The 144,179-nt window shown below is 45.2% G+C and overlaps 3 protein-coding genes, 1 non-coding gene and 1 pseudogene across 6 annotated transcripts; 2 read left to right on the forward strand and 3 right to left on the reverse strand.

Annotated features, from left to right (window-relative positions):
- Positions 1 to 5,670: 5,670 nt before the first annotated feature.
- Positions 5,671 to 31,995, reverse strand: SNAP47 (synaptosome associated protein 47). 2 transcript variants are annotated; one of them, XM_049778042.1, is made up of 5 exons: positions 31,906 to 31,995; positions 25,708 to 26,250; positions 22,906 to 23,375; positions 18,288 to 18,403; positions 5,671 to 6,311 (listed from the first exon to the last, which is right to left on the reverse strand). In XM_049778042.1, exons 2-5 carry the CDS (start codon positions 26,205 to 26,207, stop codon positions 6,165 to 6,167), a joined length of 1,233 nt encoding a protein of 410 aa, XP_049633999.1. In that variant the 5' UTR covers positions 26,208 to 26,250; positions 31,906 to 31,995; the 3' UTR covers positions 5,671 to 6,164. The 2 variants fall into 2 exon arrangements, with proteins under 2 accessions (XP_049633999.1, XP_049633998.1); XM_049778041.1 differs by lacking the exon at positions 31,906 to 31,995 and adding an exon at positions 29,896 to 29,993.
- A 212-nt stretch (positions 31,996 to 32,207) lies between these two features.
- On the forward strand, positions 32,208 to 40,010 carry JMJD4 (jumonji domain containing 4). 2 transcript variants are annotated; one of them, XM_049778035.1, is made up of 6 exons: positions 32,208 to 32,498; positions 34,664 to 34,829; positions 37,802 to 37,927; positions 38,231 to 38,483; positions 38,995 to 39,141; positions 39,672 to 40,010. In XM_049778035.1, the coding sequence occupies exons 1-6, from the start codon at positions 32,234 to 32,236 to the stop codon at positions 39,969 to 39,971; spliced, it is 1,257 nt and encodes a 418-aa protein (XP_049633992.1). In that variant the 5' UTR covers positions 32,208 to 32,233; the 3' UTR covers positions 39,972 to 40,010. The 2 variants fall into 2 exon arrangements, with proteins under 2 accessions (XP_049633992.1, XP_049633993.1); XM_049778036.1 differs by having other exon boundaries at positions 38,998 to 39,141.
- A 9,861-nt stretch (positions 40,011 to 49,871) lies between these two features.
- LOC126016443 (adenosylhomocysteinase-like) lies at positions 49,872 to 59,744 on the reverse strand (annotated as a pseudogene).
- Positions 59,745 to 64,490: 4,746 nt separating this feature from the next.
- Positions 64,491 to 80,450, reverse strand: CHORDC1 (cysteine and histidine rich domain containing 1). Its single transcript, XM_049778043.1, is given in 13 exon segments — positions 64,491 to 64,983; positions 65,300 to 65,362; positions 66,443 to 66,511; positions 66,513 to 66,536; positions 66,538 to 66,564; positions 68,650 to 68,755; positions 70,323 to 70,393; positions 70,939 to 70,997; positions 71,653 to 71,756; positions 73,776 to 73,933; positions 76,234 to 76,290; positions 77,240 to 77,289; positions 80,346 to 80,450. Coding segments are annotated over 13 exon segments (1,194 nt in total). The 5' UTR covers positions 80,410 to 80,450; the 3' UTR covers positions 64,491 to 64,641.
- An 11,966-nt stretch (positions 80,451 to 92,416) lies between these two features.
- LOC126017071 (U6 spliceosomal RNA) lies at positions 92,417 to 92,523 on the forward strand. Its single transcript, XR_007498747.1, has one exon. It is a non-coding gene; the product is annotated as a U6 spliceosomal RNA (small nuclear RNA).
- Positions 92,524 to 144,179: the final 51,656 nt, after the last annotated feature.

The following is a 144,179-nucleotide window of genomic DNA, read 5'->3' on the forward strand; positions in this document are numbered from 1 at the left end:
GGGGTGGGGGGGTGGGGGGGGTAGAAAGTGAGTCTTGGTGTCTTGGTCAGTCTCCTGTGAGGTCTTAGTGCCCAAACCCTAGAAGCTGGAAGTTAGGGATCAAAGAGGCCCTGGGCCTGGTCAGAAAGGGGAAGACCCCCTACCTGGCATGGGAAGAGGTCAAGGGTATCCCTATGGTCAGCAGATGCCTTCTTGGGCTGGTGGTGGCTTTCAATCCATCTATCTAGAGTGCTCCAAGGTGTGAGCAGATGATATATGTCATCTCAGTTAATATTTCCAGAACTGTCCATTGGGCCTTTGTCCTGTCCGCTTGCCTAGGTCTGGTGCCACCTCCCCGAGTGTGGCTCTTTGTCACCCTGACCTAGCACTTTGTTTCTTGTAAAGGAAAACTTAGCACCCATCACCACCTACCTTGGGTGCTCATATGGCTGCTTCAAGATAGCACCCAAGCTTTACCCTTGACCCTTTCCCCCTCCTCTGGGTGTGCTTCCCTCATTTAGGTACAAATCTTGCTGACTCAGTCTCGTGCCCCCCCCCATCATGTTTGATCTTTTACTCCGATGGCTGCAGTGATCATCAGCTAGTTCACTCTGGCCTGATGTTTGAGTCAGACTCGCCAGTGCTCAGAACTAAGAGAATCACCTCAGTCTTTTCAAGCAACAAGCTGTGGCGATTGTAGGGCTAGCTTTAAATAGGCCTCACTCTGTATCTCATTTTTTTATCAGAACTTCGAGCATAAGGAAATAATTAAGTTTGGAAGGAGGAATCATTTCCAAATTTAAGCAGACTTGTTGTTTTGGAACCTTCTTCTTTGAAAATCACAGAAAGCCAATCCTGACAGGCATGCTTTTTTTTTCCCCTCTGAAATTGCAGAATATTCATTTATTTATTCAGGCTGTGTGTGCTGGGATGGCATCTGGAGATAAACATCTGCTTTTGGTGAGAGTCTGTGATCTGGACATGCCTACTACATGTAGGGCCCCGCCCTGTGCCGGGGAGGCAGCCCTTTCTGAGAAGGCAGCCAGGGCAGGCGGAACCCTCCTCTCTCAGGGCTGGTCTGGGAACAGAAAGAACCCTGGGAAGGCTCTGCTGTCTGTCTCCACACCCTCTACTCAGAGACATCAAAATGGAATCTTGGTGGGTCCCAGCAAAAAAATAAGCTCTTCCTGCTGCAGCCTTGGAAGATCTGCACGTGGTCGAGCGGCCCTGAGGGGGATTTGGCTCCGATCTGCACATCTCTGTGGCACAATCCTTGGCGAACGGGTACAGTCCACATAGACCTTGTGGGCGCCTGCTGTCAGTACATCTCTTTGCTGTGCAGAGTCAAAGAAAGTGGGCCTCAACTGTTCCCTCTGCCAGTGCCTCGACACCCCAGTACTTCCCACCTGCTCCCTGCACTGTGTGGAGAGAAGACACGAGACTATAGCAGTGACTCCTGCAGTCCCTGTCCTGCCTCTTGCAGATACTCTGCAGATACTCTGCAGCTACATACAGGGTCTTGGGAAGGCTCTGGAGCAGCCAGCCTCACTTGGTCCTTGCAGTCACCTCCCTCATAGAACTGGATTGAGAAACTCAGACAGGAGGGCCCCCCTCTCCCACCCTGTGCTGGCAGCAAGGGCTGCCTCCGTCAGAGTTACTGAGGGGTTGTTTGTTGAACAGAGGGGTAACCTCGCTACTCTGAGGGCCAGATCTGTCTCAGCCCAGATGTGAGTTCTTGAATTACTGGCTTGTGTAGCGAATTCTTAAGGAGCCTTCAAACGAAGAATTTTAAGGACCTGCTAGACCCCTGTGCCCATGTCCCGAATAGGCCCTGGCCACTAAGCCCATTCTGATTCTAGGACACTTTTGTTGATAGGGAATGAGATGGCTCAAAGGGTTGGAGTGCATACCCTGCTGCGAGAAGCCTGGAATTATGCATAGTCCCCTGAGCACAGAGCTAGGAGTATTGCCCGCAGCACTGCCAGGTGTGGCCTACAGACGAAAGGCTTGTCTGCTCACTGAATGCTTTGAGAGAAAATAACTCTGGATCAGCTTCCAGATAGATAGATTCTAGCTGCTTCCCCTCTCTGAAGGAGGGAGCCTACAGGATCAGGCAGGGACAGAGTTAGAGATATGGAGCCTGTGCAAAGGGCACCTGCCACCTTGTCTGCACATCTGCAGAGGGGAAAAGCCTGCCAGATGCAGCGGGCTCCCTGCTGGTGAGAATGGCCCAGGGACCACTTGAGGAGCAAAGTGAGCTCTGCAGAGGCCCTTTGGGGCAGCTGAACGATAGTGCGTCTGGGGGTCTGACTTCATCTCTGGAGCCCCATTTATAGCAGAGCTTTTTCCCTGCAGGGAGTTTACAAGCCATAATATTAGGATTTGACCTCAGCTGAAGGTGTGAAAATGGAGAGGCCGCAAGCAAGGGAGGGAATGTGAGTGAGCCCCAGGAGTTCCCTGAGCAGTTTCCCTGAGCTTAAACATCTCCACAGAGTGAGGCAATGTGAATGCGCCCTAGATCACTGCGGGGTTAGCCTCAGTTTATACTTCTGCACAGGGCAAGGGAAAAAATTGGACTGGACAGGAGACATGCAAATCCCAAGTGCTTCAAGGAACGGGTGCTGCCTCAGGCTTTGTGGGAGAAGGTGCCAGAATCTGCGAAGAATAACCCCAGACTGCAGCTTGGCACGAGGGGACGGGCGGCCTCAGCTGAGTCTCACATGCGCAGACCCACATGCAGGGGCCCTGGCACCACGCCCTTTGCTCCGACCCTATAGCCCAGGCTGGCAAGGGGCCCCGGTGTCTGTGAGAGAATGCCTTCCCCATGCTGCTGCCTGCTTCTCCTGAGGAAGCTGAGAGGCCAGACGGAGGATCCTTTGGGGAAGCAGGACCACCCTTGCCTTCAGACAAGCTGTAGGACCAGCCCTGTGGCTTTTCACTTTCAAAATGAATCAGGGAAAATTACCTCTCTACAAACTTCCTACAGTGCCAAGTTTCCAGATTGGGGCCAAAAGCTTGAAAAATTATGTGGATGTGGGAATCAGTTGCAAATGTGAGCGATGACTATGATTTGCATGTCTTTTAAGCTTTCCTCAAACCCACGGCTAACAATGAATTGGCAGCAGAAAGGATAGAGGGTCCCCGGGCGAGGGTGGAACCCCACAACTGCCATCCTGGGGAGCTGGTGTTCGTGTCTAGAATTCTTCCCACAGGGATTTCATCAGACCCACACCAGTCCGGGTTCTCTACCCTACTCCTGGCGTGGCCCTCTTTGTGGTGTTTGAAAATACTTTTTTAAAAAAAAAGAAAAAAATAAAGTTGAAACAGATTGGCTTTAGATTTTTCCCTTCCGTCATTGTCAGCATCGCAATGTCACATTCTTGGCTGTGGGCTGCCAGGGGGTTGTACTTGTGTAGTTCTGGGGCTCACACCAACAGTGCTGGGATAAGGCACTCTGCCACTGAGCCGTCCCCAGGCCGAGAAGTCCTAAGGACTCATGGCCTTCTGTTTTCTGTGCCTTCAAAATTTCTGGGTTGCTGATTTCTAGCCTCAAGAAGTTACTTGTGGGATCAGCCCACAGCACCCCATGGCAAATTTCTTCCCAGACCTTCAACCTGAAGAGAGACAGCTGTCTGGGTTTCCTGTAGGAAATACAGGGAAATAGGTGAGTTGTCTTCCAGGGAAGCCCTGCAAAAGGTGGCCAACACCTCCAGGGACATGCCCTGCTGGACATCGGGACTATTGGAAAGCCAACCCTTCCTTCCCCCACCAATCCACCTCTTTACTCCAGGGCTTGTAGTTTGTTTTGTTTTTGGTTTTTGGGTCACACCCGGCAGCTCTCAGGGGCCACTTCTGGCTCTATGCTCAGAAATTGCCCCCAGCAGGCTCGGGGGACCATATGGGATGCCGGGATTCAAACCACTGTTCTTCTGCATGGAAGGCAAACCTTATCTCCATGCTATATCTCTCTGGCCCTAGGGCTTGTAGTTTTTAAGTCACTGTAGAAGTTCTAAATGAAGAAGAGCTTGTGCACATTTGGAATTCTAATTTCATAGATTTTATTGGAACAGAACATGCTCACTTGCTCAAACATCCAGGCTGTCTTCATGGAAATAGCGTTGGCGACTATGTGGTCCCAGAACTTCAAACAGTTTCTGCCGGCCAATTCTACCGTGTCTTTGGAGAGAAGAGACACAGCTGATGCCTGCCTCTCACAGCACAGGAGCCTTTGTCCTAGTGACTCGGCAGCTCAGTGTCATAATCAGACCTGCACTGTTCATGGGTTGTCATTTGCCAGCTTTCTGGATCATGTGAAACTGAGAAGCACAGGCCATGCGAGCTCCTGGCCAGAGACTCCTTGGCTGACGCAGGTTGCAGGGTGACAAGAGACTGTCCTTGCTTGTCACTGGATGACAGAAACCATCTTTGGATGTCAGACTGTCCTCAGCCGTTACAGGATGACAGAAACCACCCTTGGGTGTCACAGGTTACAGGACAAATGATTTTTGGTGGGGGGAGAGAATATTGTGTGATGATACTCAGTGAAAAATAGAAATCTTAGGCCTGTCTCAGCTGGGTCCTGTTTTGATCTCAGGCCTGTCTTTCTTTTTTTCTTTTTGGCCACACCCAACAGTGCTCAGTGGCTATTCCTGGCTCTGTACTCAGAAATCACTCCTGTAGGTTTGGGGGACCATATGGGATGCTGGGGATCAAACCCGGTCGACCACGCGCAAGGCAAAAGCCCTTTTCTGCTCTGCTATAGCTCCAGCCCCCTCTTGCCCCTGAAGGGAGCTGGGCCCTTTCCTGATCTCAGATCCTTTGCCCCCAGAACTGTGAGAGAACAAATCCTGTCTGTTTTGTGAACTCTGTCCCTTGTCATTGCACTCAGTGCGCATAGTGAGAAACACAGGGACTAAGAGTAAATGGAGGAGGCAGCTCTCTCCCAGCAGAGCTAGTGCATGGCAGACTGGAGGAAAAACACTCAGATCTTCAGACTCACACCAGTCTAGATGTGGAGTGAGGGTATTGACCTCTCCCTTCCCTCTAGACAGCCCCTGCCCCGTCCCAGAGGCTGCTAGCCTAGACACCAGAACCAAGTTAGAAGCAGCTCTAACGCTGCCTTCAGAATTTGTTGTTGTTGCTTTTGGGTCACTCCTGACAGTGCTCAGGGGTTACTTCTGGCTCTACGCTCAGAAATCGCTCCTGGCAGGCTCGCGGGACCATATGGGATGCCAGGATTTGAACCACCTTCCTTCTGCATGCAAGGCAAATGCCCTACCTCCATGCTATCTCTCTGGCCCCACCTTCAGAATATTTGAAAACTAGTCTTTTTCTGGGTAGAAACTGGACAAGGAACAAAATTCCTCTTTCTCGGGTTTGAGGAATACCTGGTGGCACTCTGGGGTGACTCTTGGCTCTGTACTAAGGGATCATTCCTACGGGGTTCAGGGAACCATATGGGATGCTGAGGACCAAATCTGGGCTTGCTGTGAGCAAGGCAAAAGCCTTACCTGCTGTACTATTGCTCTGACCTCCAAAAGTCCTTTCTTTATATTGTTTTGGGGGCCCTGTTTGGTAGTTGTCAGGAGACTGTGCAGTGCTATGGATGGAACTTGGGGCCCTGTATGCAAAGAAAATCTTTGAAATAGGCACAAGACTTACTATTTGTATGTGAGAACCAGGAAAGGAGAGAATGTTTCAGGTGTTTATTTGTAGGACTAGGATGGACATACGAAGCTCTGAGGACGGGCCGGTCCTCCAAACCAAGGGAGGAACAAATTCTAGGAAAAGGGATGCACCCAGCCATGGAGAAGGCAGGCTCAGAACTGAACTGCAAGATCCTGAGCTAGAAACTGATGGATTTCTTCCCTGATGACAGAACTTGTCTTTTTACCTTGGTGGCAATAGAACAAAGAGCTGGTACTGTTGGCTATGACAGTGCTGCTGAGGGCGGCTGCAGGGCACTGCCCTGTGTGTGCCCTGACTTGTCCTACTCAACTGTCTGCAGGCAGAGCCCTACCTGATGACCATGTAAGTCTCTTCAGGGATCTCTCGGGTTGTAACCGCAATCAAGCCCCCTGGAGTCCCTTTCTGGCTCTTTTTTGGGAAGCATGCAGAAGTTGGGAAGGACATGCTCAGAGAAGTGATTGTGTTTTCAGTAGTCACCTCCCGGCTTTCTTGTCCTTCTAGGTCAGTTTTCTCATGCGACGATTATCCTTGTCAATGGTTAAAATTGTGTGGTCCACGGCTGAGGTGATGCCGTCCAAGGCCTCTTCCTGTCTCTCCAGCTCTGTCTCAGTATCCAAGGCAAGACCTTTCAGCTTTTGGAGAATCTGCAGGAGAAGCACAAGAAACAGAAAACCTGTCTTTTGTTTAAGTCTCAAAAACATGCATTTCCTCTGGCCATTTTCATAACACGACTGACAGAGGAACTTCAAGGCTTCTGGGAGTCGGTACAGAGGAGGGAACCTTCTGAGGATCATAGGTGTCCTTGGATGTCCCTGCTCTAATTCCAGGAAGGTAGAGGGGCAGAAATGAGGTGATCTCCTGGACTCATGGGGAGATTTGAGCTGGGAAGGGTGCCAAGGTTGTGGCAGAACTGAGGCCTGGAGTCCACCACTCAGCTGCTGGCCATTACAACAATTTCCCTTTTTACCATATATGCTCCAGTAGCAAACTACATACATAATTATGTTTTGGGGCTGAACCTGGCAGTGTCTGGGCTTACTGATAGCTCTGTGCTCAGGGTTCATTCGTGGTGGGGCTTAGCACTGTACCATATGCAGTGCTGGGAATTGAGCTTGGGTTGGCCACCTGCAAGACAAACGCCCTTCCCAATGTACTCTCTCAAAGACCTTTCTTGTCTATGTGTCTGATATATTTAATATAAAATCAGAAACTGTTTGGCAGCATGGTGGTCCCCAACCTCATTTCTGTGACTTACATTATACTTCATATAGTTTCTTTTCTTCTTTCAATTTTTATTTTATCAACGTGATTTACCAAATTGATCACGATATGGTCATTTAGCATTAAATGTTCAAACACCAGTCCAACCACTAGTGTTCCGTTTCCCACTCACCATGAAAGCAAACAATTTTACTTTCTATTACTTGCTACAACACAATACAACACAAAGGCAAATGGATTTTGTTGATTGAAACTCAAGTCAACAAAGGTCAGTTTTAAACGATTGTTAAATTTCTCGGCGGTGTCGCTAAAACCACTAAAGATTTAGTGGGCTATGGTTGGTGCCAGTTGAGCCTTCTGTGTTACTGTTTAGGCTCACTGAGCTTGGTAGCTTATTATGGAACTTTCCCATCAGATTACCTGTGATACTACTGGGCTGACATTACTATAAAATATTGAGGTGCGGTGTCATGAATCTGAGCCGTTTCTGTTTGATGGTGTACTGTTGGGGGTGTCGCAGGGCTGCTGCAGTGCATTCAGAAAAGGGAATCTAATCTGTCCCAACCCCTTTCTGATTTCTGAGACTGTGACAGAGTTACAGCCAGGACTGGACTGTGTGTGAAGTATGAGTGGCCACTATGAGCCATTATATTCCTTTGGAGCTTCATGGAAGAGTCAGGCCATTTTTCTGCTGGGAAGATGACTTCCTCTAGTCTTGTGAATCAATAAGAGCACCTGAATTTCTGAATTATGAAATGTGACTTTACATACTTATTGAGCCTGTGCTTAAAATTTTAGCACCTTTAAACTGATAACAAGGGATGACTAAAATGAGCAACCTCTTGAACAAATGCTTTGTTCAAACTCTTTGTGGGCAAGCTTCAGATTACTGGTCAAGAAATGGAGACGCAGTATCTGATCTCTCAGGTGGAAAACTCAGAGGACCTATTTCCCAACTCCTAATGGTTTAGTGTATCCCATCTCCAACCAAGGCCTCCGTCACAGTGGGGAACAGATAGGGTGTCCAACGGACGTCTGTAGACATCTCTGGACTGCACATGCTGCATCTGAGTGGCTTTGCCCTGTTAACAAGTATCCGGTAGAGGCCGTGATAGCTGAAAGGCGGGCAGGAGGACAAGGCCAACTCCTTCCCAGGAGTGGTGAGGCTTAAATGAGGTCACCGATGTGAACAAGCTGTGAAAACCATGAAATGCTTCGTGAGGTGGCTGCCGCCAAGTCTTAGAACTGTGGTCTGAAGCAGCCAAGCTCTGCACCACTTTGTGGAAGGACACGGAAGAAGGGAGCAGAGGCGTTGGTGAGCAGTCACACACAAGTCAACAGAAGAGGTTCAGACACAGATGGTCTCTATGATCTTCATCCGGACACAGAGGAACAAATTTGAGCTCAGTCTCAGACACTGCCTAGTTGCACCCTCTGGGAGCTGGTGGAAACTCCATCAGCTGAGTCACTTAAATCACTGGACGGAGCTCTGGAAACTATACTGTGGGGTCAGTCAGCTTTGGAGGGGATGGGCTGGAATGACCTCATACAGTAGGTCTCTTCCATCTCTTATTCCTATGATCTCATATGGCTGGTGTCCAGAGAAGCATGAAAAAAAAATATTCACAGCTCACCACCATGTTAGGCAGGTTCTTCTGGCCATTTTGCCTGACCCACCTATTTCTTCCTAACTCACCTCCAGCTTTAGTATGATTAAAAGGAAAAAAGAAGTAGCTCATTCTGTCAGGAGTTCACCTAACGACATCCTGTCAAAGTTCCTGTTTGTCAAACATTCAGACCTGAACAGAGGTGAGGTGGCTCCCCTGTGCTGGGCAGCCTGCAAGAAAGCCTGCAGTTCTCTCTTTTTTCTCAGTCTCTTCACAACAGGGTCACACTTGCTTCTGCCCCAGCTGCCTCTTGGGAGCACCTGGATCTACTGTGCCAGCAGCTGCCATTTGCATGGCATGATTTCCCCAGGGCGGCCACCTTGCACCCAGAGTGCATCACTGACTGTTGTGTTCCATCCTGAGAGGAACAATATCCATGTCTTAGAAAAGCTCATGAATTGTCGATACTCAAAATCAAATGGATACCTGTCCCATATTTTTCTTCTATCTTCCTCCCTTTAGAGGTCCAAGTGAAAACACACACTCTTATCTCTCTCTTTCACACACAATTGCTTTTCTTCTCTCCTCTCTCTTTCTCTCGGTACTTTTTCTTCTATCTTCCTCCCTTTAGAGGTTCAAGTGTATGTAGACACACTTGTAGAAAAACACATACTCTCTCTCTCTCTCTCTCTCTCTCTCTCTCTCATTCCATAGCTTTCCTAAAGTGTGCCCTAACTTGTCCTGTCTCTCTCTCTCTCCCTCTCTTTTCCCCATCCTGTAGTTTTCCTAAAGTGTGCCTTGACTTGTCCTGTTACTCTTCAAATCGAGCATGTCTCGGATGAGCCTGAGAAATCCCTGTGCATTCATGATCAGCTTCTGGTGGGCCCAGCTACCATTGTTTGGATGACCATGTTATGGTACAATGAGTGATTCATAGGCTACCTCAGCCAGACCCTGAGAGATATCACATGTTCCTTTAAAAAAACAGCCAAAGGCCCTTCCTGGAAAGCGCCTGGTGCTGCCCAGCCCTAGCCCTAGCCCTAGGTCTGTGCTGGTGCCTGTAGCATGAGCACCCAGGGCAAGATGACGAGTGTTCAGAGCGACGGTGTCCTCTTGCTTTTTCGAACATGCACACTTTAGAAAGGGGACAGTGAGAAGCATCATTTCCACTGTATTATAACCAAATCAACGAAAGTGTTCTTTTTTAACAAGCATTAGGTTGATATTTAAGACACTATAGTCCACTAGAGATCACTTTCTGTGACAGAGTCCGTGTGCCTGCTACTTCCATCTGAACTTAGCTGCTGCTCCTGTCCACAGTGAAAGGGTGGTCTCCTCCAAGAATGCCTATGGAGACAATGCAGTTTCTTTTGTGACCAAGACAGCTGTTGTGCTTACCACGTTTGAGCACCTTACTGAGTTACACGCTAAACCAGTAACTTTCAGCTACAGTTTCTCGGAGTAAAAAGGTTGGAGACTACTCGTCGAAACAAAAATTGATCCCAGTTGAACTTGCTGATTGTTCTGACTTGGAGAAAAGTCTATGGAGACAATGGCCTTCAAGATCACATTCACTGCATGAGCCTATTGAGACCTGTTAATTGGAATACTGCAATAATATAAGAGATGGTACGGCTTGTAAGTCTGTGAAGACTGTACCGAGCAGATCTTTAGCCTAGGAGTACCTCCAAAATATCCGAGTCCAGTGTCTTTTTCCGTCAAGGGACTGGAGTAATCAAACAGCATCGTGTACATCCCATATAACACAAGATGGAAAGAACGGAGACTGTAAAGTCTGGCCAAACTTTAAAACACAGTTGTCATTTCTGTGGCCCAAGATGACACGCTGTCTAGTCATCGACATCCAGTGCTGCCAGGCGCTGAAATACCAACCAGCATCTCAGATGAGCGTTTGCTGGGCTGAGTCAAAGACCAGGCTCAGCACAGACTCTTCCCCATGTCCCAGTTTCAGTTGAAGTAAATCCAGCAGTCGGCCATCTTCCTAACCACATCTGCACCTACAGAAATCACAGTGCTCCGAGTTCTGGGAGGAAGAAATGTGGATAAGTGCCAAGGAGCTACACAAAGAGAAGGCATGCTGTGTTAGTGTCTCTAGGACATACTCTGAAAGGCCGTCACTCGGGTGGCCCACACAAGGAGGTGCTGAGGCCACTCATTAATACCTAGCAGCCAGCAGAGGTAACCACAAAGTGGCTGCCAGATGCACCATATGCCCCTTCCTCCCCTCTCAAGAAGGGAAAGCAGAGTCTGTTCGAGTCATATAGTATGGTCTCTGTCCCTGCAAATGCTCTAGGTTACAGAAGGAGAAGAAGAGACGAGAGATCAAGAGACACTTCTACTTCTAATTACATTCCCTGTGTCGCCTTTCTATTAAGACAACATATAAATGATAGGAAAACAGCACCACAAAGTAGAATGGGTCTACTTAGCAGAACTGAATGTGTTTACAGAGATGGGCCTCATCCCAGCTGTCAGGGTACCCGACTCTGCTGTGAGCTGAGTCTCCAGGGTCCCGAGGCAGTTGGGAGAGTTTCTCTATGGCTTGCAAAAAGGGGAAAGAGTAAGCCATGCATAAGGCCAGGACTTAGAGGCTTTCAGGATGTCTGAAGTATGTGAGTTGCCACCTACATTCTCAGCCTGGAAAAAGTACCTTTTCAGACTGCCTTTGGATCAAACTCCAGGACTTCGAGCATTACCACATTAACTTTAAATCTCTAGAGTTAAGTTTAGTTAAGCTAGACTGTCTGCTCTGATCTTGTCATTAAGGTGACTCACTGAAAAACTGTGAGCTTTCTTGCAATGAGAAATTAGCAACCATTTAAGAGCAGACCTAGGATAAATCAAACTGTCTGCAACTCTAAAGAGTTATACCAGCAGGGCCATTAATATGCAGTAGAGAGAGTAGAGGAAGATCCTGTCTACCAGCACAGCCAGAGCTCTGGAGGCCATAAAGAACATTCTGGACCGCTCTCTCAGACCATCCTGTCTCTTCCCCTGACCCCTCTGTACCATTCCTCGAGGCCCCTTCACTCTGGGTAGCAGGGTTGGGCATAGGTTTCTCTCCTACGAAGGTCCCTACAGACTCTGCAGCCCCTTCAGAGTGCAGTGTGCTGGGAACGCAGTCAGAGGGCCATCAAATACAGTGGCAGATCTGAGCCCAGCCACGACAGCCTGTGGCTGGAGGCACAGACCATCCTAAGGGAAGTGCTTTGTTGAGAGGCGGTTGATCTTATACATCGAGGTCTGTGCCTTGGTGGGAACACACTGGAATGTGAAACCAGTGGATTTGCTGAGTGATGGGAGCTTGCTCCCAGAGTAGGCCTTTGCTTCTTTCACAGTCTAGAACAGTTTGCTCTCTAACCAGTGAAGCACAAGAGTAGCAGCGCTGTGTGAAGATGCACAGGGTAACTGTTACAGACATACTTACTGGCCACCTGTCACTCTGCCCCAGCAGCTGTCACTCCACAGACTAGGCCACCAGAGTGTTGCTTAGGGGCCCCAACATCACGCCACACTTAACAACCTGTAAAACTGAATGTCTCAGAGAACCCCGAACTGCCAGTGTTTCTGTTTGAAAAGGCAAATGTGAAAGGGACTGGAGTGCTAGGACAGTGGGGCGGGATCTTGCTATGCACACAGCTGATCAAGTTTTGATTCCCGATACCCTGTATGGTCCTCTGAGCACTGTCAGGAGTGATCTATGAGCACAGAGCTGGGAATAAATCCTGAGCACTGTCAGGTGTGGCCCCCCAAAAAAACAAAAAGTAAATGAGAATAGGATAATGGAGACATGATCTAGAGAGGACGTGAAAAATGGAAACCCACCCGTTTTCAGACCAATGGCAGAAGTCGATCCTGTGCACACAGCACAGATTCATCCCTATGAGGGAACTCCTTAACTGATAGGAGGTTGGTCTTAAATGTCGAGTTCCAACAGGGCCTAAGACAGAACATTTCCAGAGCAGCAGAACACGCAGCTTTCTCAAGTGCATGTGGCTGCTTTCCAGGACAGCATGTGGCACGAACTTTTAAGTCTGGAAAGGGGGAGCAAAGAGATGACAGTGTGACACATTGGGTACTTCTTACACTAACCCGGGTCGCACCCCTGACTTTGAGTCATTCTATTAATAAGTGTAAAAGGAATTTGAATATCAAGTCTTTAAAGACATATGAAAGGCCAGTAAACCTAAGAAAAGATGCTTCACGTAATTCCCTGGAAGGAACGTGGTGATCAAAACCACAAAGATGCCACTTCACGCCAGCCTGGATGACTCGGATTAAAGATTCAGATCCCCAAGCATGGTGGTGGGAGTGTCAAATGGTACAGCCATGTGTCATGTGTCAGTCTGGCTAACGTGAAAAGTTGTCCTGGGACCAAACAGTTTCATTTGATGGTGTCATCCCAAGGGAAAACAAAGCAGGGCCACAGACAGTGCTGTGAATATACATAGCAGCCCTATTCACAGTGACTTCAAGGCAGAAATGACCCAAGTGTTGATGGCAGCAGATGGATGAATAAACAAAACCCACATGAAGGTCCACTGTAAACAGGAGGGAAGTGCTGACTTGGCCACCGCACGCATATGTGATGACATTTATGTGAGATTCAGAAACGTAAGATCAGAGGTTTCCAGGGCTATGGAGAGATGGAACATGGAGCAGAGCTTCTGTCTGGGGTGATGGAGAACATGTAGAAATAGTGGCAATGGGGAATGGAGCTAAACAGGGAGGAGCTTGCTTTGCATGTGGCTGGGTTTGAACCCCGGTTTCCCATGTGGTCCTCAGAACCCCTAGAATTGATATCTGAGCGCAGAGTTAGGAATAATTCCTGAGCATTGCTGGGCGTGCCCTTTTCATCACCAAAAAAAAATTAAAAAATAAAAAAATTGGGGTGATTATAGGTTCCGGAGTGAAGGTACACTTGCTCTGAATGCCACTGAATAGATTCCCAGGTGTCTCATATGGTCCCGAGCCCACCAGGAGTGGTCATGGAACACAGAGACAGGAGCAAATCCTGAGCACTTTTGAGTAACCAACCAGCCAGTCAACCAAACAAACAAAAACGGTGATGGAGCCTAAGAGACAGGAGGTAAACTTGTCTTAAACATGGCCAACCTGAGTTGGATCACCAGTATACATATGGTTCCCCAAGCACCTCCAGAGTAATTACTGAGTGAAGAGCCAGGAGTAAGTCCTGAATAGCATAGGGTTTGGTCCCAAATAAAAATAGAGGGGCCGGAGAGATAGCACAGCGGTGTTTGCCTTGCAAGCAGCCGATCCAGGACCTAAGGTGGTTGGTTCGAATCCCAGCGTCCCACATATTCCCCCATGCCTGCCAGGAGCTATTTTTGAGCAGATAGCCAGGAGTAACCCCTGAGCACTGCCGGGTGTAGCCCAAAAAACAAACAAAAAATAAATAGAAGAAAATACGGCAATGTTCAATAGGTCTCTTAGAGCAATCAAGTCACCATGGTTATAACATTGGTCACAGGCCTTCATGGGTCCCCATCTCAACAGACAGAGGCAGACAGCCCAGGGCTTGTTTACTAAGGATAGGCTGGCTTCATATCAAGGTGTCAGTAAGTGGGGTGGGGCACAGTGGGCTCCTGACTGTCAGAATAGTCCCAGCCATCAGCAGTGATTGAGAAGTGACAAGCAGAGCATGTTTCCTATTAACTCTGCTTGCTTTCATTTCTGTAGTTTCTGGCCTGAGCGTTCATGTAACCCCAGGGTAGGGTCTTCCTTTTTTTGCACATCGGGGAACAATCCCTCCAGGACTGTAGAGCTCACAGGGTCAGGGTCAGGCTGTGATCCCCAGCTCCTACTCAGGAGTGCAGCCTCGAACATGCGTCCCATTCTAAAAATGCTGCCTGCCTGGCTACCAGACATCATTACTAGGCACTGTTCCCACTTACACAGCCTTTTCTTATGGCATAAAATTTATCTAAAGTAACACAGTGGAATAAGAAACCCAGCGTATTGGTAACATCCAGTCTGGTGTCCAAGTCGGCATTATAAAAATGTTTCCCACTCTGGAAAACATGGCTTAACTATGTCATAATGAACAAATGCAATGAGTGGCTGGGAAGACTCAGAAGAAAACACAGAATAAGGGGCCTTGAAGTGAGGGTACGAACAATCTGAAATCATCCCATCATTCCCATCTAGTGATCTTAAATGATTCCACAGTCAACAGGAGAAAGCACAGACGGCCAGAGCCTGGCCTGATGAGTCAGTATGGCCTGGCTCTAGCCCTGTCCCCATCTTCTATGCTGTCCTCTCCAGCAGAAACATTATATAGAGCAGGCGACCCCAGCCTGCACTGCCTGCCCTTGCCTGCTCCAGGGCCTAACACAGCATTTTGGAAGAACTTGGGTCAATGGACATGACATGTCCATACAAACAGTTCTCCCAGCAAAAGGAGCTCCAATTTTGTCACCTGGACAATGAAAATATTGAAGCTTGGGGTACAGTATTCATTCATCCAGATATTTATTTTTGGGCTGAAGAATGATTACTGCATCTTCTTTTCTTAGATTAAAAAGAATACAGATTATTCTTCCTGCTTTGGGGAGGAGGCCAGTGAAATAAGACAAGGTTAATGTATCAGGGAGAAGAGAGGTGAAATAACCTAATTTCCAAATCATAACAAAAAAAAAGCAAAAGGAATAAAAACTATTAATTATTTCTTCTTCTGTATATCTCTTGTTGTATTTTGGGGCTAGATATAGGTTTTGGGGAACCAGGTGGTGCTGGGGATCAAACCCAAAGCTTCTGTGTACAGCACGTGTCCTGTAGCCCTTTGAGTTATCTCCCTCACTTTTGGGGGGGCATACCCGGCTGTTCAATGCTGTTCAATGCGCTCACAGTCTATTACATAGCCGGCTGATTAAAAATATAAAATATGGGGGTGTGTATATTTTATGACTGAAACTCAATTATGAACATGTATGTAACTATGGTACTTAAACATATTAGAAAAATCTAAATAAAAATATAAAATATAAAGAGATCTACGTGTTGGATGAGGCTGCTCCAGACACCATGTTTCTAGCCCCTTTGGCCAAGGTAACGGTGGAGAAATAATTCACAAGTAGTCAATTACAGTTTCATTGGAGTCAGCTTGCTTTTATTCCATGGCCCTGTCTGCCATATGCTTTTCCTCACAAGTGTTTTCTCTGCTAAGCTTTTTGCTGGCCCCCTCTCTCCCCTTTTGCTGATTCTCCCCTCTCCCTTTTACCAGACTATTTTATTCTTTATTTAAAACAGCCCACCCCATCCCAGGTGTGGGCGGACCTGATCATCTAGGTGGGATTAACATCTCCAAAAAAAGCTTAGGTAAAAGGGTATTATTAGGTAAAAGGGTTACAATAGGACAAGTTTCCGGTAATAGCCTGTGAGCGCACTGAACCAGTCTACTCATGTCTATACACACAGAAGGCAGACAACATGTCCTAAAGTCACCAAAAAGAAAGTTGAAAATAGGTCTATAACTCTTCACCCAAGTCCATGGACACTAGGCATGAGAAGCACCTGGCAGAGCTCAGAAACATCCCACAACTGGGCCTGGCCTGCATCTGAAAAAAAAAGATGAGGTCGTGCTGGGCTTGCCTCTGGCTCTTTACTGGGTCAAGGGATGCAAGAAGAAGACTCGCCAAACACAGAACTCACTGGGCAAATCAAGATGAAGAAAGTCTTCAGGAACTTTACAAGAAAAAGAATGGAAATGCAGAAACACTTAGGAAAGGGCCAAGTGACACTTGGGCTTTATCAGTTCCCGTTCCCGGGTCAAGTACGTGGTCATCACAGACTCACACAGCAGTTCCATGACAGGAAAAGCCCAGCACAGCAGACATTAGAGACGAGTCGGGGGCTTCTGCCAAAACCACCGCCGCCAGTCCAGTCCTTCCAGCCCTCCACCACGAGCCCTCCCACAGGCGGATGGTGGAGGCCACAGTTAGGCGGCAGCAGACGGGACCTAAGTGCAGCCACATGGCTGGGGCCTGGCGCACTGCCGAGCATGGCTGTTCCCTGGTGAAATCACAGTGAACCTTCTCTCTCAGCACTCCCAACTGCACTTTAAATCACGAAGACACATTTCCACATAATGACTTTAATAGCATTTGCAACAAAAACCACAGCCGAATAGAGGGGATTTTCTTGCATTTTTGTTTTCCCTAGAAATTTAACTCATTCCTACTTGTGCTTTAGCTAGAGCTACACAGCTAAGAATTCTTGCCTAAATCGGAAACATGTGCTCTATTCAAAGAGACCATCTCGAGGAACAGGGGTCTCCCTGCACCCATCTTCCTCCTCCGTGTCCAGCGCATGACCACCACAGGGCTCACGGTCACACGTGCTCTCGGGAGGGTGGCTGCTGACTCTTACTCACGCAAGCCTCGCCCGCCCAGTATGGCTCAGACGGGCCCTCCCGAAAAATTCGTGACTGCAGCAGAATCAGGAGGTGAAATACCACATTTCTCGTTACAAAATCAAGCCTGAGACTGGAAGATGGCATGAAAGGCTGGCTGGAGCACCTGCTGTGAGCAGGGGGGTGCATTCCCCACTCCTTTCAGTCAGCACATGAGAGGGATGGGGGGGGTGGGGGGCTCACTCAGGCAGCCCTGGCAGTGTGTGCAGAATCACGTGTATAAGACAAGCACCTTAATCCCTGTGCTGTCTCTCCAGCTCCAGACTTCAGCCCCAGTGCTATATGGTCTCCTGAATGTCGCCTGCAGTGCCTCCTTCAGCATTGCTGTGTATGGCCCCAAAACAAAACACACAGCTAACACAAATATTGGGGCCCTCTGGGTGTCTATCCTATAACCCTAGTGTATGCTTTCAGGGAAAAGAGTAAGTTCGCATTTGTTTTGTTTTGGGTCATACTGGGTAGTGCTCATGAGTTACTCCTGGCTCTGTGCTGAGAAATCACTCCTAGCAGGCACGGAGGTGGGGTAGGTGGGAACCAGATGGGATGTTGGGATTCAAACCCACTATCTGTCCTAGATCATCTGCGTGCAAGGCAAATGCTCTATCGCTGTGCTATCTCTCCGGCCCCCTCAGCTCGCATTTTAACCTCCAAATTGAAAAGATCTGCAGTCTTACGCACTCAATAAACATCTCCAGGGGCTGGAGCACTAACAGGTAGGTCTCTGCAGGTTACCTTCCACACAGGCTACCCAGCGCTCTCTGGCCTGCCCCACATTGTACTTTTGAGAGGAAGACGACTTAAAAAAAATGTATCTAGCAAATGGTATTTAGAGCTCAGATTCCTGGCCATAAGTCTGCAATAACCCTCATCAGGAGTCCAGTGTTAAGTAACATAGAAGATCTAGAAGTGGCACAGCTCTGCCTACAAATGAGAGCACATACGCATGCAAATAAGTGTAATATGGACTCACATACCACACACACTTACACACACACTGTGGCCATAATGTGTGTACACATATCCAGACAATGAGTGCTCTTGTGTCTACATGGCATAAGTACCATGTACCCTGGACACAAAAGCACACACACACAGACCCAAGCACACATACCAGAGACTGCACTGGTACAAACATGTGGTCAGGATGTGATAAAGTCCAGGGACTAAAAGGGGAGAGCCCATCCTCTCTGCCCAGTCAGAAGCAGAGAATGGGGCGGAACCCCTGCCAGATCCCTGCAGGTGAGGCAAGCACAGACTTAGTGGAGAGCCTGCTGCAAGGAACGAAGATAAACAAGCTGCTCGCAGCAGAATTTCGGCTGAATTTCTGGAACATAAGTTACCTGCCTCAGCTCCTGCGTGTCCCCCTCGGAGATCAGCAGCGCACTGGCCTGCAGGGCACCTTCCTGGTTCTCTGAGGTTGGCTGCCCAGGCATGGCGCAGCACATCAGCCCAGGTGCTGGAATGGAAGGTCAGACAGTAGCGTCACCACCTGGAATGCACCAACAGTGCAGAAACTCGCACAACCTGCCCAAGAGTGTGTCTAAAACCATTTTGATACTTCATGCCAGAAAAGTGTTTTTACAGGGAATAATTTGGGTGTGGAGATGGCTATTCTGAACACCTGCTGCCTTGAGCCTGGGACAAAACTGCCCTCGTCAGCCTTCTAGTCCAGATGAGCTCTCCCTCCAAAAGTCTACAGGGCTGTTCTGTGACCAATGCTTGGAAGGGTGGGTCTTTATCTATGAAATGCCCGAAGACTTACTAAAACACAAATCAAAGGGTCAGGGCAGTACAGCAGGTACAACACTTCCCGGGACCCCACATGGTTGGTTCCCCAAGACCTGCCAGGAGTGATCCCGAGTGAGCCCTGAGCAAAAAAGAGCTTCCTTCCTTCCATCCATCCAGGTGGTCCTATAGGCTTGCAAGATCACGAACTTCTTAGCTGCATTCCTCAACCTGTCATGTTTGTCCCCCCTGGACTGGCCTTCGAGCCCCACCTGAAGGAAGACACTTCGCTCAGTCTGCCATCAGTGATCGTCCTTCTGGATACTCTGATCCATTTTCTTTTTTTTTTTTTTTTTTGGTTTTTGGGTCACACCCGTTGACGCTCAGGGGTTACTCCTGGCTATGCGCTCAGAAGTCGCTCCTGGCTTGGGGGACCATATGGGGCGCCGGGGGATCGAACCGCGGTCCGTCCTAGGCTAGCGCTGGCAAGGCAGACACCTTACCTCTAGCGCCACCGCTCGGCCCCTTCTGATCCATTTTCACTCCTTGGATATGCTCCTGTGCCATTTATTCTTTTCAGCATCATTTTGAACTGTGGTCTCCCCAACTAGCAAACAAGGGCCAAGGCCCAGGTTCAATTCCCATGATCAACCTGAGGCTATATCATAGAAGAGAATGTTTAACAAAAGACAAACACCCAGAAAGACAAAGCTGGATTTTTTTTTTCCTTCTTGGACTAAACCCTTAGAAGCTAAGATACAGATTTATTTCCCCAGTGAACTGGTAGGCCACTAGGGACCCGGAAAAACACAGGCTGTGGCTACTTTTGGGGGCTCTGTGATGAGCTGAGCTGTTCCTTCAGTCACTTCACTGTTTTGAAAGACCTTTTAAGAAGGTTCAGCATAAAAAAATTTTTTTGATCTCTTAAGTCATTAGTTATCAAAGTTAAACCAAACAAGAACAAACTGTTTAAGCTATAGGGGAACTCAGAGATTATTTCACTTTCTAGGAATGAGGGCGGCCCCAAGTGAGGGCTGGCTGCAGCACTGAGAGTGGACTTGGTAGGTTTTCCTGTGCATCAGACACCAGTGTCTTGCCTCGGTGCAGGTCAGACAGGGCACAGACCTGATCCTCAGCTGCTTCAGCCTTAGGCAGGTCTCTTCAAAGGGATGCCTATGGCCAAGCTCCTACACAGACATGTCAGTGAGGTCCCTGTGTCCCCAAGTCAGAACTCCTGACTTCAGTGCCCTGGATGTTTATTGTCACATCCAGTTGTGCTTACCCTTAACTACCTACTGGCCTCTGTGCTTGGGAGACAATGTGGAAAATGCGGTGGAGCCTGGCTCTGCACTCGTATTTCACTGTGGGTGCAGCACTTGAAGCAAGTCTAGGCAGGAATTTCCCTAGTCTGGGGACACTGAGTGATCGAGAGTAAGTGGGTAGGATGCCTGCGTTTTACGGGGCTGACCCACATCCAATCCCCCATCTGGACCATACAGTCCCTCAAGCCTGCCAGGAGTGACAGGAGTGATACCTCAGAAGAACAGCCAGGAGTTAGCCTTGGAACGCTGTTGGGTATGGCCCAGACACAGAAACATGAATAAACAAAATCTAACTTCTCTGGGTTGAGTGAGAGGACAGTGGACAAAGTCCCTCAGAAGGAAAAGAGCAAGCAGGGATCCTTGAACAAAGTCAAAAACCCTTATAAAAAAAACCCACAAACACATACTTTGGGGACTAGGGAGACAGCTTGTGGGCCGGAGCACGTGCTCTTCATGCAGGAGGCCCAGTTCCATCCTCTCTACCACAGAGTCCCCTGAGAGAAGCAACCCCCAGACCTACCCAAGCAGAACAAAACGTAACACAGAGCACACCACGTGGCCCTAGGGCTCCTCCCCAGCTTCCCTGCCAAACTCTCCCAAGGACCACAAACAACACATGACAGGAGTCCCAGTCAAGTCAGGGAACAGTGGGGCTGGCTAGGACAGAGAGGACGCACATCAAGTCAAGACTTAAGGGACAGCTTTGTGATTGCCGAGAAGGTGCTCAGACAAGCTGGGATGCTTGCGTGGGCAATACCAGGACCCTTGGCCTCCCTGCAAATCTGGAGCCACCCTAAAATACAAAAAGGGTAATTTGAAAGAGAATCTGTGGCGCTCTTCCCTGTAGCCGGACTGTATCCGTTTCCCTCCTGGCTGCCTCCACCCCACCTCAGGCTCTTAACCTTCCACAGTCTGCAGAACAGGGAGGTCTCTGGAAAGTTCTTCTAGAAACCAACAGGCAGCAAACACTGCCACCTACTGGCCACACGAAGTACCAGGATTGCTCTAGAAGAGATTCCAGTCAGGACCTTCCTTCCCTCTTCCTGGAGTTCCTACAAGCTTCGGTCAAAACAGGTGCATTAGACCCCGCAGGACACAGTCACAGAGACATGGCTCAGTGTGGCCTGGACATGTGCAGGGCTGTGGCAGAAGTCCTAGGACCAGCAGAAGTCTTTCCTAAGGCTGTGAGGCACCACCCTCTGGCGGCACCCTCAGTTACTCTCCAGACCCACACCCCAAAGTCATTGCCGAGATGAACACCCTCTGCACTCTGGGCACGTGCTTGATTTAGTGCCATCACAGGCAGTCTTTGTGTCAACTGGGCAAGACGACAGTTCCCAGTTATTCAGCCCCCTCTAACCAGGCGCTGGGGAAGTTTCTGCAGGTGTGGGGAACCCACAGTTAGGGGGCAAGGGGAACTGCCCTTGATAATTTGAAGATGGAAAGTCAGTGGTCCTGAAAGCCATTTGGCCTGTGGTGGCAGCCTTAACCTTCCTGATGGACGGTGAGTCACCCGAGGAGTCTCTGCTTCTCAGGCTCCCTCCCCGCCATCTGGTTGAGTCCATTCACAAACACCCTGCAGTGGGGTATGCTTGTAGCATCCTGTTTGCCACTGGGCCCTCCAAGTAAGAGCCTGCTTCTCCCCATCCTTGTGCTCCCAGCTGAGACCACAAGCACAGCACACTGGCACCCTGCCTCTCCCCAGGATGACATTCTTTGCTGCACAGGGCATGCTAAACTGGATCAGAGAAAACTCTAAGAACCTAGAGGATGCTGTCCTCATAACCATCAATACTACTCTGCCAGCTTCCCTACGACACCTGCTTATCTAGTTTAATAACTATAGCAATTTTTTTTTTGGGCCACACCCAGCGGTGCTCAGGGGTTACTCCTGGCTGTCTGCTCAGAAATAGCTCCTGGCAGGCACGGGGGACCCTATGGGACACCGGGATTCGAACCAACCACCTTGGGTCCTGGATCGGCTGCTTGCAAGGCAAACACCGCTGTGCTATCTCTCCGGGTCCAACTATAGCAATTTTTAGAGTGATATTGTTGCCATAGTTTGAAATTTTTTTTATTTGGTCTATCTGTGTTGCCACTGAAATAGTTTAAGACCCTATGCTAGGAAAATTAGGGATTTTGAGATACTGGCAATGTGGCCAGGAAGACTGCTATTGAATGCCTAGGATGCAGGAGCCCGGGGTCAGGGTGGAAGTATTGGAGACCACGGACAGATGGGGTGGTGTCAGATAACCCTCTAACTAGGTTTTTTTTGTTTGTTTGTTTTGTTTTTTTTCATGAGGTGGGGTCACAACCAGTGACGTTCAGAGATTACTCCTGGTAGGTTTGGGGGATCAGATGCGAATCTAGTTACATGGTTACATGGGAGGCAAGCGCTCTCCTCACTGTCCTATCTCTCCAGCTCCTCCATTTTTCTCCAAGTGGGTGGTAGGGTGGTACCACTCCATGGTGGGGACAATTGCTTCAGCTGTAACTGAGGGGTGCTGTTTGTCACTTAAAGCAGGTAGATTTCTAGGGGGGCACTAAGTAATTTTTTTCTGGAGAAGGGAAAAAGTAGGCTCGATAACTTAGAGAATCTCTGGTGTAAAGTAAGGAAGAAGTGAGAGCAACTGCTTTGTTTTGGGGTCACACCTGTCAGTGCTCAGGGACTACTTCTGGCTACAAGTGGGATGCGGGGATCAAACCCAGGTTGGTCAGACGCAAGGCAAATGCTCTACCTGCTGTGCTACTGTTTCAGCTCTCACAAATGCCTTCTAAACCTCCCTCTATCCTCACAGGGTCCACCAATATGTTCTGGTCACCCACGAAGTCCACACAGCAGCTGTCCGAGGTGACGCTCTGGTTAAGCATGTACCACACTGGCGAGTTGGAGTCTGTGAGGGCCACTCACCTGCTTGCCATACCGAGTCGCCCTTTTGGACAGTTTGCAGCATCGAGGCCCCTTCCAGCATCTCAATCTTCTTGCTGAACTGCATTTCCAAGATGGGAATAACCTGAGGCATCTTGGCAGATATCAATCGATAAGCTATGTCCGGCTTCCCAATGAACCGCTGGCGGACGCTGATCTCGTAAGGGGAATGGACCTTAATGTCATCTACGTCACCTCGTTCAAATCTGTGCATTAGCAACGAATTGCAATCATGGATTTCCAAGCCGGAAACCAGGATGGTGAACTTTCCTGCTTTCACCTGAGACTCCGCTTTCTGAGAAATAATAGCAGCAACTTGAAGCAGTAACCCTTCCTTCCCCGAAACTTTGGAACTTGCAGTTGAGGCATCTTCTCTGGGCCTCATTTCTGGTGTCTTCCAGAACTTAGAGCTGAAGGGCCACCAAGCAGGAGATTCCAATTCTGTCAGCAATCTATAAGAGCAGTATCGAAGAAAATTATGTCAATTCACATTATGGTTTTTTGGGGGTAGTTCACACCTAGTGGCACTCAGGGGTTACTCCTGGCTCTGTGCTCAGAACACTATCCTGGCAGGCTTGGGGGACCACATGGGATGGTGGGAATCGAACAGGGGGTCCAACCTGAGTTGGCCGCTTGCAAGGCAAATGCCCTACTACTGTGCTATGTCTCTGGCCCCGGGGTCAGTTCACTTTCATTGCTCAAACTGTTTTATGCAAAGCTCAGTGGAAGAGCAGATGCTCTGCAAGGATGAGGTCCTGCATTCAATTCAGATACCATTCTGGTCCCCAAAAGAAAAACCCACTAAACTCCAACTTCAGCCTAAAAATAAGTGGTTTTGCGATTCTTTCCCCACAAGCACCCACAAAGCAAAAAGGGAGCACTTAAGTGACTTTGGAAAATATTAAAATGTTCCAGGAAGAGTAAGTTGGTCTTTCCTACCCTACACATAGAAAGCAAGTTGGTAATAAGATCAATAAGAGTCAAATGCTCTCCTCACATCTGACCTTGTGTATTTTTGTTGTTGTTTGTGGCCATACCCAATGATGCTCAGGGGTTATAGCTGGATCTACATTCAGGAATTACTCCTGACTATGCTCAGAGGGATATCGGGCATTGAACCTAGGTTAGACATACACAGGGCAAGGGTTGTTCCTACTGTACTATTGCTCCAGGCTCAGACCTTAATTATGTTTTGTTTTTTTAGCTAAACCCAGCAGTGTAGCTAAGGAGTAACTTCTGGTCCTATGCTCATGGATCACTCCTGGCAGTGCTCAGGTGACCATATGGTATGCCAGGGATTGAACCCATGTTCTCTGAGTGCTGGCTCTGAACCAGACCCTGAGTAATTTTGACTCTGACTCAAGATTAATCTTAGATAGCCAGCAGAACTCTGTCATAATGGAGACTTTCCCAATGGTAGATATGGCTGCCGGGTACCTTACATGATACAAGGAGGAACTGTGTTGTTTGAATTTTAGGGTTGGGACATACCCTTCAGTATTCGGATCATTCCTGGTTATGCTTTCTGTCTCGTTCGAGGCAAGCACCCTGTTGTGCTATACTCTCATCCGGCTCCTGAGACTGAATTTTAAACTTGCTTAAATGCATCTAGTGGCTGCCATACTGAACTAACACCACCAAGACATATACCTGAACCCAAGCACCCACTTGAGATGCTAAATCAATGGTGTCCCAGATTCAGGACGTGGCCAACCCTGAGGGTCTAGGGAGGTGGCAGTCCCTGCCGACAATGTTAGGGTATGTTCCAGTCTCCTGAACAGTTCCCTACTGTTCCCAGGGGTCACAGTCAAGCTATCGATGCAGAATTCGAATAGTGCCACCTTACCCACTCATCCTTTTTGCTTCAGAAGTTACCTTTATGGACCAGATACTACAGGATAATAAAGCAGTAGGGCACTTGCCTTGTATGTATGTGGCCAACCTAGGTTCGATCCCCAGCATGCTATATAGTACACCAAACACTGTCATAAGTGTTCTCTGAGTGTGGAGGCAGGAGAAAGCCTCCTGAGCATGGTTGGGTGTGGCCCCAAAACAAATTTCTAAAAAAATTATTTTTTATTTGAAAGAAATCTTGACAGCTCAAGATTTTAAAGGTTTTTTTTTGGGGGGGGAGGGGGGGAGGGGGGGAGTGGGGTGGTCACCTGGCAGTGCTTGGAGTTTAACTTGGCCACCTGTATGTAAAGTATATGCTCCAGCTGAGTGAACCATCTCCTTGAACCCTAGGCCATGGCTTTATTGTTATTTTCTTTGGGAAGGGTGATGCTCGGTAGTTACCTGGCTTTGTACTTAGGCATCATTCCTCGTGGTGTTTGGGGAATCACATGGGACACTGGGGATTGAACCCAGTAGCTGTGTGCAAGGCAAACACCAACTGTCTTAATGCTGTACTAATGCTCTGGCTCTATTATTCTTTTAAAATGAGTATTCAGGAAAATCTCACAAGTTTATTGGCGGTGTTCTGGGGAAGTGTTTTTGGGACCACAGGTGCTAAAAACTCAATCTTGGGTATCACACAAGGCAAGTGCTAGACCATTGAGCCATGTCCCCAGTCCTTACCGTTTCTCAGTTGAAAAACAGCATCTTATGTTGGTAAATATAAGCCCACATCCCAAAGGCTGAATGAGATGCTGCCTGTGGGGATGTGTGCCCACATTAGCCAGCTCAGAACTGGCCACAGTAGGGCACTGCCCATATTTTCAGAATGTTGGTGGTGACACATTAGCCTTCTTGAGGTCAGATGAAGGTCACAACGCTCTACTCTACCTGTCTGCCACGTCCAGATCAGAGCCCATCTTATCCAGGTCTCTTGCAATGCCGTCTATCTGCTCCCCCTGATGGTGGAGGACTTTGGCGGCATCTTCCAGTCGCTTCTGGGAACAGGCCACCAGGTATGTCAGCTCCTTCCCCTTGGTCATCGGGGAAGATGCCACCCCAGCAGCAGCTCCTGGCTGAGACAGCAGCAGCTCTCTCCAGAAATGCTCGATGATGCTAAAGACAACATTCCGGTTTGGCTGCAAAGCACTGAACCAGTGCTTGGTGTGGTTCTTCTCCAGGATGGTGAGAGAGCTAAAGATAAAATGAGAAGCCTCTTTCTTGACTTCGATGATACTAGAGAGTGGGAAGTTCACCAGGTTGTCTCCAGTCTTATCAGCGGTGAAACTTAGTGAGAGAGAAGTCAGTGTGAGCTTTCCAGGGATCCATCGCTTCTCAGGTTCTAAGTAGTAGGAGCCTGGCCATGCATGGATGCAGATGTCTGTGCTCATCTGGTTCCTGGGGCAGCTGGAGCCAGGGCCAAGCCTGCTCTACCTCTAAAGGAGGAGGGACAGGTTAAGTCCTCAGAGCCATCAGGACCCAATCTCCCAAGAGCACCTCTTGGACAGCAACAAACAAAAACAAAACCATCCACAAAAGGGGACAAGAACAAATAGTATCTCTTAAGGAAAACCTTGGGCTTTCAAGGAATAGCTGTCTGCAGTTGGCTGACAAGGTTTAACCGCTGATACATTGGCTTTTGAATCAAAAACACAAACACGTAAGTGCATAGCATTAAGTGAATTTCCTAATTGAAATGTAAAAATGTGACTCTTTGAGGTAATTGCAAGTGCTGGGCACTGTACCAAGCAATACAAGGCCAAACAAGAAGACAAAAGGGCAGTACTACCACCTGAAGAATTCTTAATTCTATAAAACAGAGTGACTTGAGGCTAGATGAAGCATCATCACATGCAAAAAGAATTAAAGCAAACGACACTGAGAGAGTGCCATGAGCTGTGGACTCAGTAAGAAAAGGGAAGAAAGGCTGGACAGATGGCCTGGAGGTAAGGCATTTGCCTTGCGGGCAGAAGGTCAGTGGTTCGAATCCTGGCATCCCATATGGTCCCCCGAGCCTGCCATGAGCAATTTCTGAGCGTGGAGCCAGGAGGAATCCCTGAACACTGCCGGGTGTGACCCAAGGAGAGGAGGGAGGGGAGAGGAGGGGAGAGGAGAGGAGGGGAGGGGAGGGGAGGAGAGGAGAGAAGAGAAGAGGAAAGTCCTAGAGGAGAGGAAACAGTCCTAATTGGACAAACTCCACAGCTACACCTCAATTTGTTTCCTGCCTTTGGTACTCTGGCATCCTACAGTAAGTACCCCAAAGCATCCCACTGCCATATTTTTATAGAGTTAAAAGGCTCCACATCCAACCCTCAGTCCTTCAACCCTAGCCCCACTTCCTCCATGGGCTGTGAAGACATTTCTGTGGCTTACGACTGGACCTGATGGATACAAATCAAAGCAATGATGACATATCATCTCAGACCACAGAGACTGGCACACATCGGAAAGAACAATAACTAACAATAACTAGCAGTTTTGGCAATGGACGGGGAGAAAAAGACTCTTTTTCCCTGACCATATGGACAGTCCTCAAAAAAACAGAAATTTTAACTTCCATATGACCCAGCAATACTACTCCTGGGAATATATCCTAGGAGCCCAAAACACAATGCAGAAAAAGATTCTGCACTCCTCTATTCACTGTAGCACTATTTATTCAGCACTATTTCCTGCAGCACAAAAGCCAGAATATGGATCCAACCAAGTACCCAAGGAAACTTGGGTACTTGTACATCTACACAGAGGAATACTATGCAACTGTTAGGAAAATGAGGTGATGAACTGTGTATACATGGATAGATATTATGCTGAGTGAAATGAGTCAAATGAGTGAAATGAGTCAAAAGGAGATACAGAATGATCACACTTATTTGTAGGCTATAAAAAAAAACAAAACCCTAGTGTGGTCATACCACCCAGACAAGAGATGAGAGAGAAAAATGTCTGCCACAGAGGCAGGTGGGGTGGGGAACTGGTGGCAGGAAATATCTGGTGAAGGGATGGGTGTTGGACATTGTATGATCAAACTCAATCATGAACAACTTTTTAACTGTGTATCTTGGGGATCACTCCTGGCAAGCTTAGGGAACATTACAGAGTACCAGGGATTGAACTTGGGTTGATTAGATGGGAGGCAAATGGCCCACCTGAAGTATTATCTCGCTGGTGCTGATTTTCATTATTTTTTCAACTGGAGTAGGCGACTGTACAGCATTTTCTCAGCCCTGCCCTCCCTCTGTGAAAGGGGCAGCTCAGCATTTGGTCACTCCATGCCTACAACTGGGTATCTCCAACCCCAAGGCAGGCAGGGCCATATCTTCTTCCTGGCTGTTCTCCCATACTTTTGAGGATTTGATCCGGCAGCTCGCTTAGAAAATGAATTTCTATTAAAAGTTGCCTGCTCCTGACCTTGTTTCTGAGTAAGCACTCTGGGAGGTCTCCATGCACAAACCCCCACACAGTTACCGAGTCTGGCACTGAGCTTCAGAGGAAGCTCCACCTCCACCACAAACTTTACAACGTGGAAAAGTTACTTCACCTTTTGGATGTCTGTTTATTCAGCACTAAAATAACTAAAAAGACTTAAAAACATCTACTTGAAAATCTCCTAAAAATTGAGAAAAGAAAAGAGTTGGGAGAAACTTAGAACACTTCAGTTCCATTGTGACATCTCTATTACACACAAGAATATTCAGGTTCGACAGAGCCTACTGAAAAAACGAAAGGAGAAACATGGCCATGGATTTTCCTACCACCGATTTCTATTGAGCTTCTTCAACATGTCTGAGTCAGTGACGACTGTGTAGGCAATAATCACACACAGGCCATAGCTCGCCAACCCCTATAATTCCATCCCATCCCATCAGTTCCTTGAATGCTTTAAAGTCTCCATCGCAAACATCCTCCTCATATTCCTCAGCCGGCTTGTCCTTCTGCTGCCCACCCTCTGCCCACTAGACCGGTTCCCATCCCTACAAAGCTCTCGGACCCAGCTCTACCCACTGCTGTGCAACCTGCCTCCAGGTGGTCACACCCATGTGTGCACTGACCACCATGTCTATAGCGTGGCACATGGCCATGCCGGGTACATGTCTCTGCAGTTGGGACTTCTCCACCTAAACAACTAGGTGGCAGCCTGGGTTCTTGGCCATGACCGTCTCTTCCTAAGCAAATCCATAGAGTTTCATGGCTCTAAATGCCACCCAGTACGTTGCCTCCCACAAACTGCAACAGCTGACATATGAGGGCCAAGTGGGCACCCTCACGAGGCCACTTCCTGGGCATTTCCAGTTTGGTTTGCTTCAAGAATAGTAGCTCCAAGGGTTCTCTCTGACTGCCCTCCCCCCATGCTAATTCCCTCTTCCCTCGAAGCCATCTATATCACCCAGTCTGGCATGGCCTGTGCCCTGCATCTGCCCACTGTCTACCCCTCAGTCACAAACCTGAAAGCATAGCCATTACTGCCCGAATGATTTGGCCTGCCCCTCTTAGGATCCAGCCTCCCCTCCCTCACCCAGTGGGTTCTCCTGCCCACAGGCTCTATTCCGGCACGGGCCTGCACATGCTCTACTGCTCTGTCATCCTGTCTCTAAGGACACTTCATACCACGGCTTCAGTGTGGCTGTGCATGTGCTTCTGTTGACTAACCAGCTACATAGATTGGAGAGATCCTTGCACCAGGAACAATAAGAGTATCTGGCAGGTATGTGTTGACTGGACCACACCCCGGAAATGATACGATGGCAACATCACCATGTGCTTGAGGGACGGGGTGCTCCTCCTGTAACAGGCTGACCAGTGCCTGTGATCAGTGCCAAGTTTCTGAAGCACAGATCAGTGCTTTGACCTCCCCTATCATAGCCTAGAGAGTCTTACAGAATTGTACTCACCCGCAGATAGAGCCACGTTAGGGAGGTGAACCCACCAACATACACTACTGGTCACATGGATGCACTTAGCATGCATTATTAGCATGACGGGTCTCTCTCCGCTCCCAGCAGACCTCTGTCAAGGCACTGCTGTGTCAAGTAAACACCCTATTTTTAGTTCATTTCCAAAGCAGAACATTTCACACACCTTCCAGTGAGGGCTGCCTTGGACAAGAAGGCTCTGGCTCAGAACAGTGGGAGCCGTGTTCATGGGAATCAGCCTTTCCGTTGCCTTCACCTTCAGTTTGCTCAGAGGTTCCCCATTTCCACCTGGGAGGTCCAAACATGTGTTCAAGTGTTATTGCAAAAACAGGGCTTATTCACACAGCATCCATTTTTTCAGAGAAAACCAGACACATTATTCCTATAAAATGTTGACTCCTAAACTCCCTTCCTTTTCTTTCTGGTTCTTCATTGTGTGTCCATGGTATGTGATCAATCTTAGAACAGTGATTCTATTCCAGGCTTACATTCTGAATTTCTGATACTCCAAACCTAGGATGTCTTTACTCTATCTTTAAATAACCATGAATACTTTGCTCCCTACTTTTCACAGTTGCCTTTACGATCTCTCCTCACCACAACTAAATTCAAAGAAGCATCATCAACTGGTTAACATGCTGCCAGATGTTGTATTAAAAATAAAAAGATTTAAAATAGAACATGAGAGATAGGAGACATAGTGGAGGCCAGCTCCAGTTCCTGCAGCACATATAGTCCCCCCAGTGCCAGGGGGTTACTCCTAAGCACTTCTGGAATAGACCTTGAAAACAGATGGGTGTGGCTTAAAAACAATAAACAGCAAATGCTTATGAGACAGATAAATTTACACATGAAAGGGAGGGAAAAAACATTAGTAAATGCTTGTATGCATTATATGCGTTCATGGATCCCTGGGCAGATTCTCTGTCACAGAAAACATCCTTCCAGATGGCAGATGGCAATTCATTCTCTGATTCTCTGTCACAGAAAACATCCTTCCAGATGGCAGAACTGTTGGCAATTCTTTTCCAGTTGAACCTGCTCCCCCTTTCATCTGCTCATCTTCTGAAGTTTACTAGCCCAAGGTGCCCCACATTTACTACACTAGACACAGCGAAGCTGATGGAAGAGGCATAGCCTATCACTGACCACAATCCCCACCGTGTGTCCTGGCTACAGCTTGCTCTGCTCCCGCTTCTACCTCTCCTGTCACTCCTAGTACCCGCTTCTCTACCTTTCACCAAGTACAGTCTCCTTTTCTTCTGGGTAAACTTCAAGCCCTTGAAAACAACCCCTTCCCTCCAGCTCCCTTTCAAAGTCCATACCCCCAGCATCTCCAGCACTGTTCTTATCCCACCTGGAAGCACAAACGAGTCCAAATGTGGCTTGTGGAAGGAATACAGGGAGCGCTCCTTCTCCTCAGCTTTGCTTAGGAGTGACCTAGCCATATCCAGGTTTTATTTTACACGGCATAGTCATTACCTGTTGACTCAGCACTGCATATACATCCTTCAAGAATGGGTGGCCCAGATAGCTCAGACTCTGGGCATTCAAGCTTGGTATGCGGTGACCAAGTCTGATCCCAGGTGCTGGTTCCCTGAACACTGCAAGGTCTTACTCCCAGAAGAAAAACAAAATCAGAGTGACAGCACAGGTCATCAACCTGGATTCGATCCCTGGAACCCCACAGGATCCCCCAGAGGCCCACTGGCAGTGATCCCTGTGTGTAGAGTCAGGAGCAAGCCCTTGGAGCACATCCGACAGATTCCCACTCCCCTAACTCCGTGCAAAACAAACCATCAAAAGAAAACCCCAAACCAGAATTGAGTCTGTAATTCTGAGGTGCAAAGGAGTAGGGGGTGCACCTGCAAAAATTGCATCAGGGAGAAGACAGATAGAAGCTGGTGAGTGTTCTCTTGCCCTTTCCTGCATGCACAAAACTCCAGCCCACCCGATTCCGAGGGTGATGCCCTGGATCTCCTAGTTCCCAGAGCAACAAGAGCAGGGCCAGGTGCAATTTGACAATTTGGGGTGCAGCTTCCAGCACGCGCCACCACCATCTCTCAGGTTCCTCCCTCTTCTTGCCCACCCCTGACCCACCGTCCCGTTCCCCGCATGCGGCCTCGATCCCCTCGGTCCATGCCGAGCAAGCCATGTGGCCTGCGGGGCCGCTTACCCGAGCCGCGGGGCCTGCACCCCTTGCTGCAGCCTCCGGGCTCAGGGATGGATCGAGCAGCGAGCGAGCGGGGCCGTCGCCGGATCTGCGCGTGCGCAGGGCGGGATCTGCGCGTGCGCCGGCGCCGGGGCGAGGGGCGGGGCGCAGGCGGAAACACTTCCGGGGCCTTTCTGTCTGGGCGCGGCGGCCTTTCTCGGAGCATGCGCGTCGCCCTCCAGAGCCCGGCGAGCATCCGCGTCGCGGCTGCTCCGGAAGCGCTTCCTGAGGTAAAAGTCGACCCAGCGGCCGCCCCCGAGGCGAGATTCCGCCGGATTGACTCGGCGCCGCCATGGACCGCGAGACGCGCCTCTTCGCGGAGAACTACTTCCGGGGCGTCGGGTCGCGGCTTCCTGCCTCGGCCTGCGCACGCCCGCGGCATGTGGACTTCATCGAGGAGCCCGGCGCCTTGTCCTACGCCGACTTCGTGAAGCGCTACCTGCTCCCCAACGTGCCCTGCGTCTTCTCGCGCGCCTTCACCGAGAGCTGGGGCTGCAGGAAGCGCTGGGTGACCCCCGGCGGGCAGCCCAACTGGGAGCATTTGCTCCGGAACTACGGTGAGAGGCGCAGCCTGCAGCCTCGGTGTCCCCCCTGGGCCAGGCCCCTCGGCTAGGCCAAGCCCGGTGGGGTGATTTGCTCCAGAGCCGTGCTGAACACTCGATGGCCAGCGTCCCGGGCCTCCCATGCCCTGGCCAGGCCCCTCAGTTAGGCCAAACCTGGCCGGGATGATTTGCTCCAGAACTATGGTGAAAATTGGATGGCCAGGGTCCTGGGCCTCCCATGCCCTGGCCTGGCCCCTCAGTTAGGCCAAGCCCGGCTGGGATGATTTGCTCCAGAGCTACGATGAGAACTAGAGCCTGCAGCCTCAGTTTCCCCTCCTTGGGCTAGGCCCCTCAGTTAGGCCAAGCCCGGCTGGGATGATTTGCTCCAGAGCTACGATGAGAACTAGAGCAGCCTCAGCCTCAGTTTCCCCTCCTTGGGCTAGGCCCCTCAGTTAGGCCAAGCCCGGCTGGGATGATTTGCTCCAGAGCTACGATGAGAACTAGAGCCTGCAGCCTCAGTTTCCCCTCCTTGGGCTAGGCCCCTCAGTTAGGCCAAGCCCGGCTGGGATGATTTGCTCCAGAGCTACGATGAGAACTAGAGCCTGCAGCCTCAGTTTCCCCTCCTTGGGCTAGGCCCCTCAGTTAGGCCAAGCCCGGCTGGGATGATTTGCTCCAGAGCTACGATGAGAACTAGAGCCTGCAGCCTCAGTTTCCCCTCCTTGGGCTAGGCCCCTCAGTTAGGCCAAGCCCGGCTGGGGTGATTTGCTCCAGAGCTACGATGAGAACTAGAGCCTGCAGCCTCAGTTTCCCCTCCTTGGGCTAGGCCCCTCAGTTAGGCCAAGCCCGGCTGGGATGATTTGCTCCAGAGCTACGATGAGAACTAGAGCCTGCAGCCTCAGTTTCCCCTCCTTGGGCTAGGCCCCTCAGTTAGGCCAAACCCGGCTGGGGTGATTTGCTCCAGAACCATGGTGAAAATTGGATGGCCAGGGTCCTGGGCCTCCCATGCCTTGGCCAGACCCCTCAGCTAGGCCAAGCCCGGCTGGGGTGATTTGCTCCAGAACCATGGTGAAAACTCGATGGCCAGCGTCCTGGGCTCCCCTGCTCCAGCCAGGCTCCTTAGGACAAACCCAGCTGGGATGATTTGCTCCAGAGCTACGATGAGAACTAGAGCCTGCAGCCTCAGTTTCCCCTCCTTGAGCCAGGCCCCTCAGTTAGGCCAAACCCGGCTGGGGTGATTTGCTCCAGAACTGTGGTGAAAATTGGATGTCCAGGGTCCTGGGCCTCTCATGCCCTGGCCTGGCCCCTCAGTTAGGCCAAGCCCGGTGGGGTGATTTGCTCCAGAACCATGCCGAACACTTGATGGCCAGCGTCTTGGGCCTCCCATGCCCTGGCCAGGCCCCTCAGTTAGGCCAAGCCCGGCGGGGATGATTTGCTCCAGAACTATGGTGAAAATTGGATGGCCAGGGTCCTGGGCCTCCCCTGCTCTAGCCAGGCTCCTTAGGACAGACCCAGCTGGGACCGTTCGCACCAGAACCATGGTGAGAACTGGAGCTGGGAGCCTCTGCTTGCCCTCATATGGCCAGACCCAGACCCCTTAAGCCAAACCCAGCTGGGATGATTTGCTCCAGAGCTACAATGAGAACTAGAGCCTGCAGCCTCAGTTTCCCCTCCTTTGGCTAGGCCCCTCAGTTAGGCCAAATCCGGCTGGGATGATTTGCTGCAGAACTATGGTGAAAATTGAATGGCCAGTGTCCTGGGCCTCCCATGCCCTGGCCAAGCCCCTCAGTTAGGCCAGACCCATGGTGAGATCTAGAGATCTAGAGCCTGGAGCCTCGGCCTCCCCTGCTCTGGCCAGAACTCTTAGGCCAGGCCGCATGTGAATGAATCCAGGAGGGTCTGCAGGGGAGCAGAGGGCCCGTGGAGCCCCAGAGAATTCTCCAGGGACAGGCCACAGAGATAGCACCATGGAGAGGGCTCTTGCCTTGCATGCAGCAGACCCAAGCCTAGCCCTGGCATCCCCATAGGGTGCCCGAGTGTAGCTTGAGTCTGAATGCAGAGCGAGGAATAATCCCTGGTGTGCCCCCAAAACTAAAAAAAAAAAAAATAATAATTCTGCTGGGGAGACAGACTGGCCAATGCCGCAGTGGCTCAGGAGCCTGTGACGTCCATTGGCCTTTCAGGAGATGTGGTTGTTCCTGTTGCAAACTGCGGCCTCCGAGAATACAACTCCAACCCCAAAGAACACATGCCGCTCAGAGACTACATCAGCTACTGGAGAGAATACATCGAGGGCGGCTACTCGTCCCCAAAGGGATGCCTCTACCTCAAAGACTGGCACCTGTGCAGGTAACAGAACATGGAGGGCTGGGAAGGCACAGCATTTCCTGGAGCCCCTGGAGCCCTGGGTACATGGAACAACTTGTCTCTTCCCAGTGTGTAAAGAACCTGGCCCATGGGGCTGCAGAGAGCACACAGTAGGGAGGGCACTTGTCTTGCACACCGCTGATCCTCTGCAACCCATAAGGTTCACTGTTCAACTCACTGCACTCCATAAGGTCAGTCCCCTGGGCACTGTGGGTGTGTGGTTCACAAATTAATAAAAGGAAAGAAAGCCCAAACCTGATGCTGTCTAGCCTGGTTGGAGTGATAGCTGGTAGTTATTCCCCTAGATTGTCCTCTTTGCTTTTTTTTTTGGGGGGGGGGTCACACCTGATAGTGCTCAGGGGTTACTCCTGCCTCTGCACTCAGAAATCGCTCCTGGCAGACTCGGGATTATATGGGTGCCGAACCACCATCCTTCTGCATGAAAGGCAAATGCCCTACCTCCATGCTATTTCTCTGGCTCCATTGTCCTCTTTTCTTATTTTTAATTTTTTTAACTTTAAACTACTATGATTTACAAAGTTCTTCGTAGTTGGCCTTTAGACACACAATGTTTCAGAACCAATCCCAGTACCAGTGTCAACCTCCCTCCACCAATGTTCCCAGAGTCCATTCCATGCCACCATCACCCTCCCAGCCTGCCAGCCTAACAATCCTGTTTTTAAGTTTAGTTGTTAAAAGTTTGAGTCTCATGATTTCATTGTTGTTGACTCTGGCTTGGGTGTTTAGTTCTGTCCCTTCTTAACACCAACATAAATTGTCCTCTTGATGTTGGGGAGGAACGCAGCCTGTGATCCCTCCCTCTTCACCCTGCCCTGGATGGCTGAGCTGTCATCTAACTGGAAGTGTTGTACTCTGCCCTCCTCAGATGTTGCTAGGACTGACCTCCCCTTCAAAGTTTGTTACCCGGCTGAATCCTCTGCCATTCTAACTGATGGTGTACCACCTGTCTAATAGGTCCACCCTAGGCTCTGGAAAGATCCAAATAATTTGCAGCAGAGCTGTGCTCTACTCTGTTAAGTTTTCATCACTGGCCAGAGCAGTACCACCAGCATGCCTTTCCCAGTTTGGCCCTTTCTGCCCCACCTCTCGAGTTTGAATTGGGATGGTTTCCTACCACACAGCCTGTCCCTGAATTACTCGTGTCTAAGGGTAATCCTGCCCCCTCCCTGAGACAGACCCTCAGGTTTTGTGCGTGCTTACGCCATCCAGGACTGTAATTTTCATTGTGTGTGTGAGAGAGATAGAGGGGGGGGAGAGAGAGAGAGAGAGAGAGAGAAGAAAGAGAGAGATGTGTGTTGTTGAGAGAGAGAGAGAGAGAGAGATGTGTGTTGTTTTGGGGGGCCACACCTGGCAACGCTCAGGGGTTACTCTCAGAAATTCCTCCTGGCAGGCTTGGGGGACCATATGGGATGCCAGGGATTGAATTCAGGGCTGTCCTGGGTCAGCTGTGTGCAAGGCAAATGCCCTACCGCTGTGCTATCACTCCAGCCCCTTGAGGGAATTTTTAAGAGACCCACATTAACCCTCATGGCTATTGTAGAGTGGCCCCTTAGTTACTGTTTGGGTGAATGTGCAGATTCTTTTGGGGAGGTCACACCTGGCAGTGCTCAGGGTTTACTCCTGGCTCTGCTTTGAGGAATCAGTCCTGGCAGTGCTTGCGAGATCCTAAGGGATTATAGAGATTGAACCTGGGTTGGCTGGAGTGGTCCCTGCTTCTTTATTTTTTTGTTTGTTTGTGTTTGGGCCACAGCCGTTGATGCTCAGGGGTTACTCCCGGTTATGCACTCAGAAATCGCTCCTGGCTTGGTGGGACCATATGGTATGCCGGGATGTCCTAGGCTAGTGCTTGCAAGGCAGACGCCTTACCTCTAGCACCACTGATCTGGCCCCAAGAAGAGGATTTTGATCCACCCTGGAGCCAGATTTTCTTTTCCATTTGTTTGGTTTTTTGTTTGTTGGTTTGGTTTTGGGGGGCTCTATGCTTAGAAATTGCTCCTGGCGGGCTCAGGGGACCATATGGGATGCTGGATTCGAACCATCATCAGTCCTGGTTTGGCTGCTTGCAAGGCAAACGCCCTACCGCTGTGCTATCTCTCTGGCCCTGTTTTTAATTTTTATATGTGGATGGATGTCAGTTCCAAAAGGTAAAGGCAAGGCCTGGGGAGATAGCTCAAAATGGTCAAGCACATAACCCTCAGGTAGCGAGCTCAGAGATTGGCCTCTGGATAGCCATTGGTTTGGTTTTGGCATGGGCCAAGGGAATCAACGATAAGTGCACAACACTCCTGTATCCGTGGCACTCCCTAGTGTGACTTTGCATCCACCAGGCAGACTCAAGGACACTAAGAGAGGTGAAGACTCAGAAGAGGCTCACAGATTGAGGGAACCATTTAACTGCTTAGCATGCATTAAGAACCCTCATTAAGAACCTCCAAGCTTGGGGCCGGAGAGATAGCACAGAGGCGTTTGCCTTGCAAGCAGCTAACCCAGGACCTAAGGTGGTTAGTTCGAATCCTGGTGTCCCATATGGTCCCCCGTGCCTGCCAGGAGCTATTTCTGAGCAGATAGCCAGGAGTAACTCCTGAGCACCCCCGGGGTGTGGCCCAAAAACCAAAAAAAAGAGGAACCTCCAAGCTGAAATTCAGGCACTGGAGAGTTCCAGAATCTCTGCATCATACAGGCAATGTCACAGAAACTCTACTGCCATGTATTCCATCAGTTGACAATTTGGTTTCTGGCCTAAGGCAGGCACTCTGAGGTGGCTCCATTCAGCCTGCATCTGGTACTGATTTCCTGGGCACAGCAGCAGAAGGTAGCTCAGGGTTACTCATGGCTTCTTCATGACCCTTGGAGCTCCTGTGCATGGTGCCTGCATACAGGGAGGTGGCCTTGTGGATGCTGCTTGTGCCTCAGCTTCATGCCTCTGTCTCAAGGGACACTTCTGCTGAGGACGTGTTCACACTGCCGGTGTACTTCTCCTCCGACTGGCTGAACGAGTATTGGGACACTCTGGACGTGGACGACTACCGCTTCATATACATGGGGCCCACTGGTAGCTGGTAAGGTGGCCCCCCCTAGCTCCACCCACTTCCTGATTCTTTGTCGCTCTCACCCTGTCTTGCATCCTCTTCATTATCCTCTTCGCTGTCCTGAGAGCTATTCAGCATAGCAGCTCTCATTCAGCAAATCCTCAAATTCCCATTAGTCAGGACTTAGGGTCAGATCCCAACCTTGGCATTCCCAAACCTGCTTAACCTCTGTATACCCTCTGGTGGAACATTCTGGAGTGGGGGAAAGATCTGTCTGCCTGGCTTGTTTGGAACAAGTGACTCTTCTGGGCCCAAACAAGAGTTCTTCCACAGGTCACCATTCCACGCTGACATCTTCCGCTCCTTTAGCTGGTCTGTCAACATCTGTGGGAGGAAAAAGTGGATCTTCTTCCCACCAGGGCAAGAAGAAACCCTGCGAGATGGTCGGGGAAACTTGCCCTATGACGTGACCTCCCCCTCGCTCCGTGACACCTGCCCAGACTCCAGCCCACCACTGGAGGTCATGCAGGAGGCAGGTGAGATGGTGTTTGTGCCCAGTGGCTGGCACCATCAAGTTCACAACCTGGTAAGTTGGACGTTCTGTCGTATGAACAGATCATGAAATGTAGTGGGGCCCTGTCCGACCCTCATCCCAGAGCCTCCATTTCAATGAGATGTACCTTTTGGCCTTCCTGTAGCCCTACTGACCTTTCCAACAGAGAGCAGAACTTGTCACCCCCTCCCAGCATTCACCCCCAGTGGCAGCCAGTCGTGTGTGTTTGCATGCATCTTGCATGTGGTATGACTTAAGGGCCCATGTTCCCTCTCCACCATGCTGTGCGTTTGTGTGTGGGGTGTTTCTTGCATGTGACATGACTAAGGGCCCGTGTTCCCTCTCCACCTTGCTTCCCTGTGTGGCAGTGAAAGTCACACCATGACTGTCTAGGCCTGCGGGAACCCCTACGGGATCAACAGTTTTCCCAGCCACACATAACTCCCCTGCCAGCACCCCGGTGAAATGGTGTGACTTTCCTGAGAGGAATCTAGGGTTGGGGTGACCTTGAGGGAACAGCCTTTGCTCCTTCCTCTCTTTGCAGCAGGACACAATCTCCATCAACCACAATTGGGTGAATGGCTGCAACCTGTGGAACATGTGGCTCTTCCTGCAGCAGGAGCTCCGCAGTGTGCAGCAAGAAGTCCTGCAGTGGAAGGACACCATGCCCGACTGGCACCAACACTGTCAGGTTGGGCTATATATTGGGGACTTAGGGGCTTCATTGGCTTCGAGGGAACTGGGAGGGGGCTTGCCGAGGCATGTCGGAGGCCCCAGGATGTGTGATATCCCTGAGACTGCCATGCTGTCTCTCTAGCCACAGGTCAGAGCTGTGGTCTCCTTGGGCATGTGGTATCGTCCAATTCTTTTTTTTTTTTTTTTTGGTTTTTGGGCCACACCCGGCGGTGCCCAGGGGTTACTCCTGGCTGTCTGCTCAGAAATAGCTCCTGGCAGGCACGGGGGACCATATGGGACACCGGGATTCGAGCCAACCACCTTTGGTCCTGGATCGGCTGCTTGCAAGGCAAACGCCACTGTGCTATCTCTACGGGTCTAGTATCGTCCAATTCTTGCCCCCTCTCTTCAGTGGCTGACATTCTGATGTCCCAGGGTCCCAGCACTGTGAGTCTTGGGGTCCTACCTACGTCCTGCGCTTAGTCACTAGACACTGCATGATATGTGGATGAATGGGCGTTCATGGCTCTCTGTTCTCTGGCCCAGGTCATCATGAGGTCCTGCACAGGGATCAATTTTGAAGAGTTTTACCACTTCCTCAAGGTCATTGCTGAAAGGAGGCTTCTCAGCCTAACGAAGGGCATGGACTGTGGTGAGTCCAAGGGGACTGAGAGCACTGCAGTGGGTCCTCAGCAAGCTGCTTTTGACATTAGCCGGATTGCTGAAGTCCTGGCTTCTGTGGTGATCCACCCTGACTTCCAGAGACTGGACACCAGCACATTCTCTCCACGGCCAGAGCAGCTTCTGCAGCAGCTGGAGACTGTGGTCAGCTCTTCCTTCCTGTAATGCCTGCTGAGGGGAGATGGCATTGAGGGTGCTGGCTGGTTTGGAAATAAGCCCCATGCTCCCCGTGGCATGGACACACCACTTCCTTGCTGCTCCTCTTGTCTTGGTATCCCAGATATGACTCACTCAAGGCTTTTCAATCATCACAGCCTTCTTTCCTGAGCCTCGAGGCCCGCCCGGAGGTGCAGATTCCTGTTGATGGTGAAGCCCAGTTGGGACAGAGAATTCTGGTTTCACTGAGGGTTTGGGGGTGAGTTGGCCCTGCGGCCAGAAGGTGTCTTCCAGGGTCTCAGGAGTTGGGAGTACATGGGCCATGGTACATGGCTCTGCATTGCAGGCATACTGGAAACCCTCATTCACAGAGGATAGCACTAGATCAAACAGAACCCAACACCTATTTATAACCCTAAACTCAGGGCTTCTTTGTTTTTGTTCATTTTTTTTTTTTTTTTTTTGTGGGGAGACATACTGTGATACTCAGGGTTTACCCTGGGTCTGCTCAGGGATCACTTCTAGTGTCTCAGGGATGCTGGGGAATAAACCTGGATTGGCCTCATGCAAGTCAAGCACCCTGCCCTCTGTCTTATTGCTCTGGCCCCTGTATCATTAACTCTGAATCATAAAACTTTTCCCCAGATAAGAAGTAAATAGAGAAAAGAAATTGTAGATTTTATAAATCTTTATGACTAAGCTATAGAACATACACCATGGCCCTGCAGCTTGGGGAGAAAAGTGTGCTCATAAGCTGCTTTTTCCTTCATGCATTGCTTAAATTTGTCTTTTCAGCAATTTTCCACACTCAGTGCAGGTAGAATTCTAGTCTCATCTTCAAAACTGATTTCCTAATGACTTCCCCCCCAAAAAAGAAAATTCCATCAGAGCCAAAGTGATAGTACAGCAAACTGGGTGCTTACCTTGCACGTTGCCCACTGGGATTCAGTCTCCAACACCCTATTAGTTCCCTGAATCCATCAGGAGTCATCTCTGAGCACAGCTGGGTGTGGCCCAAAAACAGAAAAGAAAAATGTTTTCTTCTCTAAAGGCCTAGAAAGGCACCACTCAGAGTCTGTTTCAGCTCTTTGTTCTGCCAGGGAAGTGCCCCACCCACCTCAGTGCCCTAGATATCTTGAGGGCTGTCCCTGTTCCGTTCCTAGAGACCCTCTTCAGAGGTGGGGACACGGGTGTGCTCTTTAAGCAGCCAGGGAGCAGGACTGACTGTCTTTCTGGCAGCGGCCACTTAGCTATCTCTCTATGTCCCTGTATGTTCTTGCCAAATGACAATCCAGATTCCATTTAGAGGTGCAGCTGCTGGGCCTTAACTGGAGAGGTCTATGAGAGCACAGGTGCCAATCGCCATTCACAGTACAGGGCACCATGTCCACTGCTTGAGCTTGGCTGGCCTTTTGTGGTTTGCGGAGGTCAGCCTTGGGCATCCTGGCAGTTGTCCGCCATGCCCTCCCCAAGAGTGACTCAGCAATAGCCTGAGCCTGGAGATGGCTGAGCCACATTTCAGAGCTGGAGTAGAGGCATGACCATGTCCCTTTATGTCAGTGTGATGAGAGCTTTGAATGCCAGCTCCCATGCAGTAGTAATTGCCTCCTTAGATCTGGTATAGAGGAAAGGATTCGCCCTCTCTTGGGACATTCTGGTCATATTTGGAGTTTCAGGGGCCTCCTCAGCTCCCATCAGCTTATTGCAGTGGCAGTGCAAATCCTTGTGAGCAGAATCAGATATGGTCTCTCCTGGGGGTGAGGGTATAGACATGACTCCTTACTTCTGCCACCCCAAACCCTTCTGCTCCAGGCACACTGAGGGCACACAGGTGGCACAGCACTTAGATCACACTGCAACCCTCTCATCTTCTTCCTGACAAACAGCCTCATCATAACTCTTCGTGGGCCCATTCTGGGGTGGTATGAGAACAAACATGACCTGGAGAAGCACATCACAGCTGGTACCCTGGCAGAGGAGCAGGAAAATGCTAGTGCTGGGCCCTCTGTCTCTTCCCATCCTGCTTCCCTGTAGTCCCTTTGTCCCTCCAGCCATTTCCTGCCTAGCATCTCCCCAGTTCCCTGTTCCCATGTAGATAGTCCACACCCTCTTTTCCGTGCTGGACTACCATCCCAGCATTGCTCTGTTTGTTATAGCACTTGTTCCCACCCTGTGATTTCCTTGTTTGGTCCCTACCCTTGCCGAGAGGAGACCAAGGTTGGCTCAGCTGATTTAGAATAGGCAAGGCACGCCCCCTGGTGACCAGCACGCTCATTGCAGTTCAGGCACTGAAAAAACAAACAAAAACCCAGTCCTGGTGGACTCATACAAAGGTAGTAGACTCTTTGGTCATATAAGAACTTCTGCAGGTGCAGAAGAACCTTGTATATACCCTCTTTTCCTGTTCATCCGGGTGTCCAGAAGGCCTCCACACCAAGCCAGGAAATGAGTCTTACGAAGAAATCTGGCTTGGAGGTCGTGGTACTAATGTCAGAAATCTCCAGAATAAAGAAAATCCTTCAGGCAGCTTTTATGTGTCAAATAATATCTAGGCATCTAGGCCTGGAAAGAGTACAGCAGGCAGGGCATTTGATGTGCATCAGTTGGTTCAGTTCCTGCGACCTCATCTGGTTCCCAGCCTCTTCACCCTAACTTATGGTTAGGACCCAGGGTCCTATCTTCCCAATAATACTGTGGTCCCGCAGCTTTTCTCTCTTGCTCCACATGGTGAAGGTCCCCGCACCTGTGTTTTATCTCCCTCCAGCCTGATTTGATTATTTCCTTTGGCGGTCCTGCTCCAGACTCATTTCCCCTTCCTTTCAGGATTGTGGCTTGTGGGATTAGTCACAGTCCACACATAGGACAATTTCACCGAAAGTCATTGAGAGGGACACATGACTCACAAAGGACTACATGCTCTACAACCAGTAAGCACTTCTGCCGCCCTATGCACAAACATAGCCACTCATTTTACATTACCACTTGCACTGCAAACATGAAGTGTCTCTGAAACACCATGGTACGTATGGTGACACAACAAATACTTTTGACACCTACTTGGGCCTCTCTGCTCAATCACTGACCAATGGATCCTAATTTTAGAGACATGACAGTTTATAAAGTTTGCTTTTTCAGACCACTCCGGTCTTGGATAGAGAGGTCACTACTAGACATAGGCTTGAGAAAGAACAACTTTCTTTGATGTATCCATGAGACAAATAGGAAAAAGAAACCCATTAAGTAATTTATTGGATTTGGGATTTCAGGACAGAGGGGATGGTGCTTGCCTAGAGCATAGAAGACCTGGATTCAAACCTCAGGATGACATAACATTCCCAAAAAACATCAACAGTGATCCCTGAGCACATAGCAAGGAGTAAGGATTGAGCTGCTGCCGAGCAGAGCATCTTATCAACATAGGGAGTGAGCAAAGTAGAGATGTCTGTGGTAACAAAAATACCTTTTTTTTTTTTTTTTAATAAAAATAAAGAATAGTTTTGGGAGAACAGAAACACATGAGTCTAGCGTGGACACTTAACTGACTTATATGGGCCAGGTTGGATGCCCAACACATTGTACAACTCACCTTAGTGAGCCTTGCTCCAGGAGAAAAACAAGGAACAACATTTGGGACCAAAGAAATATAGAAAGGATGGATATAATTTTTCGTAATAAAATTCAAGCAATAGAATTCTATTTCTCTCAGGATTGGGCAAGCCATACCCACAAGCGAAAACACAATGCATGAAATCTCACAGAACCACATAGTACTGAAGTGAACTTTCACCTACTTAGCTTGGGCCTTCTGTTCTAGCCATTTTTAAGCGCACACACACACACACACACACACACACACACACACACACACACACACACACAAAGGAAGGAGAAGTTAGGAAATTCCACCCATTAGGGAAGTAGAACTGTTTATGGAGGCTGATCATTTTAAAGGAACCATCATACAGGAGGAAAATGGGAACAGACAGTCCACACAACTGTCATGGCTGCAACAGCTAAAGAAGGCTCAGAGGATAGGACAAGCAATTCTGATGAATACAACAATTCTAGTGTACATAGAAGTAAAATTAGCATGGCACTCAGCAGAAGGGAATGTGGCAAATCTATATGAAGAAGCAGACTGCTTTGGATAGCTTCATGGATTCTGGACCAGGAGGATTCTCTTTCTATCTCTGGGGAATGGGAGATAAATCGCAAATCCTGCATAGAACAAAAAACAGGAAAATGTCACCAAGGATGACAGCACTCGATAAAGGATGGATTGTCATCGACTGGCCACCAATGTGGTTCAGGGGATTCACAATCATGGCACACATAGGGGACTTACAAGGAAGCTGACTATGGAAAAAGTGGGTGCATTTTAAATGGCAGAGAGCAAGCCTCTGCAGCAGCTGATGAGTATGGGAAGATACAAGTATTCAGTGCCTAAAACATTGCACATAAGGTGGAGCTCAAACTCACAAACAACACCGCATCAGTAGTATAATGTCCCAAGGAAGCACTAGACTTCCACCCGGCTAGCCAAACAGCAATGGGAATAGCCCACAGGTCCACAGCATTGCTCAGAACACTCTTGGGGAATAGAGGAGAAAGATGATCACAGTCAGTGGCGGTGGGATCTAACTGAATGTCCTATATGGAACACTAAAATCCCACGGTTGTGAGATCACCCCAGGCACCATATCTCTAACCCCAGGCGGACAGGTCTAAAAGGTAGCAGTGAAGAATTAATAAACCCAGCCAGTCAAAAAATAATGGAGCCAATGGCTTTTTGTCTGATGGTATCTGAGCGTGCCGAGCCAAAACTGGCCTTTATTAAACCAGCACCCATTCACCAGAAGAGGGAAGGTTGAGGAATCCAGGTGGGCTTTTTTTTTTTAAGGTGGGCTTTTATATATCAAAAGGAGTGGTTTTAAGGAAGATGGGAGAATGCCTTTGTTTTGGGTTAATTGCTGAGTGTCATCTTACAGAAAACAGAAGGTCAAGGAGCACAAGAATAGGTACAGGGGCCCGGAGAGATAGCACAGCGGTGTTTGCCTTGCAAGCAGCCGATCCAGGTCCAAAGGTGGTTGGTTCGAATCCCGGTGTCCCATATGGTCCCCCGTGCCTGCCAGGAGCTATTTCTGAGCAGACAGCCAGGAGTAACCCCTGGGCACCGCTGGGTATGGCCCAAAAATTAAACAAAAAAAACAACAACAAAAAAAGTACACAACAGCAGACTGCATTGTTCAGATGACTGTCCTACAAGCTAATATAGAATCAAGGCAATGGATTCCTCAAAAGGATGGAAAGTCATATTCATGAATTTGAACAACGACCCAAGTATAATAGTTTCAAAGTCAGCCTATATATTACAAATATGAAAACAGGGCACTTTGGATTTCATTGACTTGTGGCAATCCTGGTGGTGCTTTGGGACTTTCGCATGGCTGTGTGCTCCAGGATCAATACTGAGGTTTAGGGGACCATGTGGAGTGCCAGGGTTGGAGCCCAGATTGGGCATGAGCAAGAAAAGTGCTTTAGCCATGATGCTATTGGGCCAGATACTTATAACAATAGTTGTAAGTCAGTAAATAAAGATACAGTTGCTAGAGGGTTTCACTAGATATCTGTGGCAGATGAGGAAAAGAATACAATAGCAAACGGTGTGTCAAAGCCATGGAGACAGTTGGTGGCAGAGGAAGGAGCAATCTAGAGTGAACTGATTGGATAGCCCTGATGGCTTAGGAGGTCTAAAGTCATCTGGAAGGAATGGAGACGTATGTACATTTGGGTGGGTGGATGGATGGACAAACACAAGAATACTGGATTCTGGGGCCTGCGCGGTGGCGCTAGAGGTAAGGTTCCTGTCTTGCCTGCGCTAGCCTAGGACGGACCTCGGTTCTATCCCCTGGCATCCCATATGGTCCCCCAAGCCAGGAGTGACTTCTGAGTGCATAGCCAGGAGTAACCCAAAAACCAAAAACAAAACAAAAAGAATATTGGATTCTGAGCATTGAGGTACACACCAAGAACTACAAACATAATCACTATTTCAAATAAAACCATGATACAGCAAAACGAATGGGTTGAAGAACAACTGTGGCTTGTGGTACCTAGTGAATAAGTGGTTTGAGGCTCTAAAAATGATAGAAGGAACCACCATGATCTAGGAGTCAACACGTGGAATCAGCAAGTACAACAAAATTTGTTTGCACCTGGATCAAGAGTGCTGAAGCGACTCCCAGCAGTGCTTAAGAGATAGTCCTGGCTTCGTTGAACCCTCCCATGTCTCTTCAGAAAAACATTTGAAATATGTATGACAGTGTTTTTTTTGTTTTTGTTTTTTAAAAAGGGATAGAATGAAAAAAATATGCTTGAGAAATGGAGAGTGAGTTGAGGTCACTTCAAGTCTCAAGAAATCCATAGCCAAACGGCAGGTTCAGACACAGTGGGAACAGAGTTGTACATGGCTATTCATCCCATCATAGCATGGGGATCTCGCATCCTAAGTAATCTGCAAACTGATATTTTTTAATTTTAAGTAGGAAACACAGCAAATCTGTGATTAGCATCATTCTGGGAAACTGAAATTGGGGACTCGAAGTCTAACATCAGCATCACACAGAGGTGCTGAGATCACACACAACTGGGTGCTTATTTTCCTGATAAAGTCTTAACATGAAAATAGACCACATTTACACTTTATTCCATGCTAAACTGGAATGATGGCACCTTACGATATGAAGAAACCCAGAAGATGTTATGTTCAGAAGACCCCAAAACACACCATGGGGGAGGCAGGAAGCAAGATGGCAAAAATAGACATCGAAGTGTGAGATTGGGGGGAATATTAAACAACATATACTATTAATTATAGAAATTTTTTATTTAAAATTCAAACAAATATGGATTTGGGTTTGGCAGTGAAGACACATACCACCTGCACTCAGGAATGACACCTAGTCTTGGGCTCAGAATCATGGAGTTACTGCTGTGGATGAACACTGAACCTCCTGCAAATAGAGCGTGTGCTGCAGGTCAAGGAGCTGTCTATGCAGACTGTCATGTACTTGTCTGCAATAGAAGAACTAGAGAAAAACAGTGAAAAGACTAGAGCAAGGGGTAGGGCACAGGCCTTGCACAAACAAGATGCAGAACCAAGTAACTATCACTTAGGTCCTCACCACAGCAGTGCAGTAGGTAACTCTGCTGGTTCCTGGCCAGCATCACTGTGTTGGCAGGAACGTGGCAAACCATGTGCGCCCATCTGTGACATGGGATGGGAACAGAAATAAGAGAAGCATAGCTTAAGTATTGTGAAAAGACACCCACAGACTCTTTCTACCCAACTCTTCAGAAGTGAACCCCGATCGACTCAGAGGACATAGATGAGGGATGGAACTAGGTGATTTGGGTTGCCTAACAGACAAAATGCTCACTTACATTCGATAGAAATGCAGTCTTGATGTCGTGTTCCCTTAAAACACTATATGCTCTTTTAGGAAAAAATCCATCGAGACGTGGATGCTATGGAATGGCAGGAAAGAAATAACTTGTAGTGACTTGAGCCTCTATCTCATGAGGGATTATACCAGAATGGCACACAATCAAGGGATATACCTCAAAAGCTGAGAGGCTCTGCTGACTTCTTTGGGTGCCCATCTGTGACTCCAAAAAGAGTCTGGACAGAGAGCAAAGAGAGTCAGGAAAAGCACACGAAGACACTGATGGAACACCCAATGCACTCTCCAGTCACTGCACTTGACCATGAACACTTCAAACACTGAAACTTGAAAAGATGTCTCACACACAGAGAAACCTGTACTCCACCTGAAAACTCCATGCAGCCTACCAAAACCACTCAACTGGACACTACCCTGATTCCCCAAAGTGTCACAGGATCTAAGTAGCATTCAAATCACTGTTCCAACTTAGCACCACAGACATCATGTGTAGCAGACACCCCTGAAGATCACTCAGAACTAAAACAACAAAATTCTCACAATGAAATATATATATATTTCTGGTCACATGGAACCTGCACACGTTGCCTGCATCTCACCTCTTGAGATAATGGATTTTCATACTTTAGGCTGGGATGTGGACTAGGGCTTTCTCCATTCTGGAGAAACCCATGTCTTCTCTTGAATGTGTTATATTCTCTCAACTCTCTTCTCTTTCTCTCCTACTCTTTCTTCCCTTATCTCCCTTCCTCACACCATCTCCACTATAAAAGTAGCCTTTTTATGCTGGGGAGTTAGCTATGGTGGAAAAACACATGCCCGACAGTACAAAGCCCTGTATTCAATCCCATCACTTGGCAGTGGTCTGACACATTGAGTGCTATTGAGTGGAGCACCTATTAAAAACGGAAACTTGGGATGGAACAATAGCATAGTATTTGTCTGACACGTGCTGACTAGGTTCAATCCTGGCATCCTGTAGGGTACCCCGAGTCTGACAGGAGCCTGAAATGCCACCAGGTGTGGCCATAAAAAGAATTCTTTTGCTTTTCCATAAAACATTAGAAAAATAAACCTAAATAGGAAAACAAAAAATTGCAATCTGCTGGGTATGGTCAAAGAGAAAAAAAATCCAACTATTGTTGGATAAGGATAAGGTACACTCTTATTTCTAAAAATACTCTTATCAACTACTGAGCCATGAAGAGAAGAAATCACAAAATGATGTTATCCTCTAATGGTGTCAAGTTTAGTGCAGAGATGACTGAATTTTATTTTGGTAAGAAAAAGTAAAAGATTTGAAAAGACAATTAACTCTGTTAAGATATTATCCATCATAGAAGAAAAATATTGGATTGAGAAGTTTGGTACTTTTAATAAAGACATAATAAGCCATAGATTTATTTAGTCTATAGTATAACTAGCATTTAGAGAATTACATTTCTGGACTCATGGCTATTTTATATTTTTATTAGCAAGTGATCCTAATTAAATTTCTTTTTGTTAGGCACCAAAAAGTTTATTAACTGACTTTCTTATTCTTTTAGCATTATAAGACTTATATTAAAAAAAAAACCTAGCCACTTTTTGACCCATCATAGGACCCATCATGTCACATAGTGGCAGTGAACCATCATCTACCTTTTTCTCATTTAGGCTCCTCAATCTTTGGCTGTCATTTGGGGCTTGGCTGGTCCTTCTCAGTATATTCTAACCCCCATAAAATATGAACCTGAGGGGCCGGAGAGATAGCACAGCGGCGTTTGCCTTGCAAGCAGCCGATCCAGGACCAAAGGTGGTTGGTTCGAATCCCGGTGTCCCATATGGTCCCCCGTGCCTGCCAGGAGCTATTTCTGAGCAGACAGCCAGGAGTAACCCCTGAGCACTGCCGGGTGTGGCCCAAAAACCAAAATATATATATAATATATATATATAAGTGCCAACCTCATTGCTCTGAAGTTTACAAGAATGCCTGGCACTAAGCTAGGTTCTCAGAAGCATGTAAACTTCACAGTTTCTCCTTGCTCCTTTCTTCTGTTATGGGCTGAGGAAACAGCAAAACTAAACTGAAACAAAGGATATAAAGTCCATTGGCCTGGTAAGGGACTGGAAAGTAAAGCACAAGGACTCTAACCAGACTGACAAACTTCCGGTCAGTAATACCAACCAAGTGAGTAGTTTCCAAAACCCCTGAGCTCATGGTGTTTTCTGAGTGTCTCCCTTACACCCTCATAACCAGAGCCTGAGAAAGGCTTCTTGTCTTCCCCTGACCAACTCAGAACAGTATGAGGAATGCAGCAGAGGCCAAATAGGGTGACCAGCCCCACAGAGAGTCATTGGGAGGCATGAACAAACTATTTGCAAAGTTGGTGCCATTTGCTCTTTGGGAGGAGAGGTGGGACCTGGGCAAGGACTGCAGCTAAAAGGCCACTAGAGGGTATGGCTTTCAGTAGTTGTAATGATTAGGCTTAAAGGGGCCATCACAGGATATGCCCAGGTACTTAGACTACTTCTCGATTATCTTGGTCAGCTTTATGTTCAGCTTGCCCAGGTGGGCTTCAGCCACAGCTTCAGTGAACTTCTTGGGCAAAAAATGAATTCTGACTTGTCTGAGTAAGTCCACAGCTCAATCTGTGCCAGCACCTGGTTAGTAAAGAAGTTGCTCATCATGAAGCTGGGATGAACCATGGCACAGCCCAGGTTGACCAGCCAGCCCTCTTCCAGCAGAATGATGCGATGTCCTTTCTTCAGCCAGTAGCGGTCCATCTGAGGCTTGATGTTGACCTGCACAGTGTTCTCATCCAGCCAACTAACATCAATCTATATATCAAAGTGGCCGATGTTATACATGACAGCGTCATCTTGCATTTGTTCAAAGTGCTGGCCAAGGATGATGGCCACACAGCCCATGGTGGTTACAAAGATGTTTCCCTCCTTGCAGACCTCATCTATGGTGGTCACTTCATAGTCCTCCATGGCTCCCTACAGGGTGTTGATGGGATCAATCTCAGTGAATTGATACCAGAACCCCACAGGGCCACTGCACAGCCTTGTCCCTGTAGCCTGCCACCACTGCCACCTTTCCTGCATTCATCACTTCTATGGCCCTCTTTTTTTTTTTTTTTTTTTTGGTTTTTGGGTTACACCTGGCAGCACTCAGGGGTTACTCTTGGCTCTATGCTCAGAAATTCCTCCTGGCAGGCTCAGGGGATCATAGAGGATGCCAGGATTCGAAGCACCATCCTTCTGCATGAAAGACAAACACCTTACCTCCATGCTATCTCTCCGGCCCCTTCTGTGGCTCTATTGATGTCATCAATGAGTGACTCCCAGATGCAAATCAGAGCAACAGTGATGTATTATCTCACTCTACAGAGACTGGCACGTACACATCACAAAGAACAAGAACAAGTGGTCATCTTGAAGTCTTCTGGACTGGTGTGCTTGTGCTGTCCAACCACAGGGTTTTCATAATTTTGCCAAATTTTCTGCCACTTTGCCTTTGTGTTCCAATGGATTTGACTTGTTAAGATAATCTTAGGGGCCGGGCGGTGGCGCTAAAGGTAAGGTGCCTGCCTTGCCTGCGCTAGCCTCGGACGGACCGCGGTTCGATCCCCCGGCGTCCCATATGGTCCCCCAAGCCAGGAGCGACTTCTGAGCGCATAGCCAGGAGTAACCCCTGAGCGTCACCGGGTGTGGCCCAAAAACCAAAAAAAAAAAAAAAAAAAAAGATAATCTTGGTAGTTGTTGTTTGGTTTTTGGACCATACCCAACAGCGCTCAGGGGTTACTCTTGGCTCTGCACTTAGAAATCACTCCTGAGAAGGCTCGGGGGACCATATGGAATGCAGGGATTTGAACCACCACTTGTCCTGGATTGGCTGTGTGCAAGGAGAATGCCTTGATAATGATCTGTCAATATAAAACATGGGGGCATCAGATATGGGAGAGGAACAAATTACTGAAGAGATTACTATATACCTATATACTCGAGTATAAACCGACCTCCTAATTTTACCCTAAAATCTGGGAAAACGGGCCCGGGGAGATAGCACAGCGGCATTTGCCTTGCAAGCAGCCGATCCAGGACCAAAGGTGGTTGGTTCGAAACCCGGTGTCCCATATGGTCCCCCGTGCCTGCCATGAGCTATTTCTGAGCAGACAGCCAGGAGTAACCCCTGAGCACCGCCGGGTGTGGCCCAAAAAACCAAAAAAAAAAAAAAAAAAAAATCTGGGAAAACTTAGTGACTGGAGTATAAGCCAAGGAGAAAAATGCAGCAGCTACTGGTAAATTTTAAAAATAAAAGTACCTACTTAAAACAATTATAATAATTGAGGAATTAGTAGGTTAAATGTTTTTCAATATTTGTTGCTAAAGAAAATCTGTAAACTAACAACAAAAACTGTCGAAAGTCTACCCTTGATGGGGCTTGATGATGGAGGGATGGAGGATGAGGTCTTTCTTGTCCAGCTCGGAGCACGCGTCTGCCACCCCGTTCAGTCGGTAGTTCTGAGGTGAATGCGGCAGGTATAAAGCTAACAGGTAGTCAGGCTTCTGAAGAAAACAGCTTTTATTCCGTGGAAGAGGCTGAAGCCAAAAGGTCCCAGAATCAGCCCCAGGAAAAAAGCTCTTGCCTTCCACAGAGCCTTGCTTTTATGCCCCAGAATCAGGTACCACCCAATGGTGGGAGCAGAATCAGGTTCCACCCTAGGGTGAGAGCAGAATGCCAGGTCACACCGCAACCGGCCCCGCGCAACCACAACGGCCAGCGGGACGATGATGCACCTGCACATCTGGTTGCAGAAGCATCAGGCTCTGAGGCACAAGATAGCCCCCATCAGCTTCGGAGGGAGACTCTTTGGCCTCAAAGGGCCGCATGTCCTAGAGAGAACAAAACGGAGGGCGCCTCAACTTCGCCCATGGTGAAAAACGTGCCAGAGTGTCTGGAACATCACGGGATCTCTCAGCAGCACCCGCCGAACAGTATCTTCAGGAGAAACTCCCAGATGAAGTGGTTCTGAAAATCTTCTCTTACTTGCAGGCATGGGATCTCAGTCGAGCAGTGTGCAAATGTTTCCGTGAACTTGCTAACGATCCAGTGCTCTGGAAATGATTATATATGGACGTATTTGAATATACCTGCCCAATACTGATTCCTGAACCTGGGAAAGTCTACCTGATTGATCCAGAAGAATATGAGCATCCGAATCCTTGGAAAGAGTTTTCAACAATGGTGTGAACTTCCACATGCAAAGTCAAGATTTGTGTAACATTTCTACAGTAACCCTGAAAAATATAAAGGAAGAGAAAATATGCTATATTATGATACAATCGAAGATGCACTTGGTGGTGTACAAAAAAAATCCCCAGAATCAGTCCCAGAAAAAAAGCCCCTGCCTTCCACAGACCCTTGCTTTTATACACCAGAATCAGGTACCAGCCTAGGGTGGGAGCAGAATGCCAGGTCACACCCTAGGGTAGGGCACAATTGTTGATCAGTTTTCATATAGAACAAATAACTTTAAAACTTGAAATATTCAAGTGCAGAAAACCATAGCTTAACAGGTAATCAAGGTAAATCATAAAGGTTAAAGTTCTCCAAAACTGGGTTCCTCCTCCTCATCATCTGTATGTCTAAACAGAACTTCAGCAATATCTTACATGAGGGTATTGTCATCATCACTGAGTTCGCAGAGATCAACATCACTGCTGTCAGTCTGATACAAAGTGCAGAATATTGTGGGTTAAATAGTTCAGTGGCATCCAGTCCTGTTCAGCTGCCTACCTCTTCAGCTCAGCCGCAACTTGTGGACTGAGCTGAAGCACCGGGGGCTCCTTCAGCAGATGGCAGAAGATGACTGGAGACTGCATGCATTTGATTTGGTGCGCGTGCACAGAATTAAATAATCTGTATGACCCGAGTACAAGTTGAATTTGGGGTTTTGCGCACAAATTTGTGCCAAAAAACTCCGCTTATACTCGAGTATATAGGTACATCTTTCTGAAGAAACCCCAGACCTTTCTAGCGAGAGGGTGGGAGATTTCTCTTGAGAAGTGAGCTAAAGCTCCTTGAAGAGCATCAAGGAGGGGGCAGGATGGATTCCACATCCTTTTTGTTTTGAATTGGCAAAACTATAACATGAGGGTCAAAACCTAATAAAGAAATCACTGAGTCTCACTTTAATTTTGAGAATGGCTATTAACTCTAAATATGGCACAAATGTGTGAGGTTGCTGTATAGCTAGAGCCATTCATTTTTCTTTTTTGGGTTTTGGGCCATACCCAGTGATGCTCAAGGATACTCCTGGCTCTGCTCTCAGAAATCACTCCTGGGCTTGGGGGGCCATATGGGACACTGGGGGATCAAACCACAGTCTGTTTTAAGTTAGCCGTGTGCAAGGCAAATGCCCTGCCACTGCGCCACCTCTCTGTCCCCATCTAGAGCCATTCTAATAGTCCCAACAATTGAGCTAGAGCAGCAGTAGGAGATTGAGGAGTTCCAAAAGTTAGTAACCACACGTTATCTCTGGGTGTAGATCTGGAGAGGTAAGACTTTTGGAGCCAGTCCATGAAAAAAATTTAATGCACCGAAGTGCATTCAATAACACAACCTAAATGTCAGTATGGGGCAGTGTCTGATTTTTTTCTGTGGCAAATCTGTAAACCCACCACTGGTAAGCATGCCATGACCTCATCATATAAACAATAAATCTCTCTGTTCATAGAACATGCTAACAATAATGTCCATGTAGTGGAAAATATACTCCTGGGGAAACTTTGCACAAGCAGGGTGTAAAACTATATCAACAAAATATTGGCACATTGGAGGTGAATTAGTTATGTCCTGAAGTTTTACCTCTGTCCACTGAAATTGCTGCATGGGGGCCCCATTTTTAAGATCTGGGACAGAGGATGCAAAGCAGGTACAGGATGATTGGGTATGTTGTAAAAGCCATCTTTTAAATCAATGACCACCAAAGGTCCATTGTTTGGGGATCCTTTCAGGGTTGGGTAAACCTGGTTGTAATGTATTGGTATCATACTTGAGTTCACAGCTCTTACATCTATTAAGAGCTGCCACTTGCCTAACCTTTTTTTTTTTTTTTTTTTTTTTTTTGAGGGGTTACATCCAGCAGCGCTCAGGGGTTACTCCTGGCTCTATGCTCAGAAATTGCTCCTGGCAGGCTCAGGGCCCATATGGGATGCTGGGATTCGAACCACTGATCTACTTCACATAAGGCAATGCTTTACCTCCATGCTATCTCTCTTGCTCCTTGCCTGACTTATTTTGAATGGCAAAAACAGAAGAATTCCATTTTGAAAATGAAGTTTCAATATGTCCCAGTTTAACTCTACCAAGTCTATTAGTGCCTTTAATTTTGTTATTGAGGAGCCACTGTGGCTTCTACAGAGGCACATGGAATTTCCATTGAATGTGGAGGGGTGGCAGGCACTGAATCCAGCAGCCCCAATTAAAAAGGCAAAACTTCTGAACTAGTTGTCTGGGAGGGAGGGAGCTGGATAAGGTATTCTGTATCCCATTGGTTATGCCAATCTCTGCCCCATAAATTCAGAGAAATGGGAGTTACATATGGTAAAAAAGTAGCTTGCTGACCTTCAAAGCATTTTATTGTGCTTTGTTGGACAGAGAAGGAAGGTAAAATACTGCCAATTCCTTTCAGGCCATAAGGTTTATCTCGCAAGGTCCAATTACAGGGTCAGTATTGTATGGAAATGACAGAAACCTCTACACCTCTGTCAAACATACCTTAATTTTTTTGCCATGAATCACAAAGCTTAATATAGGGTGCTCTGCTTGTGTAAGCTTGGCAGTAAAGGCTCTTTGGGGATTAGCAGAGGCATAGGGGTTGGTACTCCCAAAGAGTTTCATCCTAGGGTGAATAGAGACCAAGCATGTCAAAAGGGAGTCATAAAAGTTGAGCTATGTGTTCCTCTTTCTCAAAAGTCCAGTTGGCATGAAAATGACAATTATTATTTATCCAACATGATTGGAGTCTATAATTCCCAGGTCAACAGAAATACCTTTATTAGATAGACTGCTTCTCCCTGTGAGCAAGCCCACAGTGCCTGGGAGAATCAGAACCTTTACACCAGATCTTAATTTGTAATAATCAGTTTCAGGGCAGGGGATATCCAAGGCACAACTTCCTGTAGTAGTGATTGCAGCTCTCTTGGCCCATGCTGGGAAGTGGAATTACTGAAGAAAATGTCCTGATTTTGTGGGGCCTGGTGCTGGCCACTCATCCAGTTTCCCGAGACTAGATGATTAGGGGGCAGGCCCAGGAGGAATCCTGCAGTTTCTGTGTAAATGTCCCAATTTACCACAGTTAAAAACATTTGCACTGAACTCATAAAGCTGGGGTTTAGCTTCCTCTCCAGTTTCTTGATACAGGATAAAAAGAAGAAAAGCATTCTCTTGTTCAATGGAATTATTTACCACATCTTGGACAAAGTCCTGCTGGTCCCCTGAAGGGGAGGGTTCTGTGGGGCCTCTGTATCATCTAGAAGGATAGTCTAATAATTCATCCTGGTTCCCTCAAGCTTGACTATGCACAAAATAAACCATCAAAGCATTCACACAAGCTTTATGTGCAATTGACCCAACATTTCAACAAGCCTGCAGAAATCCCATCACATCTTGCTTTTCTCTAAGGGGGCACAAGATCAACTGATGGTCCTCATTGGCATTCTCAAAAGCTAACTTTTTTTTGTCTTTTGGGCCACACTCAGTGATGCTCAGGGGTTACTCCAGGTTATGTGTTTGGGGGACCAAATGGGACACCGAGGGATTGAATCGCAGTTCGTCCTAGCTTAGCGTGTGCAAGGCAGGTGCCCTACTGCTTGCACCACCGCTCTGACCCCCCCCCAAAAGCTAACATTTTTTTTTAATCAGGTACTGTTGTAATTCCTAGCCTCTAATTGTCCTTGGATAGAATCCATTAGTTTGCCCAAGAAGTCTGCGTAAGGCTCTGCAGTGTCCTGACAAATTATTGTAAAGCTACCCTTAAATTCTGTATCCATGACAATCTTCATCCAAGCACAGTGCAATCTCACAGACCAGTTTCAAAACTGCACGGGGTAAAGTCTCCTGCTTGTGGGGCCTGGTTTTTAGTTTCACCAGAGAAACACTTTTTCCACTGTATGTATTGGGAGACTCTCAGGCAGGTCTTAGCAATAGTATGAAAATCCCGAGGGGTCCAAAGCCCACTTTTACTCAGTTAGTAAGGAATTCAATACAAAGTGCTGAAACCGGCCCATACTATGAACAGGCATTTTAAAAATTGGCCAAGAGAGTCCATGTTCATGCCCACATAAGCTGTGAATTGATTTTCTTCCTGGTGGGAGAGAGCGGAGCAGCCGCATCTAAGGCAACCTCTGCCAGGTTTCAGTGAGGGATGAGTGGGAGGCAACTTACAGAGCTGCTTTATGACTCGTCATCTGAGGGAGCTGCCGCCAGTTCATTTTTGGTATTTCTTTCATCTGGTATATTAATCTCGGCAGATGGTGATTCCTCTGGTATAGTGCCAGTGGCGGAAAGAGAGTTATTGGCCTCAGAGCTCCTGGCTTGAGTATGTGTCACCACTGAGAAGGAGTTTTTATTTTCCGGCATGGAAGACATTTCGGAAAATTTGGCCTGTACATCCCATAGGGCATGGCACATAAAAAGTATAGGCCTACTAGGAACAACACCAGAATGACTAATATACAATTTACCACTCCTGTAAGGAATATAGTAAAAGATGGAAAAAAGGTAGTAAGTTACGTAAAGAGGGGCCAAGGTCCCTCGTTCCAAAACCAAGACACTATCATAGCCTTGATCCCAAAAGGGACTAGAGCTCTTATTCAATGCAGGATGATCCATTGAGCAACCACAAAATCCACCCAGGAAACATCTCGCCCAATGTTGTTGATGTCCCTGTTTGGGGTGCCAGGTGAAGAGAAATCTTCACACCCCAATCCTGGGGGGTTCAGGGAACTGGAAGCAGATCTGGAAATAATGCTCAAATAATCCACACTAGGTTAGGGAGATGAAGCAGGCTCAGGAACTTCCACCATAAGCAAGCAGAATGAACTGACAGACAGGCAAACTGTGGAGCAAGCGACAGAATTCTCTGACCCATGGTCTTTATTAGGAAGAGTAGGACCACCTCCATGGGTGGAGAACAGGTAGAGAAGAGGGCCAATCCAGAGGTTCTTTCCACCCAGGTGGGACAAACACATGCAAAAAAAGAGGCCACCCTGATTAGAGAGACCAGTTACTCCAACACCTAACTATTAAAATAGCCTTGGTAGAACCTGACCCACGACTGACTCTAACAGTAATTCAAATACTAACATTCTCTCTTATTTATAAACTTTACCTGAAACCAAACTCTAACCCATCTCCCAACACTAACCCTAATTCTACCATAAAGGCCTCACCCTAGCCTGAGGAGAACTCTATAGATTACCCCACTTACCCCTCATTCTAACTTTCACTCATCAACTTCTATCTTGGTCTAACAATTAACCCTATACTGTCACTTGCCTATCCTATAACCCTAACCCCAAAACTCTCCCCCGAACAACTTAACCAAATATTAACCTAATTGGAACCAAATTCAAACTCTCTCAAGTGTCCTTAACTCTTACCCTAGCTTTGGCTTAACTCCTTTATTTTATTTTATTTTATTTTATTTTATTTTATTGGTTTTTGGGTCGACACCCGGCAGCACTCAGGGATTACTCCTGGCTCTATGCCTCAGGAAATTGCCCCTGGCAGGCACAGGAGATCACAAGAGATGATGGGATTTGAACCACCGTCCCTCTGCATGAAAGGCAAACGACCTTACCTTCTTGCTATCTCTCTGGCCCCTTGGCTTAACTCTTACCAATAAATCAAACCATATAACTTTCCCCTTCCTTTTTGTTTTGTTTTGGTTTTGGTTTTTGGGTCACACCGGCAGCGCTCAGGGGTTACTCCTGACTCTACACTCAGAAATAGCTCCTGGCAGATTCGGGGGGACCCTATGGGATGCCGGGACCTCGAACCACCATCCTTGTGCATGCAAGGCAAACGCCTTACCCTTCATGCTATCTGTTCGACCCCTCCCCTTCCTTTTCACTTTAAAATCTTACATTGTGGGCCCGGAAGAGATAGCACAGCGGTGTTTGCCTTGCAAGCAGGCGATCCAGGACTAAAGGTGGTTGGTTCGAATCCCAGTGTCCCACAATGGTCCCCCGTGCCTGCCAGGAGCTATTTCTGAGCAAGACAGCCAGGAGTAACCCCTGAGCACCGCCGGGTGTGACCCAAAAACCAAAAAAAAAAAAAAAAAAAAAATCTTACATTGTACCATGGCTAAACCTTTATCTTCATGAAACATGTTAACTCTATTATTTTCCCAGGGATAGAACCCTTACCCTAGCCATAGCATAATACACTAATTACATCTAAATCTAACATTTAGCCGGATCCTAACTTCCAATCAAAACTTGTACCTGGAAGTAAGCTCAATCAAACTAAAACTAATCCCAATCCTAACTCTAATCCTAACCCTAAATCTAATGCCTTGTCCTACACATAACATCAAACTGAAGTTAATCACCTGGAACTAAATTTTTGGGAGGGCCGTAAACTGGCAGTGCTCCACAACTGAGTCACAGCTGGCATCTTAAACAGTTTTATTATTTTTATTTCTTTGGATACACACTGTGGTGTTCAGGGATTATTATTCTTTTTTCTTTTTTTTTTTTTTGGTTTTTGGGCCACCACCCGGTAACGCTCAGGGGTTACTCCTGGCTATGTGCTCAGAAGATGCTCCTGGCTTGGGGGGACATATGGGAACCCGGGGATCGAACCGCGGTCCGTCCAAGGCTAGCGCAGGCAAGGCAGGCACCTTACTTTAGCGCCACCGCCCGGCCCCATGGGATTATTATTCTTAACTCTTTGTACTTGCAAGCACTACTAGTGGAGTTCAGAGGAACTTGAGGTGCTGGGGAATGGTGGGGTGGGTGTTACATGTAAGGTAAGTGGCCTCTCCTGCTACTGTATAATTATGGCCCTGAAACAAAACAAACAAAAAAATCAAAGGGAGAAAATGGTGAAGATCAATTTCAAGGATTGGGGTTTGTATGCAAGAGTTTCGGGTTCCATCCATGTCCGTGTCCCCATGACAGATCAATGTTCCTGACCACCAGGTGTGGCAAAAAGAGAAAAATATACTCAGAAATCTTTGTTCCTAGAATACTAACCATGCTCTGTACTTGCCCTAAAACTAGTCACTTTGAAGGGGAAAATCATGCGCAGGATGTGGGGCATCGCCCTCATGTGGCCACCTTGGGGCGGTGCACCCATTGCTTTCCCCAGCTCTGATGGAGGTAAAGGAAAGAGACACGTAGATGGGTGGGCTCTCAGATCTAGGGTACCCCTGAGATCCCAGGATTGTCCTCCACCTCCGGTGGCTCGATCTGGGTTGACAAAAAGGGGTTTATTATGGTTTTAAACAGTGCTGGGAGTCGATGCCTGCGGGCAAGGCCTGTGTTCTACCACTGAGACACAGTCCAACCCTCAACTCGTCATTTTAATTTCTTAGGTCTCTCCCGGCTCTGCTCAGGTAGGTTCCTTACTTATTGGCTCTGAGCTCAAGGATCAGTTTTAGAGGGTGTTAGGAGGTCATGTGAGCCTTAGTCAGTGGCATATATGGCAATTGCCTCTTCAGCATGTACTATAGCTCTAGCCCCAAAATACGTAAAAATAATTAAAACTCAAAGGGAGAGTCTGGGTTGATGACTCAAGGACTGGGAATACTTGGATAGTCATATGTTCCTTAACGTCAAACGTTCCCAGGGCTGGGTCTCTTTGGTCTCATGGTAGTCTTCACCCACATACATGGGGTGGAACCTTAGTTTTGGGGTCCTCCTGAGATTCTTGGGACTGTTTCCCCATGTTGGTTTTAATCTGGTTTACAGGGAAAAAACATTTTTTTTTTAAACAGTGCTCTACTATTGAGACACATTCCAGCCTTCAACTCATCATTTTATTTATTTATTTATTTTTGGTTTTTGGGCACAATTCCCAGCTGTGCTCAGGATTACTCCTGGCTCTGTGACTCAGAAATCATCCTGGCAGCTCAAGAAGCCACTATGGGGTGCTGGGGATTGAACCTGGGTTGGCCACATGCAAGGCAAATGTCCTGCCTGCTATGCTATCGCTCTGGCCCCCATTTTAATTTCTTAGGCCACTCCCAGCTCTACTCAGGTTCCTTACTATTGGCTCTGAGCTCAGGCATAATTTAGTCCTGGCTCTGAGCTCACTTTGGGATAGTTCTGGTAGGCGGGTTGGGATCATATGGGGTGCAGGATGCTGAAAACTCTGACAGCTGGTGTGCAATAGCAATTGGCCAATCAGTTGCACTTCAAGGGGGATGACAACAAAGACTGTTTGCATGCAAAGAATTTGTTTCCTGTCCATGGCATCATATGGTAGGTACCAAGGGCACCGTTCTCGAAAAGAAAAGTCTCAGAATTCTGCCCAAAGAATACTAAGGATGCTCTGTAATTAGGCAATTGGAATCACTTGGGTGGCAAATCATGCTCAGGATGTGGGGCAGGCCGCCCTCGTGTGGCCACCCCAGGGCAATGTACCCATTGCCTTTCTCAAAACCTATGGAGACAGACAAGATTCTAGGTCTCTGCAGCCTCACTGGATGCCTTCACCTGCACAGATATACGGGTTTCTCAGTTCTAGGGTACATCAGAAGTACCTAGGACTATCCTCCCTCTGTGTTGGCTCTACCGTGGTTTACAGAAGGTGTTTTGTTTATTTTTGGTCACTTCCAGCTAAATTTTGACTTACTCCTGTTCAGGGAATCACTTTTGGTGGGGATTGGGAGAACATATAGGGTGCAGGGGATAAAGCCTCAGTCAGTGGATCATATATAGCAATAACCTCTTCAGCTGTATTAACACCTATGGTCCAGAAATGAAAAAACAAAACAAAAAAACAAAACCCTCAAGGGGGAGAAGTGGGGTGATAACTTCAAAGACTTCCAGGGATTGTGCTGTCTGGGTTTTCTTCATTGAGACTTCCAAAGAGGTTTTACTTTCTTAACAGTGCCAAGAAGCTCTGCATGTGCTCCACCCACGACCAGAAATCCACACTGCAATGTGCCCTGAGCAATGATACCAGGACTGAACATGACAAGAAGGCACTTTGAAAACAACTTGTTCTGGGCTGGCGGGATCCTTACATGTGGTACTAGAAACACCCAAAAGAGAAAACTGCGATTACTCTCCCCCCAGGCCTGCCAGGAGCGACTTGAGTGTAGAACCAGGAGTAACCTGAGCGATGCAGGGTGTGACCCAAAAGCAAAAACAAACAAAAAAACGTGTTATGTAGGGTTGTGGAACAAGTGGGGTTGATAACATTTGAGGAAACATAGCAAGAGGAAGAAACCTCTATGAGAAACTAAGAAGTATTCCAGGAATATTTCCCTGGAATCACTAGTTTTCTAGAGTTGGTGGAAAAATTAACACCCATCTCACCCAACTCCACCATCACTATTAACTGCAGAGCACTGGGTCTTCACCTTCCTCAATTCAGCAATTTCTGGGATAGGCAATATATATATATATTTTTGATTTTAGAGTCAACCCAAGTGACGCTCAGGGATTACTCCTGGCTATGAGCTCAGAAATCACCCCCTGGCTTAAGGGACCACATGGGACACTGGGGGATCGAACCTAGGTCTGTCTAGTGCACAGAGACACCTTACGCCCTGCACTGCTCAGCCCCAGGTAATTTTAATGCTAAAGAAACACAGTATTGATCTCAAAGAAAAAGAATGAAGAATGCAGACAACAGAAGGACCAGAAGATCCTCATCAGAGTAAGATACTCAATGAACTGTCAAAGTTTCAAATGCAAGATCTTTATCTTAACACAAATAAGCAACTCAAACTGTATGAGGAACAAATGAACGGAATCTCAGATTTTCCTTTGGGTTAAGTAACACAAACACCAGGTTTTTCCTATAGAAAACCATACAAGACATACTGGACTTCACTTACTTCTATACTTACTCTTTTCCTCTGGAATTTCTTGACTCCCAGATATACTTTCTCTTTTTGGGTATGAGTGATAGGACAATGGGTACAGCATTTGCCTTATACAAGGCAGACCAAAGTTGGCACCTTGGATCCCGCAAGCCTGCTAAGAGTGAAACATGAGCATCATGGGTGTGTGGCCACAAAACAACTTTTGTCTTCTAACTGAAGCATGATGCATCTTTCATAACTCAGTATTTTCTTCTAACTGGACAATGAAGAAACTGGGGAAAACAAGTACACTGGATTAGAAAAAACTCAATAGTTGCAATATTAAAGTGAACTTTAGGGACTAGACAGCTCCTGCTTTAAAAATTAATATTAAATCAATTAGAGCATCAGTCTTTCCCGTATGTGGCTTAATCTCAGACCTCAAGATCAACATTCCCTCAGTTATAAACTTTTATGCAAGTGGCGCAGAACCTGGAATGTTACAGGGAATGGGCAAGTGATTAAGAACTTAGGATGGCCACGTACAAGAAAAAAACGCCCTGATCTATCACTCAGGCTGCGAAAAGGATTTTACAATGCAGACAAAACCCCAAGTGCTAGAAAACTCATACATGCTGGGCTGTTTTGGGTAGTTTATTTTTTATTTATAATCTTTTTAATGTGTAGGTCCACACCGTTGATGCTCAGGATTACTCCTGGCTCTGTACTCAGGAAATCACTCCTGGCTTGGGAGACCATGAGAGGACCACCAGGGGATTGAACAGCTTTCTGTCCTGGGTCAGCCGTGTGCAGGCAAATGCCCTACTGCCGCGCCAATGCTCCAGCCCTATATTTTTAATTTTGATTTGGGTAGTTTAACGTGTTTATCTCACAGCTAAACTTCCTAACAGTCATATGACAGTATGGGCAGTCAGATTCCAGTGAGCATGTTGGGATAAAACTAAGGGTGCTCAAGGATTGCTCACTCCTGGTTATGCTGGGGAACCACAAGGGGTGCTGGGGATTGAACCTGAGTCAATAGCATGCTACGGAGCTTGACCCTCAGGCTAACAGGCCCAGATTTTTAATAGTGTAACCATTAATACCAAGAAAAAAAAACCACTCAAATGACTTGGGAAATAGTAATTTTAATTTACAGAAGCATAACTCATACCCAAATGTATATGCTTTTTCAGTTTATGGTCTTCATAACATTTATTCATTTTAGTTTACTTTGTGAGCTCGGCCACATTACTGAAGATTCACCTGTCCTTCCCTGGGTTCAAATGCATAAATAATCTAATTCTATGATAGTTATAATAGTTTTATAAAGTATACAATAATCAAAAAAACTATCATCTACATTTTCAAAACATCTTTTAAAAAATCCAAAAGAATGAAGCTATATTATTATTCAGAACATGGAAAACACAGTTGTTGCGATGCAAAGCTGAAATATTTTTTTCTAAACTAATTTATTCCCACAATCTTTTGTAAACTTAAACTTCGTTTTTATCCCACCAGGGAGCTCCCGTAGATCTCTTGATAATCGACAAAAGACTTGGGGAAGGTGTAGTTTATAAATCGGATGTCATCTACTCAGAATGCCATTCGTGGAAACACTCACAAAAAGATGTTGAACATTATTGCTTAGTTTTACAAAAGTGGTAAATTGGAGCAAATGGATCTCTCTGCACATGGGTCTCCTACACTCTTAAATTGCAATGTTGAGGCGTGTGTGAGGTATCTGTTTTTTCTTTTGCTTTTCTTTCGGGTTGCTGGGGATGGGAAACCAGACACAGGGACTCACAAAACACAAAGGTGTATAGGCTCTACCATAGAGGAACTGATACTATATTTAAAATTCATACCTAAAAGCAAATTCTAATTGGTTAATGCCTATTTTTCCTTAAAAACGTTCTACAACTACCTCAGAATAATTCTCAAGAAAAAGTAACCGTCCAGAGCTTCATCTTCACTTAAAGATTTTCAAGTATTATAGGAATGCAAAACCCATTACATACAAATTAAAAATTTTATAAGTTGTTCCGCTTTACTGTAGGGTAAGGGAAACAGGTACAAAACATATTTTCATTTGTGTTTCTCTAATTGTACTAAGAAATACTGTAACTGTTTATGAGTCATTTGTAGCTTCTTCAAGTACAGGACACAATTGTATTTCTAGTGGAGAGAAAAAAGTGAATATGCAATATTGAGCAGAGTAAGAGTGGGAGTCTCAAGAACAAACTGACTTTGGTTTGAAAGAACTTTGTGTTGACCCTGAAATGCCAGATTCGACAACAAAAGTAACAAAAGGGAACAGCAGCAAGCTACTTCACCGTATTCTAAGGATTCTGAAATAAGCAACAACATGCTACTCATTGGGTTAGAACTTCTGGTTTTTTCACTCTTCTTGGCTGCAGGAAGTTCAAGGCTGGCCCACTGCATGGGCTCAGCTTTCCTCATGGTGATCTCAATCTTTGTAGCAGTCATAGTTACGTAACTTCGCTTGACATCAATCACCTAGAATAGAACAAAAAGAGGGTAAATACGGTGGTTGTTTTATTTTGGATACAACCCTGTATCCAGGGTGCTCAGGATTTGCTCCTGGCTCTGAGCATCTGGTAGGGCTCGGGAGAGCTCCACAGTGTGCCAGGAATCAACCCATGGTCACTGTTGAAGGCAAGGGCGTTACCTGCAGTACTGAACCTCCAGCCACCACCACTATGATCATTCTCATATCTAGCTTCCAACTTTTCAGTCCGATGTCATAGTTACAGACCTACTTTTCATCAATGCCTTTCTGCACAAATGGTGGAAATGGTTCTGTAATACTTACGCCCCATAATTTCACATTTTGGTGAAATTCCTTCTCGCCTTCAAATACAATGTGTACATTTAACTGTAAAATAGAGAAAAGAGATTCAGTGACTAATTCAAAGTGAAGGCTGAGAACATAAAACAATGATATTATATATATATATATATATCAGAAAATACTGATCAGTATCATTTGGGCTATTTTAAGAGAATACCCATTTTGTAGTGCAAAAATAACTTAAAAGAAAAATTGACTTCAAGTCTCAGACTGGGAATTACATTCTGATACATACTTGAAGGTATTCCAGAATTCTCTATTGAGCAGAAATTTTCTTTTTTTTTTTTTTTTTTTTTTGGTTTTTGGGCCACACCCATTTGACGCTCAGGGGTTACTCCTGGCTATGTGCTCAGAAATCGCCCCTGGCTTGGGGGGACCATATGGGACGCCGGTGGGATCGAACCGCGGGGTCCTTCCTTGGCTAGCACTTGCCAGGCAGACACCTTACCTCCAGCGCCACCTACCCGGCCCCTGAGCAGAAATTTTCATGTAAAATAAATTCTGTAAAAGGAACTTAGACCCAAATTTTCAAATGGGGGAAAACTAAAAGGGATACAAAAATTATCTGAAAAGAAGAAAAATTATTATAAGATACTGATATCATGTGTAACAAAATACTTTAGGGGTAGGCCCCATACCAATTAAGTGTCAAGAGATTTATCTCCTGGTCTGGTTTCAGGTATCACCCCTTGGGACGGTGGGGGACCAATCTATGCGGTGCTGGGGATTGAATATAGACCACCAGACATGAAAAGCAGTTACCCACGGAACTATCTACATCTACAGCACCTATACAGGGGTGGCAAACACGCGGTTCTCAAGCCGCATGTGGCTCCTGGCCAAAATGAACGAAGCTCTTTGCCTCTTATGTGTTTAATATATTATTGCTAAGCCAGGAGTAACCCCCTGAGCGTCACCGGGTGTGGCACAAAAACCAAAACCAAACAAACAAAATCATATGCTGTTGTGAGAGTGTTTGTCTGTTTTGGCAGGGTCACTGCGTGGTGTGGCTCTCTGACTCTCACAGCTTAAATTTTGGCTCTTTGTGTCGAACTTGTTTGCCACCCTGTACCTATATGTTTCAGGTGTACGCACTGGACTTACCAATGTGCTATTGGCTTCTACTTGACTAAGTTCTGGAAGAGAATTTTTAGCATATACTGAAATGGTGACTTTCACCTCCAGTCTGATGCCAGTCAGTGTCTACATGGAACCACTTTTTTCCCCTGTAACTATACAAAGTAATCTGATTTAAACTTTCAAAATGTCACAGAAAGGCATTAGACCTCAAACTGAGAAAAAAAAATCACAATTAACTAAAATTGAAAAAAAGAATTTTGAAGGGCAAACAACTTCCCACACTTTTGATATAGAAATTTAAATAGTGATCATGCAAATGAAGAATGTTTGGATGGAATTGGGGAGATCATCCAGCTGACAGGAGTGCACACCTTGCATGTGCAAGGACCTGAGGTTTCAGTCCCCTGACCCCCACCCATCTGATGGCTCTCCCATACTCAGCACCACTGAGTGTAACCTGGAGGACACCAAGCATTGGGGTTTGGCCCTGCTTTGCTGCTGGGACTACCCCCAAGTCCCACCTGCCAGCCACCTGAACACTCTTGGGAACACTCCTACCAAAAAAAGTTTTATGAATGTAGAGAACATACTTATTTCATTTAACTTTTTTTCTGTTGAGGGCCCAAATGATTCACATACACTAAAACAGTAGCTTAAGCTCTACTGCATTTGCCACATGGACTGCTTTTTGGAGCATTTTTAGAAAGGCACCACAGTGCTCAGGGTATGCCCTGTTCAGTGCACAGGGGCTGTAACACCCGGGGTGCTAAGGGATCACATGATCCCGAGGAGCAGACCAGGTTTCTGAAGCCTACACGCAAAGCATGTGCTCCAGTCCACTGAGCCATCTCTCTATACCCCATAAAAACTCTGAAACTGAAGTGAGAAACTTGGTGGCTTTGTGGGATCCACTGGGCCATAACTCAGCCCATGATAAGTTTCCTTGTATAAATCAAAGAGGCCAGAGCAGCAGCACAGCAGATAGGGCATTTGCTTGCTAGCAGCTGACCTGGATTTGATCCCTAGCATCCATATGATCCTTCAGCATGCCAGGAATGATTTCTGAACACAGAGCCAGAAGTAAACTCCTGAGTACTATAGGGTGTGACCCCAACCTCTAACTCCCCCCCAAAAAGAACAAAGGATTGAACAAAGTCATAAAGCAACCCAAAAGCCAAGGTCTGTACCCCCATTATTTACAAGATACCAAAATAATAAATACCTAAGATGTAGAAAACATTACTTAAAGGTAAAATCTTTTTTTTAAGTTGCAAGATACAAAACGAGGACTGAGGATATCGGTGACAAAGAACACAGGTATCTGACTGATCATAGTGGCTGGAGAGGTAGGAAAGGGTTAAGATGCTTGTCTGGCATGTGACTGACCCAGCTATGATCCCTGATAACACAGAGCACAATCCAGACTTTTATCCCTGAGAAAGACTCAGGACTAAACTCTGGGAAAGCACGGTATGGTCCCAAGACAAAACAGGAGGAGCCAGAGAGATGATACAGTGGCCAGGGCACATGCTTTGACTCAAGTTCAATCCCTGTGCCTCATATGGTCCCTGAGCAGCGTTAGGAATAATCCCTGTGCACTGCTGAGCATGCATAGACCCCTCCCCCTCAATAACTGATTCGAAATCACACAGACAATATAACATTTATTTTATAACAATAAATAGCTGCTTGCCTTCCAACTATTTAAAGGGATTCTGAAGAAAAATTGGCATAGCCTCAGTCTTTGAAGGGGGTGTCCAGAGAAAAAGGAACTGGCCTTTTGCTCATGTTGTTGATCAATTCTCTGTTGCAAAGCACTAAAGACCACCCACCGCCACAAATTGCAATCCTCCCCCTTTGCTCATCACAGTGTCTGAAGGTCTGTCTGTGAGGGGCCGAACAAAGTTATACAGCAACAAAACTCCAAGGTCTAAACCCCTTTACAAAAGAGCAAAATAATAAGTACCTAAGATGTAAAAAAATTGTTTGTAAACACAAAAAGGATGCTTGGGATTTGGGCAGGTTCACACACTTCACAAAAACAAATGTTCTTGTACATGCATGTACATGGCGGCTTTGCTCATGTGGGTTCCCTAGAGCAGACTCAGACTGCAGCCAGACAGCACATCCAAAGCTAGCAGGGAGAAAAGCCTTTTCTCATTCCATGAGAATATAAGCGGAGATTTTTAAAAAAGGCCCCTGATGCAAGCGATTCAGAAAAGGCTACTTACAGAATCCTTTTTAGTCCACATGTGCTTTCCTGTGGTACAGCCCTCCTGCGCCAAAAATGTATTAAAATCGGAAGTTTTTCTTCTACAACAGCTCCAGTATTTCATCCTGTCAATGAGTAAAGAAAATTTCAGAAGTCTCAAAGCCAATCAAGTTCAGAAATAGGATTTTATAAAAATAAGTAACTACTACTTGAGCATCTTACAAGTGTCCAAGTTACTAGCTATACAGTTAAGCATCAAAACTACTAAATTTTGGGGCCAGAAAGGTGGCGCTAGAGGTAAGGTGTCTGCCTTGCAAGCGCTAGCCAAGGACCACGGTTTGATCCCCCGGTGTCCCATATGGTCCCCCCAAGCCAGGGGCAATTTCTGAGCAGTTAGCCAGGAGTAATCCCTGAGCATCAAACGGGTGTGCCCCCAAAAACCAAAAACCAAAAAAAAAAAAAAAAAAAAAAACCCTACTAAATTTTAAGCAAGAAAGCTATGACTGAGAGTAATTCTGGTGCTCCTAAGTTAAGAAGCTGATAAACCATTACAAAATGCCAAAACTGCTTTACAATGACAGATCCACGAAGCTGACACAGCAATATGGTAAAATGAGCCCTCACATTTACTAACCCAGGGAGAACGGGCAAACTAAAATTAATGTCTAGACAACTGAGATGGAGAGACCTACTATTATTCACGGGAGAAAGATCTACCCTGAGGAAGAAAGGGCTCGTAAAACTTCAGGTCTGAGTCCTTAAGACTATGATGGCAGGGAGGTTTGAACATGAACATGATCCTGCCGAGGACAAGCTCTCTGGGGAGGGCCAGAAGGGTTTCCTTGATTCCCACACTGGGGCTCTCAGCAGCTCACGGCAAACACTGAAAACACCCGCAAGGCACAGGGCAGTGCTTCAGAAAAAATACACAGGGACAGGAAACAGCTCCAAGGGCTGGAGTACAGGCCGTTACCTGGGGAGCCTCCAGCTTAATTCCCTGAATCACACAGTGAAGGGCTATGCCTTGGGTGGCTCCCAGGATGACACTGGCAGGGAGAGGAGAGCGCACTAGGCTTAGCATGCAGGAAGCCAGGAAGACTAAGCACCAAGCCTGGAGGACCAAGGAGTAGCCTCTGAGTAATACCAAGTGTGAGTAGCCTCAAACCCTCCCAAAACTGTATGTAAGCAGACGTACGAAAAAGTACAACATTCACACAACAGCAGCCTTAATTATGACCTTAACTCACTCCTGCTGGGGCTAAGAGGAGAGTACAGAGTGCCAGAGATCAAACCCGGGGCAGTGATGTGCAAGACAAGTGCGCTATTCATTGTGCTCTCTCCAGAATCCTCAACAATAATCATTGTTTCAGTTTTGTCACATGTCAGTAAGAAACCAAACCCTATGCCAAAAAATAGTATACAAACTGAGCCACTTGTTTTGCATGTGGCCAACCGAGGTTGGACCCCTGGTACTCCACAGGCTCCCCAAAGCCACACCAGATGTGATACCTTGAGGACAGAGGCGGGAATAAATCCAGAGAACCCTAGGATGGGCCCCACAAAAAAAGGTGGCCATCAAAATCATGTCAAGAATGTAAAATGCTTAAAATGTTATGTGGTAAATAATTCCCAAAGATATTGTGAAGCAGCTTGTCTAACCTCTACTTGACACCACAGCCATGCATAAATTACCCTTCATGAAAAATAGGGACTCCAGAGTGATACACACAAGCTTCTTCAAGACTCTGTAGACCCTGATATGTCTAGATGAGGAAAGAAAAAAAGAAGAAAGCAGCTACAAATCTCAGTTACCACAAAAACATTTGTCACATTGGTCACTATGCATCTATGAACTATAAAAATGCTCGGATAACATATTACATAACACACACTTACCCCAGACATCCTACGTACATAAGAAGACCCTCAAAATCACTGTGACGGCACAGGGACTATACTATAATGAAAAGCTAATTCATTTCTCTGCCTTCAGCATTTGCAGCTTTTAAACTTAAACCCCTAAACTCTTAAACCCGAATTGGCCACATGCAAGGCAAATGCTCTCCCTGCTGTGCTGTCTGTCTGTTCTTAGTCAATGCTGCCTGAATGAGACTCAAACACTCAGGTGTTCCCAAAAGATACCGTTTACCCAACTTCACAGCCATGGACAATGACAAAGTTTTCGAGACAACAGACACCCAAACCTTTTTGGATATACAACAGTAAACTGTTTCCCCTTTAATTAAAAAACAAAACAAAACAAAAAACCTGCTTTCATGACGCAGCACAAATGTTACAAAATCCTTACCTTTGAACACCCTGCATTTTTGCATGAAGTCCCAACCTTAATTTCATCACTGTCTTCTTCTGAAACAATAATAATTAAAAATTTTAATTTAGGGGCCAGAGAGGTGGCGCCAAAGGTAACGTGTTTGCCTTGCAAGCGCTAGCCAAGGATCGGACCGTGGTTTGATCCCCTGGTGTCCCATATGGTCTCCCCAAGCCAGGGGCAATTTCTGAGCACTTAGCCAGGAGTAAACCCCTGAGCGTCAAACGAGTGTGGCCCGAAAAAGCAAAAAAAAAAAAAAAATTTAATTTAAAAACATTAGAATAGAACATTTTTTGTCATGCCATTAAAAAATAATTCCCTAGCACTTGCAACCCCCTCAACCACCACTGGCAGAAGCTCCAGGCCCCAAGTAATACTAAGTGACTTTGTTTGTTTTTAAAAAGGGGTTACCTACTAAGTTACTGTGCTATCCCCAAACATACCTACCCAAATTAATGAGACATTTCTATTTTTTCCTGTCCATACCCCCTTGTTTTTTTTAAGGTGAAACCTGGCTGTGCTAAGGGATTTCTATTCGAGGTAGAGCTCAGTTAACAAGGAGGGGTACTGGGGGATCAAACCCAGATCACCCAGGTGCAAGGCAAGCCACCTCCCTGCTATGCTATCTCTTTGGCCCATTTGTTCTCTTTTCAATGACTGGTTAATTAAAGCAACTAAAAAACAATGACTTACCTTTCTTCTCTTCTTCATTCCCTGATGACAATTTAAGTTTGTCAAGTGCTTGCTTTAAGGAGGCAGATATCTTAAATTCCAGATTTGTCATTGGCTCATCTGGGCTGGAGAATTTTAAAAATTTAAAATTAACCAAAAGTGGTAAAGAAAAGTGTTCTTCATAATCAACCATATTCTAAGAGCCCATTTAAGAAAAGTCCAGACACATGAATCAAATTTTTTCCTATTAGAAAGTATATTATATACTAGTTATATAGAAAGTACAGTTACTTTGGTAACTCTCGTAATGGACCATTTTAAGTGTTTTAAGATGCTGTGTCAAATTGTTTTGCTATTATTAACACAGTAACACTAGAACTCTGTTAAGAAGTACAACTGCAAGGAATCTCATACTTTTTTTTCCTTCTCTGGGTTTTTGGACCACACCAGGTGATGTTCAGGGCTTCTTCCTTGATTCTGCACTCAGGAATTACATCTGGAGGTGTTGGGGGACCATGTAGGAGGCCAGAGATCAAACCCAGGTCAGTCATATACAGGGCAAGCACCACACTGGCTGTACTATCTCTCCTGCCCCAGATAAAACTTTTATATTTAATGGTCAAACAAAATTGCTTATTAAATGAGTCTTGTTACAAGAATTTGTATGTACAACACCTATAAACTTATATTCAGTGGTATGACAAGGCTCGCTTAAAATTAAGAAGAAGAAACTATGTCCAATGCTAATTCATAATGTCTGTGTCATGCTATAATCTGTTTAAGGCTACTCAATAAGTAAATGAGTGGGAAATATTAATAAATGCGGCAATAACAATAGAAATCCTGTATTATTCACATTGCCTACTTAGTGGAAAGAATACTGAGTAGGAGATAGTAACAAAGTACAGAAAAAATCTGAGTCTTTAAAATCTCTACAACGCTCCCATAAAGGTAACATATTTGGTTTCCTTCACTTTCTTCACTTTATTTTCTTGGTGTCAAAGGAACCAAGGACCTTACAAACTTTTTCTTTTAATGTGGCTACATCCAATGATGTCAGCGGTTACTCCTGGCTTTGCCAGGAACTATCACTACGGTGGGACAATATGGGGTGTTGAGGATGGAACCCAAGTTGGTTGAGTATAAGGCAAATGACCTCCTGCTATACTATTATTTAGCTGGAACCTTAGAAATTTAGCAAGTGCTGACACTACTTATTGTCCTTGATCTTCCTTCACATTATCTTAAAATAAATTCTATGATGAAAATATTTAAATATTAAAGAAAATGTCAGCTCATATTACCAATCATAGCAGATTCTAGACCCAATTTTCTAATCTTTTTCTGACCTTTGTTGTTATAAAAAGGCAAATCAGTCACTAAGGAATTTGATGGTCTCACGATTATAAAACTAGGTGGCAATGGGGCAAAAATAATTTTAAATTGATTCTTTAAAGGATCAAACATAAAAAAAACTCTTATGCTCTGATGATCTCAATCTGGCTGGCCACTATTTAAAATATTATAAATTTAAGATTAGTGACAAAAAAAGGGGGAATCCATGTAATAGCTTGCATGGGTCCTTTAAAGGCCCCAAATCATCTGATGTTCAAGTCCAGTATTTAGGTTCTAAAACAGTTCAGTACTCAAGGACATTAGAAAAACCTGGTATAACAGGGGTTATGATGCATGTAGAAATATGAACTAAGAGTCTAGTCAATCAGGAAGGTGAAGAAACTGTAATTCTACAATAAAACAACCAACAGGTAATTGACCAGCACCGCAACAAAGATGTCATCTAGATAAAAGTACAGCAGAACACGATCAGAAGGGCTGGAGTGATAGTGTAGTGGGTAAGGTGCTTGCCTTGCATATGGCTGACCAGACTTCAATCCCTGTCATTCCATATGGTCCCAAAGTTGTGCCAGGATTAATTCCTAAGTGCAGAGCCAGGAGTAATTCTTAGCATAACCAGGTATGGAAAAAAAAAAAAAGGTCTTAATAAAGGGGCCTTGCACATAGCTGACCTAGATTTGATGCCTAGCACCTCCCGTGATCCCCTGAACACAGAGCCAAGTGTCACTCCCAGCACCTGCTATGTGTAAACCTGAGTCCCCACAATTTTATATTAGTACTCCGTGTACCTCGGCCTTTTTATTGCTTCTACTGGCTTCGGGGCTTGAATGATATGCTCCTGAAATCTGGGTTTCAATTCCGACAGTTCTTTCTTCTCCGTAGTCTTGACTTCAGGTTTGACAGGCTCCGGTGGCTTCTCACTATTATGCCTGCCTTTGGTACAGCCCTTTGAGTCAAACACATGCATTAAGAACTAGCCTATGACTTACTTCATATACACCATGATACAATTCTTTTTTGGTTTTGCTCACCTGGCCACGCTCAGGGGCTACTCCTGGCTCTATGCCCAGAATTGCTCTTGGCAGGCTCAGGGGACCATATGAGATGCCGGGATTCAAACCACCATCCTTCTGTACGCAAGGCAAACACCCTGCCTCCATGCTATCTCTCCGGCCCACAATTCTTTGTTTTAATACAAAAAATTTCCTATTTTCTCTATCTTTTCCCTTCTATTATATTCAATTTTAAGAATATAGAAAAGCCCCAAATTTGCTGCATTTGTATATGAGTTCTTAAATGTAATATTTAAGTCTTTGAATTCTGCTTCAAAATGCCTATTCCATGAGACAAAACAACAAATTTACACAAAACATTGTGGAGATCTCATCAAATAAATTCTCTAATCTGAGAGATGTAGTCATAGTCCAATGGGTAGGGTGTTTGATCGCACACAGCCAACTGGGTTTGACCCTCGGCATCCTATATGGTACCCTCAGCCTGTCAGAAGCCATTTCTAAGTGCACGCCTTGCTTGTGATTGGCGCTGGTTCTATCCCTAGCACTACCTGGTCTCCTGAGATTTACAGCCAAATGGAGTCCTAGAAGCCTCTGAGCATAGCTAGAGAAAGCCATGGAAGCTCCCGAGTATTGCTGGGGTAGCACAGGCAACCCTTAACCCTGTAGCACAATATCCTTGGGCCTTCACACTGAATCTGCCAATAAGGCTGATAACCAATCACTGGGAGAGACCACAAGGCCACCCCCACGAAAGTTTAATTTTTCATCAAAAAATGTCTTTAGGGTTGAAGCAAGTAGGGTGTTTACCTTGCATGCAGCAAATCCAGGTTTGAGCCTCCACACTTGATATAGTCTCCTGAACATGCCAGGAGTGATCCCTAAGCACCACAGAGTATGGCCAAAAACCGAACCAAAAAATGTTACCACTTTGAGCTCTGGTCCTCCTACTGACTAGCTAGGATTGGACTTGGATAAGTTAACTGTTTACTTACTGCGATTTTTTTAACCTACCTGAGATCACTTCTGATGTATTCAGCCCAGCTACGGTGATGATACCGTGCTAGGGGGCACTAGGGTCATACATGAAGGTGCTTGGGAATCTTAGGACCAAACTGGCCCCCAATTAATCTTTTTAAACTGCAGTACAATGAATGTAATGGCACTTGATTATTTTTTAGAGGACTTTATAAGCAGTACTTGGTGCAGGTGGTAAAGATTCAGAAAATGATAGCTACCTTTTCAAATCTCAGTGAGTATATGTTTTCACATACACAAAATAAGAGCAATAATGTGATTTAATTAACAGGCCTTGTTTTGTTTTGGGGCCACACCCAGTGGCGCTCAGGGGTCACTCCTGGTAGGTTCAGTGGACTGTATGTGATGCCAAGGATAAACTTGGGTTGAGCCCATGCAAGCAAACACCCTCCCACTGTGTTATTGCTCTGGCCCCTGATTTTCTTAATGGTGCAAAAATTTAACTGTACCTTGGTATTTTGTTTAAAAAATGCTACAAATTGCTAACTTATAGTCTTTGAAAAGTACTGATAATAAGATCAAGCATTGACAAATTGACAAATGGATAGTTAATAGCTCCCAAGTCTTCAAGACATAAATTTTTGTTTTGTTTTGTTTTTAGGCCACACCTGGCGGTGCTTAGGTTCCTCTTGGCTCTGTGCTCAGAAATCACTTCCAACAGGCTGGGGGATCTACGCCAGGGGCTGAACCCAGGTCAGCAATGTGTAGGGCCAACACCCTCCCCAAGGCTATTGCTACTGCTCCTAAGTTCTTTGTTCTTTATTTTATTTTTTATTTTTGGGTCACACCCAGTAGCACTCAGGGGTAACTCCTGGTTCTACGTTCAGATATCGCTCTTGGCAGGCTCGGGGGACCATGTGGGATGCCGGGATTCGAACCACCGTCCTGCATGCAAGGCAAATGCTCTACCTCCATGCTATCTTTCCGGCCCCTAAGTTATTTTGTTTTGGAGCCACATCCAAAATGCTCAGGGCTTCCTCCTGGCTTTGTCTGCTTGTGGAGGGACTCCAGGGTCATGTGGGGCGCCAGGGATCAAAACCGTGTGGTTGCATATCTCTCTAGTCCTTGAATTCTATTTTAAACAGTATTATCTACACGTTAACAAAGACAAGACACTAGATACCTAAACTAACCCCTTCAAATCTGAGGTGTCCATAATAAATACTATTATCTAGAGAAAAGAAGGCATACTTACTGCAATACTTAAAAAGTCAGAAAAATCCGTTGTTCTTCTCCTACAGCAAGACCAACCCTGTGAGATAAAAGCAAGCTGTATGAGAGCACAACACACACTCCACATGCGTCCTCACACAGCTGAGGGAACTGCAAAATATTCAAGACAAGTACTTGATTTTATTTAGCTCACATAGCTCACAGCTATGCTCAGAGGTTACTCCTGGCTCTGCACTCAGGAAGTACTCTTAGCAGGCTCAGGAGATCATATGGGATGCAGGGTTTCGAACCCCAGGGTCGGCTCTGTGCATTGCCAATGCCCACTATACTACCCATCCAACACCCTACTCACTATACTACCGACCTAGCCCTGAACTCGATATATTTTTTTTTTCTGGTTTGGGAGCCCTAACTAGCAGTGCTCAGAGCTTAACCCTGGCTCTATGCTCAGGGCTCACCTGGGACGCAGGGGATGGAACCCAGGTCTGTCACATGCAAGATAAGTGTGCTACCAGCTCTACTTTCAATCTGGCCTCTACTTGATTTTAAAGAAAAACACATTCCCAATTGCTATCTACTGGAGGATCTGTGGGACCCTGAGGAGCAGAGGGGCTTGGATCACACCCAGATGTGCTCAGGGGTAACTCCTAGTGGTAGAGGAACCTCATGGAGTACCAGAGATCAAAACCCAGAAAGCACCCTCACTGGCCTCTCACCCACCATTTCTAAAAGCAATGCAATGTAAAGGATCTGAGGAGTAAACACTCAAAAAGGAGTAGCAGTAGAGCAGGTAGGGTGTTTGTCTTGCACTTGGCGCACTTGAGTTCAATTCCCAGCATCTTATATGGTTTCCAGTGCATTGCCAGGAGTGCAACCTAAGAGTAACCCCTGAGCGCCACTTTGTGTGGCCTCCAAACAAACGAACTGACAGATACAAGTTAAGAGGAAAAAATGAGAAGACAAAGACAGGATTAGTCCTCTAAGTTTACTATACAGGTATGAAACGACTAAAATTAGACATTTCCTACCTTTAGTGCATCATGAAATACTGGAACACCGGGGTGGTATGTGCAAGCATCTAGTTAAAACAAAGTGAAAAAAAAAACAACCTCTTATAATTAAAAAAAAAAAGAAAAATTATGATTTTTTTTTTAGGTATTAACATTGAAGACTTTCTCCAAATGCAGATACTACTTCTTAAAGACTCAATAGTACACTGTATTAACATGGACCAGGTATCACACCAAGATAATGCAATATATCTTTGTTTGGCTTTTCGTAAAACAAACAATTCAGAAAAGGACAAAGGAGCACATTCTGCAGCACAAAGGAGAGAGCAGTGAAGTTGATGGACTTGGAGACCCTCCACAGACCTTACCCTGCCTCAGGAAGTCAGGGAGATCCAAGCATTTGCATGGCCCAAACCAGCTAACTGGTTAGGCATAGATGTAGGGGCTCTGGGGATGGGCAGTGAGTGAAATGACAGGTTGCTATTTCAACTGTATTTCAAATTAGAGGAGCGGAGGTGATACACATGGGCTGAGAGAACCTAACAAGGGCCACAGAGCAAGAACTCAGGAAGACCCTCCCTCTCCCATTGGAAAGAATGAATCACTGCTCTCGTATATACCTCCCTTAAGATAAACAGGAAGTAGCCTCCGTTTGCACCCAAGGTTGCTACCTTTCTTCCCTATCCACGACAATCATTGCAGTACCCAGGGGAGAGTGTATCACCCGCTTTGGGAAACACTGAAATCAAGAGGACAGAAAACTAGAAAATAAGAGTAAATAACACAAATGAGCACACCTTAAATAGAAATAGTTGAAAACAAACACCAAGAATGATATCTGGCTTTATGATGCAGAAGATGAAGACAAGCAAAAGGTATTAGTTATTCAAAGAAGTAACTGGAAGCTTTCCAAGTGAGGGGAAAGAACTATATATACACTGCCAAAAAGAAAAATGCTAGATACTTAAAAAAAAATTTTTTTTTTTTTGGTTTTTGGGCCACACTTGATGACGCTCAGGAGTTATTCCTGGTTCTGTGCTCAGAAATTGCTCCTAGCTTGGGGGACCATATAGGATGCTGGAGGATGGAACCGCACTCTGTCCTAGGTTTTGCAAGGCAAAGACCCTATTGCTGTGCCACTGCTGCGGCCCCAAGATACCTTAAATTTTATATGATGAATGTTTTCGCTAACATAAGCTGAAAGAACCACAATGAGACTTCCCTTCAAGAAATTTATGCTGGGGCTGGAGAGGTGGCGCTAGAGGTAAGGTGTCTGCCTTGCAAGTGCTAGCCAAGGGAAGGACCGCGCGGTTCAATCACCCGGAGTCCCATATGGTCCCCCCAAGCCAGGGGCGATTTCTGAGTGCTTAGCCAGGGGTAACCCCTGAGCATCAAACAGGTGTGGCCCCCCCCAAAAAATGTTATGCTGCTCCTCTTTCTTGGGGAGGGGCACACCTAGTGGTCACTCCTGGCTCTGGGCTCAAAAACCTCCTGGCAGGCTGGGAAGGACCATATGTGATGCTGGGGATGGAACCTGGGTCCGTTCCAGGTTGGCCGCGAGCAAGGGAAAAAGCCTTATTATTGAGCTATCGCTCCATCCAAAAATTTAAGCTCTTATCTAGGCTAAAAAATAACATGTATGAAACACTGATCAAGGGGTTGGGGAGATAGAAGTTAGGGTCTGCACTTGATGTACAGAAGACCCTGGTCCATCTCCAGCAGTGCAGTCAAACCGTAACATAGTCAGGTGTAGCCCTGAAGGCCCCAGGAGTAACAGGGTCTTAGAAATGTGGCATCTTCCATATTCAGACCGCACAGCCTGATTTGGCAAGAGTCGTTTGCTGTGTATCCTAAAATTGGGATGAAATGGCAGGAGCAAGCCTCCTATAGTACGAGTAACTCAATATAAGTGCTCTGAAGTCACCAAATGGCAGTCAATACATGAAAAATTAAAAAACAACAACAAGAAACCACTTTGGTTTTTGGACAACACATGGCTATGCACAGAGCTTACTCGTGGCTCAGTTCCGAGAAATCATTCGCGACAGGGCTCAGGAAAACCTCGGAGGCCGGGTGCAGGAATCGAACCCATAATGGCTTGAGTTCAAGGCAGGGCTTGACCAGCAGTGTACTATCACTGCAGATCCCAATAAAACAGTTTTAGTTTTTATTTCTTGGTCACACCCGGCAGCGACTCAGGAGTTCCTCCTGGCTTGCGGGACCCTATGGGGTGCTTGGGGGGTGGGGGTGGGGACACCACCGTCCTTCTGCATGTAAGGCAAACGCCCTAACGTCCATGCCTCTCTCTCCGGCCCCCAACATTTTTTATTTAAAAAAGCAGGAAGCCATTCATTATATTCGCATCAAGGCAATAAAAACAAACAGACCAAGCCAAAGAAAAGAAAAGGCAATAAAAGAGGAAAATGGCCGCAAAGCTCTCAAGGGGCTCAGACACACAGAAGGAAGCGACAAGGGAAGCCCCGAATAAAGCACTGACGGGGCTGTCTCCAACATACTAAAGCCCCATCCCGCTTAGACCGGCCACGCACTCATCAAGGGGCCCTAGGCGGGGTGGGGGGACGGACGGACGGACAGACAGACGGACGGACAAACGGACAGACGGACATAGGGACAGATAGACAGAAGGACGGACGGACGGACGGACAAACGGACAGACGGACATAGGGACAGATAGAAGGACGGACGGACGGACAAACGGACAGAGGGACGAACAGACAAAAGGACAAACGGACAGACAGAAGGACGGACAAACGGACAGACGGACATAGGGACAGATAGAAGGACGGACGGACGGACAAACGGACAGAGGGACGAACAGACAAAAGGAAGGACAAACGGACAGACAGAAGGACGGACGGACAAACGGACAAACAGAGGGACAGACGGACGGACAAACGGACACACGGACGGATAAACGGACAGGCAGAAGGACGGACAGACGGACGGACAACGGACAGACGGACCCCGCCCCCGGGCCACTTCCGCTTCCGGCGGGCCAGAGGCGCCGCGCCAGGCCGCGCGGACGGACGGGACGGGCCGGGACGTAGCCGGAGACCCCTCGGCGCCCGCCCGCCCGCGGCCCCGACTTCCCGCCCGAGCTCACCGTCGGCGTTGGCGTCGGGGTCGAAGCGCTGGCCGCAGCCGCGGTTGTAGCACAGCAGCGCCATGCCGCCGAGAGCCGCGACCGACGCGACGCGACGCGACGCGACGCGACCCGACCCGACGCGCTCCGCTCCCGGAACTGCGGCGCCGCCGCGGCGCCCCGCCCCGCCCCCGAGCCTTCGCGAAGGTTCCGGCCGCGCAGGCGCGCTGAGCGGCGGCGGACGCGTGAGCCTGGAGCCGGTGGGCGTGGCCCGCGCGGGGTGGGCGGGAAGTGGGCGTGGCCAGAACGCCGGGCGGTCGAAGTGGGCGTGGCCGGGACGAGCGAGGAGCGTGGGCGTGGCCCGGGCGCCAGGAGGGGGGAGTGGGCGTGGTCCTGAGCTCCAGTGGGCGTGGCCTGACCTGGCCGCGGCCTGGCACCTAGCAGGACGACATCTGCCAGAACCCCGGGGCTTTTGGGGCAGTCTCAAGTCACTCCTATTTATTTAAACATTTTCATTTATTTATTTAAACTAAAGTATTTAAATGTGATTGTCTCATTTATTTAGTTAAATTATTTCAATTAAGACTTATTTATCTAAATATATTATTTGAAACTTTGAAGATTTAAATTTAACTTGATTTGATTTTCATTCTAATTCAAAAATTTAAATATTTGTTTATTTAAATAGTCATTGAGTAAATCAATAATAAATGAAATAATAAACAAGTAAATAAACCCCAGTGACGCTCTGGGGTTACTCCTGGCTCTACACTCAGAAATCGCTCCTGGCTTGCGGGAGACCATATGGGGTGCAGGGGATCGCACCCTAGTTCGTCCTGGGCTCCTGCGGCAAGGCAGATGCCTTACCGCTTGTGCCACTATTTAAGGCTGGATACACCGGGAAAGCTCCCTCCTGGGTCTGCACTTAGCGCTCCCTCGGATCCCACCGCTCAAAGCAGACTTGTGCCTTTTTATTTTATTTTATTTTGTTTTATTTTATTTTATTTTTTGGGGGGTGGCTTTTCTGATTTTAAGTTTGCTTTAGTTTAGATTTGCATTCTGGAAAGGCTATCCAGGCCTCCAAGGTGCAGTGAACTGCCTGGAAGGCAAGCCACTACTTCCCTGCTGAGGTTATTTAATTTCTGGAGGGTTCAACACCTGTTGACTCTCAGTAGTTGATCCTGGCTCTGCTCAGGGAACCACACTTGACAGGCTCATGGATTCCTGTGGGATACCGGGGATCGAATCCGGCTCAGCCATGTGCAAGACAAACCACCTACCCGCTGTACTATCCATCCATTCAGCCTCCATGTTGGGTTTTACTAAATGTGATCTTGGGGGCCACAGAAGCATTCAGTGACTTCTGGATTCTGCCTCTGCCCTTGATGTGGCTGTGGTGACTCACACAGAAACTTGCTTTCCCTGGGGCTGAGGTGCCACCTCGGACACTGCTGCCATGCTCAGATCTCGCCCACAGGACCAAGCAGGGGAGTGAGGCAGAGAAACCTGTGACTGTCTCCCTCCCTCTCCAGATCTCAGAGCAAGAAACGGTGGCTGTGTGGTATTGTTTGGAAATGCACCCCAGGAAACTGAGGATCTCTACCCGAAAGCAAGACAGTGACGAGAGGAGAGGCCTTTGAGGATTCCGAGGCTTCCTCGGGGACTTGTCATTCTCCTGGCCCCAGCCTCCAGGTACAAAAGTTGGAAAGCTGACAAAAGCATGATGTCACCTTAGCTCCCACATCCAGGAACTGGAGTAAAGCCTGGCTGTTGCATTGGTTTAAACACTGCTGGACAGTTCCCAAATAGATGCTCATTGGGAGTGCCCTGGAAGATCCTAAAATCCGTATCAGAGGACTGCGGCCATAAGAAGAATATGGATCATTCTTTCTGACTGACATTTTATTTTCAAAAATTAATTAATTAATTAATTAATGGGTTTTTTTGGGTCACACCAGTAGCCCTCAGGGATTACTCCTGTGTCTGTGCTCAGAAATCGCTCCTGGCATGCTCAGAGGACCACTTGGGATGCCAGGAATCGAACCAGGGCCCCTCCGGAGTTGGCCTCGTGCAAGGCAAACGCCCTACCACTGTGCTATTGCCCCAGCCCCTGAAGCAACATTTTAATAGAATTTGAAAAAAAACGGTATGTATAAGTTTAATTAATGACAACCGTTTTGAAATGCAAAAGTGGCCAGAGTGATGAAGGTGTTTGAATCAGCAAATAGAAAGTTTTGGAATATCAGGACAAATTACAGAATGTCTATGTGACGTTCTGGTTTTGCCTTTATAGTCATAAAGGAGGTTTTAGAGATCTAAGGCATAGTGCACAAAATTTCTTTTTGTTTCTGAGCCACACCCAGTGGCAGTCAGTGATTACTCCTAGCTCTGCTTTCAGGGTTATTCTTTCATTCTTGGCTATCTGTGCTTGGGAGACCATATGGGATGCTGGGGATAGAATCTAGGTCAGTTGCATGCAAGGCAAACACCCTACCCACTGTGGTATTGCTTCATCCCACTTATAAAATTGTTTTAACGGGCCCAGAGAGATAGCACAGAGGTGTTTGCCTTGCAAGCAGCTGATCCAGGACCAAAGGTGGTTGGTTCGAATCCCAGTGTCCCATATGGTCCCCCGTGCCTGCCAGGAGCTATTTCTGAGCAGACAGCCAGGAGTAACCCCTGAGCACTGCCGGGTGTGGCCCAAAAACCAAAAAAAAAAAGAAATTAAATGGGGGCCCAGAGAGCTAGCACAGCGGTGTTTGCCTTGCAAACAGCGGATCCAGGACCAAAGGTGGTTGGTTCGAATCCCAGTGTCCCATATGGTCCCCTGTGCCTGCCAGGAGCTATTTCTGAGCAGACAGCCAGGAGTAACCCCTGAGCACCGCCAGGTGTGATCCAAAAACCAAAAAAAAAATAAATAAAAAATAAAATTGTTTTAACAAGCACCCCCCGTAGAGGCAGACTGGAGGGTGGAAGACAAATAGAGGAGGCATTAACGGACGGAAGTTAACACTGGTAAAGGAGATTGGTGTTGCAACACTGGGTGCTTTTATCATTATCATGAATGAATTTGTAATTTCATGGTGACTATATTTTAACAATCAGAGTTGAGGGGGGGTCTCAAGAATCTGGATGTGCATCATCGGCAAGTGTGGGGCCGTATGGGGATCAAAGGAGGGGACCAATGAGTCGCATGTGTATCGCTATGTACTCACACTTGTGACTTGAGACCAATGCTTCAAAATCATTTCTCTCGTGACGGGTTCTCTTTATCGCTGCTGAGGGCTGGAGTGACAAGGGCCCTGCAAAAGGGCAGGCAGAGCACTTTCGGGCTTCCGGAGGCATACAAGACTGTGACAATATATATGGACAATATAATATGGAACAACTGTTCCATTTACAAAGGCTGGTGACCAGTGGATCTACACTCAGCAGAATCAGCCGTTTCCTCTTTAAGGTTAGTTACTGGGCGGGTCCCAACACCTGCCTCTTCCTGTCTACAGTCTTTACACCTCTGTCCCTTCATTTAAGATATCATCTAAAACACTAACATGCAGATACAGTAATGAAAATGATTTTTCTTCTCTCACGGTTTTTGTCAAGTGAACCAGGATAAATAGAGAAGAAGCAATGAGCGGTGGAAAATTATTACCCCTCACTGAGGACATGGAGAGACTATGGGTACTGTAACAAAACAGAACAGACTGAGAGAAGAAAGAACGTAGCCTTTTAAAGCTCACCTAATGTTTGCTGGATGGAGAGAGAGATAGAGAGAGAGAAACAGAGAGAGGGGGGGGAGGGAGAAGGAGAGAGAGAGAGGGAGGGAGAGAGAGAGGGAGAGAGAGATCAAACTAGTGAGAGAGCTGGGGTGGGGGGACTAGGGCCAAACTGCCACATTTCATGCAGAGGCAGAAGCACTGCAGAAGAGAAAGAGAAAGTGCAGAGCAAGGTGCATCTGGCTGTTGCATAATAGGCCAAGCCAGGTCCCCCTCCCAGGCCCACTGGTCTCCCCAGCCTCCCTTTGAGCCCCCCTTTCTAACTCAGGCTTTCTGATTTATACGTGGTCAGTTTACAGACGGGCATTTTTATGGTAATCACCTTATAGATACAGTAATATTTATACAGTAATGGTGCAGCAGGCACTCAATTAAGTGGGTGCTCAGGAAGCTTCCAGAGGAGGTGCAATATGAGTAGAATCCTGAACATCTCAGCTGGACCTTCAGCTTTACAGGGAAATGTGCACAAAGTACTCAGAAACGGGTCAGAGCGATTCTACAGCAGGTAGGGTATCTGTCTTGCACACAACCGAGCTGGGTTCAACCCCCAGCATCCCATTTAGTTTCCCCAGGCACTGCCACGAGTAAGTCTTGTGTGCATAGCCAGGATCCATCCCAGAGCATAGCCAGATGTGGCCCAAAAATTAAAAAGAAAGAAGAGAGCCTCTGAAGCTGTGGTAGGAATATGTAGCTGGTCAGCAGTTAGAAGGGGTGACATTGTGTTTTGAGGATAACCATGGTCTCATCTTTGCTGATCATGAGCTTGGTGGAAAGAAAGGGAACATCCATGGAAGGAGAAGGCCGAAACTTCGTCTTACTTGACAGCATTTTGATCGAAATGAGTTTCTACATTAAGAGGCAGTATCTGCTTTTGTAATAAAACAACACAAATTGCCAATGGACTGTCTCTGCCATGGAGGGGGAGACACAGTGCCCTGCATCTGAGGTGACTTTTCTGAAAACAGGTGCGATGAAGAAGGAGTCCTGCCTTGCGTGGACTGGGTCCAGGGTCAATGAGAATTTGAGGAAACTCATGCTACAGGAAATGAGAGGTGCTTTGTGGTTCAGAGTTCCTGAAAAGGCATCACTTTTCAGTAGCATTGGCATAGAGCTGAGATTAACCATCAAATGGCATCTATTTCTGAACTCATGGAATGAAAACTGGGTGTACCTGTGTTTACCCAGAGATCTGGGGCAGGCAGCCATGATAAGGTACACACTGCCCATCCCTGATGAAGGTGGATGGTGTTGGTGTTTGTAAATAAATCCACACGCCACATTTCCAACCCCAGGAGCAGGTCTGAAATAGTCTCCGCACAAAATAATCCAAAAAACCAAGCTGAGGGCGAGACACATGTAGTCTGGCAATCTTCTACCTCATATCAATAACTAGCATTTTTATTGACTACCAAGACCACCCCTGGGTGGGGAAGTAAGGACAGATAGCTCAGGCTGTTGTGAGCCAATTACATCCAGGTTTGCTTGAGACACTTAAGACAATCTCTGTTTTTGGATAAAACCAAGTTGTAAATGTAAACAAACAGATACAAAGAAACCAGGCATGATCTTTGTTTTGGGTAAAACAAGGTCTAATCTAAGGGGTCTCCCCTGTTTTCCTAACGCGCCTGCAGTTAGGATTACACTTGGTGGAACCACTTTCCCACCTTCCCTCTGCTCCTTTGGGAATAGTAACACTTAGATGGGTTATTAAATATATTAAAATAAGTAGACTGAATCTTGAATGAGTGAATAAAGGGGGCATTTATGAGATTTGTGTCCTTCTGGGATCTTTTGATGGCAGCATAGCCGTAAATATTTAATATTTTTCAGAAATTATTCTCAAAGGCTTATTCCATTAACTCAAGTGCATGCTCCAAGATCATATTTATATACTAGGGAATGTGCATGAGCAGAGAAAGGGAAGAAAATGAGCAAGTGCTTCTACTAAGGACCATGATCTGTTCACAGTGCGTCTGGGTTTAGATTTGTGATCAGCAACAAGGGATGTTCTTAACCCAATTGTGTTAAAGTGAGTAAGCTGATAAATGAATCATTGACCAAGGTTTCATATAAGAGCTAAAGATGTTACCAGGTTTCTTTTGTCTATGGAAGGTTCTTGGCAGAGAAAGCCTCATATGATGTTCTCTGCTGTTTCAGGAAAGGCTTCCAAACACCAGCAGGTGGCAGTCCCTGTACACTTTCATCAATGGACAAAAACACAAGAGCAAGGGGCTGAAAAGAAAGGGACGGAAATAGAATGGATATATATAGAGAGAGAGAAATTTTTAAATTTTGTATCTTATTTAATGTTTTATAAATGTATTTTAAGAAGCAAAGCATAAAAAAACGTGTTAATTGGAAATAAGGTACTAACTTGAGCGATTGCTAGCTGACAAACTTTCACACGAATGGGTGACATTTGTTTAGGTTACAACATGCATCTTTCTGAAAATACTTATCAGTGGCTCATCAGATATGCCTTTTTCTATGTAAATAAAATTTAGTTTGTGAACAAGCTGAGAATATGCTGAGGCAGGCCTATGTCCCTATTTGGGAGTGTAGGGTGGGCAACACCCACTTGTGCACAGGGTCTACTCCTGATAGGCTCTTGGGGGAAAGCCTCACCTCGTTTCATCAACGAAGATCTAAGTGTGTGGAGTCGGTGCAGCTGCTGCAAACATTGGGACAAATAACTATTGTCATGTTGTAGCATGATGCAGTAAATGGCCTTGGCAGATGCATGTTACATATATCCACAGAACCCCTGACACTTATTACATATGTATACAGAGATCACTGACACATTATCATGTCTACAGAGCCCCTGACATATTACACGTTCCATGGACTCCTTGATACATATTTACACATCCACAGAGATCAATGACATTCATTGCCGAGCTCTTGACACCTTACCATGTCCAGACCCATGATACAAGTTAACATGCCTAGAGCCCATGACACATATTACCATATACACAGAACCTTGACATGTTCACAGAGCACTCAGCGCAACATATTATTACATCCAGAGAGCTCTGATACATGAAGCACTTGGGTGCATTTACATCACAGCTCGTATTGCAGCTGTGAGAGGCAGCAAATTCAGTTTTATTTGAAAGCATTTTGATCTGAGAGTTCCACCAGGGAACCAAAATCATTTCCTGGCCCTTCACTGTCATGACATACTTTTTCCTCTAACTTCTTCCTGGGAATAATATGGGATTCAAGCCCAGGAATGGGAACAACTCAGAATTTCAGTGGGTTAATGGGGCCGGAGAGATAGCACAGCGGCAGGGCGTTTGCCTTGCATGCCGCCTATCTAGGACGGATGGCGTTTTGAGTCCAGGCATCCCATCTGGTCCCTGTGCCTGCCAGGGGCAATTTCTGAGTGAAGAGCCAGGAGTAATCCCTGTGCACAGTAGCCATCGCCACCGCCGGGTGTGACCCAAAAACAATAACAACAAAAACAAAAACAGAATTTCAGTGGGTTTAGTTTCATCTTTCAGTATTTTAAAATTTAGTCTAGTCTGTTATATTAGTTGACAGCTAGAACACCACATCTTTACAAGTTTTCTGATCGGTATTACATTACATATGGTTCTCTAAGCCCTGCCAAGACTGGTCCCTGAGTACAGAGCCAGGAGGCAAGCCTCCTGGTGTGGCCTTCAAACAAAACAAAGTTGGCTTCCAGCGGGAGCGGGTCATTACTACAAGGTAGGGCTCAGTGGCACAGTGATTGTGGTAGGTTCAGAAACATACTCAGGTAGAAGTCAGGGTGACGCTGGATTTCAGGCATTGGTAAGACTATTATGAACCAATGAAAATCAGTAAAACTGTGAGAAAGAATTGAGTGCTTGAGATGACCAAGCTTCTTCCTTGCCCAGAACAGTGTAGGCCGATGGATGGGAACAGTATCAATGACCCCGAAGGACGAATTGTGAAGACCAGATGAAAGTGGGAATGAGGGAGCCTCTGGGTCCCCTAGCTTGAGGAAACATTCAGAACCTTGCCAAGTTTTATCAGTGGAAACTTCTTTTAATGAGAGGTTTGTGTCATCAATCCTACTATGCAGCTTTGATAGGGATAGAGGTTTTTATAAAAGTGGGATTTAATCAGTTTAATTTCTCTTAATAAGAGTTGCTTAATGATAAGAGTACCCTTATTAAAAGCTATTGTTTCTGAACTGAATAAAACACGGTCAGTTTGGATACATGGTGTACAGAGCTGGATTGCCAGATGCACTTGTATTATCCATGAAGTCCCACTTACCATTTTGGTCTTTCTATACAAAGGAGATTCAACCTACAGCTAAGCTGGAGTTTGAAAGGTCATTTATGAGTCCTAGGATACTCATCAAGTGAACTCCCTTTAGTAAGCTACCCTGTGCCTAATTGAAGCATAAATGATGATTTGAATCATTATCAAGCACCCACTCTGTGTTTACCAGGTCTGAAATACTTGGAGGCTGCATTTAACTTCCCAAAGGCTCAAACTCACAAGTCTTCTCTACTGAGCCAACAACGGGCTCAGATACTAACATGAGCAGAGATGACTTATGCCTTTCTGAAACTTAAAATGAAGTCTGGGAATCTCAGACTCAGCAACAAGGCAAGATGGTCTTGAATTGGGACTCAAAGAAAGTGCTCACTTGGAGAACCAAGGTTGGAGAAAACAGGATGCACAAAACCCCTAAGCACTGTGCAGAAGGGTTAGACAGGTGGTGAAGGGCAGAAGCCAGGGTGAGAACCAGGACTTGATTTTTTGCCCAAAGGGCTAGAAAGCTCTCCCAGCTGGCTTCCCATACCTGGTCAGAAATTGGACAGTGAGTCAATTTGCTGGACTCCTGGTGCAGTTCTGGGGCTCTAGCAGAATATAAATAACAGCATGAATCTTTGTTTGTTTGTTTGTTTTTTGGGTCACACCCGGCAGTGCTCAGGGGTTACTCCTGGCTTTTCACTCAGAAATCGCTCCTGGTAGGCTCAGGGGACCATATGGGATGCCAGGATTCGAACCATCATCCTCCTGCTTGCAAGGCAAATGCCCTACATCCATGCAATCTCTCCAGCCCAGTACGAATCTTTTTGACTAAAGCGCTGTCCTGCACAGAAGGAAAGGTCAGGAAGTTCCTGTTGTCGTGCTGAATCCCAGAACAGGGAATCTTGCACATGAGCAGAGACATGTACAACCCATGTTAATAGAAGGTGTGTCACAATATAAGCTTTATAGGTGGTGTCATGCTTGTAAAGTTCTGTAGTGAATGGGAAGGCAGGCTAAATATTAAATATCACTTTCAAGGATTCCACAAAACATATTCATAGACTCCAGATAGGCAACAGGGGAAGCTTGAGCACTTAGCCTATATTAACGTGCACCTAGCTATTCCCAGGTAAGAAATTGAAAAAATACACAATATATTGCAGTGCTCTCTGGGGCCACACCCCTTTCTGTGATGTTCATACATCCCTGGCTTGGAATATATACAGGTGCATCAGGAAATTACATGTGACACATAAGCTTTCAGGGTCCCCTCACTGTATAGATGGCACTAGGGATTTGAACTTGTAGCCATTGTAACTGCATGCTTATAGGTAGGTGTTCTGAGCCACTATGACATCCCTCCAGGCCCTATAGGATACATTTTAAAATTAGAAGAGGAGCAGAAGCTATAGCACAGTGGGTAGGGCATTTATCTTGCACATGGCCAACCCAGACCCACTCTGGCATCCCATATGGTTCCCTGAACCTGTTAGGAGTTTCTGAGCTCAGAGCCAGGTGAGTGCTGCTGGGTGTGGCCCCCAAACCAAAAATAATTTAAAAAATTTAGAAGATATACCTGTAGTCCAGATTTATAGTGAATTATTCATGATAGTCAAAGGTGGAAACAGATCAATTGTCCAACAGATGAAAAGATAAGCAAATTATGAAATAAACATTCTTTTTTTTTTTTGTTTTTTGGGTCACACCCGGCAGCGCACAGGGGTTACTCCTGGCTCTACACTCAGAAATCACTCCCGGCAGGCTCAGGGGATCATATGGGATGCTGGGATTCAAACCACCAACCTTATGCATTCAAGGCAAACATCTTACCTCCATGCTACCTCTCCAGCCCCTAACATTCTATTTAATATTATTTACCTGTACAAAGGAGGGAAATCCTAAGACAGACCATAACATGAAGAACCATGAAAGCATATTATGCTAAGTAAACCAACTACCCAATGACAACAGATAAGGGACATGTAAGGCTACAACAAGCAAAATGTACACAGGGCAAAGGTGATGTCATCAAGGTGAAAAGACCAACCTCTCTAGGAGGAGAAACACCTGACAGCTCACATGTGACCAGGTGAGCTTCCTGAAATGCCAGGAGTTTTTTTTTTTTTTTTTTGTAGTTTTTTTTTTGGGTCACACCCAGCAGTGCTCAGGAGTTATTCCTGGCTCCAGGCTCAGAAATTGCTCCTGGCAGGCATGGGGGACCATATGGGACACCGGGATTCGAACTGATGACCTCTTGCATGAAAGGCAAACGCCTTACCTCCATGCTATCTCTCCGGCCCATGCCAAGAGTTTTGATTACTCAACAACACTCAAGAACTCAATAATGTAATACAAGTACTCAACAATAATAGCAGACTCAGAACCATGGGCAGAGTGAGATGCTTCTCCAGTGAAGACACAGAGGTGGTCAACAGGCCATGAGAAGATGCTCCTCAGCCCTTCTTATTAGAGAATTGCAAATAAAAACCATAGCACTCTCTTACCTGAAACCTATGATGAGGACTACTGTCAAAAATACAAGAAGTAGGACATGGGGCTGTTATACAGCAGGTAGGCCACACATCCAACCAAGGGGGATCTTGGGGGCTCAAGACCAAACCAGAAGTGACTCCTGAAGACAGAACTAGCACTGCTAGATGTGACCCAAATGCAACCCCTCCCCAATTAAAGGAAAAATACCTCAAAAAAACCTAAAAGACAAGACGGAGGGGAGAAGAGAATGTGGAAAGGCAGCTCTTCATGCACTACTGGGGAAAAGTCAATGATTCAGCCTCAACAGAAAGCACTGTGGAGAGCACCCCAAAATTAAAAACAAATTTCCATATGATCTAGTGTGTTGAATAACACAGCCCTGGATGGGGCTGGATGGTGATGGATGGTGATGGAGAGTGAGAGGCCTTTCTCTTCCAGCCCAGGCCATGCGTCTGCTAGCCCCCTCCAGCCAGCAGGTCTGTAGGTTCAGGATAGTGGGGGGGAGAAAACTCACAGGCAGGTTTCAGGAGACATTCGTTTTATTTATGGCCCTAGCCACCAATGTGGGGCTCCTAAGCTTTAAAACCTTTCAAGCCATCTCCATTATTGGCCCTGCATTCTACCTCTTTCAGCATCTCCTCTCCTGCTCCTTTTTCCTTGCTGAATCTCTCCCAATTTCCCCATCAAACTCTCCTCCTGCCCCTCAGGTAATCCTATTCCTACCTCCCAAAGACCCCTCCCAGAAATGGGCAGGTTTTACTAGCAGGTAAGGTTACACAGGAAGGATGGGGGATGGGCTAACATTAGTGAACCAATTTCTGTGTGTTTTTCCAAGAAATTCATACACATGAATCTAAGAAAAATACATGCTACCCACATTTCTAGAGTCACCACTTGCAGTATCCAAAGGCAGGACTACCCAAAGGCTCACAAAGGATGAGTGGATAAACTGGGGCCTGCAGAAGAAGTGGGGATGCAGTCTAGTCCGACAGTCCAGCACCAGCCATCCAAAAAAGGGGTCTGCCCCTTTAAATAAGATCCTAACTGTGATTGGCCTGCTGGATCTATAACCCTCCCCCAACCCCCAAGACTTGGGGTGGAGAGTTGGTTGGCAGTTAGAAGAGACAGTTGAAGGAGCAAGTGGATTGAACTGTTTCTACCCCTAGCTGCAGTTTTTCTCCCTGATTTGGACAGACCTTTGGCTACCTTCGGCTGTATCCTTTTGTCTTACATATTATACCTGTTCCTTTTACCTGACCCTCAATCTGACCTTACCTTGGTCCCAAGCCCATCTCTCTCCTGGCCTAGGAGTTTGTCATAGGCCCCTGGACTTCTCTAATAAAAAAGACTGAGATATTTGCCGGAGTCTTGCCTACAAAGCTCTGTGGACATCAGCAGCGTGGGCCCATTTCTGGCAGCTCGGCTCTGACAATGCAGCTCTACAGGACACACACAGAAAGATGAATTCATATCAGGGATAGAGCAGAGGCTACAAGGGTTCCTGCCACAAACTGGAATAAGATAAACAGATGATCACACCCCTGTGGTAAAGAAATAAAACCTGAGCTCGCTTCGACAGCACATATACTAAAATTGGAACCATACAGAGAAGATTGGCATGGCCCCTGCCCAATGATGACACGCAAATTCGTGAAGGGTTCCATATTAAAAAAAAAAAAAAAAAAGAAAGAAATAAAACTCTTAGGCTATGAGTACTAGGCAGTGCTGACCAGTTGGGAGGGGACGAGGGAAGTAAATCAGGTGAAAAGAAAAACTGTCCAGGGATGGAGATCACTCACTTTTTTTTGCTTGTTTTTGGCTCACACCAGCAGTATTCAGGGCTTACTCTTAGCTCTGTGCTCAGAAATCACTCCTAGCAGATCTGGGGGTATTATTTGTGGTGCCAGGATTGGACCTAGGTCAGTTGTATTCAAGGCAAACATCTTACCCACTGTGTTTTCTCTCTGACCCATCACTTCTTGTAAGAACATGTGAAGTGATACAGATGTTGGATCCTAATACTGGGCTCAGAAATTTTCATCTAGGTCAACTACTTAAGGACACGTGCAGTATGATTTCAGTGACACAAGGAACTGGAGGCCATATTCTCTGAAAGGAAAGCAGTGTAGTACTTGCTCAGAGCTTGGGAAGGAGAAATTGGAGGGGGGTGTTGCTTTATAAGTAGAAAGTTCAGATCATGCCAAAAAGAGAACGTTCTGGAGATTAGTTGTAAAAGAATGTGGAATCTGATATATACAACTAGCTGTGCATTTAAAATGGTTGAACTGCCACAATTTAATACAGATGGCATATATGTGTGCATATATGAAAACTATTTCTTTGACAATTCAATAAGCAAAAGATGTGTGGCATGCTATATTGTACAAGGTTGCAATGGGCCATTAACCGGCAGCAAAGGTTGATGAGTATTGTGGAAAGGACCCAGGCCCATGGGGGCCCTGACATGTCCTATCTTTGCTCTTTGCTGACTCTACTGTGACTGCAAGGTCTCTAGGCATGATGTGTCTATTCCCCGACACAAGGGAAATAGAATGTGTCTCTGTGTGGAAATGTGCCCCCACAATAGAAGTGCAAGCAGATATTCCTTTTCCTAGAGATGGAAAACTACTCTATCCGGTGTTTCCTTTTGAATAGAAAAACTAGAGAATGTAAACCTAAAAGCAAAATACTTTATATTTAAGAAATAGATATTTTTTAATCTAGTATGACTCTTAGTTACTATAAATATGATGTTTTCCTTAAAGTAAAAAAAAAAACTACTTACCTTTTAGTTTCTGAATTCCTAAATAGTATGATAATATTCTGTTTCTCGGTGTAACTGACACAGAAGTAACTGATTAACAGAAGTTCTTGTTAAAAGAAGCCTGGCAAACAGTTCATATTTACACTGGTTCCTAATGTTCTGTATCTTAAATTAAAAAATGCAATTTAATATATTTCTACAGTAGTGACCAATTGCATATCAGGCCACCTTAAACACTGAAAACATGGAATCAGAATGATTCAGACACCTGTTTTGTTGACACAAACCCACACCCATTGGTGCTACACGAGCATTAGAGATGGCAAAGCCCAGGGAAAAAATAATTCTGACCTCATTTTCTTCTCAGACACAAGGACTTCAGTGACAAGAGAAATTGTCATTCTGAGCAGCATTAAGGAAAGATGAGAAATATTCCTGCCCTTGATTCAATGGCTCCAGTTAAGGACCCTGTTAAAAAAGATAAATAGGAATGGAATTTTTACAGTGAAAAACAACTTCTACCTGCTCCTTCCATTAACACGGCTTTGTTACTCAATTCGGAATAAACACAGGGCCCTGTGCTCAACCTCACTTGAGTTATTGCTGAGGAGTCGATGAAAGCACAGTGGTTCAATCCCCTCAGTGAATGATCATCAAAGAGAAAGATGGACTCAGTGCTGACCAGGCAAAGCGGGGCCTCTCAGATAACTGCTGGTGAGGATGCAAACACCTACAGACAACAAAGAAAACAATTTGGCAAAACATCAAAAAGTTTGATATAACATTCTCATGCTGTTCATTGTTTCTAAGAATTTACTCAAGAGAAATGAAGCAATGTATACAAACAGCCTTGCATATAAATGGCATGGCAATGTGATTTAAATAATCCAATGGCCAGTTGGTGAGTGGATCAAAACGTACTTTCTCCTTATGATAGAATATTACTCAGCAACACAAAGGAATCTTGTGTTAACAACTGTTACCCTGTGGATGAATCTCAGAAATGTGATGCTAAGCAAAAGAAACAGGATACATTCCATATTGACTCCCTTTACAAAGATATGCAGAAAAGTCAATGTTTATCACTGAAATAAGATCAGTGGTTGTGCAGAGTGGGGATGAATGAGAACATTGTTTAATACAAGATCAAGGAATTAGGGGAGATACCAGGAATGTTCTAAAACTGATCAAACCAATGCATACTTTCAATGGAAGGGTTTTATGGCATGTAAACTATTCCACAAGGAAGATTAAATTGCTGTTGCATTCTCACTATCATTCTTGCATTACAATGTACATTTGGTTTGACTTTTCTTCTGTGGTACAAAACAAGCATTTCCATTTTCCCTGGGTGTTCATGTTGATAAATCTTAGATAATCCTTTGCCACAGGAGAACTGCCTCTTTTATAATTATCAAGGAAATTTTTACACATGTACATATCTATGTGTTGGTTAAAAGTAAAAAGTTTGATTTGATGAGACAATGAGATGGTTTGAGAAATGTGCAATGAAATGATACTCTGCTCACCTTCAACCATCAAGTAAACTTTGATTTATTTAGTCTCCCAAGTAGTGCCATGAGGCCCTGTGGCAATTATTGGCCAACTGAGGCTGTGGTACTGCTGGGGTCCTGCAATGCTGGGAATCCCGGACTAGGATGTGCTAGGGTGCTAGGGTGCCTCCAGGTCTGCACCTGGTAGTTCTCAGAGGACCATGTGGTACTGGGAATCATGGTACTGGTTGGGTACATGCCTGGTATGATCCCTAATCACTGCATTTTTTTCCAGGCCCCCTTAATTAGACTTTTATTGGATTTCTAATTTGAGCAGCAGAGAAAAAAAGTGAAAAGCAGAGAGTCAAGAATGCTGTGATAATGACAACTATCCCCCAGGTCATATCACCTGTCCTGTGTACAGCCACAGATGGGAGGCTCTCAAGATTCCTTCCTACCCCACCCCCAAAACCTGTGCCAAGTGCTAGCTCATAAGCTCTTGGCTAATTCAGCCACCAGCCAGCAGACAGGCTCAGGGGAGTCATGTGTGTTCTTGTGTACAGCACCCAGAGATGTTAAAGGCTCCATGGGTCATCACACAGCTCAGCAGGTGAGGCAGCAGGTCACACCATGCTGGTGCTGGGCATGGAAGTTTCACACCTACTGTGACCACCTGACTCTTCTCTCCCAGAGACTATGGAGCTGGTTGCTACCCTTATACAACAGTTTTGAAAAGCACAGTGAGGGGCTGTTTTTTGCTTTTTTTGTTTTTTGTTTTTGGGCCATACCTGGTGACACTCAGGGGTTACTCCTGGTTATGCGCTCAGAAATCAATCCTGGCTTGGGGGGCCATATGAGACACCGGAGGATCGAACCGCGGTCCATCCTAGGTTAGCGTGTGCAAGGAAAAAGCACTACTGCTTGAGCCACTGCTCTAGCCCTGAGGGGCTGTTTTTACCTTTATAATCTTAGTTTTGGTCTCAACTTTGCAAACAGATGAGAGAAGTTTATGTTGAGATCAATTACATTTTAATGTAATAGACTATCAATAATATGAGATATTGGAATTAGAGAGCCACCAGAGAATACAAAGTGAATTCTGAGCAAATTGAAGATCACATCTGAGCAAAACAGGAAGGAACCAACTCATTCAAGCCAAGTAGAAACTCTGTACCAACTGTCATAGGGAAACAAAATGACCCAAACAGAAGTCCTAGAAATGCCATCACAGACAAGCTCTCTCATCAGTGATTTCAAACAGATGATTTCATGCCGATGTTAGCATTAAGCCTGGAAAGGCAGTAACACATATAAAGATAATCTGGGGCAGAATAAAAATTTAAGAGCTATTTGAACAGAATTGGCTTCTGTCAGCATCAGGGTACCGTTCACACCTATGCAGTCAGGAATGCTTGACCAACCAGAGATGCTGGGGAGCGAGAGTCCTGAGTGGAGGGAGAGGAGTGTGATTGGGTTGTGGTTGGGCCTGGCCAGTATCTCTCAGTGTCCAGTGCCCATCGATGACCCCCTGTGGCAGGAGGCCCTGTCAGTGCCTAACTGTGGATTCTCTGTCCTGTGCTTTGAGGAGCTGCAGTGCTAACAGTGCTCACACAAGAAATTTTCTATCCAATGACTCTGATTTTTTTTTTTGTTGTTGTTGTTGTTTATTTCTGGATCACACCCGGCAGCAGCGCTCAGGGGTTCCTTCTGGCTCTAGGCTCAGAAATTGCTCCTGGCAGGCTTGGGGGACCATCTGGGATGCTGGGATTCAAACCACCGTCCTGCATGCAAGGCAAATGCCCTACCTCCATGCTATCTCTCTAGCCCCCAATGACTCTGATTTAAAGAATCACACTCTCCTCTGAAATTCATTCTGAGCACTTTGAATAAGATGTAGCTGTTTGTAAAAAAAAATTACATTTTTATTCTACAGTGCTTGAGTTCTGTATCATCTGATATATTAATATAATTCATTTTCTCAACAAAATATACTTAATAACTATAAAAGGAGCATAAAGATTATAATATCTCAAAGCACAGAAATTAAATGATAAAATGCTATATACACACAATTTTAAATATAATTAAAAACAAAAAGAGATCTGTTTGTGATATAGTTAATATTATATTGAAAGATATGAAATAGGGCCCGGAGAGATAGCACAGCAGCGTTTGCCTTGCAAGCAGCCGATCCAGGACCAAAGGTGGTTGGTTCGAATCCCGGTGTCCCATATGGTCCCCTGTGCCTGCCAGGAGCTATTTCTGAGCAGACAGCCAGGAGTAACCCCTGAGCAACGCCGGGTGTGGCCCAAAAAACCTAAAAAAAAGAAAGATATGAAATAAAAATCAATTAAGGCTTATGCTTTTTAAAAATATGAAAATTACTATTGGTTTTGGAGCTGTACTCAGCAGTACTCATCACTCAAGGGTCACTCCTGGTGGACTCAGGCTGAATCTGGCCAGCCTCCTGCAAGGCAAGCACCCTACCTCCTGTACTATCCCACCAGTCCTAACACTATATTTTTATAGAAAAAATGAATAAAAGCTAGAGAAGTGACAGATGAGTAACTCTATTTGGTTAATAAAAACTGGAAGAGACTCAAACTCATTAGCAGAGAAAAGAGCAACAAAGAATAAGGACGTTACTTTATTCCACCAAACTGCCTGAATTAAAATACAGCCTCAAAACTACAGTTAGCAAAGATGTTTGCAGCCGTGGAACACAAAATGGGTCATTCTTCATGAATTAGTGATCATGAATTAATTGTAAAAAGCTTTAATTTCTCTGCAGTATATATTTGGTGGATTTTCTCAGAATATTCTAGAGAGAGAGAGATATGAAAGCATCAGAGTAGACTGCTGAATCTGTTCCGCTACTTAGTAGACATACTGGATATTGGCAGGTTGGTGATCTTGTCACAGGACTCTGAAGTCAGGTGCTCGGGCCTCTTTCATCATAACTGGAGAGGGGAATGAGACACCTCCCCCACATTGAATTAAGTCCTCCGGTTCCAACCCTAGAACACGTAGAGATGGTGTTGCAAGTCAGCCCTTGATGGGGTTGACTGATGGAGGGGTGGAGGATGAGGTCTTTCCCCACCAGCTTGGAGCACATGTCTGCCACCCCGTCCAGCCGACGGTTCTGAGGTGAAACGGCGGGTAAAAGGCTAGCAGACAGTCAGGCTTGTGAAAATTCAGCTTTATTCGGAGGACAAGACTGAAGCCAAAAGCCTCAGCATCAGTTCCAGCCAAAAGCCCCCACCTTCCACAGGCCCTTGTTTTTATCCCCCAGAATCAGGTACCACCCAATGGTGGGATCAGAATCAGGTACCACCCTAGGGTGGGGGCAGAATGCTAGGTCACATCCTAGGGTAGGGCACAATCACCGATCAGGTTAGTGTCAGTAACATAATAATCCCCTAAAATATTTACATATACAACAGAGATGGGAGTCAGAAGGTGATCTGGAAAATAGTTTGCACCACATGCAGGTAATGAGAAAAGGTTTTGGAAGAGTTCCCCACGTTACCATACACTCCTATTAGCGGGCCATCACTCCTATTCACTTCCTGGAGTTCCAGAAAACAAAAGGGAAAGAGAGTTTATTTTTTTCAAACCAAGCATTTTACCTGAGGGAAAACATCACACCTGAAAGACGGGACCATCAATCCAAGGTGCTACATGCAAAGATAATTCCATCCAATGAGTAACTGCATGTACAGATTGAGGTGGGACCGAAACATCAGATTCCTGAACGGACATCTGAGGCAACTGCAAGGCCAGTGGTAAAAAGTTTAGAGCAATTCTTCCCTGCAGACCAAAGGTCTGTTTCCTCCAATACATCTTGTACTTCCTCAAAGTATTATCTCCAGAGTCCAAGAGCCTGAATAGAGGGTTATATCCTTTTTTTTTTAGGCAGTCCCCAGTGGTGGTCAGGAGGCTCCAGGGGTCTGTCTGCTTGGTGAGTCTCAGCTGGCTGAGCCAGTTCAAAATGAGGGCCTGAGACCCAGCTGCTGACAGGTGCAGGGACTAGCTGCCCCCAATCCCCATGGCTCGGGGACTCAAGGGCTGCACCCTGCAATGCTCTAGGAACCATGTGATACTGGGAATCAAACCAGGGTCCAGCACATGCAAGACAAATGTTTCCTCAAGTTATATTCTTAGAGGTTGGAGCCTTTAGACTACCTGGTTGTGTGCTGAGACTTCAGCGAACTCTTTCGAGGAGTGAAAGGCTTGAGTCCCAGCCATGCCCAGGCAGCACACCAGAAAGGGAAGCACATGGCTATGAGCTCTGGAGACTTCCTGGGTGCTCACCCTTTTCGACCTGGGCTGGCTCATATTACAAATCTACACAAATCTTTGCAAAAGGTGCAAACTGGGACTTCCAGCCTCATTGAAAGAAGTTGGGAGAGGACAAACGAGCTCTTTGGATTCTCATGCCAAGGTAAACAGTCTGGTAGAAAGCAAAGTTAAACCAAGAGGACATGCCTCTTGGTTTCCCTCCATGTCTGGCTCTGTGAGTCATCTTGCTTTGCGATGACAGGACGTCGGTACTTCTCTGCTCAGGCCCAGAGCACTTGAAAAGGTTCCTTGGAGTCCACTCTGAACACCCCCTTAGGTGGTATGGCCACATGAAGTGTCTGCCTGAAGCTTCTAGAAAGGCAGGCGGAGAGAAGCTGTATGCCAGACAAGCACTCAGCTTGCTTTGACAAGTTTATTTCTCATTCAGACATGGCTGCCATTGGGAAATTCTTAGTCTTTGCTAAGTAACTAGCAATGTCCCGTGCTTGCCTGTGTCATGCTAAGCCCTGAAGCCAGACCCTCCCTCAAGCCTCGTGTCTGCTTCTCCGAAGGCCAAGGCAGTGCCCCTGCTGCTCCCTGAGCAGAGACCCCAGGAGACTTGGTTGGGGGAGCTCTGGGAGGGTCCACAGAGAGGAACTTTCCATGCACAGGAACCTCTAACCTGCTGTGGAAGACAGCCCCTCCTGTTGAAGCTGGTACTTTTCTATTTCATCATAAAAATAGGGATTTGTAATTTTTAATTATAATTTGAGGTAATTTCATCTCAATGCATGAGATCCTACAAATTTGAAAGAAAAAGGGCATATTTTCTTTTCTTTGTCTTTTCTTCCCTGAAATCTTGCTATTTTATGAACTTTTTTTTTTTCCCCCCATTGAAATATTAGCTTTTTAAGTTCATAGCTTCTTGGGTCCTCTCCAGACTATTCTAGCTTCAGTCACAGATAATAGCCTAGCACTTTACAAGTAATTTGCTCTTTGTCATGTAAATTAAGCTAAATATACATCCACTTTCCCCAAGCTTACAGATTGCAGCCTGGAGGCAGATAGCGGGAGTGACTTCCCTTTGACAAGAGAAGGGTCTAAAGTCTGAGGTGTGACACCTGCCATTATCCCACTCCCAAATCCGAGGAATGCAGGGAATGCAGAAGCCACTGAGAAGGGGGATCTGCCCCTGAGCACAGAGACTTACCCTCCTGCTACAGGCTCACAATACCCGGAGCATCATAGGAGAGAAGCCTGCAGAGCCTGGCCGGGCAATGTGCTCACAAGATCTATACATGGTGGAGGCCGGCGTGTGCCCTGAACACAGAGACGTGCGTGAGTTCTGAATATGATGATCTGTGATGGGGGATATTTCTAAATTTCTACTGAGTGCCCCTTAATCTTGCTTGTACAACTTGCCCATATCCATTTGAGCAGGGATCCTCAAACGTTTTAAACAGGGGGCCAGTTCACTGTCCTTCAGACCATTGGAGGGTCTGACTATAGTAAAAACAAAACTTATGAACAAATTCTTATGCACACTGCATATATCTTATTTTGCAATGAAGAAACAAAACAGATACAGATACAATATGTGGTCCGCGGGCCATAGTTTGAGGACCACTGCATTTGAGAGTGCAAACATTTTCTTATGTAACCTGTCATATTTATACAATGTTTGCATATTTCTAATACTTAATAGAAATGCTCTCCAATATTTATCAAGAAAATTAGTAGAATAGTATTTTAAATTATACTCAGGAAATATGGAAATAGAATAATCAATTGGTACTATTGTTTCAGAGATATCCTTAAGCTTAGTACTGGTTTCCTTGGAGTCTAAGTACATACTATTACTCCTTCAAAGTATATAAAAATTAACATGATGGGCCCGGAGAGATAGCACGCGGCGTTTGCCTTGCAAGCAGCCGATCCAGGACCAAAGGTGGTTGGTTCGAATCTCGGTGTCCCATATGGTCCCCTGTGCCTGCCAGGAGCTATTTCTGAGCAGACAGCCAGGAGTAACCCCTGAGCACCGCCAGGTGTGGCCTGAAAACCAAAACCAAACCAAAACAAAACAAAAAAATTAACATGATTTAGGTTCAGACCATAACACTGGCTTGTTCTGAACTGTTTTTGTTTGGCTTGCTTGGTGGTGGTGGTGGTGGTGGGGTGGGACACATTCAGTGGTGCTCAGGGCTTATTCCAGCCTCTGCTTTCAGGGAACACTCCTGATGCAACTTGGTTGTGGAGGACTAATTAAACTTTTGGCCACGTGTAAGGCAAGTACCCAGACTGCTATACTGTCTCTCCAACTCCTAGGTTTTGGAGTCACACCAACTTGGACTCAGGGACTACTTACCAGCAGCTCTATGCTCTTGGGGCATGCAGTGCCCAGAATGGAACCCTGGCCTCACAGATGCAAATATTGCTTTAATCCTAAATTTTAACATTGTTGACCCGGCAGCGCTCAGGGGTTCCTCCTGGCTCTACGCTCAGAAATCGCTCCTGGCAGGCTCTCTCGGGGGACCATATGGGATGCCGGGATTCGAACCACCATCTTCTGCATGCGAGGCAAATGCCTTCCCTCCATGCTATCTCTCCAGCCCCGGATCTAGGTTTCTTTTTTTATTTTTATTTTTTATTTTTTGTTTTTTGGGCCACACCCAGCGTTGCTCAGGGGTTACTCCTGGCTGTCTGCTCAGAAATAGCTCCTGGCAGGCACGGGGGACCATATGGGACACCAGGATTCGAACCAACCACCTTTGGTCCTGGATCGGCTGCTTGCAAGGCAAACGCCACTGTGCTATCTCTCCGGGCCCGGATCTAGGTTTCTTTCTTTTTTTTTTTTTTTTTTTTTTTTTTTGGTTTTTGGGCCACACCCTGTGACGCTCAGAAGTTGCTCCTGGCTTCTTGGGGGACCATATGGGATGCCGGGGGATCGAACCGTGGTCCGTCCTAGGCTAGCGCAGGCAAGGCAGGCACCTTACCTCCAGCGCCACCGCCCGGTCCCGGATCTAGGTTTCTTAAGACTAAAAGATTAGGGGCCGGAGTGATAGCATAGTGGTAGAGAGTTTGCCTTGCAAGTGGCAGACCTGGGACTGACCCAGGTTCAATCCCATATGGTCCCCGAGCATGCCAGGAGAGATTTTTGAGTGCGCTATTGGGTGTAGCCAAAAAATAAAACAGGGGCCGGGTGGTGGCGCTAAAAGGTAAGGTGCCTGCCTTGCCTGCGCTAACCTTGGACGGACCGCGGTTCGATCCCCCGGTGCCCCATATGGTCCCCCAAGCCAGGAGCAACTTCTGAGCACATAGCCAGGAGTAACCCCTGAGAGTTACTGGGTGTGGCCCAAAAACCAAAAAAAAAAAAAAAAAAAAAATAAAACAAAAGAAAAACAAAAAAGACTAAAAGACTGGTTTTACCACTCAAACCCATGATAGTCCAGAAATATGCTATGTAATAATGGGAATGTCCAGATTTGACTTGTGGGGAATAAAATGGCGGGTTCTAGTGAGAACATGGTTTCCATAGTATGTGCCAGTACTAATTTACTATTGAAAGTAAGTCTTTGTGCATTTTAGTTGTCCCAGTTACACAAATGCCAGAAATGGATGCTTAAGTCTTTTCAGGAAAGATTTGTCTCAGTGATAGATATAAAAATGGGGACTGTTTTTCTAAATTTTTTTTATGGAAGACTAAACTGTCACCAGGGCTTTTCTTCTTGTTTTAAGAAGGAGGCACTTCAGCTTCAGAAATGGGGCTGGTTGAAAGAAGATTGGATCTTGGGTTTCATTGAGGTGAAAGGAAATGACTCTACAAAAGAAATAAGGACTGGGAAGAGGCTCAAAAGTCTGAAGTGCAGGGCTTGCTCCCTGGCACAACAGACTTCCCTGAATACTGCCAGGTGGGGACCCAAATCTGAAACAAATATTATATATATGTAATATATCAGATATTTTATAATAGATATAATTTATCTAATAGATTCATAAAGAAATTCTATAATATGTTTGACGCTACCAGGTTAATATTTTCTTTGAAATTTAAATATATTAAATAAGACGATATATTAATACATTATTAAATATAATAAATGAATGCAATATATTAAATACATATTTTAATATTGTCATTTAATATATCATTCTGAGTATTTTGACCTGTTCCTTGTTAAAATGTAGTTGCTAGAAAATGCAATATGATGCATATGTGCCCTGGTTGTGCCTCTGCTAAGCTTTCTCTCGATTCTTCTGTTTAGTGCTGCTGAGGACTGCCCCCTATGGGTATTTTACCAGACAACACCAGAATCTCCCCAGAAAACACCCCCATTTGTTTCCTCCAGGAACCCCTGACAAGGTCAGAGACACCTTTTCTCTTGGAGAATCCTGTGAAAGAGAGCCTGGTGTTGAAAGCCAACTAACCCTCCCCAAGTATCTGTTAACATGGAGAATTGGAACTCTGAGGTTGTTACAGAACTGTCCAAGATAGCTGGAGATGCTGTGAATCAGAGATGTGGCCAATTATTAGCTGCTAATAATCTATTAAGTGTGGTGAGGAGAATTAACTACAGCAGAAATACTTGGAACCTGAGAATTGGTTCTGCCAAAGGGCAAAGCCATTGTTTGTGGGGAAGGGGTTGGGTGGGGTGGGCTTGAGTTGGAGGACTGAGGAGAAGATACTGAGTCCATTTCTCTTACAGTGTGGCTGCAAGTAGTTACTTTTGGGAAAAAAACTTCAATCTTTTGAAGGTGATATTGTCTCATGCAAAAAGTTAACTGAGAGGGCCAGAGTGCATAGCATCGTTGTCACATGAGGCCAGCATTGGCCACTTATAGGTCCCTTAAGAACTCCTAAAAATTGAGCTCCCATACAATCCAGCTATACCACTCCTAGGGATATACTCGAGGAACACAAAAATACAATACAAAAATCCCTTCCTCACACCTACATTCATTGCAGTGCTATTTACAATAGCCAGATTCTGGAAACAACCAAGATGCCCTTCAACAGATGAGTGGCTAAAGAAACTGTGGTACATATACACAATGGAATATTATGCAGCCGTCAGGAGAGATGAAGTCATAAAATTTTCCTATACATGGTTGTACTGGAATCTATTATGCTAAGTGAAATAAGTCAGAGGGAGCTCTCACTCTGATGCAGAGTAGTTTCACTCATCTATGGGTTTTAAGAAAAATAAAATACAGTTTTGCAATAATTCTCAGACAAAAGAGATGAAGACTGGAAGGTACAGCTCATGACATGAAGCTCACCACAAAGAGCGATGAGTGCAGTTAGAGAAATAACTACATTGAGAACTATCTTAACAATGTGAATGAATGAGGGAAGTAGAAAGCCTGTCTCGAGTACAGGTGTGAGTGGGGTGGGGAGGAGGGAGATTTGGGACATTGGTGGTGGGAATGTTGCACTGGTGAAGGGGGGTGTTCTTTACATAACTTAAATCATACAACTACAATCATATTTGTAATCACAGTGTTTAAATAAAGATAATTTAAAAAAAGAACTAAGAGTAATGCCTGAGTACAGCTGGATGGACTCTCATGCTCTCCACCTCAAAAGTTGGCTGAGCAATTTTTTTGTTCGTTTTGGTCACATGCCATGGTGCTCAGGGTTATTCCTGCCCATACTACACTCAGGAATTACTCCTGGCAGGCTCCGGAGATCATATGGGATGTCGGGGATTGAACTTGAGTCGGCAGTGTACAAGGCAAACACCCTACCTGCTGTACTGTCATTCTGGCTCTTGGCTGAGTAATTTTATAGTAAATTAAATATATATAACCAGAAATTCTATCTTGAGTTTTCTTGTAAATAGGCTTTGAATTAAGACAAAAAATACAGGAAAACAAATTTGAAGAACATTGAGCTGCTAATGGCTAAATGTATCTGAAGATCTCTTGAAAACCTGTAACAGCTGGGGAATGTATTTTGGCATAATGTATTTATTTATTTATTTTAAAAACCACTCACACCTGGTTCTATTTTCAGTCCATTGGGTTCTGTGGACTTCCTTGATTTTTGTAAAAAGCACTTTAGTAACATTTATGCTACTCTAAATGAAGAAATACCTGAGCTTCATCACTGAATGGTTTGTGCTATAATTAAATCACATTATTTTTACATGATATTCATTTTGTGTTCTGGAAATAATCTGGAGTGACTTTTTGCCATTGCCATAAATGATGAAGTCACGGAAGTAGCAATGGTAATGTCAGGATGTCTAGAGTTGGAATTCTCGTTACTGCAATGTTTTTCAAGCCATGTAGCACCAGCCTGTCTGGAGAGGAGAGTGTTGCTGCTGTGGCGATGAGGACACCTTTCTAGGCTTTGACACACAGCTCAGGCTTTTGCGCCTGTTACAGAGATGAAACATTCAGACATCATGTTATCAAAACCAGCACTTCTAAAGAAGCCTTGTTTGAGGCTCCTAGAAATAAACCTAAGTGATCTAATTGTCAGACCCTTTATTTCAAAATGAGCAAACTCTCAGGCAGGCAGGAAGGGCCAGCCAGGCTCTGTACTCCTCTTTGTAACTCTTCACCCAGTGCCCTTTTACCTAAACTTTCTTTTGAGATGTTAATCCCACGTGAATGATCAGACCCACCCACACCTGGGATGGAAAGGGCTGTCTTTGTTTTGTTTTTTGGGCCACACCCGACCGGTGCTCAGGGGCTACTCCTAGCTGTCTGCTCAAAAATAGCTCCTGGCAGGCACGGGGGACCATATGGGACGCCGGGATTCGAACCAACCACCTTTGGTCCTGGATTGGCTGCTTGCAAGGCAAACGCCGCTGTGCTATCTCTCCGGGCCCGGAAAGGGCTGTTTTTTAAATAAAGAATAAAAATGTTTGGCTGGAGGGGAGGCATGGAGAAGCAGGAATAGGTGGAGAGAGAGGGACAGCAAAAAACTTAGCAGAGAAAGCAGATGTGAGGAAGGGCACATGACGGACAGGGCCATGGAATAAAAGCAAACTGACTCAGATGAAACTTTGACTGCTTGTGAAATATTTCTCTGCCATTACCTGCATCTTCAAACCCACAAGCTGAAGGGGCTAGAGGCACTGTGCCATGCTGGAGGAGGACTCTCCCCACATGTGGACCATATTATTTTTATTTTTATTCTACACCTCATCTTCCATGTCCCTCAGCTTGTGTTGTGTGTTCTGATCATGGTCTCAGCACCTCACATTCTATACTTCCTGCATGGTTATCTAAAACTGAGAGGTCTCTTTATTTAGCTAAACCAATAAGTGATTTTAGAGTTTTGTGTGTAAATGTTGGCTTCTCTGAACTCAGTCACTAGACATGGAAATCCTAAGGAAGGTGGCTTGCTACTGTTCCTATTTACAGAAGAGGATACACAATAAGAAAGCGGGGTACCTTGCCTCAGGGGACACAGTAAGAGGTGATCAGGCTGGACTCCTGCACCTGAGCAGAAGCCTCCAGACTCTTTTAACTGAGCTTTTCTCTGTACCAGGACCTTCTCTCCCAGTGAGGCTGAAGCTAAGATTAATTCCTCCCTCAGCCTAGACAGATAGCCACCTAGAGTTGAAGTTGTGGAGTTTCATGCCTCACAATTCAAACCACTGGGTCTGAAAGGTCCAGGGATATTAGACAATGTTCAAATTCTAACCATAAAGTCTCTCCTGATACTGGATATGCTGAGGTCTGGGGACATGCACCATTCCTGGCTATTCCTCCCAGGAGAAGCCCAGTTTGGTTTCTAGCTTCCCAGTATCTAAGACAGCTGCTGTTTATACACTTTCTGATGCTGGATATCAGCTGTGTCAGGTGTTAAGGTTAAGGGCAGCATTTTTCAACTGGGAGTCATATGAGTATTCAAAGTGGGCCACAGGTTAAAAGCATGAAATGGAGTCACATTTATGAATGTGGAGGCCAAGGTGCCAACTGGTAGGATGGGGGTGAAGAGGTAGAAGGGAAAAGTTCAGAAGATGGCTATAGTCAGAAACAGGATGAAAAATGCTAGCTTATGAAATAAAGTTGTGCTGCAGGCATCTTGCGTCTCAGCAATCCTAGTGGAACAGAGTTCTTTCACGAGAGGAAAACGGGTAACACGAGCGGCCGAATATGAAATATGAATTAATGAAACCACACAGAATATGTGGGGTCAACACATCTTCTGGTAGAGTGCGACAAGTTTAATTTTTTGAGCAGGGGAATTTATAGGGGTAAAATTAGGCATAGGTGAAGAATAATTATAATCACAAAGCAGAGTACAACAGTAACAATACCTAAACTATGGGTGTGACTGTAAAAATTCTAGGTTATAAAAGAGAAGGTCACAACTCAAGGCAACTCTTTGCAAGCTTACTTTGAATGCAAAATTAGGATTAGGAGGGAGTAGAAAATATTTAGGAACTTGATCTTTACCAGACTGGACGTAAAGGGAGGGGGTTAAATTAGTTCTACCCACCAGGAAAATCTGAGGATACATCTGGTGGGCTGAGCCCCCCTAAAAGTTTAGGTATGCCCTGGAAAAGTTGTCTCTGGGATGAGTATAATCATTCTCCAAAGAGTGAACTCAGGACCCGAATGCAAAACTGGAGTTCCAGTGGGTCACAGCTCCAATCACAGATTCCTCCTAACTTTTTTGGAAGAGCCTTGAGCTGTGGAGCAAGGACTAGCTTGTGGTGGATTATGCAATGGGACATGAGCAGTGAGGTTTAATGTGGTACAGCACCAAATCCTTGGTCTCCTGTGCAGGAAGGGATCCTTCTCCTAATCATGCCTTTCTGCTGTGAAAAAGATAGCAAAAATTAATCTGCAAAAATGTGTGAATAAATTGTCTGTGTGTGTGTGTGTGAGAGAGAGAGAGAGAGAGAAAGAGAGAGAGAGAAAGAGAGAGTTATTGAGAGAGAAAGAGAGAAACTTGGGACTGTCTTTGCTGCAGAGATGGAGTCCTTAAAGGGGATTTTCTTTTTCTTTTTTTGGACCACACCTGAAATGCACAGGGCTTAAGCCTGGTTCTGTGTTCAGGGACTATGCCTCATGGGGCTCAAAGGGACCATATGTGGTTGCAGGGATTGTCTTAACCCCTGTACCCCTCCCCTGACTTAAGGCTTGTACTACTTTTTCCACCCTATTCTCTCTACCCAAAGAGATTTTTGGAGACCTTGATACCCTCTTGGTACACATTTTCCATGAGCTGGTGGCCAACTCCCTGGAGAACCACCGCTTCCTTTCCACCAGTCCTTTCTAGGACTCTCCTCAGCACACAGACTTTCCTCTTTCTTCGTGTAGAGAGAGCAGCTGCCTTTACTTGTGTCCCCCAAGATCTTGACTAAGATCTACAGAAAGTTTTTGGTCCTTAATTCACCACTAGCATGTGCTAAGTATTTTGTAATAAGAGATAGCAGACATGGAGAGCTGTGCCAGTCACCAGGTGATAAATGGAGATAGTGCCTTCCCAGTCCTACACATCGTCATCAGCTAAATTCTGCCTTCTCAGCCCCTCCAGGGTCCTCTACGTACCTGGGAATTGCTAAGACTTCTTTGAGTAAAGTTACAAAACACAAATGCCTCATACTGTGGCTCTCCTGCAGATGCAAGAGACTGTTCTGATCCCCCTCGTAGCTTAGCAGAGTGAACATAACGGATGCTTCACTATTAGTATTCACTATTAGTAACTAACTGAAGTTGGTTCATTTTTTTAAATTATCTTTATTTAAACACCGTGATTACAAATATAATTGTAGTTGTATGATTACAGTCATGTAAAAAACTCCTCCCTTCACCAGTGCAGGATTCCCACCACCAATTTCCCAGATCTACCTACTCCCCACCCCACCCACACCTGTACTCGAGACAGGCTTTCTTTTTCCCTCATTCATTCACATTGTTATGATATTTTCAGTGTAGTTATTTCTCTAACTGTACTTATCATTCTATGTGGTGAGCTTCATGTCATTAGCTGCACCTACATGGGAAGATGGGGGGAAGTAAGGGTTGGGACTGAGGCAGTAAAATATTAGAAATGAGCTTTGTAGGGCAGTATCAAGGTCACAATACAAGATGGATATTATGGATATATAAAATATATGCATACAATACTATCAATATGAAAACAAGGAGAAAAAAATTTCCAGTGACTGTCCCAACATAAACCAGTGCTAGAATGGCCCACCCTCCTCCCAGAGCAGACGTTGGTTTATTTAAGAGCTTTTTTGTTTGTTTGTTTTTGTTTTGCACCCAGTGGCACCTAGGGATTACTCCTGGGTCTGTGTTCAGAAATCTCTCCTGGTAGGCTCAGGGGACCATATGGGATGCTGAGGATTGAACCCAGGTAGGCTATGTGCAAAGCAAATGTCCTACCCACTATGGTCTCACTCTGGCCCCACACTTAAGAACTTTAAGTTCGGGCCCGGAGAGATAGCACAGCAGCGTTTGCCTTGCAAGCAGCTGATCCAGGACCAAAGGTGGTTGGTTCGAATCCCGGTGTCCCATATGGTCCCCCGTGCCTGCCAGGAGCTATTTCTGAGCAGACAGCCAGGAGTAACTCCTGAGCACCGCCTGGTGTGACCCCCAAAAAACAAACAAAAAAAAAAAAAAAAAAGAAAAAAAGAAAAAAGAACTTTAAGTTCTCTTTAAGAACACTTGTAAACTCAGAGCTGTGGTTTCCTGATGTTAGTATTCTCAAGGGTGATTCCCTGAATAAGACACCAAAACACAACCTTGTGGATAACTTCACACTAAGGCTTCTGCATAACCAGGTACAGCACAAAGGAAGTTAAAGAATAACATATGGAGTGGGAGAAAATATTTGCAAATCGCAGATGTGACAAATGGTTACTATTCAGAAATATTTAAGGAAGTCATCAACTTGAGCTCTTCTCCCAAGCTCTTCCTTCAGCCCATCGCCCATCCTGACATTTGACATTTGATACCCTCTTCTTCCAGGCATATTGGCCCTAACACTTTTTTCCTCTTAGAAAATATAAAGCGAAAAAAAAAAAAAAAGGGGCCGGGCGGTGGCGCTGGAGGTAAGGTGCCTGCCTTGCCTGCGCTAGCCTAGGACGGACCGTGGTTCGATCCCCCGGCGTCCCATATGGTCCCCTAAGAAGCCAGGAGCAACTTCTGAGCGCATAGCCAGGAGTAACCCCTGAGCGTCACGGGGTGTGGCCCAAAAACCAAAAAAAAAAAAAAAAAAAAAAAAAAAAAAAAAAAGAAAATATAAAGCGTCAAAACTCAGTTGACCAAACCAATTAATTAGTTGGCAATTTTCTTATCATCGTTAAATAATCTCACATGTTTAGGAAAATAACCTTTAAGGCAGATATACTTCTAGTCACCTTTTCTAGTCCTATAGTCCAGCACCAGCAAGCCATAAAATGGGTTCGTCCCTTTAAATAAAACACTGCCACTTTAAATAAGTGCCTAATCGTGATTGGCTGCTGAGTCTATAAAACCCTCCCCAAGGTTGGCAGTTTGAAGAGACAGTTGAGAGTCTCCATTGACAGTAGGAAGAGAGTTGGAGGAACAAGAGGAGAGTTTGTTGGCAATTGAAAGAGACAATTGGATAGTCCCAAACCCAGCTCTCCCTCTATCTCTCTCCTGGCCTTGAGATTTGTCATAGGCCAAAAAGCTTCATAAGACTGTAATATTTGTCAGAGTCTTGCCTGCAAGGCCCCATGGACTCCAGCAGCGTGGTCCCCTCTCTGGCAGCTTGGATCTGACAGGTGGCACTTGGATAGTTAGAACCATTGACGAACCAAATAATTTGAAATATTAGTCGGTATGTTTGTCTGGCTATACATGGGTTCAAACATTGTTCCTATCTTATATTAAAGCCCTGACCCCAATCTGGATTAAATCATTTCTGGTCTCCTGGACTTTTCAATGATATAGATCTGAAGGAGACAACAATCTATTCAATAATAATAGTAATAATAATTTGGAATATTTATCTCTAGTTTATGTTGAATAAATATAACATGAAACTAATTCACAGAGTAGCAATGCTTCTTCAGCCCCTCTCAAGCTCACTCCATCAGATAAAGAAATGAAGGCAAACTGAATAGCCATTGCTACTCTTACGAGATCTATTCCAAATCCCAGGAAGGCCTACTATCCAAAAATGTCTATTCCAGTACCTATCAAATCAAATCAGGTAGAGGCTTCTGCTGAACTGGCACCAGAACAAGGGAGAGGAATGTTTCTGGTAGAGACAAGGGCACAATTCATGAATAAGAGAAGTCCAGACACAATAATTACTTGTAAATGTTGATATCCAAAAAACAGCCGCATCTCCCAGACCTGAGATGATCCATAGTGCCACAGATGATGAGCCTATAAATACCTGCTCAGAGTCAGAATTAAAAACTAATCCATCCTCGGTAAGATCAAAACTAGAGCCCACTAGAAATAGACCCCATGAACTACCTACCTACCAGGGATTAAAAATAATTTCCCTGAGTAGTGTTTTTTTTATTTTGTTTTGTTTTTGGGCCACATCTGATGATGCTCAGGTGTTACTCCTGACTATGCACTCAGAAATTACTCCTGGCTCAGGGGACCATATGGGACGCTGCAAGGCAAATGCCCTACAGCTATGCTATTGCTGCAGCCCTTCCCTGAGGAGTTTTAAAAATGCCTGCATATGGGTCAACATCACCATACTGTTCTAGCGTATGTTTTGGAGTTTTTGTTCAGGCTGGAAGAAAAATGCACTCTGGATTGCACAGGACTTTCAGACAGTGGTCAAAGTTTGCCTAGCCAGTGGTTGGCAAGCTTTTATTTCAACTGAGCCAAATCTCACCAAAACCACAATTGAAATTTGTTTTGAGAGCCACACAGGGCACGCACTGACAGATGCTAGGAGCAGAGTCCTGACTCCTGGAGCGGTCGCCCGGCACACAGAAGAGCCCAATTAAAAGTGGAAAGAGCCACATGTGGCTCGCGAGCCGCAGGTTGCTGACGGACCACTGGCGTAGGCCCATCCCAATACCTGCAGTGGTTAATGGTGCTAAGTGATGAGGCGAAAGTTAAATTATTCAACTTGGGAAAATCTGGCAGGAGGCTATCTGAAATCAAAATCACCCTTGATATGTTGTTAGAAGAATATCAAAAATACAAAAAAACAAGCCACCATATCCCACATAATCCTAAATTATATTAGGGATATTGCCCTATCTATGTGGGGAAAAGTAGATGCACACAGAGTTTAAAGATAGCTTTACCAAGGTCTTCCTGGGTGTATCTGAACCATTTCCCCATTAATGGCAAGCTGTCTGCAGTGGTACAGAGACAAATTGAGGGGAAAGAGGTCCAGAATCATTGAATAGAGGAACTCACATTTGAAAATGCTAATGAGAACCTTAGGCTATTCTAAGACCAATAAGGGGGAGAGACACAGTATGGGATCCCCCCAGGCCTGCTGGAACTCTGGTTTCCACCAGACACAAGTAAATACCCTTAAGGCTTATTCAGCCCCAAAACAAACTAGGAGAGAATTTAGAGCCCCACCCAATCATGCATTCTCGAGGCCTTGCCCTAAATATGGTAGAGGCAATCACTGGGCAAGAGATTTCTAAACTGCCTATGTAAACAGAAGACAATCCAGATTTCCAAACTCTGGGGTAGATGTTTTAATTGTGGCAAGTTTGGTCATTACACAAGGGAATGCAGTGGCCTCCCTACTCCCACCCTTGGGAAATGGCCACCCAGACCATGCCCACGATGCAATGGAGGTAATTGCTAGCTAAGAGATTGCCCTACTAATTTTCTTTTCTTTCTTTCTTTTTTTTTCAAAGTGGTTTACAAATAATTCACAGTAGTATTTCAGGTACATAGTGACATTGAATCAGAGGCATTCCCACCACCAATGTTGTCCTCCTCCACCCCTGTTCCCAGCCTACATCCCATATCGCCCCTCCTTTGGCTTTCAGGCTGCTAGTACAAGTGGTCTCTTCTGTGTCTAGCCTGTTGTAGATTGGGTATCGTTTCTGTTGTAGTTGGCTACCCTACTAATTTTCAGCAAATGCAGGGAAACTGGCAGGGGGCCTACCTCAGGTCCCACAAAAAACTGGGGCAACAGGTCATGCAGTCCTGAAATGTATTAGCTGATAACCTGGCAATGATATTTACATCACCAGTGGAAGAATATAATGTTCTACATACAAATATGCCTATTTCTTCCATGTGAAATATCGAATTCCACTAAGACAAGCCAGATATCATTCAGAGCTGTTCAGTCTCAGTTCCTCTGCACTGCAAAAGTCAGCAGCTAATCCTGGTGGTCTCAAGATAAATGAATTATGGTAAATGGGTGTGACCCATGTTATTTTTCCCCCAAACAAACCATACCTGCATGTGGTAATTGACACTTTTTCAAAATTTATATGGGATTTCAGTCCCTAGGTCATCAGAGAGAGCTAAAGCAGTTTGCTCCTTTCTATTGCAATGATTTTCAGTTATGGGAATTCTTAGTACAATCAAGCGTATAATAGGCCAGCATATACAAGCAAAACTTTCCAAACTTTTTCTAATGAGTGGCAGTAAAGCACATAACGAGGATACCATGCAATTCCCAAGGACATGCAATAGTTGAAAAAGTGTATAGAACACATGGGGCCGGAGAGATAGCATGGAGGTAAGGCGTTTGCCTTTCATGCAGGAGGTCATCGGTTCGAATCCCGGCATCCCATATGGTCCCCTGTGCCTGCCAGGGGCAGTTTCTGAGCCTGGAGCCAGGAATAACCCCTGAGCACTGCCGGGTGTGACCCAAAAACCAAAAAAAAAAAAAAAAAAAAAAAAAAAGTGTATAGAACACATAAAACAATTAATGAAAAATAGAAAACAGGGAATGCCTCCAATTGACTTTTTGTTGTTGTTGTTTTTGGAGCCACACCCAGTGATGCTCAGGGGTTACTCCTGGCTATGTGCTCAGAAATCGCTTCTGGCTTGGGGGACCATATGGGACGCTGGAGGATTGAACTGTGGTCTGTCCTAGGTCAGCCATGTGCAAGGCAAACATCCTACCACTGTGCTACTGCTCTGCCCCCCCCCCCCATTGACTTTCAATCAATATCATTGTTTTCTCTAAATTTTCTAAGTCTACCACAAGGAGAACCATAAACAGCCGCTGAAAAACATTTCCAGAAGATTTAAGAACCCAAACGACAACTAACTCACCTCTTTGGGTGATAACTGACAAGGACTGGGTTTCAGGAAACTTGATCATCAGAGTAAGAGGGTAAGTTTACATTCTCACGGAAGACACTCCCAAAAATAAGCTATGGATTCTACTGCACCATATAAAGACTCATCATTTTTAAATCCCAGAATGATTTTGGACTTGAAAATTTTTGGACTTTTCATCGTTACAAAAGACTACGAAAAACTATCTTTACTTCAAGTAGCTTAGCTCTATCTATACTTTTCTTTAAGCTTATTTAGGAATTTAAATAATCATTTGTTTTATTTTACTTTAAAAAAAACAAATAAAGATCCCAGTTAGCTGTTATTTATATAGTTAGTGATAAAGAAGAAACACAACTCTCCTATGTCAACAGGAAGTAGCAAAAAAAAAAAAATCACTTCATCCCTGTTCCCTCACTACAAAATTTACATTTCAATGTAGTTATAGGTTTAGATTTAACTTTATAAAATTTTAATGATTTCCCGTTTTTGTAAATAGTTTGTCGTAATTGTTGATATATTTACTAAACAAAGTTTCCATTTTTCCTTTTCTGCTCCCTTGACAATGGTATAAAAAGCCTTCCTGGAGTGAAAAACTGAAACTTAAAACATGACCTGCAAAGGGGTCCTGAAATGTGCTAGTTTCCTATCGTCCTGTGCAGATCTGATGACTTCATCAGCTGAAACACTAAACTATGGAGAACGAGCCATGCCCCAATTATTCTGTGTGCATCTGAAGACATCAAACTACAGTCCTTTGGATCTGACCAACCTGGAATTACCTACCCTAAACACTTTTATATATGAAAAGAAAGGGGGTTTCTAGTGCTACAGTCTAGCACCAGCCAGCCGTAAAAGGGGTCCACCCTTTAGATAAGACCCTAATCGTGAGTGGCTGCTGAGTCTATAAAACCCCTCTCCAGGGTTGGCAGTTAGAAGAGAGAGTTGGATAGTCTCAAACCCAGCTCTCTCTTCTCTGTATCTCTTTCCTGGCCTAGGGGGTTTGTCATAGGCCCCAGGGCTTCTGTAAAAAATAAGACTGATATTTGTCAGAGTTTTGCCTACAAGGCCCCATGGACTCCAGCAGCATGGTCCCCTCTCTGGCAGCTTGGATCTGACAGGCGGTGCCTGGATTGTTTCAAACAAAATAGACCCTAACAGAACAACATCAAGACATATAGTAATCCAAATGGAAAACAAAAACAAAAGGAGAGTTGGATCTTCAAAGCAGTAAGGGAGAAGAATAACCTTAAGTATAAAGGAAAGAACCTAAGAATCAAACCAGTTCTCCCATTTGAAATAATTCAGGCAAGAAAAGAGTGGAATGACATATTCAAACTACTGAATGAAAGAAAATTTCAACATAGCATCAACCACCCAGAAAACCTCTCATTTATATGGGAGGGAGGAATAAAAAATTCTCAGACAAGAAAGAATATGTGGGGTCGGAGAGATAGCAGAGTGGTAGGGAGTTTGCTTTGCATGCAGCTGACCTGGGACAGACCTGGGTTTGATCCCCAGCATCCCCTATGGTCCCCTAAGCCTGCTAGGAGGAATTTCTGAGTGCAGAGCCAGTAATAACACCTGAGTGCTGCTGGGTGTGGCCCAAAAACAAAAACAAACAAACAAAAAGAACTTGCAACATTAGCACTAACCAAACTGACTCTAAATGAACTACTCAGTGATCAATTATATAAACCAAATACCCAATTTTAAGAGCAACAATCCTACATGATATAACAGCACAACATTCCTTTCTACCAATAATTTCCTTAAATGACAATGAACCAAACTCTTCTATCAAAAGGCACAGAGTAGCAGATTGGATCAGGGAACAAAGCCCAGTCATTTCCTGCTTGCAGGAAACACACTTAAAATCTCTGGGTAGACACAGGATGTATGGACATTGCTATACATTACAGCACTCGGTATAATAGCTAAGACTTGGAACCAACCTGGATGTCCCACAACAAATGAGTGGATCATGAAGGTGTGCTGCATATACACAATGGGATACTCCATAGCAATGATGCAATAATGAAATTTGCAGCAACATGGATAGAACTAGAAAATACTATGTTAAATGAAGCCAGAGGAAGAAGGATAAATACAGAATGATATCACTTACATGCGGTATTTAGAATAATTGCATGAAGAAACACATGATCCAAATGGCAGATGTCTTGAATACTGTAGGTTTCAGTATTCAAGCGAGAAGAAAAACAAATTGAATGGAAGGAAAAATACAAAAGCTGACATTCTCTTTTGTACCTCAAGGAGACCTACAGCAACGGAAACAGCTATTTAGTTTGAGCAGGTGTCCAATCAACTGCTCTTTAGAGATGCCTATAATAATGTCTAGTGCTTTCATCCACAGAAACAAGTACAGAATACATTTGGAAGCCAGAGACTCTCACTACAATGCTCACCATAAGAATGTTTTAGTGGGGCTAAAGAGATAGCACAGAGGCAGGGAGTTTGCCTTCACGCAGTCAACCCGGGATGGACCCTGGTATGACTAGTAGCATCCCATATGGTTCTCTGAGCCTGTCAGGAGCAATTTCTGAGCACAGAGCCAGGAGCAATCCCTGAGCACCGTCAGGTGTGGCCCAAAAACCCAATAAATAAATAAATGAATAAAATAAATAAATTAAAAAAGAAAGTTTTAGTGTCTTAATCTTTTTTTTTTTTGTGGTTTTTGGGTCACACCCGGCAGTGCTCAGGGGTTATTCCTGGCTCCAGGCTCAGAAGTTGCTCCTGGCAGGCACGGGAGGACCATATATGGGACGCCGGGATTCGAACCGATGACCTCCTGCATGAGAGGCAAATGCCTTACCTCCATGCTATCTCTCCGGCCCCTAGTGTCTTAATCTTAATATGTCTATAATAACTAACTTTTTTGTTCACAGTGACTCTTGGAGATATAGAATCATTCTACAGTGCGATATCATATTAAACTCCAAATACAATTTCCATATGGCAATGTTTTGATAAAATACTCCATTAATTTTTTCATTTGATTATGTCTGCTAATGTGATCTAATGTTTATGTTCATAGATACCATTGGAATAGGCAACTGCCCGGCATAGACTCTTGCTACAGTGCTCGTTCTTTGAGTACATTTTTAAAATTTGTTTTCAATTCAAGCTAGCTTATTATTATATCACAATGCCCATGTTTGCAGTTTGCTTTCAGGAAAGGAACCTAGATGCTCAAGACCCAGTAGACAATTCTTCATAAGGATTACCTCGAGGACATTACCTGATTCCTGACTTCTGCAAAGTATTTTTTAGACTCCACAAGACCACGTTGCAGATTAAAACTGTGCCCTAGATTTTACAGCCCCCAGTCTATTTAAAAAGACTTAAAAGGAATATGTATATTTCCTTTGTATATTTCTTTAGATGTTTTTCCATAATAGTTATAATTCTTACTATGGAGTTCCTTATGTTGCGGTAGCTTTTCTCATCCCTTTCATGGATCTCTGTAGCTGAAAATTCTAGTAGGTAAATTTCTCTTGGAATATGAGTTTATATTAGGACTGGGTTTAGGGACTGTTTTAGCTTGTTATTTTTACTCCCATAAACATAAGTAGTATCATGTGGCATTGTTCCTCTTTGTATAGGCACATTAAAATAGGGAAATCTTATGTACAGAAAGAACTTATCTAATAGAGATAGGAACTCATAAATTTCATAGTGTAGGGTTGCCTTTCATCCTCAACATCTGTCATAGTGACTTGACTCAGTTGATCAGACATTGACTGTCCAACCTCAAACTTTGGATCCCATCCTTAGAATCAGCATGGTTTTTTGCACCAGCACCAGGAATCAAACTTCCACATGGGGAGGCCCTTGCTACAGGGTGCGTTCATATGACACCCGGACGACTAGGAAACAACTTGCTTTCAGGGCAGGGTTCCCTGCCTCCCCATATAACAGTAAGATGAAATCAGAAGATGTGTAATGACATCCTGGCTCCAACATAGAATCTGTGCAAAAATCAAAATCTCTAATTACAGAAACCTGACTGTACCAACTGTGATAGAAAAGAAAATTTTCTGGGACTATGAAGAAAGACCTTGAGGTTGGACAATTAGTATGCCCAGAGCCTATAGTTTGTCTTATGACAGGATGCTTCATGGGTAGGGACACCCTGTTTTTTAGGACAAGGGTTATTTCCTTGGTTATTTCCCCAATGCTTCTTGAGATTATGCAAACAACAACAAAACAAAAAAAGGCATAAAATAAATTGTCACCCCTTATTTAAATTTTTTTTATCTTATAGATAGGGCTCCCATATTTTTTAATAGAACCTTGAGCTATGAATTACTTTGTTTTACCTCATATTTTTGCATTTTTCTATAAATTTGAGAAGAAACTAAAAGAGAATGGGGGCCAGGGGCCAAGTGTTCTCAAGTGTATTGGTGGAGAAAAGAAAGGACAGAACTAAATATTCAAGCCAAAATCAACAACAATAGAATCAAGAGACCCAAACTAACAATTTAAACTTAAAATGGGCCCGTTCCACTGGCAGGCCAGGGGGTTAAAGATGATGATATAGGATGCACAATGGAGGGCGGTCAACACTGGTGGTGGTATTAGCCCTGATTAAATGTCACTGTGTGCCAGAAATCCAACTATAAAGGACTTTGTAATTCACAATGGTTTCAATAAAAATAAAAAAATCATACGATCCTATCAATTGATGTAGAGAAAGCATTTGACAAAACCAGCACCCATTCATGATTAAAACTCTCAGCAATATAGGTGTGGAAGGAACCTTCCTCAAGAGAGTAACAGCCATCTATAAAAAGAAAAAAAAAAGCCATAGCCAGCATTAATCTTAATAGCAAAAAACTGAAAACATTTCCACTAATATCAGGCACTAGGTAAGAATGTCCATTCTCTCCACTCTTATTCAACATAGTATTAGAAGTCCTAGCAATAGCAATCAAGCAAGAGAAGGAAATCAAAGGAATCAAATCGAAAAAGAGGAAGTCAAACTATTTTCAGATGACCTGATGATAAACATCAAAGATTCTAAAGAATTCAATAAAAAAGCTTCTAGAAACAATAAACCAATACAGCAAAGTGGCCGGCTACAAAATCAATACACAGAAGACAGTTGTGTTCCTTTAGGCAAACAATGACCCAGAGAAGGAAGAGATTAAAGAGTCTATCACATTTAAAAGAGAGCCCAAAACTATTACGTACCTAGGAATCAACCTAACAAGGGAGATGAGAGATCTATACCATGAACACTCAAAACACTTAAGAAAGAAATTAAATATCTAAGGAAATGGGAAAACAGTCCATGAATTGGAAGAGCCAATATCAAAATGAACAGCTTACCTAAACTACTATATAGATTCAATGTAATCCCTCTCCATCTTCAGACAATATTCTTCAAGGACTTAGAACAATCAATTATAAAGTTTGTGTGGAATTACAAAAGACCTAGGATAGCCAAACCCATATTGAAAAACAAAAAACTGGGAGGCATCTCATTACCTAACTTGAATCTCTAAGACAAATCCATAGTTATCAAAACAGCATGGAATTGGAACAAAGACAGATGTTCAGACAAGTGGATAGAATAGGATATCCAGTGACAAACCCTCATGTATATGGTCAATTAATCTTTGACAAAGGAGCCAAGTATTTGAAATGGGATAAAGATAGTCTCTTCAACAAATGGTGTTGAAACAACTGGATAAGCATGTGTAAGAAATTAAAGGTAAATCTATTATCTCACACCTTACACAAAAGTCAATTCAAAGTGGATTAAAGACCTTGAGATTAGACCCAAATTCATAAAGTTGATTGAGAAAAATATAGGCAGAACACTTTGTGCTTTAGACCTCAAAGAAGTCTTTGATGATAGGATGACAATGTCAAGGACTGTAGAACCAAATCTGAATAAATAGAACCACATCAAATTAAAAAAAATTCTGAATGTCAAAAGAAAGGAGCTAAATTTAAAAGACAGATAACTTAGTGGGAGAAAATTTTTGCACTCAACACATAAATCAGATAAATGTTTGATATCTAAAATATACAAAATAGTCACAAAAGTTAACTCCACAAAACCTAAAAACCCTATCAAAAACAGGAAGAGGAAATGAACACACACTTCTCTGGGGGGAAGATCAACATCATAAAGACAACAGGTACATGAAAAAATGCACATCATCTCTTATCATTAGGGAAATCCAATCAAGACAATTAGATATCATTTTACACCAGTGAGGATGGCATATACAAAAATAATAGGATCAATCTCTGTTGGGGATGTGGTGAGAAAGGAACTTATATCCACTGCTGATGGGAATCCTGCCTGGTCCAAACCTTATGGAAAACAGTATGGAGGGTTCTCAGTAAACTCAAAATGGACCTGCCACATGAACCATCAATCTTACTTTTGGGTATCTATCCCTAGAACAGAAAAATATTGATCCAAAGTACAATGCCTTTCTCGAATACAGGCAGGGTTAGGAAGGAGGGATAGGGCATTGGTGGTGGGAATGTTGCACAGGTGAAGGGGATATTCTGCTTATGACTGAAACCCAACTACAATCATGCTTGTAATCATGGTGCTTAAAGATTTAAAAAAAAAAGAATTCACCAAAAAATTCATCTAAAAGAATGATATCACTTATATGTGGTATTTGGAATAATCGCATGAAGACACATAATGGTCTATTTGGGAGTTATTTTGAACACCCTTGACCCCAGAGTATAGTGAGGAGAAGGAAAAAAACTGAGTGGAGAAGGAGAAATACAAATATGAAAAGATGGATGCCAGGGGCCAAGTGGTCTTAGATGCATTGGTAGAGTTAAAAAAGGACAAAGCGAAATATCCAAGCCAAAGTTAACAACAATGGAATCAAGGATCTAAACATTAACAATCTAAAGTTATAATGAGCCTGTTATACTGGCAGGCTGGGGACAGGGGGTGGTGGTATGGGAAAAACTCTGGGAATATTGGTGGAGGGATATCAACACTGGTGGTAGAATTGACCCTTATTCATTATATTTCTGTAAACCCCCCCCCCCAAAAAAAAAGTCATCAACTCGATAGCATGAAAAACTGACCATCCAGTCTTTAAATGAGCAGGGCACTTAATACACAGTTTTCCAGAGAAGATAAATGGATGGCAAACAGGTGTGGGAGAAGGTTCGCAAAATTGTTGATCACTTATGAAATGTGCATCAAACCATAGGAAGGGCTGGAGATTTTACAGCATGTGGGATGCTTGCTTGTACATCGCTAACCAGGATTCAATCCCTGGCATCACCTACACTTCCTGAGTACTGTCATGAATAATCCCTGAGCACCAAGCTAGAGTAAGCCCTGAGCAGTACCAGTGTGGATCCCTCAAAAAGTAAAAATTAAGTTCATGAGAACGATGATTGGCAATCTACTATATATGATGAACTTAAAAAATATTCAATTTGTCAAAATTTAAAGTTCTGAGGAACAGTGCAAATCATTCTTGTTTGAGAGTGATGTAGACTGCTAGAGAATAAATCTGTGATTTCAGATTCAAACTTCTTATTCCCGTCTAGAGTGGAGGTTTCAGCGGTGGGTTGGATACTAGTGCTAGTGCTCAGGTGTCAGAGTTGAAAAGTGCTGCTTTACAAAGATGACGAGGCCCATTTATTGGATCCTGTGTATGGGCAAGTGCTTTTTTGGGGACTCTTTTTTTGGGGATCGCTGGTATCACTTTAGGTCTTTTCATGAGCTAAACTCAGGGAATAGAAACAGGGTGTACACAGAGCCCTTGCTGGGCACCTTGATCTCCTGCATACATGCAGGATAGGAGAGAGTTCAACACACTAGCTGGGCGCCCATGGAAGGGCACCAGGTGAGGGCACAGAGGGCTCACCTACTTGCTGTTCAAGTAACACATGTGGGTAGTGTGTTCTGGGTTGAAACATGGCACCCATCCCAAGTGTTTCTTGCCAGCAAGCTGCCTCATGGTCACCAACACCTTCTGTAGGTGAACTTTCCCTTTTGGTTCACCACTGCCAAGTCATGTCTGAAAGCTTTTAAAGTCAGCCTACATTGGGATTTTTCTTTCATTCTTTTTTTTTTCCTAATTGGCAAGGACAACCTTTTTGGGCTAGAGGCATAAAACTGAAGGACATACTTAGCAAATTTGTTTAAAGGACATAACGAGCAGCACAAGTGGATCTGATTCATGTGGAAGAAAATTACCAATGAAATCAAACACAGTTAGGAAGACAATAGAGTCATTTTCCTTAGATTGCCTCTTCATTTTCTTTCTCACTTGTATTGCAGGGCTAGCTGCAGAAGTAGTACTCAAGCATATATAAATGGAATGAACTAATGAATACATACAGTTAGAGACCAGAGAATGATCAATAATTTCATTATTGTAGGTGCATGCTTGATCAGGTGAAAAATCTAATATGTCAGATTAAGAGTCCCAGATCACATGCCAAAGTCGAGAAGACCCAGGATGAGGTGTCAGTGACCTGGGAAGAACGTCACAAAGGTTTGGGCAGACAGTTAAGACTAAATGCTACTGACATCATTGGGTTCTGTTGCTAAATTCTGGAACTGGATTCAGAAGCATTTATTTGTACTGGTTATTGGTTATTTGTGCTGAGGCCTGTGGGGAGGACAGCAAGAGATACCTCACCGTTGGTCTGAGGGGCATGAAGCAAATGAGGCTTAACACATGCATAGTTGAACAAACACCTGGTAACAGAGATTCCCTGTTTGGGTATAAAGAGGAAGAAATGGTCACTTAATTTCCACGAGCAAGTCCCAGATGGGTTGTTGGGGCCTTACTCAGTCCCCAGCACAGGATAAGTGGAGCAGTGCTGAACTGTCAACAGGGAGCCAAGTCATGTTCAGGGATGTGGACTAAGTGCCTGGGGATGTGGGCTATGATCGCTGAGTGATGTGCAATAGTGCCAGTGCCCATTCTCTCTGATGGCTCTTGCCATGGAAATCTAGGAAATCTGGGAGGAGAGGGATCCTTGGTGAAGGACAGAGTTGTGAGGTGATTCTGATAAGAGTGAGGAAGTCAATTGCTGACAAACATCTGGAGCAGGAGGCTTCATGCACAGTTAGTTAGGTGACAATGACCTTGCTAATTGCTGCAGTCAGTGCCTTCTTTAGGTTTCCCCTGGGAGAATCTGTGACTGAGGCAGGAAGCCCAGCAATACAGAAGTCAGTCTTTCTACTATGCTTTTTAAGCTTGTTTCGCTGACTATCGAACAGTTAAATACTGTAAGTTTTATGCTTGGAAGAATGCCCATTATTATACTACCTTGTCCTTACGTTATTTTGGGGCCCAGAGAATACAGCGAGGTACTTGCCTTGCACATGACCAAAACAGGTTTGCAAAAGCCTTGGTATCTCATATAGTCACTGAGTCCTGCCAGTAGTGATTTCTGAGCTCAGAGCCAGGAATAAGCCCTGAGCAAGCCAGATGTGGCTCCAAAACCAACCAACCAACCAACCAACCAACCAACAAACCAACTCATCAAACAAACCAACTATGTTATTTTCTTGACATGTCTTCATGTGGGGACTACCCTGGACACATGACAAAGCAGGAACACCCACCACCTGATTTGTCACTTCAACCTGTCAGAAAAAAACCTGCCAGATGCCAGATGGCCATCTTGGTCTATATCAGGGTGACTTGGGAAGCCCTTTATTAGGGAACTCAGTCTACTATGTACTGGTGCAGATATGGTTGCTGTCTTAGAGCCCTGCACAGGGTTACCCCCTGGTGCCAAAGTGTATAAGCCCTCTTGGCTCATCCCTCGTCTATTTGGGGGCTGTTGTCTTTATGTCTTATCACCAGTTGAACAAAGCATTAACATACCTGCCCCACTGCTCCCATATCATTGAGATAGTGTTTTCCACAGGAACCTGGAAGTGAGTGCAGAGAAACCATGTGCAGAGCCCCAGCACAAAAGATCCCAATCTGGTGATGTAATGTCACTATGGGTCTTTGTTATTGTTTTGGAGCCACATCTGGCTGATATCAGGGCTTACATCTGGCTCTGCACTCAGGGAGCACTCCTGATGTTGCTTCAGACACCATACGGGGTGCCATGGATCAAACCTACATTGGGCCAAATACAAGGTAAATATTCTCTCTGCTGTACTATGGCTCTGGCCTGCTATTATGGGTCCTTCCTCTCTTCTAGCTCCAGAACAACCCTGTGACTATCAGGGTAGAGTAGGTTAGGGTAGGAACACAGAACATATGAGTGTATACTGAGCTGCTGCATGTGAGAATGAAATGGTTTCCTTATGGAAATGACCTGCTATAGACTTTTTATGCAGTACAGGAAAAGAAAATCTCTAGTTTTCTCTCTCTCTCAAAAAAAAAAAAAAAAAAAGACTTTCCAAAAGACACTTTTCAAAAGATGAAGTTAAATTAAGCTTACCTGGGTCTACTTTTCTCAGCCACCCTCTCTGTGAAGTCCATTTCCTTAAAATTAAATTCCAACTTCCCTTTTCTTCAGTTCTAAATGAGAAGCAAAAACTATCTCTAATGAAAAAAAAAACACAATTAAATTAAGCAAAGCGAAGCAAGCTACCCTCTGAGCAGCACATTGGCATGTATGCATATTCCTGTACCTCCCTCCACTCCTCTTCTGGACAAAGATGTTGGCAGTTGCTGTGAGACTGCAAGAAAATTTAGTTACCATGTAGTTGTTGAGAAATTTATCACTTCCAGGGAATTTTTTTGGTGAACTATAGCTTTGGAATTTCCTTTTATTTCTTCCCCTCCTGCCCCTCTATCTGGGCAGTTAAGCTTTTTATTGGTGGAAATACTCTTCTTAGGGAGGTAAGATGGGACTCAATTCTACATAAATTTCTGTAGAGCAGATTCTGCACCTTGTGAAATGCTACTACAAATGGAAAATACCCATCATTGAGATGTCATCTCCATCAGTGTCCTGTGGGGAATGACAAGGGTTGGAATCTGCCAGGCTGGCTGCTCTTCTTCCTGCAGCTCCCCTACATTGTGGGGAGGTTTTCTCCTCTGAGGCTGCTAGTTTTTGGTACATCAGTCTCTGCAATGTTTGATTCTGGTTAGTGACAATGCACCACAATAATGATAAGAGTGCATTTTATTAAAAGTTTGATAAGTGGCACTTTTGATAATTTAAATGATAAAAATTTTATCTATGTCATTGTGACATAAACAATATATGGGAAGGTTTATTTTGGACTACCAGTACCAAAAGGCATTTTTGGAGGGTACTCCTCAAATATAATTGGAAACCCCTCCATGATAAAGAACTAGCTCTTCTAGGATAAAGCTTCCTTTTCTGGTGTTTGATTTTGTATGCCAGTCAGATAGGACTGCCCTCATGGCACCTAGACTACCTCACCTACACTCATGCATGGTGGGGTGGCGACATGAAGTTCAGGGAAACTGGCAGCTGCTTTCTGTGATAGAGGCAAGAGCCACAGACTGGCTGGGGAGTCGTGAGCTGTAGAGAATTGTGCCCGGAAAACAGGATTTACAAGGCAACGTTCTGTTGAGCATCTTTTGTGCTTTCATCATTTTTCTAAGAACCTCAATACAAGCTTTATCAGTTTTGTGGCAGACAGTAGATAATGATTCAATTCAAGATCAAGAAGTCTGTTAAATTGACTCTAATAAACATACAATTCATTTGTAAAGAGTGAAATAAGTGTGACATGTTCCACATTACCTGTTATGTAAGAGGTCTCCAGAACAACTGTTGTGAGAAGTTGAACCTAAATTGGAGAGAGACTGTATTAGCCATGGGGAGTTAGAGAACTTAATAAAAAAAAAACTTAATTCCAAATATATTTGGGCAAGAAATGTCGTTGAGAAATCTGTAAGAAAATATTTTGACAGTTTTTTTTTGAGAAATGAGATTACATATTAGAGTGTATTAATAAAATCTTGTGCCAAATCAGACTGTTCCTTAAATATGCTCACAAAAATTCTACTTTGAATGAACTTAGATATAAAACTAACTTACCTACTAAAGTTTTGTTTTAAAAGGAAAGCCACACCTAAAAATTTGGTAAAAAAAATTATTTTGGGGGGGAGTTGGAGAGACAGTATAATGGGTAGGACATTTGTTTTGCAAACAGTTTACTTGGGTTCAATCCGCAGTCCCACAGTCTGCCAGGAGTGATCCCTGAGCACCACTCGGTATAACTCAAAAATTAAAAAGAAATATTTTGAGTACTGCCAATCAAAATCACAATATATATTTTAATGCATTTCTATTTCTTTTTCTTTTTTTTTTTTTTTTTTTTTGATTTTTGGGCCACACCCGGTAATGCTCAGGGGTTACTCCTGGTTATGTGCTCAGAAGTTGCTCCTGGCTTGGGGGACCATATGGGACACCGGGGGATCGAACCGCGGTCCATCCAAGGCTAGCGCAGGCAAGGCAGGCACCTTACCTTTAGCGCCACCGCCCGGCCCCGCATTTCTATTTCTATAACTATCTTAGACTGAATTTCTCATGTATCCTTCACCATACTTCTCTGGATTTTTGTTTTGTTTTGTTTTTGGGCCACACCCGGTGATGCTCAGGGGTTACTCCTGGCTATGTACTCAGAAATAGCTCCTGGCTTGGAGGACCATATGGGATGTCGGGAAATTGAACTGCGGTCAGTCGTAGGCAAGTGCAGGCAAGGCAGACTCCATACCGCTGAGCCGTTGGTCTGGCCCCTTCCTCTGGATTTTTGTCTGAATTTTGTGTGAAGTATCTCATGACCTTCAGGTCAGCTGAAGTGTGTCATGCAATCTCCCCTCAAGCACCAATGCTGCTGGAGTGGAACCTTGTCAGAGACTGGGGCAGAGTGTATGGTTGCTTAGTGTCAGGAGAGATAAGATGGAGAAACCAACCAGGGATGTGGGCTAATACTTTTGGGACATTTGTTGTAACAAATTCTGATTACTACATGCTAGCACATAAAACATACCTCCATAATATCAAGAGGATAGAAATCTTGCAGGCTACTTCGCTGACCACAAGGCCCTGAAATTATATGTGAACTACAAAGGGACACAGAAGAAAAACTTTAATACTTGGAAGTTAAACAGTCTAATAATGAATAACCAGTGGGTCCGAGATGAAATCAAAAAGGAAATCAAAACCTTCCTGAAAACAAATGACAATGGAGACACAAACTATCAGAACCTATGGGACACAGCAAAAGCGGTACTGAGAGGAAATTTTATAGCTTTGCAAGCACACATCAGGAAGGAAGAAGGGGCATACCTGAAAAGCTTAATGATGCAGCTCATAGAATTAGAAAGTACTCAACAAAAGGACCCAAAAATAGGGATACAGAAGGAAATAACAAAGCTGAGAGCAGAAATCAATGAAGTGGAAACCCGAAAAACAATCCAAAAGATCAACGAAAGCAGAAGTTGGTTCTTTGAAAAAATAAACAAGATTGATAGACCACTAGCAAAACTAACAAATAGAGAGAGAGAGAGAGAGAGAGAGAGAGAGAGAGAGAGAGAGAGAGAGAGAGAGAGAGAGAGAAACTCCATAACCCGTATTAGGAATGAAAAAGGAGACATCACTACTGATATGGTAGAGATTCAAAGGGTAATCAGAAACTACTTTGAGAAACTCTATGCCACTAAAATGAAAACCTGGAAGAAATGGATAATTTTTTGGACTCTTATAATCTTCCACGGTTGAATAAAGAGATGTAGCATATCTAAACACACCCATCACTATTGAGGAAATTAAGACAGTAATCAAATGTCTGCCCAAAAACAAAAACCCAGGCCCAGATGGATTTACTAATGAAATTTTTCAAACCTTTCAAGAGGAACTACTACCAATTCTGGCAAGACTCTTTCATGAAATTGAAAAAACAGGAACACTTCCAAATAGCTTTTATGAAGCCAACATCACCTTGATACCTAAACCAGACAGAGATGCTACCAAAAAAGAAAATTACAGACCAATATCGCTGATGAATACAGATGCAAAGATCCTCAACAAAATCCTGGCAAATAGGATTCAATGCCTCATTAAGAAGATCATCCACTACGATCAAGTAAGTTTCATCCCAGGAATGCAAGGCTGGTTTAACATCCGTAAATCTATCAACATAATACACAACATCAACAAGAAGAAAAATAAAAATCACGTGATCATATCAATAGACACAGAGAAAGCATTTGATAAGGTCCAACCCCCATTCTTGATCAAAACTCTCAGCAAGATGGGAATGGAAGGAACCTTTTTCAATATGGTTAAGGCCATCTACCACAAGACAGAGGCAAATATTGTCTTCAATGGAGAAAAACTGAAAGCCTTTCCTCTAAATTCTGGCACAAGACAAGGCCGTCCTCTCTCACCACTCCTATTCAACATAGCACTGGAAGTACTTGCTATAGCGATTAGGCAAGAAAAAGATATCAAAAAAATCCAGATAGGAAAGGAAGAAGTCAAGTTCTTGCTGTTTGCAGATGACATGATACTCTACTTAGAAAACCCTAAAGTATCTATGAAAAAGCTTCTAGAAACAATAGACTCATATAGCAAGGTGGCAGGCTACAAAATTAACACACAAAAATCAATGGCCTTTCTATACACCAATAGTAATAAGGAAGAAATGGATATTAAGAAAACAACCCTGTTCACAATAGTGCCACACAAACTCAAATATCTTGGAATCAACTTGACTAAAAATGTGAAGGAACTATACAAAGAAAACTATAAAACTCTGCTCCAAGAAATAAGAGAGGACACGTGGAAATGGAAGCACATACCCTGCTCATGGATTGGCAGGATTAACATCATTAAAATGGCAATACTCCCCAAAGCATTGTGCAGATTTAGTGCGATCCCTCTAAAGATATCCATGACATTCTTTAAAGAAGTGGATCAGGCACTTTTGAAATTCATTTGGAACAATAAACACCCTAGAATAGCTAAAGCAATCATTGGGAAAAAGAATATGGGAGGAATTACTTTCCCCAACTTTAAACTGTACTACAAAGCAATAGTTATCAAAACAGCATGGTATTGGAATAAAGACAGGCCCTCAGATCAGTGGAATAGGCTTGAATACTCAGAGAATGTTCCCCAGACATCCAATCACCTAATTTTTGATAAAGGAGCAAGAAATCCTAAATGGAGCAAAGAAAGCCTCTTCAACAAGTGGTGTTGGCACAACTGGATAGCCACTTGCAAAAAATTGAACTTAGACCCCCAGCTAACATCATGTACGAAGGTTAAATCCAAATGGATGAAAGACCTAGATATCAGACCCGAAACCATAAGATATATAGAACAACACGTAGGTAAAACACTCCAGGACATTGAGACTAAAGTCATCTTCAAGGAGGAAACTGCACTCTCCAAGCAAGTGAAAGCAGAGATTAACAGATGGGAATATATTAAACTGAGAAGCTTCTGCTCCTCAAAAGAAATAGTGTCCAGGATACAAGAGCCCCCCACTGAGTGGGAGAAACTATTCACCCAATACCCATCAGATAAGGGGCTAATCTCCAAAATATACAAGGCACTGACAGAACTTTACAAGAAAAAAAAATCTAATCCCATCAAAAAATGGGGAGAAGAAATGGACAGACACTTTGACAAAGAAAAAATACAAATGACCAAAAGACACATGAAAAAGTGCTCCACATCACTAATCATCAGGGAGATGCAAATCAACTATGAGATGCAAATCAACCACCTCACACCCCAGAGATTGGCACACATCACAAAGAATGAGAACAAGCAGTGTTGGCGGGGATGTGGAGAGGAAGGAACTCTTATCCACTGCTGGTGGGAATGCCGTCTAGTGCAACCTTTATGGAAAGCAATATGGAGATTCCTCCAAAAATTGGAAATCGAGCTCCCATACGACCCAGCTATACCACTCCTAGGAATATACCCTAGGAACACAAAATTACAATACAAAAATTCCTTCCTTACACCTATATTCATTGCAGCACTATTTACCATAGCAAGACTCTGGAAACAGCCAAGATACCTTTCAACAGATGAATGGCTAAAGAAACTGTGGTACATATACACAATGGAATATTATGCAGCTGTCAGGAGAGGTGAAGTCATGAAATTTTCCTATACATAGATGTACATGGAATCTATTATGCTGAGTGAAGTAAGTCAGAGAGAGAGAGAGAGAGAGAGAGAGAGAAAGATGCAGAATGGTCTCACTCATCTATGGGTTTTAAGAAAAATGAAAGACATTCTTGCAATAATAACTTTCAGATAGAAAAGAGAAAAGAGCTGGAAGTTACAGCTCACCTCATGAAGCTCACCACAAACAGGGATGAGTTTAGTTAGAGAAATAACTACGTTTTGAACTATCCTAATAATGAGAGTGTACGAGGAAAATAGAAAGCCTGTCTAGAGTACAGGCGGGGATGGGTGGGGAGGAGGGAGATTTGGGACATTGGTGATGGGAATGTTGCACTGGTGATGGGTGGTGTTCTTTACATGACTGAAACCCAAACACAATCATGTATGTAATAAAGTTGTTTAAATAAAAAATGTATCAAAAATAATGAGAACCACTAGTCTTGTACATAACATGTTAAAAATGATAGGACAGAGCAAAATGTTAAACTCAGCTCTACAAATATAAAATAAGTTGCTCTATTGGTAGATTTATTAGATGCATAAACACACATATATCCAATCTGTAAAAGGAAACTAATGGGAAATTGGACTAATCACAGATATAAATATATTTATCAAAAGCTAAGTGTCTGTTCTTGAAGGGTTGTCAAGGGCCAGGACTGAATTCTTGGTGGTCCACCTACATGTTCTTATTATAGCTTTTTATTTCTGTTGGGATGTCTCCTCTTTGGAGAGATAGAGACTTCTCTGAGCCAGTGCTTTGCCAGTTAGAATCTCATTGGCTTCAGTTCTTATGTACACTAAGCTGGCCAAACTTACTTTTGTTTGATTGTGTTTTAACCATACCCAGTGTTACTCAGGGCTTACTCCTTACTCTGCACCCATGGATCACTTCTCACATCTGGAGGAGTTTGGGGGATACCAGTGATTGAACCCAGGTTGGCTACTTGCAAGGCAAAAGCCCAATCCATTTGCTTCACTTCAGCCTGGGCCTTCATACTTTTGGCTATGTTCAGGCTAGCATCAGAGTAATTTTTTGAATCACCTCTTGGTTTTATGACTTCATGAAACTCAAGTGCCACATCCTCCCAATTGTCTGCTTTACCAGTATGGTTGTTTTTAAAAGTTTTTATGTTTTGGAGACACATACAAGATTGTAGATCTTATATTTATGTCCCTTCAACTCAGTTTTAAAGGAGATGGTCTGGGACAGAGAGAGCGAGGAAAACTTGGAACCATAAGAAAATGCTGTGACTGAGTGAGGAGTCCAGGCTCTTTACACCAGCAGTCTGCTTCTGGTCCTCAAATGGTGAAAGGGGAGGAGTAAAGAGAAGGGAAGATGGGAATAGGCCCCCCCCCCCCGCCCCCCCGATGTCCTCATAGGCTGCTCCTTGAGGGGAGAGAACAGAGGCCCCTTCCAGCCAGGGCCAGACTTAGCTCAAAGCCAGTTGGACAGTGGCATTAGTTCAGGTCACATGGGAGGGAAAAGGAAGAGCCTGCAGTCAGAGGCTACACATAGACTGTTAGCCACACCCCCAGCCTGTGCTCCCTGCTGTGTAAAAGCAGTGGTGGTTAGTAGCACCCTGGGACCCTGGGACCGGGATCTGGTTTGGAGCCTGTAAAATTCCTTTCTTTGAATAACATGGGGACACAGGAAAGGTGATTACCATTGACAAAGGGTCCAGAATGGCCTTTTCTCTTCAAAAGAAGGCAGCATTGTGAAAAGCCAGTACTAACTAGTTGCCTATACTTGTACAACTACCAGAACTGCCCATCCTTGCAATGCTGCCATAGCCCAATGATGCCACGTGCATCTAGACAGCATGTCTAGGGCCCAGCTAGGGGATTGACCTTGGATTCATGGTGGGTGTTCAGTGTGTGAGCTGGTGGGTGGAGAGGCTGCCAGCATTCGAGAAACATGTTCGTACAGTTCATCTTAATAATTAAGTTTCTTTGTAAATGTGTATGAAAATCTGCAGTTTCAATTTTCAGCAATTGGGGTGAATGTAAGAAACTTTTTCAGTTAAATTTATATGCTGAGAGCTGCTTAACATGGAGATTGCCTGAGGCCAAAGAAAAGAGAGCCATGAAGACGGAGATCTTGAAAATGATCTCTGAATTAAAAAGTAAATCTAAGAATAAAGCCAGATGAAACTAGCTTTGGGTCTTCATTCAGCTGGTTAGAATTTTAAACATGTGTCTTAAAGCCTCCAATTAGCAAATGCTAATGTCGACAAAAATGCCTGAACAGAGCAACACCGACAACACTTGACAGAAGAAGTTGTCAAAGACATCCAGTTCTGCAGAGAATGGTGTACGTGGGCGTCCTCCTTTTTTGTTACTATTCTTTAAAAGTCTGCATTTAAGGTATACCCCAGTGTTGCTCTAGTATTCCTGCAGCAGGGTGCTGTGTTTCTGAGTTAATGGTCTCAGGATCTCAGAATGTGCTGGAGAAAATTCTCTGGGCTTGAGGCTCTGACTCAGGGGAGTGTTTCATGCACTGGAACATTCGGTTCTGGACAGGCCATCTGAACCAAGGACCATGATTGCTGAGCGGTGTCCCTTATCTCATCAGCATCTTCCCACCCAAAGCTGGAGGGCACCTTGGCGAGGGTGATGGTTAGTGCCAGGAGACCACAGGTCAGCAGGTGAGTGCCACAGGCCAGTGAGGACAGTAGGCAGTCAGTGCAGATCAGCATGTAGAGTGCCAAGCTTGGACTGATTGTGGTACTGTGAGTGGTTGAAGTGGAACAGTACCTCCTCCTGAGGTGGAGTGGTCAGGTTCTCCACCTCTGAGGCCACAAAAGCCACTGCTACCCTGAGCCTTTGCTGAGCCTTTCATCAAAGGGCAGATGATGGGGTCATGTTTGAATGGGGGCAGCTCCGGAGTCTCACTCTCTTCTGGAATGAGATGTAAACTGAGCAGTGAAAGATTATGGTTACACCAGCTCAAGCAGCACAACGTTGGCCATCTCAGGAGAGAACATGCCTCCATCACCCAGAATCACCGTTTTCCTGATGGCCTGCCTCATTGCTGATCCTCTATGATTCTCTGCAGCAACACCTATCTGACAACACTTCAAATACACTAGTTTTTGGACTGATATTATCAGGACTTTATTTTGGAGAGAGTACAGGCGCCTTCTACTACAGCTTCCTTCTTCCAAGAAAGCTTGGCAGCTGTAACCACACCCACAAATGCAGTCACCATGTTCGAATTGGGTCTTCCAGAAAGCCTTGCAGCTGAATATAGTGTCGAGGCATGCAGCATGCACGTCTCCATGATCAAGGGAGGCACACTCCAGATGTGTTTTTTGGCTTTCCTGGTGCAGTGCCTAATTTTCCTCCCAAGAAATATTTCAGCCAGAAGGCCCGTTAGAGAAGTCAGTCATAACCCCTGCATGGATTACTGGCTATATTTCTGACATGGCTGTGACATTATATTTCTCTTTTCCTTTTATTTGATTTTATCTCCTTTGCTAACTACAGAAATTCGGTCTTAGTTATCCTGCAGTCATAAAGAAATTCCAGTACCAAAGAAAACTACTAGAAGTTCTCTGCTGGCTAAATATATTTGCATCTCAAAGCCAAGCCAGATACCTCTCTTTTTGTCAGCCTATTTGCTTTCTTTTTTTTTTTTTTTTTTTTGGTTTTTTGGGCCACACCCGTTTGATGCTCAGGGGTTACTCCTGGCTATGTGCTCAGAAATCGCCCCTGGCTTGGGGGGACCATATGGGACGCTGGGGGATCAACCGTGGTCCTGATCCTTGGCTAGCGCTTGCAAGGCAGATACCTTACCTCCAGCGCCACCTACCCGGCCCCAGTCTATTTGCTTTCTAAGGCCAAGTCAAAACATAGCATCTTCAAGACAATGGTCTTCTCTCCTTGCCTTTGAGCACCACAGCAACATGATTTTGCCTCAGGGACTTTCCCTATCACTTTGAATACCTGCTTATAAACAGGTTTGGCCAGTGTAGAATTAGGTTATTTTACTAGGTGTAATTCTGTACCCCTTTCTTTCTTTTTTTTTTTAATGTTTTCTTTTTTCCTTTCTTTAGTTTTATCTCTTTCTATTGCCAGATCATAGGAAGTGGGTCTTAGCCCCTGCCTAGAATACTATTTCTCTCAGGTTAAGGATATTTGTTATTAGGAGAAAACCAGGATTTTCTGCTATCCCTTAATTTACATCAGTAATGACTCCTAGGGCCAGGAACTACTTTGATATGCAAGAAATTAGCCTTCCTTTTATCTTCTGCCCTTTGTTCACCTGGAAATACCTTGCATACCAGAGTTGTGCTTAAAATGTCATCAGCTGAAAAGCAAAGTTTGTCTCTCATCTATGAGACGTGGGTCCCATACAGTGCATTTTGTGTGGTCTCAATTATTTCATATTTCATATTTGTCTGCTTGTGTACCCGCTTTCTTCTCGTGAAGGTTTTCTGACCCCACTTAGGGATGCAAGACGTCTGCAGCAATATAGTCCCTTAGATTCGTAGTATCGTAGCTTTTGAATTTCTGACAAGTTTATTTGTTTGATGCTGTCATCCCTAAAGGAACACCCCAAGTTAACAGACTGAACATATAACAAGAGCTCACTAAACTTTCTGCCACTGTGTTAATGACTTCATTGGTGATACAATAATTTTCATAAATGAGCTTGTTACTGTATTTTTATTTTTTATTTTATCTTCTATTTAATTTTTATTTCCATTTTTCCAGTAACATTGCTTTCACTTATTTGGACAAAATGTATTATGATCAACTATGCCAATGATGTGATGCATTTTTTAAAAATAAATAAAAAAGAGCAGATGATGGGACACACTGTCAAAATTTTGCAAGACTACAATTTGGTTTTTAGCCACAGAGGGTTTGTGAGGCCTAATGTGGCAAAAATAGACCCAGAGAGCTGAGTCTTGGTCTGCACGGGACTGTGCACCCTTGAGGAGAGGGCTTTAGGACCACACCTAAACACCCTGCAGTGTGCTAGCCTCACACTTTGCCAGGTTGCTCATCTCCAAGGTGTAGGGAGATAGAGGAGCATTCCCCTCATGCTCCATAAAGCATTTCCAGAGATGCTCATTTTGGCTACAGCAATACCATTACCAAGAGTGTGACCTGGTATTCAGGACAATCAGGTAGAGAGTTTCAGAGGCCCTCCTGGGGCCCAGCCTCTGGCATGCTTTGTAGCCTCTAACAAAGCAATACAAGGTGGTACTTGGTGATACTGGGTGGTGTTGGGTAATGCTGGGTGATACTGAGAGATGCCAGGTAGTACTAGGTGATACTGGGTGATGCTATGTGATGCTGGGTAGTATTGGGTGATACTGGGTGATGCTGGGTGATGCTGAGTGATATTGAGAGATGCTGGGTAGTACTAGATTATACTGAGTAATGCTGGGCAATGCTGGTGATATTGGGTGTTGCTGGGCGATGATCCAGTTGAGCCTGTGGTCCACATGGCCTTTGTGAACCATACTGTTCCATTGAGGATGCTCTGTGGGATCCTTCTCCGTGCTGCATAGCTCCACAGGACCACAGTTTGACTTTCACACCAGGCCCTTCTTCAAAGCACACAGACCCCTAAGCCTGACTGTTGTCTTTTTTTAAATGTCATTTCCTCATTTATTTTTTCATGAGATTAATGGCTTATGCTATTTGGTTTCTCATTAAATTTTATATTTGTGGGTTTATTTTATGATTTCTCCAATGTGCTAAGACTCCCTCACTGCAAGCGATAGTAGAGATGGATAGCTTTTAGGAGACAGTTTATTTGATAAAAATTGTGTCTATATGCTTTTCTCCCAGAGATGCAGACATATTTATTGACTGAGCTATAACGGAAGGATCTTCACGTCCTAAATTCCATTTGGGCTCCCTTTAAACCGTTCTGTATGTCATCTATGTCCGAGCAAATAAAATTCAGATTTACAAATGATTTCCGCTTTCAATTTCACCGTTCATGATCAGGACCCATGTGAGCAGCACACTGCTGGGCCAATGTAGATCCCCACGGTCTCTGGGTCGCTCTCATTCGATAATAAAACAAGCATCATGTGCTAACCTTTAACTCTCCTCAAGGCTGTTGGGTAGCTGGAGAGTAGGCCCCAGGGAATGCTCAGAAGGTTCAGGAATGCTGTTAGTTCCCCCAGGTGGGTGCTGACTGATCCCCTCCTCTGGCTCTGTCACCTCCCACTTGGTGCCCATGAATCCATGACATGATGCTCATTGGGGCCACTTGGAACCAGGGGAACACAGCAGCAATGTGTGAGCTGCTCAGCAGTTCATGCTATGTGAGTTCTAGTGGGCCTATACCTGTGACTGTTGGGGACCATGGACAAGAAGACAGGTGCCAGAGACTCTTACTATTTTTTTTTTTTTTTTTGGTTTTTGGGCCACACCCGGTAACGCTCAGGGGTTACTCCTGGCTATGCGCTCAGAAGTTGCTCCTGGCTTGGGGGACCATATGGGACACCGGGGGATCGAACCGCGGTCTAGCGCAGGCAAGGCAGGCACCTTACCTTTAGCGCCACCGCCCGGCCCCAAAATTTTTTTTTTTTTTTTTGGTTTTTTGGCCACACCCGTTTGATGCTCAGGGGTTACTCCTGGCTAAGCGCTCAGAAATTGCCCCTGGCTTGGGGGGACCATATGGGACGCTGGGGGATCGAACCATGGTCCTGATCCTTGGCTAGCGCTTGCAAGGCAGACACCTTACCTCTAGCACCACCTCGCCAGCGACTCTTACTATTTATTACATTTAAATAAATGGCTTTTTTTTTGTTGAGTCAAGATGCCTGGCATAAAATGAGGCTCCACTGAAGATTGAATAAGTAAAGAAACAGGGGTTGGAGAGAGAGAACAGTAGTTATGGCACATGCTTTGCATGTGAACAGCCCTGGTGAGAAACCAACAGCACTGGGTCCCCTTGAGCCAGGTGTGGTCTTGGTGGCACCCAGCAGTGCAGGAGCCCATGCACTCACCCTGGGGCAAAGTTAGCAGTCCCCAGACCCCCCCAGAGCCTCTTCCCTGGGATCTCTGGCCAGCCCCAGTGCATGGGTTAGGGTTTCTCCTGAGAAATAGCAAAGAATCCATCCAGATACCACAAAAGGGCCTAGGGGAGAGTTAAAGAACATGTATGGAACCTGTAGTTATTCCCATGGCAGTATGCTTCAAGGGCAGAGAAACCCTGTATCTCTTAGGCCAAGGGAATTCCCTTTCTAATCTCCCCAATATTTACTATGCCTATGCAAGAAAAAAAAAAAGAGAAGCACAAATTAATGTTTTTGGTTTTGTTATTGTTGTTGTTTGTTGATTTTTCTTTTGTGCTTTGTTTTGTTTTTATTTCAGGACCATGTTTTTTGTGTGGTTGTTGTCTTTTTTTTTTTTTTTTTTGGTTGTTGTCTTTATTGCGGTGGTGCTTTTCGAGTTTTTTGTTCGATTTTTATAAATTTATTTTTATTTTTTTGTATTGTTGTTATGTTTTTCTTCCTTTTTCCCTTTCTTCTCTTAAATTGGTATTTATAGCCTCTAGAAGGACTGCTCCCAGTTTTTGCTTGTTTGGTTTTTGCCCCATTTTATTTTATTTTTTTCCCTTTCTTTTAAACAGAACCACATAACTTGAACCATCTTGTTCCGCCTCACAAATTGGGGGGGGGGAAATAATGGAGGGTACCAAGACCAAACAGTCGTATGAACATTAAGTAGAAATAAAAATAATGATCAGACTTAAACACCAAATCCAAAGCCAATGACACCAGAATTGATATCCAATCTACAACAAACTAGGCACAGAGGGGACGGACCACTTATACTAGCAGCCTGGGGGGGCAAAGAAGGGGGATATGGGATGCATGCTGGGAACAGGGGTGGAGGGAGGACAACATTGGTGATAGTATTGCCCCTGATTCAATGTTGCTATGTACCTAAAATATTACTGTGAAAGATTTGTAATCCACTTTGGTCAAAATAAAAATGTAAAAAAAAAAAAAAAAAAAGGAAAAGAAATAGCAAAGAATCCAAAGAAGTGACAACTTGCTGTATATGTGAGCAGTCAACTCTGAACACCTGACGGGTCATCACAACAGGGTGATTCTGATATTGGGCCTCTCAGACATCAACATTCCTGGACTAAGATGGATATTAGATGAAAGCCAACCGCAAAAGCTGAGTTTTTAGTTCCTGAAGTGAAACATTTGTGCATTAACATGACAAGTGAACTAAGCTGATACAAGACTTTAATAAAGGGGAAATAGGCATCAGTATAAGGAAACTCTTTCTGCACATTCACGAACCTTTCCATGCACACACAGTCCTTCTGGACCTTCTTCCATGTACACTATTATTCTCAGCCCTTCATGTACACAGCTCTTCCCGACTTCCCACACGCACACACAGCTCTTCCTGGCTCTCCTCCATATGCATGTACAACTCTTCATAGCTCTTTTTCCTGTGTGCACAGCAGCTGTGGTTATGTCCCAGACCCTGTCTTGCTGCCTTCCCCACAGTGAGTCCCCTCCAAGGGTGACAGGAATGCAAAGAACCATGCACCTTGCCAGGGGAGTTTCAAAGGAAGCCACCCACTGTGGTGCACATTTCTCTTTTCCTCAGACGCAGAGTGTGTGGGACCCTGCGCACAGACTTGCCTCCGACTGCAGCAAGCACCAAATTGACTTGACCTGCTTCCTCCTGATCTTGGAGTCTGGCACATGTCAACAAAGTTCTTCTCTTGCAGGCCACAAACTCTGCAAACCTGTGCCTTCTGTCCTCCTTGCTGTAGTCACCCCAATTCCTGACAGTCTTTCTTGGTCTCCTCTTTAGGTCCAAGGAGACAGTGTTCTTCTGCCAGCAGCCTGCTTTCTTCCCATTTCAGCACCAAGAGTTCTCAGACATCAAGTCAGGCTCCAGGGTGTTTCCTTCCACAGCTGATCTGTAGGCTCAGTGACCTGGGCTCATGACACCCCATCTTCACAACCTCTTTGATTCACTCAGCTGGTCACCCTCTGATTGCATTTTCCTGTAAGATGGATGAGGTAAGCTTGGTAACAGCCCCTAAGGCATTAGAGCTGGACTTAAAGTTAAGGATGAGCAAAGCCCTCTGTGACTGTGGAGCACGTCTATGAAGCAGTCATGGACTGATGATGCAGTAAAATAGACAGAATTTATTATTTTCTTATTCTGTTCTTGGAAACACCTGCAGGAGGAGAGCTGAGTGATTGTGAGGCCAAGGGAGGAGGGGATCCATTGCTGGAGCCCCTCTCTAACCTGGGATCAAGCTTACCTTACCTCCAGGGAGCTCTTGTCACCAATGTAGACTCTGCAGCCCTCAGATATGAAGGTTGAAGAAATGAGTACACAGCTGCCAAACGCTCACTTCTTACAAGGAAAATAAGTCTCTACCTGCTGTCCCATCCCTTGACAGAGGTCTGACAGCAGAAAAACCAGCCCTCCATGACCAACAATCTCTCCAGATGATGCTGGGATGTCTAGGTTTAGCATTAATCCAGTAAACAGTGAATACAAAGTGTTGGATTACTGGTCCTCCCCTAATCAATATTCGCACTCCACCCTAGGGTGTGATCTGGTGATGGAATTATTGGATTATTCCCTACTTGGTATTCCTCTCCCACCTAGGGTGTGGCCTGGTTCTTATCAATAAAAGCAGAGTTCTGAGGAAGGCAGAGGCTCATTCTTTGGTCTTCTTCCACTGAGTTGCGTTCCTTCTTAGGAGCCGAAAACTTGTGTGGTGGGATTCCTTGCTTGAATGCTAGATTTTCTGAACCCTTATTATTATTATTATTATTATTATTATTATTATTAGTTTTTGGGCCATACCTGGTGACGCTCAGGGGTTTCTCCTGGCCAAGCACTCAGAAATCGCTCTTGGCTTAGGTTAGCACATGCAAGGCAAACACCCTACCGCTTACACCACTCTGGCCATTTTGCTCCGGCCCCTGAACCCGTTTTTGTACTTCTTCACTGTGTGGGTTATTTTCTGTGTCAGCATTTGCTTCCAGACCTGTGTCTCACCAGACCCTCATTTGAGAGCCTTGGGTTCCACTAGCACAAAGTAAACGCTGATGGATCTGATCAGGTGGTCCTTAGAGGCAGAGCATACAGGTTAGGTGCAATCTTGAGTCAGGATTGGATGATGCCCTGAGAGCTATGGACACACCAGGCTTTTTCTTCCCCTTAAGAATGTGAGTAAGGCAGCAGTTGCAAGCATGTCACGCTGTGTGTGGGAAATGTTTACCCACTGTGTTGGGCTTTGTGAAGCCCCTCCCTAGCTAGATCCCTGCAGACCATAGCTTGAAGGTTGCATTCCGTGAATTTTGTGTCTTTCTTTAAGTCGAACGTATGCTTATTTTTTAACCTCATTTAGTTTCCCCTCTAACTTTAAATATTTCTTTCTGTGATGAAAAACAATGGGCTTGAAATGTAATATTTTCATGGCTGTTGGGGATTACTTTTATTCTAGATTTTCTGATACGATACTAGTTTTCAGATGTCACAAAACATATTCCATCTTTTTAATCTCCTGAATGAAAATGGTTAAATTATTTCAAGCTGCTTACTAATTAAAAATAATTTGTTTACCAATTTGGACACAGTGGATTCAGCCCAGAGCTTTCTTGAAATCAAATCATGTAACCAGCAAACAGTTTTTCAGCCAAAGGAATAGGAAGCAAAATCAGATTAAACGGCAGAAGTATTCAGAGATTCTAGGCGAGCTTCTGGAAGCAAAGAGAGTGACTAAATGAGACAAGACTTTTCAGATTACACAAAATGTCGAAAGATGTATATTTATGCCAAACACCAGTGTCTTGCCCCACAGGATGAGAACTCTGCCAAGACCCTTCCCACCTGTCCACAGCCTGGGAGCCCTGGGCCTCAGCAGGGACTTACTCTGAGGGCAGGGGCCTGTCCAGGTGAATGACTCTGAGGTCTGGACACCAGCCTGAGTGGGAACCCCCAGAGCAAGCCCCCAGGCTTGCTGGGGCATCACACTCTGTGGGTGGTCTCTGTTGGCACCATCCCTCTGCTCAGCCTCTGCAGGGTGAGCACAGACTTAGGAGCAAGTCCAGAGAGAGGACCTGGATTGAACTGATCCTCAGCCTGGATTCTGGCAGTGGTCCTTAAACTATGGCCTGAGGGCCACATATTGTATTTGTTCTCATTTTGTTTCTTCAAAATAAAATATATGCAGTGTGGATAGGAATTTGTTCATAATTTTGGTCTTTACTATAGTCTGGCTCTCCAGCTGTCTGAGAGACAGTGAGCTGGCCCCTTGTTTAAAAAGTTTGAGGACCAGTGCATATGGATTTACTGCACAGAATGCTTGAGTTGTGTCAAAAGGTGTGTCTGGCCACTCACAGTGTTCAGATCCCTGAACTATACATCCAGCAGGCAGCCTGCAGGCGAGCACTGAGATGGGGCTTGGCCCTCTCTGTACCTACAGCATTGCCTCAACTACAGAACAAGAGAACAGGCAGGTTCTCTTTGAAGGCCTTTCCTCTCTCTCTAGTGCTCCTGCCTCTTCCTGCAGCCTATTCTCTGCTTCGCTTCTCTTTAGAGCTGAGTCCCAAGGCACACGGTCAGGAGTGACATTCTCTACAGTGTCTCTGCAAGAACAGTTTCTTCACTGTCATGTCTTCCAGGAGCCAGCTCTCGACGATCCTCCAGGCTGGTGAGCTGTGGGCCCAGCCTGCTGACAGCAGCCTCACTGTCCGCTCACTCCCTCACTCCCCACTGCTCAGGCCCTTCCCATGTGCCTTCTGGGGACCTTGTCCTGGGTGTCCCATCTCCAGGTGGCTGGAACCTTTCTCCCCAGACCCCCATCTGATGTACTGGATCATAGGAGGATGAGAACTAAGAACTCAGCCTGCATTTGCACACAGATCTGCAAAAATTCACAGCATCTCAAGGTTCTAAGTAGCACAGCTGTGTTGGTTATTTAGATTTCCAGCTTATTTCTTTGGGGCAAGAGTTGGGCTTCTTCCCGGCAGTTGGCCATTCTCCTCTTCAGCTCTCCGCTGACCTACCCCTTCACTAGGTAGCAAGAAAATGTCTCTGATCCTTGTGCTGACGCATGACTAATGGAGCAGTCATTTTCTCATGTCCTCAAGCTTGCTTCAGAACTATGTTCATTTTACTGAATCAGAGACACAGAAATTCAGGCCTTTCATTCAGACCTTTCACTGCCATTTCTGTGTGCCAAGATCACATGGGTGAGGTAGTGCCTGGGCTCTGGTTGCCCCATCAGCACACATATGTACTGTGACTCAGCTCAAAGCTATAGTGTCCTGTCTCCACAAGGAGTCAGGGAAACTGCACAAGTAAGCACCAAGAAACCAGCTGGTGTCTTGCTTCACAAGCTCACAGAATAAACCCAGAGTGGACCAGGTGTCCAACCAGAGCCCAACACTGGGAACTTCCCAGAGGGAGATCTATGTAGGGGTGTGTGTGTGCATGTCTGTGTGTGGGTGTGAGTGTATGTTTGTGAGAATGTGTGAATGTATGTGTGTTTGTGCATGAGTCCATGTGTGCAAGAGCCCGTGCCTGTCTGCAACTGTGTCTGTATGCCAGTGTCTATGCTTGTGTGTCTATGTATGAGCTTATGCATCTATATATGACACCGAGCACTTTCCACAGAGAGCAAACACTTCAACTTCCAACAAAGCAAACGTTCTGCTGATGTTGAGAAATCAAGGAGATTGACCTTTTGCTCCGGAGAGAAAGAGGTGATGGGTTCTTTTGCTTACTCAGCATCAGCCCGGCGTGGAGAGGCCCACTGAGTCTGGCTTCGTGCCCTTCATGTCTGAACCAGAGCGTCTGTCCTGCCTCTGTCAGATGTGCTGCTGTCTGTCACGGGAGAATCCTGTCTCATCCAGTTAGTGCTGTCTAGCTGAGATGGACTCCTGTCTTGGGGTGGTCAGACGTGCAGTGCATGACCCTGCTCAGACACAACTCAGGAGCTGCCCTCTGCTTGGCCTCTGCAGACAAAGCTGTTTCTGAGACCTCCTTTGTGCTCCGCACAGTGCAAAGGGCTGTGCCTTGCCAGACCTACAGCTCTCAGTCCTGCCAGCAATGACCTCTCCCTGTCCTGAGGCAAAATAACTCAGGGACGGTCTTAGCTACCATGCCAGGCCTGGGCTGGGATACATGCACCTGATGTGTCACAGGCCTGCTCCTAACACAGCTACTTCCAGGAACACCAGGGCAGCTGAAACAGTGTTTCTCCCTCTCCACGGTAGACCCAGACTCTGAGGCTGAGAAGCTGAGAAAGCAGGTTCAGACATGTGGGCCTGTCAGGAGTGAGGACAGCTGCCAATGGAGCATGTCTGACCCCCTCCATGTTAGTGCATGGCATAGAAATTCAAGGCGAGAACCACATGCAGGTTCCCTGGGGCTCAGCCTGGAGCCATCCTCACCCCAGGAGGATAGGAGACCCCTTGGACTCTGTACTAGACATCCAGCC

The sequence above is a fragment of the Suncus etruscus genome, chromosome 8 (assembly GCF_024139225.1).
Source record: "Suncus etruscus isolate mSunEtr1 chromosome 8, mSunEtr1.pri.cur, whole genome shotgun sequence".
Lineage (NCBI taxonomy): Eukaryota > Metazoa > Chordata > Mammalia > Eulipotyphla > Soricidae > Suncus > Suncus etruscus.

Bases quoted from the DNA above. Each gene is read 5' to 3' on its own strand.
- JMJD4 (XM_049778035.1), top strand. From the start codon at position 32,234: ATGGACCGCGAGACGCGCCTCTTCGCGGAGAACTACTTCCGGGGCGTC. The intron at 38,484-38,994 runs GTAAGTTGGACG...CTCTCTTTGCAG, and splicing joins ACCATCAAGTTCACAACCTG to CAGGACACAATCTCCATCAA. The intron at 39,142-39,671 runs GTTGGGCTATAT...TCTCTGGCCCAG, and splicing joins ACTGGCACCAACACTGTCAG to GTCATCATGAGGTCCTGCAC.
- SNAP47 (XM_049778042.1), bottom strand. From the start codon at position 26,207: ATGAGCACAGACATCTGCATCCATGCATGGCCAGGCTCCTACTACTTA. The intron at 23,376-25,707 runs GTAGAGTAGAGC...CTGCTCTTATAG, and splicing joins GATCTGGACGTGGCAGACAG to ATTGCTGACAGAATTGGAAT. The intron at 18,404-22,905 runs GTGAGTGGCCCT...CTTCCATTCCAG, and splicing joins CGACTCGGTATGGCAAGCAG to CACCTGGGCTGATGTGCTGC.